The 136,726-nt window shown below is 34.9% G+C and overlaps 7 protein-coding genes across 11 annotated transcripts; 2 read left to right on the top strand and 5 right to left on the bottom strand.

The window, feature by feature from the left end:
• The first annotated feature begins 17,015 nt into the window (after positions 1-17,015).
• Positions 17,016-96,422, top strand: LOC128987870 (neurofibromin). Of its 5 annotated transcripts, XM_054408937.1 has the most exons (54): positions 17,016-17,143; positions 19,440-19,583; positions 19,880-20,063; positions 20,582-20,693; positions 22,399-22,505; positions 23,289-23,407; positions 24,301-24,432; positions 28,334-28,576; positions 29,470-29,660; positions 30,882-31,029; positions 31,159-31,287; positions 32,115-32,308; positions 32,654-32,837; positions 33,553-33,739; positions 35,323-35,367; positions 36,496-36,569; positions 37,200-37,352; positions 42,036-42,199; positions 43,429-43,600; positions 43,834-43,973; positions 44,405-44,620; positions 45,275-45,391; positions 45,537-45,721; positions 46,444-46,655; positions 47,098-47,354; positions 48,604-48,696; positions 48,951-49,084; positions 54,841-55,015; positions 56,816-57,055; positions 58,284-58,487; positions 59,416-59,538; positions 61,437-61,457; positions 65,174-65,312; positions 65,852-66,016; positions 66,734-66,973; positions 67,548-67,728; positions 68,119-68,302; positions 68,665-68,800; positions 68,960-69,121; positions 70,542-70,800; positions 72,696-72,834; positions 73,478-73,580; positions 73,697-73,820; positions 74,481-74,614; positions 75,394-75,534; positions 76,018-76,105; positions 76,836-77,006; positions 79,681-79,766; positions 82,756-82,878; positions 85,023-85,151; positions 86,767-86,969; positions 89,756-89,942; positions 90,215-90,401; positions 91,066-96,422. In XM_054408937.1, the coding sequence occupies exons 1-54, from the start codon at positions 17,084-17,086 to the stop codon at positions 91,146-91,148; spliced, it is 8,223 nt and encodes a 2,740-aa protein (XP_054264912.1). In that variant the 5' UTR covers positions 17,016-17,083; the 3' UTR covers positions 91,149-96,422. The 5 variants fall into 5 exon arrangements, with proteins under 5 accessions (XP_054264912.1, XP_054264930.1, XP_054264921.1 ...); XM_054408955.1 differs by lacking the exon at positions 35,323-35,367; XM_054408946.1 differs by lacking the exon at positions 61,437-61,457.
• A 3,967-nt stretch (positions 96,423-100,389) lies between these two features.
• LOC128983033 (cystathionine beta-synthase) lies at positions 100,390-116,367 on the top strand. The gene is made up of 8 exons (XM_054402159.1): positions 100,390-100,719; positions 111,099-111,230; positions 111,651-111,757; positions 111,880-112,094; positions 112,769-112,903; positions 113,141-113,420; positions 114,964-115,056; positions 116,159-116,367. The coding sequence occupies exons 2-8, from the start codon at positions 111,100-111,102 to the stop codon at positions 116,314-116,316; spliced, it is 1,119 nt and encodes a 372-aa protein (XP_054258134.1). The 5' UTR covers positions 100,390-100,719; position 111,099; the 3' UTR covers positions 116,317-116,367.
• A 424-nt stretch (positions 116,368-116,791) lies between these two features.
• LOC128987862 (protein FMC1 homolog) lies at positions 116,792-118,103 on the bottom strand. Its single transcript, XM_054408925.1, has one exon. The coding sequence runs from the start codon at positions 118,101-118,103 to the stop codon at positions 117,792-117,794; it is 312 nt and encodes a 103-aa protein (XP_054264900.1). The 3' UTR covers positions 116,792-117,791.
• LOC129001803 (protein O-mannose kinase-like) lies at positions 116,839-117,657 on the bottom strand. Its single transcript, XM_054429253.1, has one exon. The coding sequence runs from the start codon at positions 117,655-117,657 to the stop codon at positions 116,839-116,841; it is 819 nt and encodes a 272-aa protein (XP_054285228.1).
• Positions 118,104-118,113: 10 nt separating the features above from the next.
• On the bottom strand, positions 118,114-121,178 carry LOC128987855 (SRR1-like protein). Its single transcript, XM_054408913.1, has 2 exons — positions 120,996-121,178; positions 118,114-118,798 (listed from the first exon to the last, which is right to left on the bottom strand). The coding sequence occupies exons 1-2, from the start codon at positions 121,133-121,135 to the stop codon at positions 118,114-118,116; spliced, it is 825 nt and encodes a 274-aa protein (XP_054264888.1). The 5' UTR covers positions 121,136-121,178.
• Positions 121,179-126,100: 4,922 nt separating this feature from the next.
• Positions 126,101-130,044, bottom strand: LOC129001795 (uncharacterized). The gene is made up of 3 exons (XM_054429241.1): positions 127,287-130,044; positions 126,527-126,569; positions 126,101-126,244 (listed from the first exon to the last, which is right to left on the bottom strand). The coding sequence occupies exons 1-3, from the start codon at positions 130,042-130,044 to the stop codon at positions 126,118-126,120; spliced, it is 2,928 nt and encodes a 975-aa protein (XP_054285216.1). The 3' UTR covers positions 126,101-126,117.
• An 806-nt stretch (positions 130,045-130,850) lies between these two features.
• On the bottom strand, positions 130,851-132,063 carry LOC129001786 (uncharacterized). The gene is made up of 3 exons (XM_054429231.1): positions 131,908-132,063; positions 131,013-131,508; positions 130,851-130,921 (listed from the first exon to the last, which is right to left on the bottom strand). The coding sequence occupies exons 1-3, from the start codon at positions 132,061-132,063 to the stop codon at positions 130,851-130,853; spliced, it is 723 nt and encodes a 240-aa protein (XP_054285206.1).
• Between the last annotated feature and the right edge of the window lie 4,663 nt (positions 132,064-136,726).

The raw sequence follows: 136,726 nt of genomic DNA, 5'->3' as shown, positions 1-136,726 counted from the left end.
TTTTGTTTTTTTTGTTCACTAGCTATGATAGAAGGTATTGTGTCCCTAATATCATTTACAATTCTTAAGTTTTCTAGCAGATCTTTTTCTACATTTGGATTTACAAACAAAGTATCACTTGGAAAGCTTGGCTCAAAGCCTAAAAATAAGTACGAAGGTTTGTACTTGGTTGTCTGGTGTTTACTGTTATTGTAAGCAAAAAGTACATAGTCAATGTATTGTGACCATGCGTTTAGTTTTTCAGCTACATAATGAGAAATCATATTTATCAACGTGTTATTAAAGTTTTCTACTTGTCCATTTACTTGTGGTGTGAAAGCACTACTTAGAATTTGGCATGTACCTATTGCTGAGGTTAAGTCACGAATCAAATTGTTGTTAAATTCAGTACCTCTATCTGATTGTATAATAGAAGGTGTTCCATAAGTACAAATTAGTTTTAAGAGACATTTTACGATTGATTTACCATCTGCAACTACAAGTGGGAAAGCAAATGCAAATCGACTACAGGCATCAGTTACTGTTAAAATGTATTTATATCTATTGCTAGGATTTAATGGACCAATTATGTCAAGTTGGATTCGTTCAAATATTTTGTTAGTGGGAGGGATAGGATTAAGGAAGCCATACTTCTTCTTCGGAGAGTTCTTTCTTTTCTGACAACTTTCGCAGGTTTTCACGTAGTTTTCGACATCTGTTGACATACCAATCCAATGATATCTTTCTTTGATTTTTCCGAGAGTCTTGAATGTACTTAGATGTCCTCCTGATAACGGTGAATTGTGGTACTCCTGAAGGATGTTGTTGACGAGTTTTCGTGGTATTGCTATAACATGTCTGTGAGGATCAGAATCGTTGTACATTCGGTAGAGTACACCATTCTCCGTCTTGTAATACGTGGCCATTTTCCTGTACTTTTGTTCCACAAGATCAGGATTTTCCAAAGCAAGTAAGATGCATTTTAGGTCATCGTCCTGAGCTTGCAATTTCTTCAAGTCCACGAGATGAAGGGCATTTACTGAAGTAAGGTTGAAAGTGAAATCCTCTTCTATAGTCTTGTCAACCGGATTTCTGCTTAAGAAGTCAGGCAAGACTAAGGATTTACCTGCCTTGTGAGTAATTTCCAGGTCGTAGTCACATATTAAATTCGAGAGTCTGGTGAGTCTAGATGAAGCTCCTTTAAATGATTTATAATATTGCAATGCAGAATGATCAGTGAAAACCTTTACTTTTCTTCCAAATAAAAATTCTCTCCATTTTACCAATGCATAGACTAAGGATAAGAATTCTTTTTCTGAAACGCTGTAGTTAACTTCATTTGGTTTTAGTTTTCTACTTAAATACTGAATAGGATGTTCTGTAGATGTTTCTGGATCATACTGGGTCATTACTGCTCCTATAGCATAATTTGATGCGTCTGTGTACACTCTGGTCTCTCTGTGTTCTACGAAGTGGCTGAGAAGTGGCGGTGAGGTGATAATCGTCTTGAGTTCCTGGAATGAAGTCTCACAGTCGTTTGTCCATTGAAACTTCTTCGTTGCGTTGAATTCCTTTATGAGTGTTGTTAAGGGCATGGATATTTTTGCAAAGTTTTTAACAAATCTACGGAAGTAATTTGCAGCTCCAAGAAACGATCTTACTTGTTTAATGGTAGTTGGGGTTTTAAATTTAATTATGGATTCTATATTTGTTTTTAATGGCAAACAGCCTTTAGAACTTACTTCATGTCCAAGTATGTTTATTTTATCGTACATGAATTGACACTTTTTTGAGTTTAGCTTTAGGTTAACATTGTTTAGCTCTTGTAAAATAATTTCTATGTTTTCCAACTGTTCGTCAAATGTTTTTCCTAACACGGTGATGTCATCAATGAATGGTATGCATCTGCTATACAAATGTTTTGATAAAATTCTAGTTATGGCTCTTTGGAAAGCTACTGTAGCAATGGATAATCCTTGTGGCATTCTTCTAAACTGATACTTTCCCGTTTGTGTGATAACTGTTAAATATTTTCTGTCTTCTGGGGCTATCTCTAACTGAAAGAAAGCGTTTTTCAAATCTAAGTGGGTAAAATAAGTCATTTCAGATAAACAAGACAAGACCAAATCTACTGAGACTATGGGGAAATTTTGTTGTTCTAAACATTTGTTAACTGATCTCAAATCAGATATTACACGCGATGAGCTGTCAGAGTTGGTTATTACGAACATTGGGCTGGCGAACTCTGTGTATTCGGGCGATTCTTCGAGTATACCTGCCTTTGTTAGTTTTTCGATTTCTTCTTGAAGGATTTTGCGTTCTTTTAGGCTTTGCCTATAAGGAGGATGATATACTGGTTTAGCATCTGATTTTAGGTTAAGTTTAACTGGTGGTAGTTTAGCTGGACCTAAATCTTCTGTCTTGTTAGTAAACATGTGGCTAAATTTAAATAATATTGCTGCTAACTTGTTATGCTGATTGACTGTCAATTTTGGATTTATGTCAAGTGGGTTGCCATTTCTGTCAAGTGCAATTGTTTTAGAAGGATGAAGTGGTTTTATTTTAGGTGGATGTGTGCATGTTCTTGTTTTTACTCCGGCATTTGGTTTTAAATAACCTAATATTACGTTTTGTTTTAACCATTTTGGAGATTTACTTGCATTGTAAGCGTAAATAAACTTTTGTGAATTTTCGTTTTCTGATGAGATATAAAAGTGGAGGTTCTTTTTGTCTCGGTAATTTAAATCTATATCAAGTTCATATTGATGATGTTCTGGCAAGATTTCCATTAATTTGTAGTGTTGTTGGGGAGCAATAACTGTGTCTGTAGAAACTTTAATTTCAATCATGTCATTACTAGACTCCGCTATAGTTGTTAGAACAAACGGTTTTAAATTAAGTAACCAAGATTTGTCCATTGTGATGCAATGAACTGTATCTTTATTCGTTAGTCTGATTTCCTGTTTCTTAAAATCCAATTCCATGCAGTTTTGGAATAAAAACCAATTTCCCAAGATTACGTCAGTTGCCAAATCTTCAATTACGTAAAAGTCGGTTGGATAAACACAGCCATTAATTGTTATTGGTAGTAAAAGTTTTCCTAATACTTTGACTGGTTGGTCGTTAGCAGCTACAATTAAGGGTAAGTTATCTGTTTGAAAGGATAGGTTATTTACAATTGATGATTTTATCAGGCAATAGTTGCAACCAGTATCTAAGGTAGCTGAATAAGTCTGTCCATTTTCTGGTATATCAATATTTAGTGTCAATGTAGGGAATGTTTTTGTTTGCTTAACATTAAAAATTAAGTCATAAATATCCGATAGTGTGCATTTAGATTGTCTTTTATCACATTTAATTAGGGTTCTCAAATTTAGGTGTTTAGAACTTTGTTGGAAAACTTCTTTGTCGATTTGATTCTGGAGGGTTGTTGCTTCACTAGCTGTTAAACAAACTCCTGCAGTTGATGAATCCACGTGTCTATCCGTAGAGGTTCCTGGAAGTGATGTACTCGTACTGAAGCTGTTGTTGTCATCCGATGTTGAAGGTCGTGAAGAGTTAACAGATGTACGTGCCACATCTTGAGTCTTGGGCTGATCAGCTGTGCGGTGCTGTGACGTCAGTTGCTGAGTCGGTGTTCCTAGGCAGCAGTGGGTCGACGCTTGTGACGTAGGCGTTTGTTGTGGTGCGTTATCTTCTCCATCAGCTGGCTGCAAGGTCGTCTTAGGTTCAGCCGTAGCTGTAGGAATGGGTCTGGTTCTCGAGTTGTGTGTGTTGAATATTTCTTGATGTTATTGTGGTTCTTGGAGGAAGTGATTTAGTTATTGGGGTTACTTTAACTTTATGTTTTACACGAAACGAATCCTCAATTGTTGGAAAGTTGTATTGGTATTGAGAGCTTAATGGTGAAAATATATTACATTTTGAATTATTGGATGCTTCTAAGATTGATGATTTGTTGAAATGTGGTAAACGTTTAGTTGTGTTCCAGAAATATCTCGTTTGTATTTGTTTATCTTGGGAAGCCAAATATCTATTTTGTGGTAGTTGACTTCCCTGCTTTAGAAGTTTTTTGGAAACTGTTCCCTTTTAGCAGGACGCCTAAAGCATTGGTCAATGGTGTGGTTATTTCTTTTGCAATATGCACAAAATTTGGAAGGTGTATTTGAGTATTTTGGATTCCTACGGTTAGCTCTAGCATTGTACCAACAATTTTCTGTGGCGTGATTGTTTTTGTTACATATGTGACAAAAGAGTGGAGTGTCTTGTGATCGGTGTGGTGATCTATAATTTAATCTGGTTCTTGGGATAGGTTGTCTGTTGGAGTGATGTGAATTGTGAGGTGAAGAGCTTCTCGATAAATTTTGTGAGTTTCGAGAAGTGCTTCTGGGCCTATATTTTTCAGCTGACCTGTCATATCTGGGATGAGGAGAAATGTCTCTTCTTTGTGTGGATCTTGAACGATGATAAGTTTCTTTGTGTGGGTTGTCCCTAGGGTAGTTTGTTTCATCAGGTTTGACCTTGAGGCTTAATAATGTATCTTTTATGTCCCTAAGTTCTAATTTTAAGTTGTCTAATTCGTCATTTTCATATGTTACCGACTTTGTTTGAGGTTTTATTAGGGTAACGCGTTCAGCTGAGGTTTGGTATTTTCTCTGATTTTTATTCCTAATAGCTCTTTGAGATTCAATTTTTAGCAGATTATCGTTTAGCTGTTTAAGTGAGTTGTTTTCCATTCTCACTAGGTCATTACAAATCTCAGGTTTTATTCCCTGAATTACGAATTTTATTATTTTTGCATCATTCATATTGGGATCTATTCTGTGGGAAAGGTGAATGATTTCGTATAGGAATTGCATTGGAGATTCATTTTCTCCTTGTGTTCGATTTTCAAGGACCGTCTGTAAGTCATCAATTAATGCAACTGGGCTGAATGCTTTAATAAATTCAGACTCTAGGTTTGCCCAACTAGTTTCATTGTTTTCATGTTTGTAGAGTGCAAACCATTTATACGGGGTAGACGTTAAGTGTGTGGGGAAAAGTTCAATTTTAGTTTTTTCGGACCAATGGTTGCACCTTGATGCAATATTGAATTTTTGAATAAATTCATGTACATCTTCTGAAGGAAGACCTGAGTATGTGCCTGCTTTTATTAGGGGAAGTTTCTCTTTTGACTCATCAGCCATGTTTTTGTTGGTTATATATGATTTAGGGTGAGATGCTATTTGTGTTGATGTGTTAGGGGTTTCTGGTTGGTTGTGATTTTGATGGGTTTCTTGATTTAAGTTTAACGAATTAAAGCTATGTAACAATTGTTCGTGTTCTATTATTGACCTGTTTTCATAAAGGTTTTGTGAATGTTCAGGTTTAGGTTGTGTTAGGTCGTCAGAAGTGTTTATAGTATCATATGTTGGTTCTTGAAGGATTTTCTTGAATTTTAGCAAATCTCTAAACTGTTCTTTTGTTTTGTCTTCTAGTTTGTTGTTAAAGAACAAGTCTGTTAATGCCTCAGCAAAACTTGGATGTCTAAATGCAGTCTTGAAAACATCTTTGGTGAAAGCTAATTTTGTTCTTAGGTTGGCTAGGGTTTCGGTTTCAGGGATGGGTGGGAGTTGTATTTTATATTGACAAGCTAGTTGTAAAGCCTCAGTTTTGTTTAAGCTATATATGTCAATGTTAACAATTTCAAAATGTAAATCCATAAATTATATTTTAAGTTTTAGTAATGTGACAAACCTACATAAGCTACATTTGGTGGTTTTATTAAGGTTATGGGCCTAGCTAAGATACGTGTTTTTATTTGAGTTAGTGGCCTATATTGTTTTGTTCATAATCTTTAAGTTTTATCTTAAACTAACACCCTATACATTTTACGATTCGTGAGTCTGATATTAACTTAAGTGACTATAATTGACTATAAATAAACTAAAATAATTCACAAGTCATATAATTTGTTTCAAGATAATTTATTAAAATAAATGTAGGATCGTTATTGTTTAGTCCAAAATGAAAAGACAGCCTTCGCCGTGCGGCTGCCTCCACCATGCGAGTCCCATGCCTCACTTTAAGTTTAAGTTTCCTAAATGTTACACTCGCTTAGCTTAGTGAAGAGGTGTTAGGTTAATGAGACATAAGACTGCTTAAGGGTGTTACTCAACGTGTAATGAACAAAAATTTAAATTTAGAAAAACAACAAAAGTAACAAAAAGTTACAACAGAAAAAGAAAACTAAGTAAAGGCAAAAATCAACAATAATAAGATAAATTAATTTACAACGTTAAATTTACAAGAAAAGAAAATCAATTGAAAATATAAAAGAATTAGTTACTGACAAATTATATGACTTTTATGTTTGACAAAGTGTTAGTTAGATATTTTATTCTTTCTACATACTGTCTATTGTCCCAGAAGCACACACACCGATACACGCACTCCCAAACTCCCGATCTTCTTTCTCCGGTGGCCCGTGGTGATCTCCTCGATGTTTTCCTTCAGATCCTCCAGCTCCAAGAGTCTTGACCCCTCCATCTTCATCATTAGCCCTTCTCATTGGCTGATTACCGATAGGGTGTGTGGCTTATAGGTTAACGGTGTTTCTTGGAAGTCAGCCCTACCGGTCATCGCCTAGCTCACATCAGCTGGGAAAGGAATTTGTAAATCGATGCTCATGCTACTGTTCAACTCTGTTCACACCAACTGGTCGACTAAGTGTAATGTGAACAGAGTGTCTGCATAGATGAGCACCGTGGGTACGGGGTTAATCCCCTTTCTTACAATATATAGGTATATATATAGATTTATATATATATATATGTGTGTCCGTGAACACGATAACTTGAGTAATTTTTATCCGATTTTGATGGAATTTGGTTTGAAGGTGTAAGGCGGGATAAACTTGAATGAGTTCGCGATCCAGCATGATCGGACCATGGGAACAGGGTTTTATAGGGGGTTTTATGGGGTAAAAATGGGTTTTTCTCACTTTTTACCCTCAAAACACAAAATTTCCCAATTTTTCTCTAAACCTTCTTAAAGAGCTTAAAAAAACAAACAATTCAGTATATCAAAGTGTTTTTGTACGGTTATTGATTACGGAGAAAACTAAAAAAAATGGTAAATTTAAAATTCTCATGTTATTCTTATGGAGAATATTGTAAAATGTTGAAGTTTGCTTGTTTATGAATATATTTTGATCAAAGTTGGCAAATTTATTTATTTTATAGTAAGCTATCAATATTTTACTAAAAACACACTACTTTATTAGTTTCCTTGTAGCAGCAAACCTAGGTACTCGTTAAACCTAATAATGTTATTTAAATAGATCAATTGAAAATCAATTTGGACAAATGGAAATTCGCTTAGACGGCAGGTTTGCTGCGGCGGGGGTATTTCGTTTTAAATCTTACATGTATTTATACTCTCCACATATTTAACAATTATTTTCTACTCTTTAGTGCGTTTAAAACCGTTTTGTTTTAAAAAAGTGTTTTATTTATAAATTATTTAAAACACTAAATTACGTTTTATGCTTCGCAAAATGCTTTATACAGAAATTGGAAAATATGTCCTCAAGATCAAAAATGGGGAACAAATATTTTCCACATAACATCATGGATAAAACATCCGATAACACCCCGTTTTAAGAAAACACTGGTCGCATTGTCACTGGCTCACGAACTTTGTTCAAATTTAATGTATTTTCCTTCCACCATGGGTTTTAATGTTTTTACCAAATTTAATCAATGATCATGATTTTTATTTGATGAATGATCATGTTATCATGCTAACGTGGACACATAATAAATATATATGAATCTGTACGGAGGAACATCGTGTCGGGCTTAAGATCAACGGTAATAGCATTTCCTATACGAGAAATTCAACAGAAACAAGACATTATTACCTAAGTTTAGTATTACAAAGGTGAACGTTTATCGAATAAAAAAGTTGCCCTAACTCCAGGGCACGCCTAAAGCTGGACCGCAGCTAGGCGGGTGGGGATGGGCGACAAATTTGGGGGGTGGGCAAATTTAGGGGGTTGGCCAAATCTAGAATGCTATATAATTTTTTTAGAAAAATATTTTTTTTAACAGCAATTGTTTAAAAAAAAAAATGATTCGTCACGCTCGTGAGTAACGATAGTGATATCTCCGTGATACCGTGAAAAGTTAAAGATTTTTCTGCGTTCGCAGCTCACGATAACAATGTTCTCATGATGGCGGGAGATGTTCACGATCGTAGGGGACGATAACGATGTTGTAATTGAATCGGCAACCTTTTGATTGTTATATTATCAACTGTATCATTACACAACGGCAACACTTTATCATTATTTTATCATTACTTTATCATTACTCTACATGAGTGAATTTTATTAGGCCTACTATCATTGATTACCGATGACTATTTTTGGCTGCATTCATAGCCACCAAGCACGGCCGCCTTTAACTCCAGCCGCGGCCTTCGAAGTGACAACGTCACAAGTGGTGTTGTAAACAGCTGTTTTGTTTGTAAGCAGCTAATGGTACTTGTGTATTCACGAAAGATTGGCTACTGGACTATGACTCCGCTTAAGAATATACAGATATAGATTTTTAATTCATATTGTTTCGGTTTCTAATTCTGTATGTTTTATTTTCATTATTTTTATAAATTTATGTTTATAAATTTAAATTTAAATCGATAAAGTGCTAACTAATGATCTGATGTCCTGTCTGCCATGTTATCTCATGGGGCGTCTATCACTAAACAACACCACTTGCGACGTTGCCAATTCTACCAGGCCGCGGCCTGTAGTTAAAGGTGGCCGTGCACCAAGCCACCTCTAGAGAAGGCTATGCTGCATCGGGATGAGAATTCAGACGTCTTTGCTCCTACAGATTCATAGTCTAACCACGGCCACCTTTAACTACAGGCCGCGGCCTGATAGAATTGGCAACGTCGCAAGTAGTGTTGTTTAGTGGCAGACGTCCCATAAGGTAACATGGCAGGTGACATCAGCTCATTAATTCGCACTTTATTGATTTAAATTTAAATTTACGAACATAAATTTATAAAAATATTATTGCTTTACAAGGTTGGCCTCAAACCAATTTGGACGTATGGCATTTCTTTGTGGGGAACAGCTTCAAAATCAAACTTGGATATATTACAAAGATTTCAGTCAAAATTACTAAGAACCATCCTGAAATCCCCTTGGTATGTATCCAACGTCACCATTCACAATTTATTTATTTATTTACGGTTACACCATTTTTCAGAGTTGACATGCTGATATTAATACAAATACAATTTTGAAAAATTGAAAGTTAATTAACAAAAAGTAATAACGAATGCAAGTGAAATGTTGAATGATATGAAAGGAGCATAACTACTTGCCTAATTAAATTTGCATTTGTTCTCTCTTTTCTCATGCTCTTTTACTTTTTTTTGTTATTTTGCAGGATTTATTGAAAGGCAGATAGGGACTAACATCACATGCTAATGAAAGAAAAAAAACTAGTTGCAAAAAACAATGATTGCAAAATTCCATTTGTTACTGAAGATGTTACGAGCTGCAGTAAAAAATACATCTCCAAGCTTGAGTATCATCCGAACCATTTGGCCCTCAACCTCCTAGACAACAGTCAACATGCCTACAGATTAAAAAGAGAAAATGTTTAGACCTTCCGACTCGTTTTGTGCAGCAGCTCTGAAATTTCTTTTTTTTTTGCTTTTTTTGTTAGTGCTAAAGCTAAAAAAAAATATCTGTACATTTAAGCGGATTCAATATTGTCATAGTCCAGTAACCAATCTTTCGTAAATACACAATTAATACCATTAGCTTCTTCCAAACAAAACAGTTGTTACAACACCACTTGCGACGTTGCCACTTCGAAGGCTGCTGCCGAGTTAAAGGCGGCCGTGGTCTTTCAACCAGGGGCCCATTTCATAATAAACTACAAGTTACAAGTTACAACTTGTAACTTGTAATTTCCATTAGATTTGCATTGGGCGATCAGCTGATTTAGTAATGATATTAGTTTGTACTTTATTATGAAATGGGCCCCAGGACGTGATTGAGCCAATGAGCCATGCGAACGAGCTCACTTATGAAGTTAAACGGGGCGGGGGCAAAGCCCGCGCGGGTACAGCTAGTATTTTACAAAATTCATTTCTGATAAAATCAATCAAAAATCGTATTCCGTGGCAACGCTCCTCTGACGAAGAAGGGTGCGCATTTTGTTATCCTATGTTATTTAAGATCTAGTTGGCCGTGCAGCAGACGATCTAATGATCTGCCAGCAGCTCAGCTCGCGAGCGTTTCAGGGCAGGAATTGGACTAGCCTACTGCGCATGCGCAAACCGTAAAATTGAGCTGACCTCAAATGAACGACTCTCACACAATTGAAGCAAAAGAGTTGTTTACTGTTCTGTCGTTCTGTCATCTGCATCTGTCGATCTGTCTGCCCCTGCCGTGCCCCAACGATTGTATTTTTCAAAGTCTCAAGTGTTTAAGCTGTGTGTGTTTTTTTTTTAATTAATTGGAGGTTTTATCGAAGTATCGTATGTTTTGAAGTCAGATTTAAGTAAGTGTATAAAAGAGTGTTTATTGTTATGCGTTCTACCGTGCACCCTTGTAAGTTAGTTTTTATACTGTAAGTTAGTCTTTAAAAGTGTTTGTTGTGTTTTGTTCCAAGTGTTGTCCAAATCAAACAAGGGGTACAGTTTCTTAACTGGGCTACACTAATATCGATTGAAACTATCGATTCGATTAGTAAACTGCGATTTGTTCACCATCAACAAGTTTGGTTGGTTAGGTTAGGTTATGATAGATTAATTTTATAATAGATACCTATTATATATTAAAATATCGATTATTAATCAATATTTCAATTCGATAGTTCCAATAGATATTTAGCGTACCCCAGTTAAGAAACTGTACCCCTGTAGGGTTACACAGTTAGGACATGGTTAGGACTACCGACAACGAAAGCTTATCAATGTTTTACTTCACAATCCATAACTTATTCCTTCTGTTATCTTCAAACGCATTTATCTACTAAGAAGTAGGCCGAACCTTGTTTAGGCAAACATTCAATAGCCTATTGTATTGGATTATAAAATCAAACTAAGCTAAACTAACCTATAACATAACTAACCAAAATTTGCTGTATAGGCTATGTTACCGTTTCAAAATTCCGTTTAATAACAGGAAAGAATGGCTGTTCAACGGACAGAAAAATAAAATTTCGATATTTGAAATTAAATTATCTATACCTAATAATGAATGTTCCCTTTAACAGGAAAGTACCCATTCTTTAACTTACATTATACTTAACCTTTATAAAGGCTACTCATACACACATATAGGCTCTAACCTAATAACTTAGAATGCTGTATAACCTTTTGAAAGAGGCATTTTCTCGTGCTGTTGTAATAGTCAGAATATATTAAAACATCGTTTGTTTAATTTAAATGGCGGTTTGTTTGAAATTATTTAGGGTAACATGGCCATGAGAAACATGCTATTTGAAACTCCAACGACAGAAAAATAAACGTTAAGTTTAAAAACGATTAAATTGTAGGCTAGTTATTTGTAGCGCCCAAAAACTGTTGTGCCGTTACCTAATTTTAGGAAAAAACAATCTGCCCTCTACTTAGTGATGTAAAAATCATTATAGGCCTACAGGTTGTTATGGTCATATTAAGTATTATAAAGATCAAAATAACTAGGCCTACAATTTTTTCTTTAGTTGGGGTAATTTTGATGAAACAATACATTTACAGTCTTCATTTTATGCTAGAATGTTCTACCTACTATATACAATGTAGGCTATTAAGAACTGCAGTAAAGTCCTTTAGAGAACCTGCAATATCAGTACCTTCAATATATATTGGGTGAAATATCAGTTCGTTATACAAATTGTACTTTATATTATTCCCTGCGATATAAATTCCGATTTTTGTTTTGAGTATTAAAGGTATCGTGATATGAATAGTTAAAGCCATAGAGTCTTTTCAAATAGACTTTCACACTGTGCTGTGGTGGTTAAACAAGGTTAGTTCAGTTTGGTTTAGTTTATGTTAATAATACCCCCGTCGCAGCAAACCTGCATACTAAGCGAATTTCCATTTATCCGGCTTGATATCTACTAAAATATTCCCTATAAATTTTCAGATTTATTTCCTATTTAAATAACATTAATTTTAGTGAGTACTGATTAACTTAGTTAGGTTTGCTGCTACGGGGAAGATGTTGAGATGTGTTTTTTCAATTGAAATATTGATAGCTTAGTATGAAATAAACCAAATTGCCAAATTTGATTAAAATATATCTATAAACAAGCAAACTAGAACAGTTTATTTATTCTCCATAAGAATAACATGGGAATTTTAAATTAAAATTTTTTTTTATTTTCTCCGTAGTCAATGAACATTCAAAAACATTTCAATGTAGTAAATTATTTGTTTTTTAAGCTCTTTCAAAATGGTCTAGAGAGAAATTTAGAAATTTTAAGTTTTTAGGGTCAACAATGAGAATACCCCATTTTTACCCCATAAAACCCCCCATAGACCCCTGATCCCATGGTCCGATTATGCTGGTTCGCAATCTCGTTTGAATAAATGTATGTTTACACGTTTGTACCAAATTTAATCAAAATCGGATCAATTTTGCTCGAGTTATCGCGCTAACGGACACATATATAAATATATATATGAGTTTGATCGGATGGTGTTTTTGGCCTCTGGGGACCTCAAAACGAAAAAGTAAATCGGTCCCGGGTCTAGGTCTTACCATGAGACCTACGGTAATAGCTCATTCCCTATATGGGAAATTCGCTAAAAACCAGGTAACACCTAGATAAATACAAATTGTTCCAATAGCATCATCATTGGGTTGGGTTAGTGTTGTACAGTTTTCTATCAAAACTGATTGTCAAAAGCGCCAAATTATACATAGTCGTGTCTTTTCATGAGTAACTTAGCTTATAGAAAAAAGCTAAAAATTTTGTTAATGGTGCCTTGTTTGTTTATAAACAATAGGCCTGCCACTTTCAAAAGAACCTGCGCAGAACCATGGCTGTCTCGCGCACGTAGAGGTGAAGGGTGACGGTTGGGAAGGGCCTGGAGCAGTGGTGGGGATAAGTCGTTGGGGCGAGGTGTCTTTCCCCCCACTCTGACTCTCCTGCTGTCCTGCATGCACGACTCAAACAGGTGCGTGGTTTTTTTCTATGTGGTAGGCCTATAAGCTAACATAACCTAAACGCCACAATGGTCTGTAAAAGATTGGCGGGTGGCACTCTTTTTAAAAAGGCCCATAGGCTAACAGATTAATAAGCAGGCCTATTTCTTAATCAATATATTTTATATAAATTTGAAGCTATTGTCAGTAGGCCTATTAATTTATAGAAATTGAAAATTTGATAGGATAGGTAGTATAATACATTAAAGTTTCTCTGCAGAACTTTACCCCATAACATTGCTGTTGCAGTGCAATGTAATTTTCAGAATCAGTCTTCTTCGCTTTGCATTTAGGCTAAGTAAAATTGATTTTCCTTGCTGCATATTAGGGAACATTATTACCCAGGGACATATTTCCGAATAGGCGGACTAGGCGCCCGCCTAGGGCGGCAAATTTTAGGGGCGGCAAAATTTGGAGGGTAAAAAAATAAAAAAACTAAGTTTTAATCTAAAAAAATGAGAAATAATTTTGGGAACGGCAAAATAGCCATTTCAAATATTTTGATGAAGTATACAACTATTTCAGAACGCATCCAAGTCAAACAAACGTCAATAGTTTATCACACAGCTGTGTAGAGTTGTCCGTGCTGCCCTATTGGTCTGGCGGACACGCTCGCCGCGGGAGCGAGTCGCCGTGCCGGGTGCCGGCCGCTATGTAGTGACAAACGTTGAAAACACTCCCTTCTGTTTACTTCATACACCACTACGCAGCGGCAGCTCTATAGCTGAAAGATCCTTTTGATAGGTTAAAACCAAGAAGGAAAGTGTGAACTAAATACTTACCACTGTACCAAACTTAACTAATTAAAAATTGTATATTATTCTTTCAGTATACGTAATTTTTCTTTGCGATTCATGTGCTTTTGGAAGAAATAAAAAGTATAAGAAAACATATTTCTTTCATTTCAAATCAAAGCCAATAGCACGTCTCTCAAGTGGATCTGACTAATAGTGTTCAATGAAAAGCGTTATAAGAACCATTGTATACAGACGATTTTGTGTGCCGTTTCAAGCCGCAAAATGGGATTGTAAAAATACTGATTAGATAAAAAAAGTTGCATTCCGTGTAGGCCTATCCAAGTCAGAGTGTTTTGCAAAAAAACGGCACAAAAAAGTCCGTTAAAAGGGGTCGAAATACTATATTTCGTACCTAGGGCCGAAAATGAGGTTTCGCCGGCTCGAGATAGTTTTTAGGTTCGAGACGAAGTCAACTTAAAACGATCGAGAGCTGCAAAACCATTTCGGTCCGTGGTACGAACGCTATTTCCCACCACACTATACCTAAATAGCACCTTAATTCACCACAATAATGATGCACACTGATAGTCAACACAACTAGAACTTTAAGGTTATGTGAAAAAAATAATTTGAGGAATCAGCAAAAGTTAAAATAAATAGTTACTAGGCAGCGGTGACAATAAAACAATTCTATTGCAATGCTATGGATACTGATTGTGTATTTAATATGCATTCATGTTTTAAAAAGTAAGCGATCAGCTGATTTTGCGGCCCTAGGGATCTAAGAACCTGCTCGGTCCCCAGATGACGATGACTTTAAATCGTCATTTGGGCTTTAAATCGTAACTTTCAGCCACCAATTAACGCATGCAAAACAGCTAAAAACATCATAGTGTGGTGAAAAGTTATTAAATTTGTTGATGCAGCATGCAATATTACCAATTATTTTTCCACAAAACCAGCTGACAGGGCATGTATTGGCCATTGGGGTGATATTAGTGAGGTCGGGGAGTGCGTTGAAAAGTGGGAGCGGGAGGGGCGGCGGCAAATTTTGTTGCCTAGAGGCGGCAGATACTTAAATACGTCCCTGTTATTACCATGTTTAATAGCCATGATAAGGTACAGTAGACTCCCTCTTATTCGGACACCTTTTAACCTGACATCGGTTAAACCAGACAACACTCGGTGGAAATTACATCTCTTTAACCGGGCAATTTTTATCAGCACGTCGGTTTAACCGGACTAGGTCGGCAGGAAGTGGGAGGTAAGCATTACTGAAACGACTGTTCTTGTGTTAAGGATATGAGAACAGTGATTACTTGTCTAAATAAAATGCTCTACTACATTTTAGTCAAATACTGTATATACAGTATGCATTTAAACGGTCAGTTTTAATGAGTTTGTGGGACGTCAGTTTAACCAGAAAACCCATTATCCGGACTGACCTCGGTCCCGAGAGTCTGGATAAGAGGGAGTCTATTGTACTGTATATTTTACTATGTTATAGTTACACGAATAAAAAAATAACAGCCAAAAATTCATGCAATAACCCCATAGTACCACATACAATATGTTTACTGGTGTGAACTACGCTGTAGGCTTCGCATTGAATGTGTTGCCCAAGTTTATTAAATTAAACCTAAAACACAGTTTTTTTGTTACAGAGTCATTGATTGAGGTGCTGGTGAACTGATTGAAGACTTAAAACTGTTTTGTTATCAGTGTGAGGTGTGATAGTACGGACTGTTGTGATAAATTACCACTGTTTATGATATACTTTATATGTTTTAAAATAAATGTTCTACATAAACTATTAAAATTGAATGATCATTTACAATGCCACTATTTCCAGCTGTAATAATTTTTTATACTTCTTTTATTTTTTACTTTGTTTCTAAACATAAGTTCTGATGTAGTCAATATTTGCATAATATAATATGCACTTTAAAAATATAAAATAGTAAACATAACAGCTTTTTATATACCATTGTTATCATTTATTGGTGTTTTTGTATTGCAATCGTTAAGTTGCATGCATAGTTGCAGATGCATTGGTCTGTTTAAATGTATAAAGGAACTAAAATAAAATCTGAAAATTCCAGACTAACATAAAGATTATTCAAACAAAGGAGGTTGAAGTATGTAAAAAATTCCTAAAACTCTTTTTTTTAAATTTGGTAAGTTTAATTTGATACCAAACCAAGTGTTGACCTTATTTCCTATATTTTCTCTGGATGGTATTTCAATTTATTATATAATTGCAATGATTCTGCTCTACTCAAATTCCAGGGCATGGACTGCAATCAATATCTGCCAACATCAAATTCGAGAAAATCTAAAAATTTGTATATAAAAAACTTACTTGTATATACCGTATAACATTTAAATACAACATGAAAAATAATATAGGATTTCCTGGAATTTTCCAAAATGTTTGAGATCATTCTCAACATCCCTTCCTTGAATATACTCAGATCACTCAACAAAAATATTCTAAGAAAATTTTTATATAGCCTAGAGATCTGGAGAACATTCTGAGAATATTCTAGTAAAGTGCTCTGGAATATTAATGGTATATTCTGAACATATAAGTTTGAATTATTAATTTTGCCAAGTACCACAAAATAACTTGAAAAATACAAAAAAAATAATTTTAGGGTAAAAAATAGGAAAACTCAATTTTTAGTCCATTCCCATAGTCAGTATTAAAGTACTGAATAGGTACCGGTACTTAAAATGCAAGGGATGATGGGGTGACAGAGATGACTGACTCAAGTCGTAAATCAACCGTCATTCTTCACGGAGGTAGCTAACAGCAGAACGCAGAACCAACGATATAAACAACTCGATGTAGTTTTTGTTTTTACATCGTTGCGCAGAACTGAAACTGAACTGAACTAGTAAGTTATGACTCATGAGTCGACTCGCTGAAGACCAAATACAACTGAGCTGGTTCTTTCTGGCGCATGCGCAGTAGGCTAGTCCAATTCCTGCCCTGAAACGCTCGCCTCAGCTCAGCCTTCCGAATGGGAATTAAAAACCCAGCAGCCGAGCAGCCAGCGCAATAACATGGTGTCATGGTGGTAGTTTAGTGACACCTTGTCGTCAATTTTGACAGATATAAAAGAATTCCTGTTGTGAAATGGCCACTCAAAAGCCTGTTGAGTGGGTTACGTCCCTAATTACTCGTTTTGAGGAACAAGTAAGTGATTATGTCTTAATTTAAAGCAAAGTCACTAGTAATGTATAGGGCCTGTCATAATCAATACACTACCGGTTATGAATGGAACGAAAGATGAATGAAACTATCAGGGCTAGACAGTAGTTATATCAATAGGATCAACAAACAAACAATTGACTATCTCATATCACTCTTATTACAGTACAACTATTATGATTGTAGTAGTCAATAATCTAGAACAGATTATTTCATCCAAGGCCTACCTAATTCAAAATTATTATGCTTTAGAGCTTAGCTTATTGTTTACTCATTATTATGTGGGCAAGCTCAATTTAAATCAATGGACAATTACCGCTTACAAATATATGGCTCAGATATTTTCAGTGTAAATATCAGTTAACTTATATTTCAGATTTAAATAATAGGCCTAGGCCTAAAATATAATTTTATAGCATTATTTATGGCAACTTAGCACCATAAATCTCTTGATCTTTTGCATATTCTGGTGTAATACCTGCTAGGCCCTACTCTTGTTGCACTGTACTCACTAGGATAATCAATCAATTATCAATTATTTAAGATGGGATAGCAACACACTGATATTTGTTATGTTATATTCCTGAGCTAAGTATTTATAAATAGGCTAGGTTTAATTATATTATTTAAAATGTTATTAACCGAGTATTTTCTTGCGATCTTGTGCAACCCACAGTCTAGTGTGAGCAAGATGTCCAGACCTCAGTCAATATTTAGGCCTATCTGTGCAATATCAGATTCTATTTCATTATTATTATTGTGCCAAAATCCTATAAGCTGTATTAAGGGATTTGGTAATTTGTTATAAAAAAATCCCTGTTATGATGGATATAACAGATGTCATAGACTATCATGTCACCTTCACTGTACTCCATTGCAGTGGAAAATTGTAAATCCACTACCTACGCACAATCACAAAACAATATATCTAATATATAAAATTCTCGTGTCACAGTGTTTGTCTGCAAACTCCTCCGGAACGACTTCACCGATCGCTATGAAATTTGGTGTGTAAATTCTGTAGGTATGCGAATCGGACGTAAACTATTTCCCGTTTCGAAATTCTTAAAAGGGCTCCACCCCAGTGGCTCTGGAGTTTCCCATGTTAACCTTATGAGAAATGGAATTAATGAATCTTAACAGCTGTTTCAATTAAACAAGTTGGTTCTGTTCTATGATGTTCAATAGCATTAAAGTTACAAGGATTACCAACAGGGTGCAGCACTATTATTTCTTTTACATTTATGACAACAGCTAATTTGCAACCAAAAGGTGAGTGAGCGTAGCGAACGAACTTCAACCTGCGTTCAGGCCTGCATGGAACCTGCATGGAGGTGAGTGAGCGTAGCGAACAAGCTCCAACCTAAAGGTGAGTGAGCGTAGCGAACGAACTTCAACCAGGACGTGATTGAGCGATGCGAACGAGATCATCTTGAAAATTAAACGTAACGGTACTTTCTTTCCATCGGTCTGTCTTAGGGGAAACCTATAACTTAGGCGATACGAAGTTCGCCGGGTCAGCTAGTATATATATATATATATATATTTTATATATATATATATATATATTTTTTTTTAATATACAGTAGACTCCCTCTTTTATCTGGACACCTTTTAACCGGACATCGGTTCAACCGGACTACACTTGGCGGAAATGACGTCCCTTTACCCGGACAATTTTATCAGCACATCGGTTTAACCGGACTGGATCAGCAGGAAATGGGTGGCACTGAAACAACAGTTCTCGTAGGAAAGATTAGAGACCAGTGATCACAGGTCTAAATATGTAATAATCATTATCGGCTTATACAGTATGCATTTAAATGGTCCGTTTTACTAAGTTTTGGGGGACCTCGGGTTAACCGGAAAAACCGTTATCCGGACTGGCCTCGGTCACGAGGAGTCCGGATAAGAGGGAGTCAACTGTAGGTTGGTGGTCTCTTTTACCTGGCATTTGCCCCATCCACATGGGCCACAGAGACCTGTGGATGATCGTATCCCGTTAAAAAAGGGCTGAGCTGATACAGTGCAAGGGTGAACTGTAGGCCTACTGATATAAAGTAGGGGCAGGTACCAGGATCCGAACCTACAACATCGCTGCCTTGGACTGCATCATCTATAACTTAGATGTATATATATCCGTTTAAATCCCATGAGTGAACCCATGAGCGGATTTAGAAATTGCATTTTTTGTCTAATATCTTATAGCCTAATAAAGAAGCCTTTGCCTATAGGCTTATTGTTATTTTCAACCACTTTAAAACACAATTCATCCTTACAGCTTCCTTGTCGGACGGGACCTCAGACAACTCACTCCAGAGTCAATGAAGAGCAAATCAAATCATGCCTCATACAAATTAGCCGTTATCGGTTTTCTCTAGTAATCTCTGGACTTACAAAAATTCTACAGAGAGTGAATGAAATGGTAAGTTGGCTCCTGAATATTGCTGCACATATTTAAATTGTTCTTTTATTTGTTAGTAATTTATAGACATTAGTCATTAACAAAAGTTAAATGTTTTTATGGATTTCTAGAATGAATTTTTCCTACAAATTAAAAAGTAAAAGATGTAACAATGTAAGCACTACATAATGTCCACTATATTGCATGTTGTTAAATTTTAAAATATAAATAAAAGTGTTTACAGTTATAAAAATGTAATTGAAAAGGTATTTAATGTTAAATTGTGAAGTTTTGGTTAACTGAGCATTGTTGTTCAGTTTCTTGCACTGACCAATGGCCCGAGGACCCACAGTCAGGACTTTGAGCGTGGCTGTTACGAGTCCTTGCTGATAGTCCTGGACACCCTGGAGAGTTGCTTGTCAAACCAGCCCAAGGACAACACTCGCTTTGATGAGACCATGAATGTCAAGCTGCTTCTGCGAGAAATATGCCAATTTTTAGGTGAGTCTTATTACTGAAATTACCAGCAAAATATTGGTAAATTAATCCTTGGGGAAAGTAGCTGTAGTAGCATCTCTAATATAGCACTTTTGGCTCTATCGGTTGGATTAAAACACCAAAAGGGTAGAATTGTGGATGGTTGTAAACCATATTGAAACTGGTCATCTACCAGTACTTCAAACAGATTTTTGACATTATACATTCAAATAAAATAAGAAATTTGCAGCATTCCAAACAAAACTTCTCGGGTTTATTGTGGGCTGTTTGAGTATTGACTATATACCGAATGTAACCATCCTACACAAACATATTTAAACAAGTTTAATTATTTTATTGCAAAATACTTTTTTGTAAATTCTATGGTGAGGGCCCATTTACCCCGTCAAGTAATCAAAGTTTATGGAGATCATTTGATTGACCCTGATCTTATCAAATTTTGATTACTTGACGAGGTAAACTATACCATCATATTTTCACTATTTTGTAACTTGTAACATTGTTTGAATGTATTCTATCAGATGTGCCCCATGACAATCCAAATGTTCTGCAGTTGAAGAATTTGGCTTCAAAAGTTTTGTTTGCTCTGAGTCTCAACTTCTTCATTGCTGTGTTCAACCGCATCTCTGCAAGGTAGGCCTATATTTAATGTCCGGTAGAGTAAGATAGAAGGGTGTGGGCAACAAGGAAAAGTGAAAGTTAAATTGTTTCTATTACTCTCCAAAATGGTCTTAGGATTGTTATTCTTTAAGGGAGGGACTGAAAAAAATGTTTTACACACACATAACTACTCTAATCAAATCAAATAATTTATTGCAATAAAAAAACCTACAAGACATACATATGGCATCGTCATATTTTCTCTAAAAACACCCCCTCTACTCTGTTGACCCAGAATCGTTCGTCACAGTATTCCAGATCGGGACCATCAATACAACCCTCAGGGTTCGCACCTTACCTGGCGTTATTTTGTGTTAGACCTAAGTCGCAACCAGGTCCATATTTAATCCTTTTCGTTTGGAGAATAGTGTGAGTGTATAATAGTTTAAGGTAGTATTCTTATAAGTTAAATCTACATTTATTGTTATAAAATATTATTAGTAAAGGTCTTTAGCTAAGTGTCAACTACAAAGACCATGCAATTGTTTTAATTGTGTAAAGGCTTGTGTGATCACCTACATACGGCTCATTCTAAGGATATCTTTCTTCAAACTTCAAAACACAAATCTATAATAGCCTACCACACATTATTTTAACAAAATAATATTATAAGCAATCAATGACAAACATATTTAAATCCCACCAGCTAAAAATTACATTTTTAATTGAATTTGAAATAAATTTCTCTCATTGTATCATGCCAAAAGAAGGTTCCATGCCCTGTGAATCCCAAACCTTTATGCTAAGACTAGTAATTATAAACAATTTCTGACTGATTTAGAAATAGCTTATGATGTTGATTTATCAATAGATGTTTCAATAGATCGAAAACATGACAAGCACTTGAAAAAAATGCTAGTAGGAATGGAGGGAGAGGTTTAGGGAACTATGAAAGTCATGTTATACATTATTTTAAACTAATTGTCAACATCCCAGGAACATATTTTATTTTAAGTAAAATTATAACTTAACTACCAGATTTTTAGACAGCTCTTCTGATTAAACTCATTGAAAGTGTTAGCATGTAAAAAATGTGCATAAGTGACTTTGGGAGTTCACAAAAGGACATACAAATTTGTACAATGAGACCGGCAGTGTGTGATTATCTGTTCCAGACAAAGATTAAAGTTGAGGAAACTCATGCTTGTTGTTCAGTGTGCATTAGATTATCACTGTTTCCTGTTGCCCTTGATGGTCTTTTAGAGATGTCCCCTATCATCAGTCTCTTGTTCAGTCATTTCATCTAAATGAAAATTTCCCCTCAAGCAATACTGACGGATGACTGCATTTTGGCCTACATAATGAAAAATTTGTAAACATTGTACAAATGTTTACGACCTCCTCTGAACTTCCTCCAATTCTTATGCAAATTTTCTTCTTCCAAACCCTTTACTTTATGTCCTTTAACTGAGAATATACTTCACTAGCACTTGACGTCTTAGACCTTAAAAATCTAATCGCAGAACAAAATTTGAACAGGATTGGTGTATTGATTTTCCTTCACATTCTTTTTGGCTGTTATGATAAGACCAATCCCATGAGAGGAGTGGGAACTACCTAGAATAGTAGCGAAGGAAGTAAAGAACACAAAGCTTGTCTCAGATTTAAACTAGCTTGCTTAGCCATGACCGGAGCTCATTGTAGACCTTAATTTACAAGATTTTATTTGATCTTTCAGGCTTCAAGCCCTCAGTAATTGCAATGAAGAGAACCCTGACTATAGTGACATTGAGCTTATTCAACACATCAATGTGGATGTTGTGCGACTTATTCGTCTCCTTAATGGTGAGGCTGGTTAAATATAATCATCAGCTATTATTGTAAGATCAATGAAAGGGAAAGCCATTCAAACTGCTAGATTGATGTTCATATTACTTTATAATATTGTGGTATTTTAAACCACGAGGTCTCAAAGCCTAATTTATAATTATTTGCTGAGATTTTATACTATGAAACCTTACCAAATGGAGAAGACGTCATGTGCTAATTAGAAAACTCAACTAACTGTTGATGTTGATAGTGTTTCTTAGTAATGCAAATTAATCAACAAATTTGAAATTCCAAATTTTAATTACTAAAATCTATTTTGGATAAAAAATAGACAGGGTGTTAATGAATTGTAGGATTAGTTCTACCAATGTCAAATAACATTGAGATGTATTTGCAGATACACAGTGATAAGGAATATTATGAAAAAAATTTGTAAGATATTTAGGATGGTACTGATGCAATATTAATGTGACTGTATCAATGTTAATGAGCACAGTAGATATTGACTAAAAAAAACTACAGATGTATATATTTCTTGTTACTTTCAGTGTAGTTACTTTGTAGGCTAAGTATTTAAGCACCGGTAATTTTTTACTAAGAATTATTTTACTGCTTAGTGATACTTTAAAATAATACATGTTTTAAAAGGTTTATAAAAAAAAGTAGTAAATATTTGCTAGTGCTATACAATATTAATGAAACTCGTTGTAATAGTTTGTACATGGCCTGTGTCTTTTTCTCATCCACATGAAGGATTCATGTGTGCTAACAAATAACATACGTTTATTTTGATTTCAGAGGCAATCAAAAAATTATTGTTATTAAAAAAATCAGCACATGTTGTCTTGATGGCTTCCCTGGAAAAGGCCATTTGGAACTGGATGGACACATATCCTCATGAGTTTGCAGATGTTCAGGTAAATTTATTATTTTTACGTTTGTATGAAAGTATGGTTACAAACTGATGTATTGTTCATATTCCAATTTATTCAAAATGATAGACCAATATTCGTCTCTTAACTGAAAAGTTATTTTGATCTTAAGAATTTGTTAAATGTCTTGTTTTTTGTAACTTTGTGTCTTTGGATTCAATATAATCTTTTGTCATCTCGGCAAAATCCCGATCACTTTTTGCATTTGCAGTAATATGATGATAATGCCAAGTGCAACATAAGATCATCAGGCGCTTTGCAGTCATAATAACATATTCATTTTCGATCACTCAAAATTTTCAGATGGCAAATAAACGCTAACATCAATTAATGGAAGTAGTTGACCTGTGATAATATGTGTCCACATATTAAGTCAATGCCCTTCTAAACTAAGAGAAGACATGATAAATTATAAAATTACTGTATACATAATATTCATTCTGATATCAAATCAAATCAAATCAAAATATCTTTTATTTCGCAAAAAACAGACAACAGACAAACAGTTTTGATAGCTCCTGGGCTTCGTATACGACATTTAAGGCTTAGCTCAATTATTTAAAGGTTACATATTTTGTTGCAATCCAACTTCTTCAGAACTTGCAACACATAAAAAACTTGAAAATTTATACAGCAAAACAGTATGTATGCACAAAACAACTTGATAGCACTATCATGACAAGGCTTGCATTTCTACAACATGATAGCGCTGATGTGTTGTTTTTTGTATAAATGTGTTGTGTGTATGTACTGTTTCATATATTAATTTTGATCAATCATTTTTGAGGTATGCCCAAAATGTACATTTAGAAGTTATAAAAAAAACCAAGCAGAATGTCTTATAATAATAATATGAGCATGTTTTGGGTTTGTTTTAGAAAAATCCAAATGAAGAATTGGCCAAGTGCTGCGACAGTTTGTTTGACATATTAGACACATTTGCAGAGTCAAACAAGAAAGGCAGGCAGACTGTGTGGCCATTGCAAATAATGCTTCTCATTCTATCCCCAGTAAGTTAAATCAATTATCTACTAACTTGTAATACTTTTCATCATATTGCTTACCTACTCTTAATGGTGAGTCGGTGGCTCAGATGGTAGCGTCACTGACTTCGGGCCCAAGACAGCAATGTTGTGGGTTCGGATCCTGGACGCAAACATTTTATCAGTACAGTTCACCTTCTTACTGTACCGGCTCACTCCTTGCTTTATATTTTCTTTATTTTACAAACGGGACAAAACCTTTGAAGGTTAGTCAATGATCCATAAAAGTAGGAACTGTGATTTCTTCATTGTTTAAATAAAACCTCAAACAGCTGGTAATATCATGTTATCTATTAAAATGTACAATTTTGATCAACATCAGATTATACACAGATCTCCTAAAGAACTGCAACATAAAGCTGTACTGGTATTATGGTTATTAGGAAATTGAATGAAATGGAAATATTTTTTTAGGATATCCCCTTTATAAACTGGAAAATCTTTCCAAGTGTAAAAGTGTGCAGCTTCAGCCATTATTATATATATTTGTTTTTCATAGCTGTAATGTAGTTTAATTTTGTAATTGTATTTCTTTTTTTAATTTATCACTACAAGAGTTTGGATTTTTACTATTGAAATATTTTGAAATTTAGAATTTAAATGGTGATTTCGGCATACAAATCTATAAAATAACAGAAACACCTAATATTCCCAAAAGTGGCTTGAACGTTGTTTACAATTTAGTCTTCTGAACAAAATGGAACAACCTGTAATGCTGTAAAAATTAAAATATTTAAGTTTTTCAGATTTTCACCATATAAACTTAAAACTACCCCATTGCTTAACCTTACAATTGTTCAATTTTAATTTCAGGCTAATGTGAGAAAGTATATAAGTTCGCTGATAGTACTGTTCAAATTCAAATTCAAATTCAAATAGTTTATTGCCATTAAGTATACATGTCATACAATAGGCCAGGTCAATGGAGATAATATACAATTCAAAGTACAATGTACAGAGTCAAGTGTAAATAGATGAACATGCTATACTTAATAAACTAATAATACTGAGTTTTTGTACAAAAGTATTTGAGATGTATTGATAATGATGATAATAATACTGTTTATAGTTAAGCAAACAAGTTGGGTAAGTACATAAAACAAAATAATTAAGGCTAAAATTGGCAGTGAGATACAGCTTAAAACTAAATAACAATAAATTTTTAAATAAAGTTGACAGAAATTCATTATTATGAAAGACTATTATATCACAGTTCATGAAACCATTATTACATACTTTAGAAACAATACCCTACTTAACAATTAGAATTTTACAGAAAATCATCATGTTTGAAAGATAAAAATTCCTCGATAGAGTAGATAACCTTTCTGTTCAAAAAATCGGTCAATACATTTTTCAGTGACTTAATAGGCAAGTTGCGTACATTTTCAGGGAGGGCATTGAAAAGTTTAAGTTGTAAATATTTATAGCTGCGCTGTGTTGAGGCCAGTCTTAATGATGGTAACTCTAAATTATTCCTTAGTCTGGTGTAATGATTGTGAGTTAATGAGCGAGATGAGAATTGTTCAATATTTGTTTTTACAAAAATGATATTCTGCAAAATGTACACACTTGGTAAAGTGAGAATTTTGTATTCAGGAAAAAAGGTCTTACAACTAACTCTACTTTTTATGCCAGCTAGGATACGGATTGCTTTTTTCTGTTTTTTAAAAACGTTAACTGCCCCGCTACTACTGCCCCACAAAATTACCCCATAAACTAAGTGACAATGAAAGAATGCATAATAAACATTAATTAACATACTTAAACTAACATGATTTTTCAACCTTCTGAGCAGAAACAAAGAGTTACTTAACCTTGCAACAACCATTTCAGTATGACTACGCCAAGATAACTTACAGTCTAATATGATTCCTAGCAGTTTAGCATTTGATACTTCAGATACAAGATTTGTCTGTGAAAAAATAATTGAAACAGTTTTGTCATTGTTAACTGAAAATTTATTTGCCTTAAACCAACTATCGGCTGCTATTTTCATCTCCTCAGTTTTAATTTTTACCTCTTGCAAAGATTTGCTTGAGACTATTAAGGAGGTGTCATCTGCATACAGTACTGATTTTGAAGGGAGATTAGATGGAAGATCATTTATTGCAATTAAAAACAAAAAAGGGCCAAGTACAGAACCCTGGGGTACTCCTGCTGTGACTTCTTTCCACTGAGAGGTTTTATTGTTGGCTGATACCATCTGATATCTATTTCCTAAATATGATTTAAATAGATCTAAAGTTTTATCTTTTACACCATAGTAACTTAACTTATCAATCAACAGGCTATGAGAAACACAATCAAATGCTTTACTTAAATCTACTAAAGTTAACTCTAAAAAGGCGTGTGATTCGAAAGCATTCAGAATGTCATCAACAACTGACTTACAAGCATCGATAGTTGATAAACCGGCTCTGAAGCCAAACTGGGAGTTGCTTAGAAAATTATGATTACTAAAAAAGGCACTTATTTGGTTATAAATACAACACTCAATAACCTTAGCAAATACCGGGACAAGCACAATCGGTCTGTAATTTGATGGACATGAAGTGTCGCCTTTCTTGTGAATAGGCACAACTTTTGTAAGCTTAAGATTATTTGGAAAAACACCATTTTGTAAAACTAAATTGATAATGAATGTCAGAGGAGGAACAAGAGCATACTTGAGTTTTTTTACAATGTTTGTTGTTAAACCATAACAATCCTTGCTGGTGGAGTTTTTCAGATTATTGATTATTAAGTCTATATCTTGTGGAAATACATGCTCCCACATGAAGTTAAGATTTTCAGTATAACATTGCTTTGGATGATTATTAAGTAAATCAAAAGAACTAGGCCTATTTCAGTTGCAGAGTGCATTGTTGTTTGAACCATCAAAATTTGCTACATTGACAAAAAAGTCATTGAAGTTGTCAACATCTATAATAGGGTTGGATTTATTTTTATTAAAACTACCAGATTCAGACTTTATAATATTCCAGGCCTCCTTACTTTTGTTATCACAAGTATTGAGTTTATGGTCATTAAACTTCAGCTTTGCCTCTTTGATTTTGCTTTTGTACATTTTTTTGCACCTAACATAAAACTCTCTATTTCTATTTATATCACCTTCTACCATTAATCTGTTGTGAAAAATTGTCAAAAACTCCCTTATCTTTGCAAGTTCAGGTGTAAACCATTTATTTTTATTTTTCTTAGGTCTAGAGTGGATTTTACTGGATTTAATTTTTTTTACAGGACAAAACTCATTGAATTGACAAAGAACTACATTTAAAAAATAATCAAAGGCCTCGTTAACATCATTAATACAAAACAAGTCACTCCAGTCAGTGTTCAATAAACATATATTTAACCTACATAAACTATCATTAGTTACTTTACGAATTTCTATGAGATCATTATTTTGACTAGGCCTAGATCTAGCATTAACAAAGCCATCTAAAATATTCATATTAAGTGAAAAGTGGTCAGAAATTTTATAAGGAACCAAGTCTTGAACAAATTTGGTGAAATCTATATTTGTTATAAAGTTGTCCAGGCAGGCCTTATTATGAGTGGGCTTAAAATTTGTCAATCTTAAATTAAAAGAATTTAATAAATTAGAGAATTCTCTGGATTGAGGACTATCAACGAGTATGTCTATATTAAAGTCCCCACCAATAACAAGGAATTTATTTTTAAACCTGGAGTCAACCCAAACTTTAAAGTATATGTTGATGGTTCTTAAAATAACTTATATGGCGTGGCAGTTGTATTACATCTAAGGTAATGACAGTGTCAATGCATTATTGCAATAAATAAATATTCATTATGATTATTCTCCGATAGGAATTTTGACAACTAATTCTAATTTCACTTGCAGAAAGTATTAGAAGAGATAGTGAATGCAGACTCTGGTGCACCTTGCTCGCCGCGGCACTCAAAGAAGAAGCAGTTCATTGACAGTGTAAAGCGAGCAGTCGGGCCGCACAGCACCAGCAAACAACAGACTGAAGCTGCGGCTGTGACTTGTGTCAAATTGTGTAAAGCTTCCACCTACATCAACATCCAGGACTCCAGCAACGTGGCGTTTGTGCTGGTCCAGAATGTTATTAATGATCTCAAGGTAAACACTTTGCTTGATGAAGTTTGTCTCAATTTTTTGTCATTACCACTCAAGAAAACACAGTGCAAAGTAACCACAAATGCCAATGGTCCTCCCGCTGTGAAGAATGTCACTTAGTGCATACATTAGTACAGTTTCAATCATGATTGGTTGATTTTATACTTCAAAATTTACGCTCTATGAGTAGGCCTATTCATGCATTATAGTATTTACAGTACACATTCCGAATGGTTCTGGTTTTGATAGGCAGTTTTTGTCACCACCACACACAATGCTGACATTACCTGTTTCATTGTCTGTCGTTTAAATTGACTAATGTACTAGGTGTTGCAGCATCGGTCATCACTAGTATTACCTCAAGTATGTATTACTTGAAACTTACTTGTAACTTGTACTTGTAATAATTTGTACTTGTGTTTGTGTTGTTGTGTTTGTTGTTTTTTTGTAGGTACTTGTATTACTTGTTCTTTAATTTACAAACAAAACTTTACAGGGGGTTTTCAATTTCACCCACAGTTTTTTGCAAGAGCTAATAACGCTATTTTTCTCATGAGGTTTTTAAGGTTATAAGATTGAAGCTAAGAATAAGTAAGAAGGAAGTCGAAGAACAATGCTGTAGAATAGACGTCATTATGTTAACAAGATAGTAACTTTTATTGATCCTAGATACACATACTTTAGGGCAATGAGTATGGTAGATTTAACACTTTTAATAAAGCCACATCACACCCTTAGTACAACAATATTGCCTATGTTTGTTCCTTTGGTAAAGTTGAATTAACGCTTAAAGTAAACATTGTGATAACAAGCTCTTGCTATTCGTTGAAAGAGTCAATGAATTGATTCTGACAAATCCTAACAACTCAAAACTAATATCAACACTTTGTTTACAGGCCTTGCTGTTCAACCCAAGTAAGCCTTTCTCTCGAGGTCAGAACTATATTTTCCATGACATGGATCTGATGATAGATTGCTTTGTGTCATGTTTCCGGATAAAACCTCATAACAATGAAGTTATAAAAATTTGTTTGAATGCTACCAACCCATCGACCTTTCACTACGTTCTAGTCAGTTCATTATACAAGTAAGTATCGTTAGTAAATGGACATCCAACATCTCAAAACAATTTTATAATTTATATACATCTAAAAAAATATATGTAAAAATAAATTAATTATAATTTCATTTTTGTGTATTCTAGAAACACCTTTAACTTATAAATAAGTAGTTATTTTGTCTTGTGATTCCTGTACCTCTTTTAATGGTGGATGACAATCTTTTCGGCAACTATGTCAATTCTTCACAAGGATCCAAAGAAGGCAACATTGTCACCGATTAGTTTGGTTTTGGTCCAGATTAAAAGAAAAAACCTTTCTTTCTTTTTAAAATAAAATATACCCTACTGAGTACTGTTTTCTGTGTTAGAGAGCTAAAAGAAAAAATCTTGATAAACAACAAGTAAATGCAATTTATTGAAAATTTCTAAAAAAAGATCCACGCCTTTAAGAATTTTTTTTTTAAAGTTATTTACTTAAGAGCTCTTCAATTAAAAACCAGGCCTAATTGTAAAAATTGTGTTTGAATTTCCTGAGACTATATTTCTAACTGGTAAACTTTAAAAATTTTGAAGGATACGCTTGCAAAAAAAATAAAATAAAATTGTAACTTTTAATGAAGATTGGAGTAAAACTATTATAAAAACTAAGAACTTTATAATTATATTGATGTCTAAGTGGAAAATAGAGATATTTCTGGTTCTGAGACAGTTAGTAGAGTCTCCACAGGTAAACATGTTTAGGCTATGGATCAGGTTTTTACAAACAAAGAGGTTATATAGGCTACCTGTTGTACTGTCAATGATCCGTTTTTTCGACCAATGTTTCAAACCTAATGGTTGGTTTTCATGGATTATGACCCATCTTCCGCCGGCCACATGTCTGCATTTCAGGACAGTGTTACATTTTGGCCAAATTTTTATTGAATGTATAATGACAGCTCTCCACAACTCCAGGATGAAGAGGATTTTTTCAAGTACTTGGACTTCAGCTGCAAAATGAACCATTAGGTTCCGAAACCTTGGTCGCTAGACAAAAATGAATCATTTACAGTACAACAATTATTCAACCTTTTAATTTACTTCCACAGTTAATATGTTTGGAATATGTTAAAAGGACAAAATACTCTTAAATTTAGTTAACCAAAACTAGATATAAGTAGTGCACTTACCATAGTCATAAGTGGTCTTTTTACATCTAATTTAGGCCTACTAGTTTACTTAGAACTAACTGTGACATTTGCTTGATAGGATTATAACGCAGCCTCGATTGCAATGGTGGCCTCAGATAGACCTTGTGTACAGCAAGTCCTCAGAACTACGGGCCATGTTTAGTGACATTCACAACAAAGTCACTCAGGGCTACATCATAACCAACACTCCTCAAAGAATAATACAGGTAAGCCTACGTATTGTGGCTTATGGACTCTATCCTATAGATCATTAATGTTTACATGTTGTTTCAGTTGAGTTATTTCAATTTTAATTGAAAGGATTTACATGTTCACCTTAATATTTTTGTTTTCAGTCGTTGACTCTCAAGAGTAAAGACTCCAAGTCCAGGTTCCAGGACCGTGGGGAAGAGACGCCTGGTTACAAGACTCTGTTGTTGTGGATGGTGCGGCTCATACATGCTGATCCTATGCTGATGCTCAATGTGAGTTGGTTTAGTTTAGCGTGTTCTGTTTGTAAACAAAATCAGATATTACCTTCTATTACCGTAGTGCAAAAACAAAAAATGTATACTACAATATCCCTGTAGATTACAATATGTATTGTTTGCAAGTTAACCATCTGACTTTATTCCGGTTAAATTAGGTTTATATTTTGTTGGTTCAAGTGATAAATGTCTTACTCATGGTTCGTGGTAGATATTGGTTTTGTTGAATACTCATAAATCATTTTGAACGGAATCATTCTTATAATAGGCCTACTGTTTCAAAATGTTACAGCATCCCTTTGCATTGGATCCAAGTGTTGCATAAAACATGAGAAAAACACTTTGTAATTAGCTTAGGGTATTGAAGCCACTTTGAGCCAAATTTCAGTATATTACTGTAAATATAATTTTTTGTTGGTATCTTAGATTATACACTCCCTAATACATTTAATCCTTATGGATCAGTTGCAAGCAAAGCTTATCTGTCTGATTTTTATAGAAAACATTTTGTTGTTTAGCCTGCAGTTTGTTTCTTGTTTTTAACCAATTTAAATATTATTTCAACAGAATATAACCATCTCTACTATCTTGTATACTATTGCTTGTCCTCAGATAATATAACAACCAAAGAGTGAAGGACAAATTGTAAAATATACCTTAAAATAAGAGACAATCCTTTAGTTGACTACAGCACATTCAAACTCACATAAAAATTAAACTCTCATCAAAACCGGATTCAAATTTGCCTCTACGATTAGAATTCTACCTGACTCATAGTTATGTTAGTAATGTGTATACATACTGAATGTGTTGGCGGTGAACAGAACCAAGGCAAGGCCGGACACGAGATCCAGAGCTCGACCTTGGAGCTGATCAATGGCCTAGTGAGCCTGGTACATCAGCCTACCATGCCTGACGTGGCTCAGGAGGCTATGGAGGCTCTGCTGGTCCTGCATCAGCCTGAGAAGATAGAGGTGTGGAACCCTGAGGCTCCCATCAACACCTTCTGGGACGTCAGGTAACAATATAGGGTCAAATGAGACCAACTAGCGTTAAAAAGATGGTGAACTGTGTCAGTGAGTTGGCATTGATAGCACTGCAGTCGCTTCCTTCAGGCTCTACTTTAGTGGGCATGGTTTTCCCCTATTTTCTTCTTTCTGTATGTCGTAGCTTGTGATATCATAACAAAGTAATAAGGAAGGATCATACTTGCCCAAGTTTAACCAACTAGTTCAATCATCTGTTTCCTACTTTAGTATTAGTTTTTTGATTAATATAATATGTATTTTATGTAATTGTATAGGAATATTAAAATCTTTCATCTACAAAATTGCTTATATACGTATGTTTTTATCTTTTCCAGTTCTCAAGTTTTATTCTCAATATCTCAAAAGTTGATTCAACACCAGATTGTGAACTACACTGATATCCTAAAATGGTTGAGAGAAATTTTGATTTGTCGCAACGAGTTCTTGTCGAGACACAAAGAGTATGCTAATGTAGGAAGTCACATTCCTATCTGCAAACAGGCCAACATTAAATTGGAGGTAAGAAATTCAGTATAAAAAGTCGATAATATTTGAAATCCCAAATGTTGTTAGGTCCAATGTTGCCCTGTTGAAATTACAAGATTACAATCAACGTACTGTACTAGTTTTTTAAAAGGGTTTGTACCTTTGATATGTAAATTTACTACTTAACAACACTAATTTAAAAAAACCTTTTTAAAAGTAGTTACAACATTTACTTAGGTTGCTAGTTTGATTCCAAGCAATATCGATTCTGGACCCATATGCTGTTCGTCATTGGGATATATCAATTAACGATGCTAACTAACAAAAGGTCAATGTTAGATAGTAACAAAACCAGTATTTGGATTGATCCTTTACAAAAACTTAAAAATACCAATGGTGTAGTTGAACAGAAAATCACCTAAGTTCTTTCTAAAGTCATCAATATCAATATTAATAATTGTAGGTGCAACTAACTAACAAATGGTCAATGTTAGATAACTTAGTAACAAAACCTGGATTTCGATTGGTCCTTTACAAAAACCTAAAAATAAAAATACCAATGGTGTAGGTGAACAGAAAATCACCTAAGTTCTTTCTAAAGTCATCAATATCAATATTAATTTTAGGTGCATATGGTCCCCTTTTTGAAGGTGGTATTCAGTATGGAGCGTACTGGTCTTTCAACTTCAACCTTGGTTGTTGTTGTCAGTTACATAATGTTTCACTTTTGTTGGTTGTTGTTGAACAGGTGGTGTTCTTCATGTACTTGTGGAGTATTGACATAGAGGCTGTGCTGGTGGCCATGTCCTGCTTCAGTCTACTGTGTGAGGAGTCTGATATCAGGTGTGGTCCAGAGGAGCTGTCTGTCACCCATCTACTGCCCAACTATCACCTCTTCCAGGAGTTGGCCCAGGCCTCCACTGTCTTAACTACAGGTGAACCATACATCGCTGATTACTGCATACCGTATGTTAGCTTAGACTTTGAATAGAACAAGACATCCCATTCCCATGTGGAAATTTGTAGCTAGTTTTAGAATAGAAATGAACCTAGTTTAATTGAGCCACCGACAGACTGTGCTGGTGTGATTTACTGAAATTTTTGGAATCAGCCTGCTCCTTAACACGTTCAATGCGGATGCACGATGGCTGGCTACGGCCGGTGGCGTGAACATCTAATGCGTTGTGTGGATGAGTGCACAAAAACGTTTAAATTTAGTTTCATCCAAATGAGAGGCATATACTGCGTCCCATTCGTTGTGGACGTAGTTTTACAAGAACCAAACAGATAGCAGCACTAAACATACTGCTAGCCGGCCCTCAGTATTTCCAAATGGGGAAAAAAGCAGGGGTGAAGTACTCGGATACAACATAAAAAATACCACAAAAAAGCGGTCAAGCACAATTTGGTTTTTCTCATTTTTTACCCTAAAAACATAAAATTTAGCAATTTCCTTCCAAACCACTTTGTAGAGCTTAAAAAAAGCAAATAATTTATAATTTAGTATAGTAAAGCGTTATTGTGCGTCTAATGGCTACGGAGAAAATAAAAAAAAATGTAAATACAAAATTACCATGTTATTCTTATACCATATACAGAGTAAGTAAACTGTTGTTGTTTGCTTGTTTATGAATATACTTTGATCACATTTGGAAAATGCATTTATTTCATACTAAACTATTACAATAAAAAAAAACTTTTCTACTCTCCCTGTTGCAGCAAACCTAGAGTACTCGTTAAATTAATGCTATTTAAATAGGGAATAAATGTAATATTTTTAAGGAGGCATTTTAGTGTAAATTCAATTAGGCAAATGGAAATTCCCTTAGTCTGCAGGTTTGCTGCGGCGGGGGTATTAATAAGTATTTGGCTACAGTTGGAGCTGGTACATGTAGATGGATTGTCTACTTCAATAAACAAAAGTCAATGATATAAAAAAAAAAATAATAAAAAAATAAAATAAAAAGTAAGTGGCTTAAAGAAGGGGGGCAAGTGGTTTTAGGATGTGTGGTTTTGTGGCAGTACACTGTCCTCTGCACTGATTTCTAGGAAGTTTTAGGTTATTTAATAAAAAAGTACCTTTAGTGGCTTTAAAAGTACATGCCAGCTAGTAGATATGGTGTTTACTGTCAGCTATTCTGCGGTTTCTATAATCCCTTTCTCCTGCCACATTTAGGCTGTAGTCAAGATTTGGTTTGGGGGGGGGGGGGGATAAGTTGATGGGGGGATCAGGTCTGTCCCATAGGTAAACCTAAATACTTTAGGATTTTTTTATTGGATTTTTTACTTTAGGAATACATGTAATTTGAAACATATATACAAACAACTTTTAGAGGGGCTGTAGCCCCTCAAGCCTTCTTCCCTGGCCACATGCCAATTTCAGTATTGGTAGCAATTCTTAAAATTTAGTTAAAGACTTAATCTCTCAAGTCTCTAGATACATTATTGTATGCCGATATATCTTTCTTTTACTAAGAACAAACTGTAACAATACTATAATCTCTGTTATACTTAACAGCCAGCGGGGATTCAAGAGTTTATTATCGAGATCATACTATCGATGGTAAGAAAGAGTTACCAATATTTTATTGTTGTTATGTATTTTTTTTTGTATTTTTTTGTTGATGTTGCAGTCATGTCTTGAAGTTTTATTTTATTAGCTTTTGAATTTACAAATCAGTGAAATAACAATATGAATGTAACTTTAAATAATAATACCATGTTAAGAAATGTGTGACTTATGTCTGTATTCTCATTAAATAAGCTACATGTGAATAATATGCATAGTACAGTATACTAGAGGTCTGTGGGACTCCTGAAAGCTCGGGAAGAAGAGAAAAGTTTTCGGAACCTATGTTTTCAGAAAGTTTATGTTAGTAAATTACAAAAAGTTATAGACGTTGTGATTGATAAGCCAATTTAAAAGAGAAAACTGGTTTAAAAGATAAGAAAGATTTCAAACTTTCAATAAGTACACATTTTAATTAGGCATTGTTTATTTGATCTAATAAATTATTTAATAGTAGTAATCATCTTAAAAGTAACTATCAAATTTAACTGAGATGAAATACAATTCAAGTAAATGTAATTACAGCTTGTTTTAGTTGAAAATCATTATTCAAAATCAAAATGTAATGAATCCCATTACAAATGTATAAAGACTTATTCAAAATAGATAACTCACAATAGGTATTTGTTGTATAGATGTGACGAGAATAAATTGTCAATAAAATTGTTTAAATATTTTTAGATTTTACTATGATCCCTGGTAAATCATTGAAGACCAAACATTATCTTTTTATCTTATTGTATAATGTTTTTTGTCTAATCCTAATGTTTACATAAAAATAACCAATTAAAATCATTTCATTATAAATCGTTACTATTTAACTTAGCTACCACCTACATTGGCCTACATAAAATTATACAAACTGCCTTTTCCTAAAAACAGTGTTACAAGTTCATATCTTTATGTGTTAAAAATAAATAAATTATAAATAGGATTTTTAAACATTGTGACAAGTTTTGTAGTTATGAAATTTTCAACTACCGTTGGCAAAAATTATTTAGGCTACTAAAAGTATTATTTAAATGTTTTATTGAGTTTTAAAAACACTAAAAGTGTAGTGAGATTAATAGTGTTATTATAAAGTTCCATTCAAATTCCTTCTTATGATTTGAATTATTTCAGGAAGGGCAGCCCTACAAAAACGCATTATGGCTCTTCTTAGAAAAATTGATCATTCTGGCAATGGAGTACAACCAGTAAGTTTTAAACTTAATATCAAGTCAACTTAAGTAATTTAAACTTAATATTAAATGTTTACCATGTTTGTGTGAATGAAACATGGTAAAATAAAATATTATGACCACAAAGTGACTCTTTTCGAATCAAGCTCAAGTTTCACGACCAAGGCCAAGCCTTCTGCAAGGGTTGAAAAGACACTTTTTGCCTGTGAGGTGAACTATATTTTTTTCATATTGCACCATTATTTAAACAATAAGTTACTACAAAACAAAATTTTCTTTTATGTGATGATGAAGTCCTTTTCTAACCCCTAAAAAGGACTGCTGACTTGTTTTCAATTTCGCTAATGCAAACAGTCAGCTGTTTAATAATTGATTCAATCATTTTGTCTGTTACAATTATTGTGTTAGACACACTGTTGCAATGTCAAACTATAACTACAAGATTGCAAAAATCTAAAACCAACAATTAAAACAATCAATACATAATTTTGATAAATGCAATAGCTTACAAAATTGAAATTTACAACAGAGTTTCCAGCTGCTGATTTGTACTCCCTATAGAGTAAAAGAGCTAATTTAGACCTGCAATGAATGTATTAAAAATAGCTGTTTTGACAAAATGGCATTTGTTTATTTTTCAAATAGGCTTGGGAAGAAACATTTCGCAACTGGGAAAGTTCTACCAAACTGCTGACCTCATATCCTAAAGCCAAGCTTGAAGATGGTCAGGTAGAACCATTTCACCGTTCTGTGGGAAAACGTAGAGCATCACACCAGAATTCTGAACATGAATTGGAGGTAAAGAAACTCATTTGTAGCTGTAATAATTTGATTTATTGTTATTTTCGATAAGTCAACATACTAAGTTTGATACTAAGTTTGAACATTAAATTAATCATGATGAACAGAACATTAAACAGATGGATTCAAATCAAATCAAATCAATCAATCTTTATTCCGAGACAACAATGTACAAAAATCATACAATGCTGTATAGGCTGCGTCAAAATGTAAATTAATAAAACATTTCAATGGTCAAAACAATTGTCAAAATATTCATCTAAGTCATAAAAACAGTATTTCAATAACAAATTCTTAACAGCTATTTTAAATTTATCTAATGGTAACTCTTGAATATAATATGGTAGATGATTGAATAACTTAATCGAGGAATATTTAAAGCTTTTTTGAGTAATACTATAAGTACAGTAATAATTTCTTAGTTTAGCACAGTTTCTGGTCTTATAACTATGGACATCACAGTGGGAAGACAAAGTGTTTAAGTTCTTTTTACAATACATAAGACAGTGAAAAATATATATACAATTAAGAGGCATGACAGATAAACAACTAAAAATGGGCTTACAATGAGTTTTCGGTGGAACACCAGCAATTAATCTAATAGCTCTCTTCTGCAACACAAATAAAGATTTTACATAACCACAATTAGCCCAAAGAATGGTACCATAGGTAAGATGACAGTGTATGTAGCTATAGTAAACAGTAAGCAGAACTTCCATTGAAACAACATTTTTTAATTTTCTTAATATAAACATACCTTTGGATATTTTAACAGCTACAAATTCTATATGTGATTCCCACTTCAAGTTGCTCTGAATTAAGATACCTAAAAATTTAACAGGTTGTTGATGAGAATCTGTGTTAGCATAAGAAATTTTCAGGTCTTGTGTTTTATTTAAATTTAAAGACAGTTTGTTAGCATTACACCAGTCTACCATTGTATTAACAGAGCCAACGGTGATTCCATTCTGCAAGTCCTTATGAGTTTTAAAATTTAGACACACATCATCAGCATACATATAACAAGAAACACAATCATTCTGTAAATTATAAGGCATATCATTGACATAAATAATAAATAACAAAGGTCCTAAGATCGACCCTTGCGGAACGCCATGATGAGTCTCCACCAAATCCGACAGAACACCGTCAAAGAACACTGCCTGACTTCTACCACATAGATATGATTCCATCAATGCAACTGCGCTATCACTAAAACCTAAAAATCTTAGTTTTCTAAACAACAATTGATGTGACACAGTGTCAAAAGCCCTTGAGAGATCAAAGAACTTGGAGCAAACACCCTTTTTCAACTCCATCGCATCCAAAGTATCTTGAATATACATTAACACTGCATCTGTGGTTGACCGGCCTTTTCGAAAGCCAAACTGAACACCAGACAAAAGACTGTTAGATTCTAAAAAATGGATGATTTGCCATGAAAGTAATCTCTCAAGGACCTTTGACACTGTGGGAACCAATGCTACTGGTCTGTAATTCCCAGGAATGCTTCTGTTCCCCTTCTTAAAGATTGGAACAACCTTTGACACTTTAAACTTATCTGGAAAAGTATTACTGGAAATGCATGAATTAAAGATATGAGCCAAAACTTCACAGATATAAGCACTACTTATTTTAAGCATCTGAGAAGAAACACCAAATATGTCTAGGCTGGTACTGTTACTTAAATTATTAATAGCATCAAACACTTTTTCAACTGACACCTCAGAGAAATCAAATCTAACATCAACAACAGGAACATTTTCTAAAAATACATCAATACTATTTACATTATTAGGAATATTATCAACTAAGTTACTAATGCTATCAACAAAGAAGGAACTAAAGGCTTCTGCGTCAAGATTGTTGTTGTTAGCCTTCATAACTGGTAACTCGTTAATAGATAAACTATTTTTTATAATTTTCCACATCTCTTTGGGTTTATTACAGGCTCTTAGAATGCGATTGTTATTATAAACTAACTTTGCTTCTTTTACTTTATTGTTGTACACACTCATGTGGCTTCTGTAATGATTTTTATGAACCTCCAAACCAGTTGTTTTGCTTAGATGAAATAGATCTAGACATTTTTCTTTCAATAGCCTAAGCTCGTGAGTGTACCAATGACCAGCAGAACTATTAGTATGTAGTGAACTTTTAACCATTTTAAATGGAAAACAGCAATTTATATACATTAAAAATACATTAATAAAAAGACAAATTTTAACATTAACATCAGATACAGAGTAAATATCGAACCAGTCAGAGGTCCTAATGTAGCTATTAAATAAACTTGAATTGTTGCTATTTACATGTCTCCGGTAAAGTCTCCTAGTAGGCCCCTTATGACGCTGATTAGATGCTGCAGCAACAGCCAAGTCCAGCGAAGAAGACACCATGTAGTGATCCGACGCAGTAGTTGGTATAACCGCAGCAGACCAGCGAGAAGGATGCAGATTTGTCAAGTAGTTGTCAATGCAGGAGCCCTCTAGTAGGTTGACAGAGCTAGGCCGAGTAATTTCTCCAGTTAACATGAGGTTGAGTCCAAAACTGGTAATCAAATTGCTGAAGTCCGTTTTAAATGGGCAGTAACTGTCTCTCAAATCGATGTTATAGTCACCGGCAATTAGGATATCACAATTCATTGAGCTAACAATTTGTAACATTTCACTCAATTTATGTAAAAACGTTTTAAAGTTTGTTTTATCAGGAATACGGTAAATGCAAACTAGTAAGATGTTAGGATTGTCCAGCAAACAAGCACTAACTTCAAAAACATTCATAATGGCCAAATTAGTTAAACGAGGCACAGCCTTCCAGGTTAAGTCTAGATTAGGCTTACTTCTGATAAATATAGCCGATCCACCTCTGTGCATTCCAGGCCTGCTGTAACAAGAGCCCAAAACAAAGTTTTCTATTTTAAAAACAGTAATTTCAGACTCAAGGAGCCAGTGTTCTGTAATAAATATAACATCGCTCCTCAAGTCATCAGCGGACAGTTCAACAAAATTAACCTTATCACAAAGGCTACGACTATTCCATAACAGAGTTTTCAGAGAGTGGCTGGTCCTAGGCCTACACCCTGACACCTCATTCTTACTTACGAGGGTTGGAGGGTATGGTTGTCCTGTGAGTTTAAAGAACCTTTGTTTTTTATCACAAATCTATTTACAAAAACGCCTTTTGGCCAAAAATCAGGCTTAAAGATTACCTTTTCGACCCGAGATGGAAGGACAACTTTGAAGGAAGAATACTCATCTGGATACTTTGCTGACAGCTTTTCAACCTTAAATACTTCATCGCTCACTTTAGACTTTAAAAAAACATCGAGGTCCTCTGGCTTGGTGTCTGGTCCCAGTCTTGACACAAATAAGAACGATTTCCTCTCTGCAGTTTTTAGGTTATCACCGTAGTTTGACAAGGATCCGGTTATAAACATCGGTTTATTTGGTTTTTGCTGATTCTGCTTAATCTTGATGTCAGCCTTGCTACCAGAACCAGAGCCAACTTGATCAGATGCAGTCCATCTTCGACGACGCTGTTTTTCCCGTTTAGAAGTTACGGTTTGAAATGAGTCCGAATCGGAGTCAGAAACTGGAACGGATTGTTCCCGAAAACAGTTTTCAGGGTTCACAGCTCGAGTAACAGTAACCTCTGTGGAGTTGCTGGACTGTTGCTTACTCTTTGCCGGGTGAATTCGAGAAGTTGGGTTTAGATGATATGAGCCACCTTTCTCTGTTTGCCTATGCACAGCTTCACTGAACTGCAAAACCGAACATGACTTTATCCTGTTGCGGGCACTAGCAGACGAAACATTTTGTTTACTAGTATGATCAAAACCATGTTCAGTCATCGCTGATGATTGAGAAAAATTACTATCAGCACTTTTGTATGAAAAATCAGTTGTTAATGGGCCTAATAAATGTCCTTTTAATTTACTAGCATATGAGTCTTTGTCAGATCTATTTAAAACAATGTCACCAATTACTTCAGCTTGGTTCGTCAATGCTTCCCTTAACTTTATGTTTTCTTCCAATAAGAATTTGATTTTCTCACTTAGGTCAGTATGATTAGTAATTAAATTAGAAACCTGATCAGAAAGTGATTTTGCTGTCGTATCGTCCAGAGTTGAGTTCTTACAAACATCGTCACTTTTAAGATCAATCTTACCCGTTGCCTGTTGAGACGTAACAGAAGTCAGCAACCGACAGCTTTCACACATGAAATGAGCTTTATCACCAAGTTCCTTGAATAAATTAAATTCCTCATTTGATACACTGGCACAATTAATGTGAAACCACATCATACAATTTCCAAAGCACTTAATCTTTTTACTGTTTGGCGAAATATTTCGCACACATTCTTGCAGACCACATTTGTTTGGCGCCATCTTGGAGCAAAATTAAGATTGTGAGAAGTGCTTGAGTCAACTTTCCATTGTGAGAGCCATCAGATATAATTTAACTTATACAGATATAATTCAATTTTTTTTTTATTTTGAGAAGTAGACAAATGAACGAGGATATGAAATACTGATTTGAGGGAATGTATATGTAACATAATGTATGTAATGCTATGTATGTACCCGAGGTTGTGACTTGAGCGTCTGACAGAAAATGCTATGTATTATCTAATTCCTCACAAGATATTATTAAGTAACTCAGTAATGTACATGTATAGGACCAGATCAATGAGTGGGCCAACATGACAGGGTTTCTGTGTGCGCTGGGTGGAGTTTGTCTACAACGTAGGTCGCCCTGCAGACCTGTGAGTTGTGCGTCAGACAGAAAGTGCAATGTACTACCCAACGCCGCACAAGAAGTCCAGTATTGTCCAGTTACTCAGTAAGTCTACACTAACAAGCCAAGTCCTCCTGTAAAATAAACCTACAATTTGTTTGGGATATAACAACAGACACCGACATTTAAGTTTCAAGAATTGATTCGATTTTTGGAAACTTGTTTGTAAATTTTCCTTAATGTGTACCTACTAGGACATAGTTTATACCAGATTTCTACTTACAACTATGCAGGAATTCACTCTTTTTCTTGAGACGAGGCTGCAAAAGAGGGCAGTGTCTACATCCAGTGTCTTTTACTAATGAACAGTTTTGCAGTGATAGGGAAGGAGTTGAGTTGCATTTTGCATTGTAATGACAGATTGAATAAATTTTGCTAGTGTAGAATAATACAGTGCGAACTTGATATCTCGATACTGAAAGGGGAAGGGTAAGAATTCCAGTTTTTGAAGTTTTTGAGTAAGTGAGGTTCGAGTCATCAAGTTGTTGCACCAAAAACTCAACACATAAGAATTCTGACAATCTTGTTACTTCATGTCTTTCATAACTCTTTTACATCCTGAAGCTTGAGCTCAAACTATTTCTACTTACTGAAGAGTAGCTGCAGAAGTAATATAAAACCAATTATTGTGCATACACAATCCACAGCACAGTATTTTTATGGCAACGGTATAATTAATTTCAATGTAAGTCTTAATTGTTTGACTTTTGTTTTAAACGGCACAAGTGTAAAATACATCTTCAGCCTCACACTTTTCACGGTTTTTAAAATCATTGAAAAGTTGTTTGGCAGAACTCCACGTTCCCTAGGGATATCAACGTTTTATTTAACCGGTCATTTAACCTTAAAAACTTGTTTGTCTGCCAATCTTTTACATTTATGCGAAGCTGACAATATGATGTCCGTTGAACAAAATAATTTCTATAAATGAAACTGACAGGCTAACAATACCAGCCAAACAAACAAGATAGATTTTAATGTCTCATCAAGAATTAAAACTCAGCCAACTGGCAAAGTACGGCATATAGTATTGAGTAGGCCTAATAGAGGTTTAGTACTGTATTATTGATCACAAAATGGTACAACTTATTAAGGTTAAATATTTAAAAAATTTTACTTATAAGGGTACTTTTAGCATTGTCAGTTTGCTCTGGGATTTCACCGGGATTATGAAAAATTTTAGATACCAAGGTTCAAGTTAATGAAGCCATCCTTTTTACCTTTAAGTCTATATATATTATATTTCAATAACCTTCTGTTGCATTTTGACACAGATTTGTTGGACAGTTGCTTCGATTGTTGGTGTGCTGCAATGAGAAACTCGGAGCTCAGATCCAGAAACATGTCAAAGAGTTGGTTGGTCATGAGATGTCACCAGCTTTATACCCAATACTATTTGATCAAATCAAAACTATTGTTGAAAAGTTCTTTGACCAACAGGGACAGGTAATTGTTTTACTAGTTACTATTTCTTAAATATTAGTTTAGTTTTACATTAAGTTATTATAAAATGTCTGGTAACAACCTTTACCTACCTGTAGTACCGATGCCACCAGAAGCCCCAGAGTGTGCCTCCTCCAAGCAACTCTCCATCTGTAACAGAACTTGTTGCCTCAAGCTAATGTTTTGAAGAAAGAGTTAAAAATACCATTTAAACTTAAAAGCTGTTACCGTTGCAGGTGATTGTGTCAGACTTTAACACACAGTTTATTGAGCATATCATCTTCATAATGAAAAACGTACTGGACAGTAAGACTGAGCAACCATCAGAACACCTAGGGGCTACAAGCATTGAGGGAATGATGCTGGCCATAGTGAGGTACTGTGAGACAGATTAAAGTTACCCCTTTGAAGTCGAATTTATTTTTCATTTTTCGGTGAGTATAGGTCGCCATTCGAGCCGTTGAGAAAATGGCACCCGGTGACCTATACTCGCAATTCAACTGCAAAGATAAACTTTTTTGATTTTTGATTTTTTTTTTGTGAGTAGGTTGCTATTTTTGATCAGTAGGGAAAATGGCGGGCGGCAACCTATACTCGCCATTCTAATACAAAGGGTTAAAGTTTTATAAATTTATGTTGAAGAGTTTTTTCTCACAAACTTACAATGTGGTTACATTTTGGGATATAAAAATAAGTAGGTCTAAGAAGATTTGAGTGCAAAAAAAATGTTTAACTTTTTTTAACAACCTGATTAAAGCTCTAACAATAGATGGTCTATTAGAATGAATGCCTGTTATGTTGGGTTAGGTATGTGAGACACCTAGACATGACAGTTCATGCCATCCACATCAAGACCAAACTGTGCCAGTTGGTGGAGGCTATGATGATGAGGAGAGATGACCTAGCGTTCCGTCAGGAGATGAAGTTCCGCAACAAGCTGGTCGAGTACCTGACTGACTGGGTGATGGGCACCTCACATCAGATTGCTCCTCCCAGCTCTGGAGATGTCAGCTCCATTACCAGGTCTAACATCACAATCACACATAAAATAAGGACTAATAATACACACTGTTTTCCAATATTTCAACAACACCTTTTTGTACGTTAGTTACTGTGAAATTTATTTCTATTTGTATTTTATCTCAGAATAGGTTGTTTCTTCTATGTTAGTACTTTGAGTTATTGATGTAAGGAGATAAAATACTATTTCTGTCACTAATGGAATAGGATAATTTTTGACTGCAAATACTTGTTTAACTGTTATAGACATACATAATTTGTGGGTTTGTGTTGGTTAAATCAATTACCACAGTATTATGCTGTTCTTTAAGGACAAACCTGACTCATTTAAATATTACTGATTGCAATTTATACATGTTGGTTTATTAGTTGAGATTTTGGCCATAGCAAGCTCACAACACCTAGAACCATCGGTCCACCCAATTGTAATGTTTATTTTTAGTAGCCTACACCTCACCTTCTCATACACTGTGTCAATCACATGGACAGTTTCAATCTGATTTTAGCAAAATGTGCATTTTTGGCTACTGTCCTTGATTATTAAGTCTACAATCAAAATTATTATTTAACGCTCTTTGTATACACAGTTCATTTCAATTGAGTTGTAATGAGCTGTTGAAACGAATTGTATGTTGATGTATGTGTGGGATGTTTCAGAGACTTGGACCAAGCCTGTATGGAAGCTGTGGCAGCTCTACTGAGAGGGCTGCCTCTTCAACCAGAGGAATCTGATAGAGGAGACCTCATGGAGGCCAAGAGTCAACTGTTTTTAAAGTAAGTCTACTAGATATTATTTGTTTGCTTAAATATCTTTGCTCTGTCAAATTTATCATCATCTCATTGAATCACAGAACTCTTGACCGTTTTTATTATAGTCAGTTATCTTGTTGAGATTTTTTAAATCTGCTGTTTTATACAGGTATTTCACATTGTTCATGAACCTGCTGAATGACTGTACGGATGTAACGTCTGAGATAGAAGGCAAAGACACGGGACGACAGCGTGTCAACGCTAGCAAGCTCAACACTTTGAGAAACGCTACTATACAGGCAATGTCCAACCTGCTCTCTGCCAACATTGACAGTGGTCTCATGCACTCTATTGGTCAGTGTCTACTTTCAAGTACAATAATAATTAATGTTTGAAAAAAGTAATATTCTACATATTATACTATGTTCTGATCAGTAGTGTACATTTTTTGACGTCAATCGAGCATTACAAAAGAAGATTCAATTAAATTCAATTTATTCATCACAAAATTCACAATACAGAAGCTGAAGATCAGCAATGAATATGTGACATTTCAGTACAAATCATGCATTATAAATAATTTACAAATAATTTTATATTACTTTGATTCAAATTATTATCCTTACTGTGTGTGCATGTGCAAGTCCTGTGGAAAATTATTTAAAACTTGTGAGTTTTGTGATTGGAACATGTGAAAATTCTAACAAAATGTGGAATGATTAAAAATGATTTACTAAAAACGTGGTTAGTAGCCTATGTAGGTAACGTTCTCATTGGATTCATAGTAGTAGCCTTGTATTCCTTTATCCTCCGTTTATTCTTATCATAGTAGCCAACTACGATGAAAAGGAAAAACATTTCTCTCATCAAGTTTGAATTAGGTGATTAGATTTCTGTAGGCTAAGAGGTCAAACCTTATTTTAGTCCATTGTCAGTTGACTTGTGTAAAGAGAAAAGTGTTTGGACATATCTCTTTACACCTCCTTGTAGTGTATACAGCAAACTACTGCTTTATTCTATCTTGTATGGTGTTATACGATGGCACTCCTGTTCACAATGCTACTGTTGCGTTGCAGACCTGGGCTACAACCCTGATCTACAGACCAGAGCTGCATTCATGGAGGTGTTGACCAAGATCCTGCAGCAAGGCACGGAGTTTGACACCTTAGCAGAGACTGTTCTGGCCGACAGGTTTGAACAGCTTGTGCAACTTGTGACTATGATCAGTGACAAGGGAGAACTGCCCATAGCCATGGCTCTGGCCAATGTAGTCACTACGTCTCAGATGGTGAGTGTTTTACTATGTACAAGTTGTGTGTGTATATTTCCCTTTCATTCCTGTTGAAAATTGTCCATAGTTTGTCTTAGAACAAAATCAGCATGTTTTGATATTATTTAAATTCAAATTTGTAAGTTACATATTTTTTACATTAGAGCTGATACTAAAGTACCGTTTTAACTTTGAGAAATTATTAGAAATTAACTTGATAGCAATATAACTGCTATTCTTTTAAAAATTGTTGTTGAAAATTAATATTTAAAAACATGTAGTTACGATTGTTTTAATTTTGAATCTTCTGTAGTCTTAGATTAACAATTTAGAATTTAGTTTTATCTTTTCTATAAGAATTCATTAGTCTGTTAAATACACTTGGTTCAGTTAGTTGTAGGCTCCAAGTTCCCTTTGTATACCTAATATTTTACAAGATATCTTATCTGCCATTTTGCAGGATGAACTGGCCCGAGTGTTTGTTACACTGTTTGATGCCAAGCACTTGCTGTCTCCTCTACTGTGGAACATGTTCTACCGAGAGGTGGAGGTCTCAGATTGCATGCAGACTCTGTTCAGAGGCAACTCCCTCGGGTCCAAGATCATGGCCTTCTGCTTCAAGATCTACGGCGCCTGCTACTTGCAGAGTCTGTTGGAACCTCTCGTGCGGCCTCTCATAGAAGACCAAGCTCCCAGTTTAGAGGTTGATCCGGCAAGGTAAAATAGGCCTGTCAAATTAAAGACAACTTTTGAATCCAAACTATTTGTTACCTAAATTTTCTCAAAGGGTTGCATTCATATTGATAATTTGCTTGGAAGAAGAAACTTCATTGTTACTCTACAACAATTAACTTAATGTTTACAGCGTTTTGACGAGACCCGCTTGTCATAATGCAACCCAGTAGCTGGGATCTGACAAAAAATATTTTAAACTAGGACTGCCAAACCTCCTAGGCACATCGTTAGGGCTGACATTTTCCTAGATTTCCCCGGAGATTACCGGATTTTGACGTTCAAAATTTAGCTCCGGGGAATTCTGAAAAACATGAAAAATCTCTTCTTTTTTACTCTCTATTAAAATACATTATATAACGGCACTTTTGGAATAAAATAAATGTTTGTGTTTGCAAATATTGTTATGCAATAACTGAAAAATGCAACTCTTGTTCTCTCTACTAACGTTTTTTTAATCCTTGGTTTCACTTTGGCCAGCAACGTCCTTTATCGTCTGTTTTTATTGCTCCCAGTCCTTCAATTTGCGTCTGCCGGCCAGTCTGAAAGTATTAAGTATTTGTGTTCACTACCAAAGCCTAGCAGAAGAGAGCGTTTTGTTGTGACAAGCAATGCAACATTTTATGTTTTCATGTGCCTTTGACAATGAAGCACGAATATTGAACAGAAACGGTATAGACTAATAAATATAAACAAATTACGTTACTGGCCCGAATGTATATAGGCTAATAGCGGTAACAACTGGTTTGGTCGTTTTTGACAGTTCCATTTAAATAATAAGAAAAACTTGTTTACTTTCGAGCCACTGATATCATTTTTATTATAAGTTTATGACCCTTAAAGTTTCTGTTAAAGTATTTTTGCTATGTACCAGGTTTACAATTTTGCTAGCCCGATAATTTTTATCCACTATTATAGTGGGGGTTACCAGCTAAAATCTCCTCTTTTTTACACATTACCATATGGCAACCATACACATCGTCCTAGGATCTCACATTGCTGCTTAATCTTTTAAAGTTGTTCACAATCGCAGTGTGTGTGTTAGAGAGAGATGAATTATTTTTAGTAGTGATGTGCCAATTCTTGATGTCACCAATTCTTGGACATTGGTAGATCGTTATTGTAAATTTGTTGTCAAAAGTTTATGCTGATACCATTACCTTAAAATAAAAAAATATTAATTACACTGTTGTTTCATAACAGAATTAACGTTAAAATTAATTCTGTCATATAGGTTGGGACAAGGAGAAGATATTGAACAAAATAGAAGAAACCTTATTGCTCTGACTCAAAAAGTCTTTGATGCGATAGTATCTTCTGCTGACAAGTAAGTAAACCATCTCATCAATCTATTTTATTAATTTTTTACATTTGTTTCATAACACATAATCCATTTTTGCCTACTGTTTAAATAGTTAAGTACTATCAAATCTCAAGTTTAAATGTGGATAAATATCCCCAATTAATTTCTATAAGTGTTTTTTATCAAAATGGTTTAAAGCAATAAACAGTTTTTTACCCGACATCATGTTAGGTTTGTTTATAAAGTTGAAAAAGCTATTAATAATAAATTGTGGCCAGATTCCCCCCGCAACTGAGAAGCATGTGCCACTGTTTGTATCAAGTCCTCAGCAAGAGGTTCCCTCAAGCTCCTCAGAACAACATCGGAGCAGTCGGGACAGTCATCTTCTTGCGGTTCATCAATCCTGCTATAGGTAATGTAATATAACATTATCAAAATTGAATTGGTCGTACAAGTTTTGTTCGGCCTTGATTGAATTCTTTGTGTGTGTTGAAAGCCTAGGGGTTAGTGGCTCAGACTTCTTTGCGGGAGGAATGGGTTTGAATCCTGCTATATCCACAAAACATTTAAATAGGTGGGACCTCTTTCAAATTGATTTAATATATTTCTATTATATTATACTAATATGTGTGTCTGTGTACACAGTATGTATTTGAAAAATAACCCAAAATTTCAAGGTAGGCTTGTATTTTTTAACTTTGTATGTACACTTAAATACCCCCGCCGCAGCAAACCTGCAGACTAAGCGAATTTTCATTTGCCTGATTGGATTTACACTAAAATGCCTCCTGAAAAATATCACATTTATTCCCTATTTAAATAGAGTTAGTTTAACGAGTACTTAGGTTTGCTGCAACAGGGAGGGTAAAAAGGTGTTTTTTGTTGTAAAATGTTAATAGTTTAGTAAGAAATGAATGTATTTTACATATTCTATCAAAATGTGTTCATAAACAAGCAAACTACAACAGTTGACTTATTCTCCATAAGAATAACATGGGAATTTTAAATTTACAATTTTTTGGAATTTTCTCTGTAACCATTAGGCGTACAATAACGCTTCAATATACTAAATTATTTGTTTTTTTAAGCTCTACAAAATGGTTTGGAAAGAAATTGTGAAAATTTGTGTTTTTAGGGTCAAAAATGGGAAAACCCAATTTTTACCCCATAAAACCCCTCATAAACCCCCGTTCCCATAGTCGGATCATGCTGGTTCGCGAACTCGTTCAAATAAATGTAGGTTTACACGTTTATACCAAATTTCATCAAAATCGGATCATTTTTGCTTGAGTTATCGTGCTAACACATATATATATATATATATATGAATTTGAACGGATAGTGTTTTTGGCCTCTAGGGACCTCAAAACGAAAAGTAAATTTGTCCCGGGTCCAGGTCTCACCGTGAGTACTACGGTAATAGCTTATTCCCTATATGGGAAATTCGCTAAAACAATTGTCAACACGTTTTTCTAACACCCACTGGTTACCAGGTTGATACTGCCTCCATCATAAAGGCCTATTGTGACTTCATTTGCAAAATTAGATGTTCATACTAGGGCAGCCATTCTTGATTTTGTTGTACTAAGTCTGTTCTTTTTATCATATGATTTATTTGTGTTTAAATACGTTTTGTTGTCAGATGATTTTTGTAAACATGTTTTTGTAAACATTGGTTTAGTTTGGAAATAGAGTTTGTTGAAGCAAGATGTGTGAATAATATTCTTGTATAAGAAATAGAACATGGTGGCAGCTTAGTGGATTTTTTTTATCGAACAAAGTCTAAAACCACGCATAATGTCAATTAAGGGCAGAAAAAAACGAAATACTCGTAGGCAAAGGTATGAGGACATTGAGGAGAACGATGCCCAAAGTGAATTCAACTACATGTCAGAAAGGGATTCTAGAAAGATTGAAGGTGAGTCACTAGGTTTTGCATTGGGACAAACAAACCGAGAAAATAATGCAGTAATGTGTCCTACTCCGATGATAAATCTGACGTTACCAACTCCAGAAACCTTCTCTTTTACTCCGAATGAGTGGCATTCCTGGAGGAATCGCTTTCAAAGGTACAGACGGGGGTGCGGTCTGGATATCACTTCCGACGCTCGGCAAATCGATGTACTTTTGTTTACAATGGGTAGTAGGAGTGAAGATATTTTCGATTTGTTTTCACCAAAACCGAATACTTATGACGAGGCTCTTCGGGCCTTCGATGAATACTTTGTGCCAAGACGAAATATAATTTATGAGAGAACAAAATTTCTGAGACACAAGCAAGGGAGTGATCCATCTGAAAAATTCATAACAGATTTGCATTGTCTTGCAAAAACGTGTGCATGGGGTGAACTGAACGATGAGATGGTGCTTCTGGTCCTCATCATTGGTATGAAAGATGAGGCTCTAAGTGATAGACTCCAGCTGGACTCTCAATTGACTCTGGAGAAAGCAATTAATACCTTGCGCCAACACGAGAAGCTAGAACGCCAAAAACGTGAACTCGCCAATACTAATGTTTTTATGGTGAATAAAACGTCAGTACAAGTCGGTAAAACAAATCTGTCTGAAAGAGCTGGTGAACAGAAATTCACTGAGGATGCTATGAGGAAAAAGTGCAGGAAGTGTGGTTATAACTGGCACGGATCACTGGCCGAATGCCCTGCTAGGAAAGCCAAATGTGACAAATGTTCTGAGATTGGACATTTTTTTCGATGCTGTCCCTCCCGCGAAAAGTGGATGAGAAAAAACAAAAACGTTGTTAAGGAAATCGAACAGCAAGATTCAGACAGTGGTTATCAACAGGTCCCTGAGATTTTCATAGGGAATATAGACAACAGTGACAAAGCCTGGGTCCAGGAGGTAAAAGCAAGCTTTGGAAACCAAGATTTAGGTCTTATAAAATTTAAACTTGACACAGCAGCTGATGTAACCATGATTCCAGTAGGAGTTGTCGGTGATTTTATTAAGACTCTGCCTCTAGGAAAGTGCAAATCCCCTGTGTTTAGCGCAAAGAAGAAAGAACGAATCAATATTTTGGGAACTTTAAGGCTAAAGCTTGAACATAAGGGTGTATCAGTTTATGATCTTGCGTATATTTCTGAGGAGATCACTGTTCCACTTCTTAGCAGACGTTCCTGTGAAGAACTGAACCTGGTGAGGAGAATTTTTTCTGTAGATTCACCTGATATTGACTGGGCTACTAAGTATCCTAATTTATTTCAAGGGTTGGGAAATATGAAAGGAGAGTACAAGATTGAAATGAAGGAGAATGCAGTTCCTTACGCTATATCCACCCCCAGGGTTGTACCAATACCTTTAAAAACCAAGGTGAAAGAACAGTTAGACGATATGCTTGAGAAAGGAGTGATTGTTCCAGTTGAACACGCGACTGATTGGTGCGCACCAATGGTAGTTTGCGCAAAAAAGGGAGGTGGGGTTAGGATCTGCGTAGACCTATCCAAACTCAACAACAGTGTGAAACGTCGGTTTTATCCTATTCCAAAGATTGAACTTTCATTGGCCGAGATTGCGGGAGCCAAGTACTTCAGCAAGATCGATGCGAATTCCGGGTTCTGGCAACTGAACCTTGCAGAGGAGTCACAAGATTACACGACATTTATCACCCCTTTCGGGAGGTATAAATTCCGTAAGTTACCTTTTGGAATTACGTCCGCTCCTGAAGAGTTTCAGCGCCGCATGTCAAAAGCTTTAGAAGGGGCAAAAAACTGTTTAGTGCACATTGACGACTGTCTGATATGGGGAAGAACGAAAGAAGAACACGACGAGTGTCTTAGGGCTGTTCTAGAGAGAGTGCAAGATAATGGAATCACCTTGAATAAGCAGAAGTCGGAGTTCTGCAAGAAGACTGTGACATTTTTGGGGTTTGTGCTGTCTAAGGACGGAATCAAGCCTGATCCAAGCAAGGTTTAAGCGATTGTGGACTTACCAGCTCCAAGAAACGCTAATGAAGTACAAAGATTCATGGGCATGATCACTTTTCTGGCAAAATTTATTCCGAACCGCAGTGAGATTTTGGAGCCAATTACGAGCTTGCTAAAGACTAAAAACGATTTCTTTTGGGGACCAGCTCAAGAAAAAGCTTTTGTCACAGTAAAACAGATTTTATCATCAGAGCCATGTTTGACTGTTTACGATCCGCAAAAACCATCGATTCTTTCTTGTGATGCTTCAAAAAAAGGTCTTGGAGCGGTTTTACTTCAAGTTGAAGGAGAAAACAAGAAACCTGTGGCATATGTATCTCGGACTCTAACGACTGCTGAAGAAAACTACAGTAACATTGAGAGAGAAGCGCTTGCGTGCACATGGGCAAGTGACCGTTTGAAATGTTTCCTAATGGGTAAAATGTATACAATTGAGACCGACCACAAACCGCTTGTCTCAATTTTCAAAACACAAAATTTGGACGAGCTCTCACCGAGGCTACAGCGATTCCGAATGCGTATGATGAGATACGATTATCGCATGACCTGGACCCCAGGGAAAGACCTTGCCATAGCAGATCTACTATCAAGAAGTCCTATTCCGGCTAATGAAGATGGCGAATTGACCGAAGAAGTGGAAGCCTTCGTCCACGAAATCAGTCTGATTAGTATAAACACTACAGATGAAAATGTGACAAAGGTACTTCACTCACAAATGAGAGATCCAATCTGTGCACAACTTAAGTTACAAATTCTAGACGAATGGCCAGTAAAATCAAGTTTACCTAATGAGATTCAAGAGTACTTTAACGTGAAAGACGAGTTAAGTTGTATTGATGGGTTATTGCTTTGAGGAACTCGGATGATAATACCTCAGGAACTACGAGCGGAAATGCTCGAGAGGCTTCACAGTGGACACTTGGGAATCACAAAAACAAGGAAACGTGCTTTGGGAACCATGTGGTGGCCTGGAATTTCTCAAGAAATAGAAAGGAAAATCAAATCGTGTCCAGTGTGTATTCAGAACTCAACTAATCACAGTGAACCGTTGATTCCGAGAACTGTTCCGGATTACCCGTGGCAAAATGTGTCTGTTGACTTGTTCAAACACGAAGACAAGTGGTATATGGTTATCGTGGATCACTACTCAAGATACTTTGAAGTCGAGGAAATGCATCGAATGAGGGCTTCAGATGTGATTCGGGTTTGCAAAACCACATTTTCACGTTTTGGAATTCCTCAACGTGTTTATTCAGATAGTGGGACACAATTTCACCATATTGACTCAAGTGAATTTAAATTGTTTGCAAAGGAGTGGGGGTTCTCCACATTCAGAAGTAGTCCCCACCACCATCAGGGAAATGGGGCAGCTGAAGCAGCTGTGAAAGTAGCAAAAGGGCTAATGAAGAAAAACAAGGATAAATTTGAACTTGCCCTACTTTCTTACCGGACCTCACCTCTTGAAACCGGCTTTTCCCCATCTGAACTTATGTTTGGAAGGAAATTAAGAGACAATCTTCCATCTACTTTGGTTGGAAATCCTGTGGAAAACAAGAATTTTTTTGAGAGGGAGAATAAGTACCAGAATAAGTACAAGATACAATTTGATAAACGACATGGAGCGAGTGGTTTAAGTGAATTAGAAGTTGGAAGCATGGTATGGATAACAGATCTACGTCGACACGGTAAGGTAGTCAGGAAATTGAACGAACCACGTTCCTACCTTGTGGAAACTGACAAGAGAACCATTCGCCGAAACAGGAAGTTCTTAGTTCCTGCACCGTACTACGGAGGAGATGGTATTCTTTCAAACTGTTCATCCATGGTCCTTAATCGTCCATGCAACTCACGTGATCGTCCAGGAGCTGTCACAGTAACCCGTTACGGAAGGTCCATTAAGAAACCGAGGCGGTACTCAGGTTCATAAAGATGTGGACATCTTGAGGCGGGATGTTGTATTAAGTCTGTTCTTTTTATCATATGATTTATTTGTGTTTAAATATGTTTTGTTGTCAGATGATTTTTGTAAACATGTTTTTGTAAACATTGGTTTAGTTTGGAAATAGAGTTTGTTGAAGCAAGATGTGTGAATAATATTCTTGTATAAGAAATAGAACAGATTTATATAGAGGTCAATGTTAAATTAAGACTTGAAAAAAACAAACAGGTAAATCAGTATACTTTTCAAAGTATTGTGATAAACAAAGCGTGCCTTTCTTTGATACAGTTTCACCACAAGAAATGGGGATTGTTGGCAAGACTGTTCCTCAGCCAGTGAAAAGAGGACTTATGTTGATGTCAAAGATCCTGCAAAACATTGCCAACCATGTTGAGTTCAGCAAGGAGCAACATATGATTCCATTCAATGATTTTCTCAGGGCACACTTTGAAGTAGGACGAAGGTAAATACCATACTATCTAACGATCCAAAGGTGTTCAGTTTCCCAGCTTTAAAATTTAGGCTAAAAAAATTGCTTATAATTCTAAATAATTTTGTAATTTTTAATTGTTAATTGTGAATAATTAAGAAGTGTTATCCATTTAGTAAGCTTTAAGTTAGCATTAGATATCTGACCAAAGTTATCTTACAAACTAGTCTGTACCATAGGCGGATCTAGGCCTCAAAATGTGGGGGGGCTAAGCCGGGCTGCCGGGGGGGGGGGGGCCGGGGGTCCTCCCCCGAAAATGTGTGAAAAAATATAAGCTCCAAAGACGTATAGCTACGTAGCTATTTGGAAATCAACATAAAAGGAATTACGGATTCAGTGAACATACTTGATGGACCTTGTAATCGGCTAATTTACGAATTCCATGTAAGAATTTCACCCTTACACATTATGGAAAATACCTGACATAAGATAAAATAAAGGAACAGACCGATCCAAACCCTAAAGGTGTGTATACTGTGTACCTAGGATCCTAAATTAATTGCTGGTTTGTAGCATATAACTCAGGCCTTCTCACAGAGGAAGTCAAGAACTTGATTTTGTCTATTGAGAGCTCCAACACCTTTTTGGCAACGGTAAGACGTTATTTTGCACCACATAAAAAGTTAAAACTTATGGTTTCTAGTTTATTTCCATTTAAAAAATTGAGACTAATTCCAGACTTTTTCAGACTAATGCCAAATTTTTCAAGACTGGTTTTTTCAACAATTAGTGATGCGTTGATACCAAAATGTAGCAATTCTCAATTCTTGATACTAATGCCAATTTTTATAATTTAGCCAAATTTTTTAATTGTACACCAAACCCTGTCTTTATGTCATAAAGTAATAATATGTAATGGGGTGATTCAAGTAAAGAAAAAATGCAGCAATAAAAATTCAAACTAGCCAATTTGGATTTTTCTGATGATGAAAATCTTCCACGACCAAGTAGACATCATCATTAACTGCCTCGGATGTCATCATCACAGATCGCGATCGCGGCAAAATTATGATCATTTCCTGCGGCCGTGTGGACATCATCATTGACTCCCGCGGCCACGGAAACGTCATCGGCGTTGGCTGCGATGACCGCGGCAAAAATATGATCATTTTCTGCGGCCGTGTAGACATCATCATTGACTCCCGCGGCCACGGAAACATCATCGGCGTCGGCTGCGATGACCACGGCAAAATTATGATCATTTCCTATTTCCTGCGGCCGTGTAGACATCATCATTGACTCCCGCGGCCACGGAAACGTAATCGGCGTCGTCTGCAATGATCACGGCAAAATTATCATCATTTCCCGCGGCCGTGTAGACATCATCATTGACTCCCGCGGCCATGGAAACGTCATCCGCGTCGTCTGCGATGATAGTGGCAAAATCATGAAAATTCCCGACTTTCTTATCAAAATAAAGACTAAATCCATACTTTTCAAGACAGATTTGAAAATCAATACTAATTCCCGACTTTCCCGTTTTTTCCGACTACTAGACACCATATAAAAAATAATACATTTTGTTTACAAATATCATACTTTGAGGTTCCTATTAATTTTTTTTTAGTTAATTTTTCTAACCTAACCAATAAAAATGTGAATCCTGATTTCTGGGGGGGCTGAGCCCCCCCCCCCTTTAGCCGCCACTGGTCTGTACTAAGAAATACTCTAGAATTAAATTTACTTTTATTAATAAAAAAAATATATAATAGAATGTACGACTTGTTTGTTGTTAATTTCTCAAATTCCTAATTATTTGTTGTTGTTTATAAGGTTCTTCATCCAGATAGCGTCTGACTGTGAGACTGAGGACCAAGGTTCTCACTCCATGTCCTTCATCAGTGATGCCAACGTGCTGGCTCTGCACCGACTGTTGTGGAACCATCAGGAGCGCATTGGCGACTACCTCAGCAGCTCTCGCGACCACAAGGCCGTAGGTCGACGACCCTTTGACAAGATGGCCACTCTGCTGGCTTACCTCGGCCCCCCAGAGCACAAGCCTGTGGACTCCCAGTGGGTATCCCATCTCTGGGTAAAACCTTTGCCCGTGTTAAATTTTAGTTTTAGAATAAGAATAGTTTAATTGATCCACCAACAGTGTGGTACACAGATTTTTTACGAAGCCAAACTGAAATTAGTTACTGTCATAACTTTTAAGCCTTTAGAGTAGTAATTGAAAAAAATTTTTACAGATGTAATTTTTTATGTTTTATGTATTATATTTCAAGTTTCACAAATTTCCAAAAGATAGCTCTGGGAATTACCCTATGTGAGGGCCTCAATAAACTATGTTCTCTTGGAGTAAAAATCTGGCAACAGAGAGTCCCATGGATGGGATGTCTATGGGGAAGCACTTTGACATTGCAGGGTGTGTAGCCGACCTAGAAACTGAGAAACTGGGAATTGTACGTGCGGGAAAAAATATGTAAATTCAAATTGTACGCAAATTAGGTAAAGAACCAGGAACTTAAAATATTTGAATGTTAAATGTTGTTGAGGTAATCACTGGAGATGATTGCCGATGTTGTCACGATTGCAAGAAATCATCATGTCGGTTACCATGGTTACAAGAAACTTTCATGGATTTTGCTGCAATCGTGTAAGACGCTACTGTAGTTCTTGCATTTTAGCGATCACAAGCGATGATAACGGCTGTTACCACAATCACGACAAATAATCATAAATTTTGCCATGATTGCAAGATCATCTCAGATGTGGCGGCAATCGCAAAAGATAGTCACACGAGCTGAAATAATCTTTAGAGACGATCGGAGATTACGAGATGATTTGAGACGATGTTGCCATGATTGCGTAACATCACAGGTATTGTCACGATCGCGTTATTAAAAGATATTATCACCTGTGTCGCCGTGATTGTGAGAAATCGTCACTAATTTTGCCGCTATCGAAAGATCTAAACACCGATGTGGCTGCAATAGCAAGAAATTATGACGGAATTTGCTGATGGTGTTTTAATTTACTATCAGGTATACTTAAGTAATTTATTATTGTTTTGAGTATTGAGTTTAGTCTTGACCTGGAAATTGTCCTTGAATTTAATTTTGATGGGACGCTGGACACCCAGCTTTGACTCTATGTAGGGTCTTTATTATCTGATTAGACGAGGAAATACAACAGTAACAAATTTGCTTGCTCCTTTTTTGTTGTTTTAGTTTATTGTTTTCATATTCAACTAGTAAATTAAATTAGTTAATGGAATGTTCTTCTGTATATGTTACAGGTCTGTTGACAGCCTGTTGTTCTCATCGTATGCTCGGTGGAGCTCTATTGACATGTCCAGCACTAATTTTGAGGAAATAATGGTGAAACACAACATGCATGAAAAAGAAGAATTCAAAAGCATCAAGTCCCTCAACATCTTCTATCAGGCAGGCACTTCCAAAGCAGGCCACCCAGTCTTCTACTACATTGCAAGGCGATACAAGTTAGTAGTTAACTAAATCAAGACAATAGTGTTCAATATTAAATATACATTGGATATTGTTAGAGTATTTGGTTTTATTCTAACTTCGGGTATGAATCCCATTATTATTTTGATGATGTTGAAGACAGTTTGTGAATAAAATAAATGTACAGTATTTAAATTGGACCACTGAAAGCTGATTTAAATTACTGATTTTTTTGATGTCACATAAATGATCAAAGTATCAAATGATCAAAATGTTAATGGTCCTACCTACCTGTGTTTATGAGTTCTTTATATCTCTACTTATACCAACATATATTTATTCCTCAGTATAATCACACTGTCATTGTTAATAGTATTTTTAACTCTAATTCAACTTTAAGTTGTAGGCTTAGAATAAAATCCACCTATGGCTTTAAATTGGCGTTCTTTAATAAAACAACAATTTTTATTATATTTTAGTGTATTGCATAGTAAACAGAAATGAATTGATGTGCTGCTTGATGGGAATATATTTTAAATGTTTAGTAATTTGTACTATTTTTTTTAATATAGGCTATTGTTGCCTAAAATTTGTGATTTGCACTCATTATTTATATTTATCTATACACCAGCAAGCTTGGTGGATATTCCTGTAGACCAGTCAACCCTGTGGTGATGAGAAGCTAAAATGAAACAGTGAATCAGTGTCAACTAATGATTTCGATCCCTTAATGTGGACTACGGCTAAAAATGGTCTGTGGTGAAGTTTTTCTTTACCTGTAGATTGTGAACACTTTAAGTTTAATAATGTTTTTTAAACAGTTTAAAGCATATAGGGTTTATCCAATGATAGTGTTAATTCCTGCAAGAGTAAAACCAATTAATGGACCAGGTAGATTTGCAATAGAGTTAATATTCACAAGTTGAACTAAGCATTACGATGTATTTATTTGTTTGGTTTCAGGATTGGAGAGACTAACGGAGATCTACTAATCTACCATGTTATTCTGACGTTGAAGCCATTCTGCCACTCTCCGTTTGAATTGGTAGTTGATTTCACACATGCCTGCTCAGACAATCGATTTAGGTAATTATTATATTACAGGCTAACATTATAATCTTATGGTTATCCAAAAGGAAATTAATGAGGAGGTTTAATAGGGTTGATAAATGCTCTCCTCTGAATGTAACTAGTAACTACATTATAAACTAAACACAAATAAATGTTCTAGTTTACAAAAATCAACAAAATATTTTTGTTCATACAGTTAACCATCTAAAAATGTGTTAAGAATTTTACCACACATTCCTATCAGACACATTCTAACACCTCAAATAATGGTGGTAATTTTATAATAACCTTTTAGGATTAATAAACATTTGGCTTTTTTAGGATTACTGAAATTTGGCTCTACATTTTCTAAGTTCACCAATCCTTTTGAAACAATTTTTGTAAATAAATATAATTATTACTTATTATAAGGGTTAGGTCGGTTTGATTTTAAGTCAGTTGTTGGTTTTGCTAGTTTCGAGAAAAAAAAACCAAAACTAAGAAAATTAAAGGAAAATGTCGGTTTTGGTTAATTATTTAATACTTTCGACACGATTACAACATCTTTGCGATTGTAGGGAATGGAGTATTTTTCGGCAATTGTGGACGACTATGATGATGTCTTTGCAAAAAATGCATGCTTTCCCTATGATTGCGGGGGGGGGGGGGATTACATTTTCATAATCGCAAAAGACGATGTTAATGTAAACAAGATAGTGGGGGATATTGACGATTTACCATACACGTAAGACAATGAGGATATCCATATGACCGTGGTAGATATTCAGCATTTTCCCATGGCTGCAGAAAACAATGATAATGTTCACTTTACCATGGTAGGTATTCAGGATTATGCCGAGACTACAGAAGACATTGATTTCTACATGACCGTAGGGAATTTCAGAATTTTTATGCCATCGCGAAATGATGATATTTATAAAACCACAGTAGATATTCCAAATTGTTCTTAGATCGGGAGTGATGATGATAATGAGTTAATGATCCGTGGAGATGCCATTAATTTTTACACTATCGAGGGATATGATGAGGGTGTCTCCACCAGATGAGTTATTTGTTATGATGTCATAGGAGAAGTTAGAGATTTCCCAGTGATCGCGGGCGACAATGAGGACATCTTCGCAATCGTGGTGACCTTCAAGATTTTTCCGTGATCGTGGGAGACAATCATGATGTCTACGCCAGTGTTTCCGAACCTGTGGTACGCAGAGGCGGTACATGATGACGTTCTAAGCACCAGAATTTTATGTTACAATTGTTCGTGCTATTGCGGCAGCATTTTATCACTGTCCATCGGCAACTGTGTATAGTAAACACAACATTAAAACGAGGATGAAATTATTTTTATTGTTTATTGTGATCAAAGTTAAAAATTCATGAAAAATAGCTAAAATAAGCAAAATAATTATTTATTATTTGTCAATTGCAAACGTATATAATCTTTTCTAGAAATTAATTGGGAAATCTCGGCCTGATTTGAAATTAATTGGGACCTCTCTGAATTATGATAAATGTACATTACACCAATATTTAAGGATACCAAATCCCAACTACTGTTTTTCAATTGGTGTTCATGCATGCGTTAAAACAAACATGATGAGTGTTCAGGAATTAATGTAACAACCTTTTTGTTAATTTGAGGATTATTGCAGACATTTCAAATAAGTTATAAGTAAAACAACCAAAATAACAACTGAAACACAACAATTGATAAGACAAAAACCGAACCAATAAAAAGGCGTATGTAACAGGTATTTTTCCCCCATCAAATTATTAAGTGTTAGTTCGCTTTGCATTACAATTTTCAATGTTTTACCAAACTAACTGAGCAAAAAGCAACTGTCAAATTGCACCAAAATTATAAAACCCCCTCTTTTATTTACCCTCAACTTTTAGTTCTTTGGTGCATTTTTCAGCTTGCTTAGGTCACAAAACAGGTAAGATTCCATCAGTGTTCCTGGGTGTGATCATGCCTATTTTACTGCAATGGACTCTTTACTCCTCTGATTAGAATAATTTTGTATATGGGTTTTATGCAGTTGTTCAAATACTGAAAACTGCAGTTTTTATGTTTTTGGCTTAGTTAGTAGCATTTCCAAATTTAGTATGTCCCATCAACATTATTTAGGACCATTCCCTCTTAATAGTGTTTAACCTAGCTTTAATTAAAAATGGTGGTACTGTACTATAAAAACTGTTTGAAAAAAATAAGAGTCATATTTAATGTAGATAAAATATAGGACAAGATTATCCTTTTTTATCTTCAAATATTAGGATCCTATCTGTCAATTGGTAACACAAACCAGCCCTACAGCTGTTGACATATAAGCTGGCACTTAGGCCTAGCGTGGGCAGTGTAGGATTATTGGGAGGGTGGAGGTAAGGAAAAGATTGGACTGCAAATATTTCCGCCGATAAATAAATGTTTGACTCTGTATACATAAATATTACATAGTTGTAAGTAATACAGTATTTATTACAAATTCCCGACCCTTCTCTAAACTGTTTCTGTTAAAGGTTGATGTTAATGTTGCCAAGATTATAAACATCGGTCAAATGATACTTGGTAAAAGAAGAGTTTATTTTGACTCAAATTCTAATCTATTTGGCTATTTGGTTGTTGAGCTCGAGAACAATTAATTTAGTATACATTGGCTGTTCAGCAGAGGCAAAGGTAAGACTTCCCTTAGAGGTTATAACAACAAGTATTTAATGACATACTTTCTTCTATGATGAAGAAAGGTGAAATTCAAAAGTATTTAATTATGTGTTGACAATTAAATTGTACTAAAGTCGGATGTAGTATTCTCTATACTATATCCATCTAGCTCTTTTGACGACTGGTTTATGAAAGCAAATGAGTCAATGAAAGCAATAAAACACCCTTCTTCACAGCTAAATGGTGGAAAGCTAGATTTCTCCCTAATTCTACAAGTAGGCTAGTGAAGTTCTTGAAAAATATACTATTGTTTGAACCATATTTGCGTATTACTTCTATTGTTGTAGGAAAACTAATCAGAAATAAAATAAAACAAATTTCAACACGATAGTATACATAGTATGCGACTGACGATCAGTTAAGTGAAACACTACATTTTCTAGGTTTGGAGGGGGGTGGGGGGAAAGCTCAACCGGTAGAAGTGGGGACAAATCCAGCATTCCATCATTTGGTTACGATAAAAATATTTATTTACTGGGCTATAAGGGTTAACATTATAATAACACTAGAGGTCGTCCAGTGGTCGAAACTCGACCAAAAATATTTAATGTACAGACTTCTTTATTTTCATTCCACACTTTGAATAGAACATGTGATTGGAGTTTCTTCCATTTGTTTTGATTTTCTGTTTATATTTCGTTGTTATTTCGTCGCCAGCATGGCAACTCATAATATCCATGTTAAATTTTTCAAAATTTTAAATTCATTTTTTGTGCTTATTTTTGAGCCTATTTTAATTTATAAAGGGATTCTGCACACCTAAAGGAAAATAGCTTTCTAACAGTATGCGTAGATTTTCCCTACGATGCACACGAGCTGAGAAAAAAGGTTTTAAAGAAACATGCTTGCCTATTAATATATAGATAGATATTTGCTTATTTTAAAATGTATTTTTGGAACTGGGCATGGTAAAACGAAAGAAAAAAGTAGGCCTATTGTATTAACGTCAAACATCTACGGTAAAAACTGGACAATTAATTGTAGTCGGGATTTAAAGAGTTTAATTGCGTTATTTTCTGCAAGAAAAGAAACAGAAATAAAGTTTAGAATAGTAAAAAGAGTCTAAAAGCATGCATTAGCAATATTTTATATCTATATATTTCAACAGCAACATCAATTGCTATGCTTGTGTTTTTGAAATGTATAATTCTGAACTAATAAGTTAACAATTGAAATATAATTCAAATGTTTGAACACTATCCCACATTATAATGAGTTAACTCCTCCTGTATGAGTGCTAATATCCATGCCTATCTCAACACTAAACTTTGATAATCTAGAAAGTAAAAAGATTTCACTATGGAGAGCAATAGACATTCCATTCCCTAGTTGTAGCCAGATTTTGAATGAAAATGAATGTAGTTAAACTGAGTCGTGCAGATAGATTTACTGCTGTCAATAGTGACAATTAATGTTACTTTGTATATACAGGTTAAACTAAAAGGACAACTCAATGTCATTTATAACATAATTTATGACAAAAAAGTTATCAAAGTATCAAAAACAAAGAGAGAAGATATTATTTTAACAGTAGCACATCCCTGGAACCACAGAAAACATACTACTATAACCCAGAATGCCAACCGCATGGTAAAAAGCATTAAGTAATTTGAGAGAGCTTTGCCTGTCATACCACCACTATTTACCACAAGGTGGTCATCCCTTATTGAACAAGACCAAGACCCATTAGTTACATAATTACCTTTTAATAATGCATTTAAAAAAAATACAATAGCATAACTAATTACAGTTTAGCCTTAAACAAAACTCGGTGCATTTATACTACTCTATACACCTTTTTCAGTCTGTATTTTGTTGGTTTTGTTTTAAGAAAGTAAATAATAATGGACATGTATTTTTTAAGGTTAGGAGAAGAGTATGGACTATCGTTTCATGATAAATATCTTGTAAACTAAAATATATTCTTATAACACCGATTGGTTGAAACTTTCCTTCCAAGTCAAAAATTGTTCTAAAATTAAAGCCTTAATGCATGTTTTAAGATGAAGAGAAATATGACTGGCTACTTGATCCAGTAGTGTAACCAGTATGAAACTAACTTATCAGCTAAAATGACGTTGTAATTTACATAGCATAATGTCTCCCTTTATATTACCTAATAATAAGGATCTCTCTGATGCATGTTGGTGTAGTGTCTTAACCTTTTAGTAATATTTGAATTTTTCAGAGATAAATTTGTGGGTGTATTTCCTTTAACCCCAATTTCGGGTGGCAGATAATTCACATAACACCTCTTAAATAACGCATAACATAGCATATGTTGGAATCTTTTTAACACTTCCCCATTTTTACAAATTTATCTGGTTATACTTAGGCTGTATTTATTGCAAGAGAATATTTGTGTACATACATGAGTTGTGAAATTTAAAGTGTATTACCAAGTGCATGTATCTAAATTGTTGTAACAATTCCTCCACTACCATTTGCCTCTGCTGCTTAACCTCTTTCGAGCTTCTTTTCTAACATTGTCAATAATTTACTAGGTAATAAAATAAAAAAATAATATTATTTGTAAAAATTGGACAAGATTAAAATAACAACACTAAGAATATCCAATTCAAGTTAGTTTGATGAATTGCCTATTTTTTAAATTTACAGATCTGTTAACACCGCGACATAATCACCAATCGATTTGATCCAAATTATAATGCCGCAACCCACCGGTCTAGCCTGAAGTAATGTGAAAAACAATCCCGGGCTCATGCCTAGCGTCCTAGGAAAAAAAAAACATCCTGACAGGATGATTTTTAAATCTTGTTTACATGTCTAAAATGTATTTCTCATTTATTTAACTGTATATTCAACCCATATATTTTTTCGACATTCTAAACTAAAAAAAGAAAATAATTCCTCCAAATATTGTTGTGACAATGTTTATTGGATTAAGTAAAAATAAATTATGTTTTTCTACAGGACTGAGTTTCTTCAAAAGTGGTTTTACGTACTACCAGAGGTGGCGTACGAGAACATCCATGCTGCGTATGTATACAACTGCAACTCTTGGGTTCGAGAGTACACCAAGTTCCACGACAGAATGCTTGCTCCTCTTAAGGTACCATTGAACATCCACGATCTGATATCATCTGTGTTAATTGCCGGTTGTGCTCAAAATTCAAGTTTATTTTTGTATTCTGAATTCTTTACTTAATCTGTACTTAATCTGATTAACCAAGAATCTGCTATTTAAAGTCAGTAAGATATTTAACCTCACATTAAGTAGAGCAAGTAGGGCACAAACCAGTGCTTAGAATGTTTCAAGCAAACTGATTTAACTACCATTTGCAATTTTAATAGCTATATATTATTTTATGGCACTTATGATATTAAGGTACTTTTATTATTATCACCTAAATCTATGTACTGTATTACAAGTTTTCAAAATTTGTCCTTTTTAACTATTCTTAACCTTTGGTTTTTATTTGCAATTCCTAGAGATGAATATTATTTATAGCTTTGTTATGTCACATTCACAGGAGGGTACCTGCTACTGGGCATGTTGCTCTTTTTATTGATTCAAATTTTTATCCTAGAATCAGACTAGAATTATTGTTTTATTGGGCTCCTCTTTTCAATGTATTTTTCTTTTTAAAGGGAAATCGCACGTTGATATTCATTGATGCTCCGGCTCGTCTGAATGACTTCATTGAACCAGACCAACAAAAACTGCCCGGAGCAACTTTATCACTGGACGAGGATTTGAAAGTGTTCAACAATGCTCTGAAACTGTCTCACAAGGATACAAAAGTGGCGATCAAGGTAAATAAAACTACAATATTTAGCTTACTTGTATGGTTAGGTTATACTAATAGTTGAAACATTTGTATCATACAGGGTGGGGAAATGTGCCGAGGCAGTTAAATATAAAATAAATATATATAAAGATAGAGCCTCAAAACTTGGTACACAGTTACTGGGCAATAACATCCATTTAGCACACTATTCAATGATACGCTACCTCCTCAGGGGGACGACCCGCTAGGAGTCAGAAGAAAATCTTAATTGTAAGCATACGTTGTTATGCACATCACATTAAAGGTCTCTGTTAGTAAAATACTATGCCGCAACCCAAACTCAAACAGACAGCCGAAGCTAAAATTACAGATGTTCAAAGATTTATTGAATTTGCAATGCTTCGGTTTTGACCTTTGCAGTGTTCGGTTAAGACACATCACTAATGTAGATATCAACCTATGCTTACCTTTATTATTTTTGTCTGACTCCTAGCAAGCCATCCCTCTGAGGGAGTAACGTATCATTGAATAATGTAATAAAATTATTTGCCCAGTAACTTTGTTCCAAATTTTGTGGCTCTATTTTGATTATTTTTTGAAATACTTAACTGTCCCGGGATTTTTTTCAACCCTGTATACAATTATAAATTATTTGTGGTTAAGGACTTAACTTGTAGCAAATATCGCCATGAATTTACAGCTGATAGTTGAAGTAATATTGACATGTATTGTTTTATCACAGGTGGGCCCCACGGCCATACAGATCACATCTTCAGAGAAGACCAAGGTGTTGTCACACTCTGTACTGCTGAACGACGTCTACTATGCATCAGAGATTGAGGAGGTGTGTCTCGTGGACGACAACCAGTTCACACTCACCATCGCAAACGAGGCGGGGCCGCTGTCCTTCATACACAATGACTGCGACACCATCGTACAGGCTATCATACACATCCGTAACCGCTGGGAACTCTCGCAGCCGGTTAGTAAATATTGTCAAACCTGTTATATCTTGTGTGGCTAGAATTGATAATTTCATTATACATAAAACAAATCAAGAATATGCATTAAATAGTTGTAATCTAGAAAAGTAGCTGGATAAAATATTAACAAATAGAGGTTTTTTTTTTTTTTAAAAGAGGTTGGCGGCCTCTTTTAACCTTGCATTTGCCCGTCCACATAGACTACAGATCTGTGTGTGGAACGTATCCAGCAAAGCAAGGGGTGAGCCGGTACAGTACAAAGGTGAACTGTACTGATAAAAGTTAGTGGCAGTGACCTGGATCCGAACCCACGACACTACTGCCTTGGGCCCGAAGTCCGCGACGCTACCGACTGACCAACTTGGTTTAAGTTTCCTGTTGTTTGTTTAAACAAACTGTTGTAGTATAATTAACTACAGCTATTTTGTGCTGTCAGAAACGGAGCACATACATGAGGTGAGAATTATGCTAGGCAAACATAGTGTACATATCACATTTTACCAAGTGGTTGTTTATATTTTTAAGTATATTATTATATAATCCTTATATTAATTTATGGCTTTGTATTTTTAGGATTCAGTTACAGTCCACCAAAAGATAAGACCGAAAGATGTACCAGGAACTCTGCTCAACATGGCACTGTTAAATCTTGGATCTTCAGATCCCAACTTGAGGACAGCAGCTTACAACCAGCTTTGTGCTTTGACAGCCACCTTTGACCTCAAAATTGAAGGACAACTTTTAGAAACGTCTGGTGAGTATTTATGTTAGATTAGTAAAACATATAAACAGGATTTATCAATTGAATGAACAAAATGAATCCTGATTCTGGTACACAGTGCATTTTCATGTTCTAACAATAACTCGAAAATGACAAAATATATCAACTAGAAACTTTGCATAAAGATTCTTTACCATAAAATCTCGGCTAAATGCGTTGTTGGAGAATGTTTATTTCTTGATAATTATAACATAATAAATCTTGGCTCATAAGGAAGCTATCTTACCACTTTTTGTGAAACAGTTGTGAGGGTGTCATTTAACATATTGCTTTAAATGAAATTTCAACCCTACAAGTTTGACATGAGCTATGAGGTCATTATTAAGTAGGATATTTTATCATGCTTATATTTGTTTCTTGCAGGGTTATGCATTCCTTCCAACAACACAATATTCATCAAATCTGTGAGTGAGAAGCTGGCCACAAATGAACCTCACCTCACACTTGAGTTTCTTGAGGAATGCATTCAAGGTTTCCGAGTGTCAACGATTGAACTAAAACATTTATGTCTAGAATATATGACTCCGTGGTTGGCAAATCTAGTCAGGTATGAACAGGGTTCCTCCTACTTACTGTATTTTAAAATATTTAATAAGAAATCAAGCAAAGTTTACTATACAATCAGCTATGTTCTTCCAGAAGACCTGATATTTTTTGGGGTTATAAATGTAACCTGGTAGTTTTCTAGAACTAACAAACTAGTCATATGTATAGGCCTACTGCTGATAAACAAACATTGAACTACATCATCATTGTTGTTAAACTCATTCAAGTAATAGATTATAGTTGAATTTTTATACCGTAATCTGTTTATTGACTTGTAGTTTACATTTTGTTAGTTTTGGAAATGTGGTGATAGCAAAAACAAAATGGTCAATCGACTCTACGAACTATGAAATATTTTTTCAGGTTCTGTAAGCCATCAGATGAAAGTAAACGACAGCAAAAAGTTGCACAGATTTTAGAAAAACTCATTTTACTAACCATTCAAGAGGAACAAATGTATCCCTCAATCCAGGCAAAGATTTGGGGATCCCTCGGACAGGTAATGCAACTTATTCGTTTTAATCTTCTGTAACAACAAATCTTTTCATTTGTTGACTTTTCAAAAATTTGTAAAATAGATTGGACAACTCTTAAGTGATTAACAAGGTAATTGAATGAATTGATTAGTGCTAAGAACTATAGTAGTTGTGTGATGTAGGTTCCAGAACTGATAGACATGGTGCTGGACAGCTTTATCAAGAGGTCGGGAGAAGCAGGAGTGGGCAGTAATGTGGTAGAGATACTGGCCGATACTGCAGTGGCTCTGGCCTCAGCCAACGTCCAACTGGTGGCCAAGAAAATTATTGGCCGACTATGCAGGGTATGTCTTATATTACTTGATGGGTATTCTGATAAAAATATCGAAATAAATAAAATAAACACAGTAGCCTAATATATTACTCTTTCTGTTATATTATTAAGATGTTATTCTTTTTAAATGTACATAAGGCATAGAAATCAGAAATTTCTATTGATGATTGATCATAATTATCAATTATCAATTATTTAAGATGGGGACGCCAATATGTACGTATTTTAACCCAAATATGAGTGAAGGATGAGTGTAGGATGAGTGGCGCGATCTTGTAGTCTTGTTAGTGACTAAGGCCGACATGTTCCTTAGACACAGCTGTTAATTAATAGCCCATACAGCTAATGGCAACTAAGGGACCTACAGTTTATTGTGGAATCCGAACCACATTTTTTCCTCGTAATTAACGAATTGGTCTAATTATTACGATAGTACTGCGGATAGTCGTAGTACTCACTAGTGCGGACGTTAATCCACACCAGGTAGCATCGCATCCACAGTGCATCCCTATAATTATCCACAATTCGTGACCTCCTAGTAGCTGGATTACAGGACGACGCCACCCGTAATAATAGGCCTACAACGAGATAGGCTTTGTCATATAACCAGAAACCAGAAAACTCTAGTAAGATAACAATCATTAATCCTAACAATATTAACAATAGAATAGGTCTTGGCCGATTCTAACTTCAAATCTAATATCACAAGGAAATCTGAAAACTCATTCAATAAAATGGATATTTAACGAGTTAATTAGGGATTTTCTATTTTAAACATTAACATGTGTAGTTTTAGCATTCATATTTATTTTATTAGTTGATTTAGTTTTGGCTAATCTGTGCATTGGGATATCAAGTCTCATGTTCCCTTTGGTGTTCTGGTAATATATTTTTGTTCTTATATGTTCATTTCAATATGTATTACTAACATGGTGTATAAATTAACAACATTGATTATTTTAATTTTTACAAACAATGCTCTCAAGGGGTTTTTCCATCCCCTTGAGTTATTTGCCATGGACTAATTGGAAAATATTGCGTAAATTGTTGAACTCTAGGCTTAAGAATCTATGGGAGTTAGTGGTTATTGTTGAACTAAGACTCACAGTGGATTTGTCATTGTGCCACAGACCGTGAATTCTGGGAAACCTAGGAATTTTCTAATTTCATAGTGAAAACCTGATTTTAATCTGAGGTCACTGTCAAATCGTTACTGTCCACTAAATTGAGACTGTCTTCTGTGTACACGGTGAAATCAAACATCTTCCGAGGTCACAGCAAAATCAAGAAAATCTTCTGTGGTCACGACAAAATCGTGAACATTGACTGCGTAGTTCTAATAACATTCCCCCAGTAATTCTGTGGCCCCCTGATAAGTGAAAATGTGTAAACAAAATTGTATATTGTTGTATGAATGTTTGTGTGACTAGGTTCTGGACAAGACGTGTACCTCGCCCACTCCCTCTCTAGAGCAGCACATGTTGTGGGACGACATCGCCATCCTGGCTCGCTACCTGCTCATGTTGTCCTTCAACAACTGTCTAGACGTGGCCCGTCATCTGCCGTACTTGTTCCACGCAGTCACACTGCTGGTGTGCTCTGGGTCTCTCAGCATGCGTGCCAGCACACACGGACTGGTCATCAACATCATACACTCCCTCTGCACCTGTACCATGCCTCAGTTCTCAGGTACAATATCTAAGAAGAGATTTGAAATAGACTTGTGCTATGAAACAATCTATTAATCATTTAGACCTTAACACGTTCGCTGCGGGCCACTCACCGGTGAGTGCTCTAGTTCCTTTCTGCCAATGCCGAACGCTCACCGGTGAGTGCCGGCATCGCCTACTTTCCATTCAATTTCTGCGCAGCGGCATACCGGCAAGAGCAGGAATTTTTATGTCTATGATTAGCTAGGAATGGGTGCTTTATTTAGTGTAGGTTGGTAGTAAATTTCCCCGTAAAATCCCCTTCTGGCAAACTTAGAAATCAACTTGTTGACCCGTCTTTCTCGAATTGGCAATACGATGGGACCGGCTAGTTCCAGGCAGTGCTGCTATCTATGAGTGTTTTAGCAAACTACGTTAACTCTTGTCGTAACACTTGCACATCACCGCACGCCATTTACTATTCGACAGACCAAAATATTTGAAAGCAGAATGGATTCGCTCGACGCTGTGCGGCACCGGGGCTATGTTTGTCGTTTGGTGGGCCGCAGCGAACGTGTTAAACATTTACCTTTTGTGTGTAATTATAAGTTATTTAATCAATAAGTTAAGGTTTGATAATTTTATTTTGAATGCATAAAGTAAGATTTATTTATTTTACTCTCCAATAAGGATTTGATGGAAATGATGATAGCCCCTGTAGTAAAGCTCTAACTCAGTAATTCCAAAATTTTTCAAAGTGATAGGCATCTTTGATCATTGAATCTGTGTTGCAAATTTTCACAATCCATTTAATAGTAGAGTATCAGATAAATTTGTCGACAAAAGACCCTTTGGATTTTAGATAATAGTATTGAAATACCAGATAAGTTAATGTTTAGTTTACACATTTAAAACATGATAAAATAAAAGGATTAACTTATCCAACAACTGTGGTTAGTATATTCCAACCGAGGGTCACAATGAATAATACATTTAAACTATTTGAAAAATATTAAAATTAAGTGTGTCAATATCAATGCAAAAAACTATCGATTCTCGATTCTGACACCAATACCTGAAATATTGATTCTCGTTACCAATACCATTGGTGGCATGATATAACTGACAACCCATTGACTGTTGGATTAAAGGTTTAAACTGTTTCTATGTTCACAAACAATACCATCATGCCGTTTTATACTTGTAAACCGTTTAATCGTGAACATCTTCCAAGAACACAAGAGAGTAAAAAAATCGTTTGCGGTCTCGGGGAAAGCGTAAAAATTTGTCACGGTCATGTCATAATCGTGAACGTCTTCCTTGTTCGCGTCAAAATTGCAAATTTCTGCGGTCACGGTGCATTTATGAACATCATCTGCAATAATGGCATCATAATCATGATCATCTTCCACAGTTACGATTAAATCTTGAACGCCTTCGGCGGTAACAGTGCAATCATGAATATCTTCCAAGGTCACAGTGAAATCTTGAACATCTTCTGCAGTCATGTGGAAATCAAGAATGCCTTCCAGTCTTCTGGATTCTTGCAAAGTCGTCACTTTCTTTGATCACGCCTTCTTGGCTCGACCCAACCCAAGTATTAGGTTGCTGTATCGCTATGTTGGGTTTTGGGATCAGCATCCTTTTGACGATCAATTAAGATACCAATACCAATGTCCAAAATCGGTGTTATTGAGAATCGACACATCCCTAATTTTAAAATAAACCGTTTTTAAGTGGAAGGACTAGTCAAGTTTTATCATTTTTACATTTATGCAGGTAAACATTATAAATAAGGTTATTCTACACTAATCTAAACAGAAAGTGTACAAAGTGCCAAAAACCACTAGCAGAACAGTTTTCTTTATTTCATGAAAAATGTAATATGGCTACAATTCAAAACTTAAGTTACTTAGTCTGCAAATCCTGTTTCAGAGGAGGCACAGAGAGTTCTCCGACTCAGCTTGGACGAGTTTTCTCTGCCCAAGTTCTACTTACTGTTTGGTATCAGCAAAGTCAAATCTGCTGCAGTCACGGCTTTTCGCTCTAGCTATCGTAATCCTAATGATTCAAGGTTAGTTTTTTTTTTTTTTTTTTGTAACTGAAGATTATGTTTAAGTATTCATAAAATAGTTCATTGATGGCATACTTATAAAATAGCTTTCTTTGATGTTTAAACTCAAATATTTATAGTATAATAGCTTCCTGTTATACCTTCACAAATGTTAGAAACTTGACAAATTCATTGTCATCCTTTTTTGAGGGCCAAAGTGTTAGAGTAACAAGATAATTAAGTGAAATCTCTAGATTGCATAGTTATATCTGAGCAATAATAAATAATCAGCATAGGAAATCTTAATCTTAAGCCTGAACTCAAGTCGATACTCGAAAGTATTTAGCTCTGATATGACCAAGATAAATACTCTAATTATGAGAGTTTAGATTATAAAATTTTATTTTGTTACTTATTGCTTATTTGTGTTGTTAGAAACGTACATTACCTATTTAAGACAGTGCTTAGAACTCAAATCACACACCATATCCAGTAAACGGTTACATGAAACCCTGTACGATGTAGAGTCTAGTTTATTTGTGTTAGTCTTATTTTTTATGATAATTTGTCGTAGTAAAATTATATGTACAGCACCAAAATTTCTCAAAGGATGTAAAAGAATAGTATTTTGTGTATTAATTTGTGTAATTTGTTTTATTTTCAGACTTGGCACTGAGAGGTATTTAACTGGAACATCTTCAGACAGAGAGAGGTTGTCCCTAACATCCCTTGAAGTAATTACAGATGCACTTCTAGAAATAATGGAGGTTTGTTCTGTACCTTATTTATTCTAAATAGTTTATATTAGCAATTTCAGTCTGTTCTTAGTATGGTATTAGTTTTTTCTGTTTCGGTGTCACACATTTATGTTAAATGTTAACAGGCCTGTATGCGTGACATCAATGATTGTGACTGGCTCCAAACCTGGACCTCGCTATCCAAGTGCATAGCTTTCTGCTTCAATCCAGCTCTTCAGCCAAGGGCGCTCATTGTCTTTGGTTGCATCTGTAAGTTATGTCACTGAAATTATTTAAAAGTTATGTAGGCCTAATAAAACTTAAGTACTTAAGTACAACATAACAGTAGACTCCCTCTTATCCGGACACCTTTTAACCGGACATCGGTTTAACCGGACTAGATCGGCAGGAAGTGGGCGGTACTGAAACGACTGTTCTCGTGGGAAAGATTTGAGACCAGTGATCACGTGTCTAAATACAATGCTCTCCTAAATTTAAGTCAACTACTGTATACAGTATGCATTTCAACGGTCCATTTTAATGAGTCTTTGGGGACGTCTGTTTAACTGGAAAACCGTGTTAAACTCCTCGGGACCGAGGCCAGTCCGGATAGGAGGAAGTCTACTGTAAACGGAAAAATGTGCACTGATGATGAATCTCAAAGTGACATATTAGCTACTGTTTACTGAACACAGTTAACACAATTGACCGATTAGTGTTCGCTGTCTCTATCTGAAACAAATCCATACACACAGAGAGACACATTCCAGAAACCTCTATTTGGACCCTTCTTCATGGAACGAAACAAAATTTCCACCACAACTGTCATCCTGAAATTTTTGACAATAATTGTTTTCTCTATACGTTGGGAGAGAGTAAAAAGCGAATCACAGTAAGCTACTATTTGATAATACAGATTGTTTTCATTAGCAAAAACAATCACGGACCAAGACATAAAGCAGCTGCTGCGTATCCTGGTGAAGGCACTGGAGAGCTTCAATGACATGATGCAGCTAGAGGCCATTATCATGTGTCTGACTCGTCTCCAACCTCTGCTGCGGCCGGTGAGTTACAGCAGTATAACTATCATAGCATTCATAAGTGTTATCGCTATTATATACAAGAAATATCCAGAAAATAACAGAAGCTAGGTGGGTGCAAAAAGTCTGATGTAAACCTCAAATGGCAAAGACTAAGAATGATATCACATGATTTCCCCCAAGAAAACCATGTGGAATAAATGCCGGTCCACAGGTAACAAACAAACCCAGGAGGTCTTGGATTGTTGTGGGTGGCAACTTTCCAATCATTCACCGAACATCCTGGATTTAAAGTTAACCATAATCTGATCAATTAATGAAGACATTGCTTGCTACGCAACACCTTGACACTGATGTTGAACGCCATGTCAGTGTAAACCAATGCTTGAAATCTAATATCACAGATTTTTCAAATAGCTAATTGAAAAATTAAAACTTTGATCAAATCATTAATTCCCTAATTTAAATTTTGATCGTGAAAAATTTTCAGAATTGCGTACCTATGATATTTATATTGTAAAAAGTTTATCTTTTTATCCTTTTGTTTGTTTTGTTTATTTTTTACTTCAAAACATTCTGAGAAAACATTTGTTACATTCTGGATAGCCCTTAGGTAATATGGAAAATGTTAAAATAATGAAGGGGTTTTGCCCATCTAGTTTTAGTGTCAAGTGCTTTTTGATAGCAAATGTCGAAATGTCTACTCAAACCGAAATGTTTTATACATAAGCGATTTGATTTGCTAGCAATTTTCTATTGTTTGTGTGCACCGATGGTTCACTGTTGACTGGTGGTGGTTGCAGGAGTCACCCATACACAAGGCATTGTTCTGGGTTGCCATCTCTGTGCTGCAGCTGGACCAGCTTGACCTGTACAGAGCTGGGCTTGCTCTGCTGGAACAGAATCTCCACACACTAGACTCTCAGGGCCTGTTTGAGGACAAGGTATGTAGCTGCTCTGGGTAATATTGCTCTCAAAGTGTCAAACACCTTTGTTAGACTATTGGAATTATCTTAAGCCCTAAGGTTTCTTGCTATTCCAATGCGTAATAATTTTTGTACTTAAATATATTTAACTCTACATCATAACAAGAACATCAAATAGCATTCATCAGATTTCAGTTTTTTACCAAAGGCTCAGCTTCATTAAAAATCTCATCCTCGCACACCTTTACTGATAATCTATCACACAGGGCTTTCCTTTCTTCTACTCTACTGTTTAGAGAGTTTGTGCCTGTGATTAAATTGTTACTGTAAAATGAAACTGGTAAATATTTATTTGTGATTTTTTTGTTTAGTTCAAGATAAATAATATTTAAAAACATAAAATCAATTTCAAGTGTAAATAATTGCTATGGTTAATTGACAATCACCTACCCTCAATAATAGGATTAACAATTTGTTAGTTAACTGTTGATTTGTTCATAGCCTCTAGCCCAAGTGATGATGTCCACACGAGAACCTCTTGAGTGGCATTTCAAACAGCTGGATCACGCTGTGGGGCTCAGTTTTAAAGGTACACTATTTAACCATAGTCTTGTGTCTAGTATTTCTTTTGATGTCTAAAGAAATGCAAAATATCTCCAGCATAGCTTACTTCTGTAGGATTACATTCCATAGTTTGTTACATAAAAAATGTGCCTTTGAAGTTAATATTAATATAAATAACATATAGTTGTAAATTATTTTGATATACTAAAGTCTCAAAACATACCATGCATTATATTGTTGATTAGAAATAAGTAACAATCCAAGAGATTGTTAATAGCACAATTATCATACTATGAATGATAAACCTTGCTCATTGTTGGGGCTTTCCCCTGAACATGTAAGACAAATATATTCGTCCCTGTCCAAATCTAGTTGTTTGTAATTGTAAATAATCAAGGTTTCGACGCTGGTTGCGGTCATGATCACAGAGAGGGCTTTTTCAAGAACATCAAATTTCAACAGAAGTCAGTTGTTTGGATGTCGTCAAGGGGGTTCTGTTAAGACACACACAGAAAAGCATATTGTATACATAAATTGTGTTGTAAAGTTCTGGTGGAGATAAACAGGACTGTATTGTTTAATTTTTTACTGTCGCGGGAGTCAGCTGGAGAGCATTCAGTATTCATGACAGCTAACTAGATTTGGACTGGGACAACAGTTAAGGTAAATAAATCATAATATACACTTTGATTAGCTGACTTTTGTCCTCAACCTAATGATGATTTTAAGTTGCAATATGTTATGTTATGTTACAGCCAACTTCCACTTTGCCCTGGTTGGTCATCTGTTGAAGGGGTTCCGTCACCCCACCCCCACCACTGTGTCTCGCACATCTCGTATACTAACTTCTCTCCTGGCTATTGTGGCTAGGCCTCACAAGAGGGACAAGTTTGAGGTGACACCGGAGAGTGTGGCATACCTCGCCGGTAAGTCACTAATATTGCTACAGCAGACTTTTATATTCTGATTCATAATATACAATGAGGGAGGATTAATTGGTCTCTTCAGAATTCAAGACAAGATCAAGACACTTGATGAAGTTTCGGCTTTGTTGCTTTCATATGGTTAGTCAGAGCAGTATAGAAGCAATGCTACCGGCAATGGCCACAATAGTACAGAGCATGGATTAAGTTCGGAAGATTATATAATTGTAGTGGACTGCGGTAGTGGTGCTTCAATATTGCTTTGAAACGTCAGCACGCCAAAGTAATGTGACACGGTTCTACTTCAAAGACCACTATAATGGTTAATGAGCGCCTTATAGCAACAGCACCTTCTGTTCAAATATTCCGGTTAAATATTTCTTGCTATGAGTGTTAAGACGCCTAGTTTCATAACTCAGTGAGGTTGGATTACATTAAATCAAACTAGCAAATCCGTCGTGGCTTCGCTCACGAAAATTTCAATTAAAAAAATAAAGATCTGATAGGCCAACAAGATAATTATAGTAATTAAGTGATAGGAGAAGGCAGGTTCCACCCCTTCAAATAAAAGGTTAAACTCGTTAACCAATAATTGCTCCTTTGAAATTGACATTCCAAACACGTTAAATAATATACTGTTATTAAATTATCAATAACACAAAGATCTTAAAATCTCCAACAAAATAGAGTAGAGACAAAAACACACCTTGATTATTTCGTTCATTTAACTATTAAAAATGTGTTATGCAGTGAACACGTTTTCCAACAGTCACGTGACAAAGTAGGCTTCCTTGCACAGATTATAGTACAGAAAGCCTTCCGTGTCCGCTTGAAAATAAGTTGACAACACTTAAAGATATTACGAATACGATCAGCTGGTGCAGTGATTCCCATTTTGTTCAATGTTTGGATTTAACCTAACCTAAAAACATGTACAGTGTTTGAAAGACTAATTATTTATATGATTTATAGTAACTGTAGGAAAAATACAATGTGTAACACAAGTGCAAACTGCCTTTGCTCGAGAAAATGTCCACACTCGCCTACGGCTCATACGTAAACATTTCTCTCATGTGCAGCAAAGTGCCACTTCGCCCACTAGTTACACAAATAACTATTTCAAGCCACAAAAATAATGTAAATATTATAATTTCACCCAATAAAATATAATCAGCTGTTCCCATACCATACTGAAGTGTAGACTGTTTGAAGCCATTGAGCTATCTATCTATCTATATATTAATAGGCAAGCATGTTTCTTTAAAACCTTTTTTCTCAGCTCGTGTGCATCGTAGGGAAAATCTACGCATACCGTTGGAAAGCTATTTTCCTGTAGGTGTGCAGAATCCCTTTATAAATTTAAATAGGCTCAAAGATAAGCACAAAAAATGAGTTTAAAAATTTGAAAAAATTAACATGGATCTTATGCGTTGCTATGCTGGTTACGAAATAACAACGAAATATAAACAGAAAATCAAAACAAATGGAAGAAACTCCAATCACATGTTTTATTTACAGTGTGGGGTGAAAATAGATAAGTGAGTACATTACATATTTTTGGTCGAGTTTCGACCACTGGACGACCTCTCGTCTATATATTAATAGGCAAGCATGTTTCTTTAAAACCTTTTTTCTCAGCTCGTGTGCATCGTGGGGTAAATCTACGCATACCGTTAGAAAGCTATTTTCCTGTAGGTGTGCAGAATCCCTTTATAAATTTAAATAGGCTCAAAGATAAGCACAAAAAATTAGTTTAAAAATTGGAAAAAATTAACATGGATCTTATGCGTTGCCATGCTGGTGACGAAATAACAACGAAATATAAACAGAAAATCAAAACAAATGGAAGAAACTCCAATCACATGTTTTATTTACAGTGTGGGGTGAAAATAGAGAAGTGAGTAAGTTTACATTACATATTTTTGGTTGAGTTTCGACCACTGGACGACCTCTCGTTATAATAAAGAAGGGAAATGTGAAGGGGACCTCACTACACGTATGCGAGGCTCCACTTGATTCTGAAAACAATACAAACATTATTAAATCATTTGATATTATCATGGTCTAATACAAGGTCGTGGGGGAAATGTGGCAACGCCGCAAATCCGGCTAACCGAGACAGCTGTTGCATTTCATAATGGAGTGTCTGTGCTATGTTTATGTTTGCACGTGTATTGCTGTTATTATCATTGCAATAGACCAATAAATATTTAGACATTCCTAGTATTTGATCATTTGGCTCTGAAATGAAGACAGTTTTGGCCCTCTTTCCTTTGCAGGGGATGGGAAATAAAAGTAGTTGAAACAAGTTATGACACTATTTGCTGGTTAAAATAATAATTTTAATAGTGCAGATTCAAAGTAAGTTATTCATGTGTTCAAATGTAAAAAAAATCTTTTCTCCATAAGAACTTTCTCATATGGGAACTTTAAAAGCCACTGGGGCAGAACCCTGATGGAATTTCATGAAAAACGCTTCTTATTGCACACCTAGAGATTGATTAGAACCTCCATGCCAATTACTGAGTTTTTATGGTTTGTAGTTTTTTAGATCTAGTGAGTGAGAGGTATTTGACTTTTATAAGTACGGAGATAGATTTTAACTAACCTTATTTTGATTCATTAAAGGCAAAGTACAAGAGTTTACAACTGTAATATAAAAAATACAAATTTACAGCCTTGGTGCCCGTGTCTGAGGAAGTGAGGAACAGGTGTCATGTGAAGCATACAATGTCTCGTCTAGATGTTCACCTCAATCCTCAGGTATGACAAATAGCAATAGGATTTGTTAAAAAAAAACTTCTTATAATTGTAAGACGCATCCTAGTTTTAGCGAATTTCCCTATAGGAAAGTAGCTATTACCTATTACCATAGGTGGTACAGTAAAAGCTATGCCTGTGATCGACTTACTTTTTCATTTTCATGTCCCAGAGGCTAAAAACACTATTTGTTCTAATTAGGATTATTATGTACAAGGATAGGGATCAGCTAGCTTACCTGGTAGATAGAGTCCAGATTAGCCTTGATTAAACATAAAATACCCCCGCCGCAGCAAACCTGCCGACTAAGCGAATTTCCTTGTCTGAATTGATTTTCAGTTAAATATATTTTAATAACATTAGGTTTAACGAGTACCTAGGTTTGCTGCTACAAGGAAACTAATAAAGTGTGTTTTTGAGTAAAATATTGATAGCTGAGTACAAAATAAATAAATTTGCCAAGTTTGATCAAAATATATCCATAAACAAGCAAACTACAACATTTGACAATATTCTCCATAAGAATAACATGGGAATTTTAAATTTACAATTTTTTTAATTTTCTCCGTTACTAATAATCGAAGACAAATACTTTTATATACTAAATTATTTGTTTTTTTAAGCTCTTTAAAAAGGTCTAAAGAGAAATCGGGAAATTTTGTGTTTTGAGGGTCAAAAGTGAGAAAAACCAATTTTTACCCCATAAAACCCCCCGTAAAGCCCCGTTCCCATGGTCCGATCGTGCTGGTTCGCGAACTCATTCAAGTTTATCCCGCTTTACACCTTTAAACCAAATTTCATCAAAATCGGACAAAAATTACTCAAGTTATCGCGTTCACGGACGTATATATATATATATATATATCTATGTCTATATATATATATATACATATATAAAAATTTGAACTAATGGTGTTTTTGGCCTCTGGGGACATCAAAATGAAAAAGTAAATCGGTCCCGGGTCTAGGTCTTACCGTGCCACCTACGGTAATAGCTACTTCCCTATAGGGAAATTCGCTAAAACATGACACAACACAGAAAAACAAGTTTTTCAAGGTTGAAGGCAGGATAAATTTGAATGAGTTTGCGAACCAGCATGATGGGACCTTGGGAATAGGGTTTTATGGGGTAAAAATTGGTTTTCCCATTTTTTACCCTCAAAGCATTACAATTTTCCAACTTCTCTCCAAACCATTTTCAAGAGATTAACCCTTCCCGGACCGGCGAAATCGTGACATAGGATGGGAAAAATTAGAGGAAAAAATAAAAATTAATTTTACTTATTTGTGTTTTTGTATACAAGTATACATAAAATAAGGGTCTGACTTAGGGGAGGTACAATTGAGGCATTAGTTCAAAATTCCTCCGCGAACAGCGCTCTAGTAGAGAATATTTTGGCAATGAAGGTTTACTTTTGTTCATAAAATAAAATTATAAAATAAATGCCTCAAATTCAATTTTATAATTTTTTTATTATAAAATCACTATCATAACCTAACTGAACTAACCAAACTTGCTGATAATGAAATAATATAAAAAAAGTTTATTAATAGAAAAAAAATTCTGTTTATTAAATAAAACTAGAAATTGCTCGATTAAAGTTTTATAATGGCTTAATAATAAAATTAAACTGTCATAACCGAACCAAACCAACCAAACTTGCTAATAATGAAAAAATCTTAGTCAAAAAGTTAATGCCACCAGCGGGACTCGAACACGGGTCTCTCAGCATATCAGCCCGGCACTCTAACCACTAGACCACCGAGGCCGATGGTTACAATTCGTATTGTTACGGTAATGGTGTTCCCTCTGCTAATGAGAAGCCCACAGCTGTCATCGTAACCTCATCTATACCTCCACTGAGTAAATACCATAAAATAAACACAATGGAACACTTCATATTGTCAAAATAATTTTTTACTCGTTTTTAACTATGCGGATATATCCGCTACTCGTCCGCGGATGAGTAGAAATGCAGCGGATATATCCGCCACCCGTCTTTAAAGATATGACCATGACAACGTTAGGCAATAAATAAAGAACAATATGTAAACAATAAATAAAGACAACGTAATGTTGAGCGTGAAACGTCGAGAGAGTAGCGTAGGAGTGGTGGTAGGTTCGCAGGAGGGGGTGTGGCTCAGAAGAGGGGTTGGCGTGTGAGAGAGGGGGGAGTGAGGGGGATAGCGCAGCCATGGAGAGAGCAGGAAAGCATGGCCTTGGTACCGTGAAACATCTGGTTACTGCTCAAGCACCTTCCAGTCTGTCTGAAGATAAGGCGGATATAACCGCTTCCTGTCTGGAACATCAATAACCATAAGCGGATATATCCATCATCCGTCCTTTATCACCAAAGACTTAGGCGGATATGTCCATCACCCGTTTGCGAAGGGTAAGGGGAATAATAGCAATGCAAATTAAATTAATCTTTGAACAACTGTCATTATTGGCTCGGTTGTCCGTTTGAGTTCAAATTTGCGGCATTATATTCTGCTAGTAAAGACCTTTAATTTGATGTACATGCCAACCTATGCTTCTATTTAATATTTCCTTCTGACTCCTTTGCGGGACATCCCCATGATATGACAGAAAATTGATAGTTCCTTGAAAAAGTAGATTTTTAGGTGTGGTGTTGATGTACCAAATCTTATTGATTTATCTGTTGTCGTTTGGAAAATATTAAGCCCGTGCGGGACTTTATATACACCCTGTATGATTAATAGTAACTGTAGTAAAAATATAATGTGTAACCCCGAGTGCAAACTGTCTTTGCTGTACTCGAGAATCTTTCCATCGTGTGAAGTGCCACTTTGCCCACTAGTTACACAAATAACTATTGTATAAATCCAATTATTTAGACAAATTGAAATTCGCTAAGTCTGCATGTTTGCTGCAGCGGGAGTATTTTATAATAAATCCATTCACATTTAAAACAAGTTGTTGTGTTACTAAAAATGTGAAACAGTTGTCAAAGCAATATTACCTGTACAGGTAGTGGTTGCTATGGCTGGCAGCAAATGTGAGGCAATGTCCACAGGACGACGCCAGAAGTCATGGGACCTCCTAGACCAGTCGGCTATTGCTCAGGCGCGCCAACACAAACAACAGGCTCAGGTAATAGAAAATATGTCATAAGCTACTATGCTATGTTGCTGTCAATACTTTCATTAACCTTCCATCGGGCGCATCACGGAAGTTACCTCCGGGTCACTACTTTTTTCGTTATAAAAACTATGTGTTCGGCAGGGCTGTGGCCTGATTTACCTCACGAACATCTCTTGCGGGATCGGTTTTGTATACTCTTACCCTTTTCCCAGTTGTCAGTTGACTTTGGGGAGTGGTTCGCGTCACTACTGGAAGTAGCTTCCGTGAGCGCCCTGTGATGTAACGGGTTTCCCGGAGCCTAGTTCCGTGTGCGCCCTTGTGTTTGACCTTATTTAGCGATATTATAAAATGGATGAAGAAGAACTAATTGCGAGATTGTTGGCTAGTGTTGAAAGGGGGGACAAGGAACAACATTTAGTAGAAAGAACTAATGGTGCGTGAGTTCGGAAACCTTTTTTTCCAAGAAAAAGAGCTTTGCCAAAATGTATAGTCAAAATGTATGTATTAGACAATAGGTGTTTCATTTCAAACACCATTGCAACTTTTTCTAAAGAGCTTGGACAAAGTAAGTTGTCCTTATGAAATAATTATCTTTTTCATAATACAATAGGTGTTTTTATGTCATACACTGATGCAATTTTTGTCTAAGAGCTTTGATTGAATGAGTTGTCCTTATACAAAATGATTATTTTCATTAGACCATGTACGTGTTTATATGTCATACAATATTAAAATTTGTTTTCTAATATACGACAGTACTGTAGAAGTACAAAAAGTAAGTCTTTTTATCCACAACACTTATGTGTTTTTATTTTTTATTATAACATTTTCTATTTGATATAATACTTAAGTAATAAATAATGTAATAACTCATAAAAAAATGTTTTCTAACAGTTTTATTGCTATTAAAATGTTTTTTCTGCTCATCATTGTATAGTTTTTGTACTCCCGGAGGTAACTTCCTTGAGCGCCCTTTGGTGTTTGAAAATCAATGCGCCCGACGGAAGGTTAAAGACCTATTGGTTTCAAGTGTTGAAAGACAGCTGAGATGTATTTCAACAAATAATATAAAAATAGGTATATGCAACTTATTTATTTCTAATCAAAATTCAAAAAGCATTTTAAGTTAAGTTTTTCTTTGTGTCAACAAACGGTTTAATTTGATATAAAAACATTACCATGTCAAATTAAGAAAACTAGTTTTGGTTTGTTCCGTTGGTTCTTAAAACACACTATTAATATGGTAATCACCTATAGACTTTAATAATTGTCCTGAAATTACTGAATTTGATTGCATCTTGTCCAAGGAATAGTTGAAAAACTCCTAAAGGTAAAGGTATTGTTAAAAAAATCTTTGTTGTTAAATTAACGTCATCAGATTTTAAATTTCTGTACATTTTAGTTGGTAATGGTGAATTTATACACGGATACATTTCCTATTCAAAAGTTAGCCCTGCTGTGTAGTCAGCATGATAAGAAATTTGTTGTTCAAACATGTTTGATATTTAAAAACTAATAGCTCCAGCTATGTAGCTTGAGTTATAGTGTTTGCTCGTCTAGTAATCAAAACGTTGCCGGTTAGATCCTGAGAATAGTCAGTAGCTTTTTGATGATTGGAAACTAGACTCGGCTGTCCTTGATCATTGGGCTCGGGGATGAAGACAGCTTTGGCCCTCTTCCCTCTGCCGGGGAGGGGAAATAAAAGTAGTTTTCAAATAAAAGCTGCTGAAACAAGTTATGACACTATTCGGTGGTTAAAATAATAAATTTAAATTTGTTTATATTTTTTTACAGACTAATAAAAACAAATTTTGTAAAACAATTTTTGGAAATTTTACACTCCTATAAATTCAGCATTGTGTTGTGGGCTACAGGCCAGGCAGCCAATATAGTAAGTGGGATCTGCATATGTTGTGAAGGGTCTTCTTGTGTTTTATATTGAAGAAAACCCCAGGTGTATTATTACGGTAAACAATCATAATCAAACTGTGAACCTCCATATAGTTTATTACAAACATGTATTAGTGTACAGTTTACAGTAATTTCTTTGGTATTGAATATAATTATTAAAATCCATAAAACATAGTTATGATGAGAAGGTGTATAAAAGGCTAGTTGAGTTTAAAATGCTAGTGGTAGTTTGCGGTTACCAGGTGGGGGAGGCTAGTTGTAGTAATAAAGGGTGGCGTAGCCTGGATCTAGCCCCGCCCCCCCTCTACCGTACGCAGCGCTCGTCCTCTGTCCCCTCCGCAGACTGTCCCCCGCCAGAGTCTGGAGAGCGAGTAAGCTGCATGTGCCCCCTTTGCTTCTCCCCCCGCACCGCACCGCACTACACCACCGTCATGTGATGACTGATACTACAAGTCCTCAGCACTGTTTTAACTTCCCCGTCAACGATTGCCCTTCTGAGGCATTCATTTGAAATAATTTGGTTTAATGACTGCATGTTACTGACTTGCTGAAACGTTATGAATAGATGCTAGGTTTAAATAAAATGTGTGAGACAACACACATCTTTTTCTTTAAAATGACATTTTATTAGTTATAATTTGACTTTGTTATTATTACCTTATCTTTGAACTTCCAGCGTTATGAAATATTAATTCTATGCAAGTATTATGCATTGTTTATCGTAAGCCCTCTTTATCTGGCATTCTAAGATAGACTTAGTATTCAAATCCAAAGTCACATTATAAGTCATTATTCATACAATCTATATTTTTTCTCATTTATATTATTGTGCTCAAATATAAGTTTTATAGTTTTTATGTTAGGTTTTACTATTTGCCAAGTTATTCAACATTACTGATACAAAAAGTTATCGAGACTGCAGTAGTTTTTAAATCATTCTTCGATTTTGGAACATATTATGATACTGTAGGTTACGTACCTTTGTCCATCTTCAGTCTTAATAGTAGTCTGAGGATTACTAGTTTCAAGACATAAGACCCATTGTCAAATCCAACATCAAATTGATTGTCTATCAAATCCGACTGACTTCTGCATCAATTAAACACATCGACACGTTAATTTAGTATTTAAAATCACAAAAAAATTTTTTAATACAAGCTAGGCTAGCCAAACTAGGACAAATCAATGTATTAAGAATTCTTTCTGAGTTTTAAAATGTTAACTTTGTGATGTGTGTTCATTGATGAGGACGTCAGTTGAACTTATAGACTATGAATTTGATATTTGTTCCATTTGACAATGGGTCTTATGCCTCAAAACTAGTAATCCTCAGACTACTATTATAAGATTAAAGATACACGAAAGTGCGTAACCAATCATACACAATAGTTTTAATTGGTCTAAGAGAATTTTGATGTAAAAATTTCACTGATTGAGCTATCTTAGCATCTTTCAAGCTGATGTTTCTGAATTTTAATTCTGAATGTATATAATTCTTATGGTATAAAATTTCAATGGGTTACAATTTTAAAATGTTGTGTCTGTGATTTCTAATCAACTTCTCTAAAAGTATTACTGTTTTAATATGGGGTTATGAGGGAGAGGGGATAGAATTGCAGAGATTTGCTTGGATATCTATTACAAAATTAATTAGGAGATTTTACATTTCTGAATTTAGTGAATTTTGAACATTTCAATTAGAATTGTTATCACATTTCTCCTGCAATATTAATGGTACAATAAGTACTTAGTTTTTGACTGTGCCAAACTGTTGATAGCAATAGATCAAGGGTGTTTGAATACAAATATTCCATTTTACTTTGAAAGTATTCTATTACACTTATATACAAACTTTAAACCTTATTTAAATTTACGCAAACCTTGTTTGGTTACATATTCAACTGTTGCAATGACCAGATAATAAAGCAGTGAATGGTTGGGACAAGTTAATGCTCGTTAAATCATTTCTAAGTGATCATGTTACAGAATCGCAGTGCTCGAGTCTCAGTGTCCAATGAGAACAACGTACTGTTAGACCCAGAAGTGTTGACTGACTTCTCCACTCAAGCGCTAGTCTTGACAGTACTGGCGACACTTGTTAAATACACAAGTGATGAGAATGAGACCAGGATACTTTACCAGTACCTGGCCGAGGCTTCTATAGTCTTCCCTAGAGTCTTTCCTGTCATGTAAGTTACTGTCTTCGGTCTTGCAAGTTATTAGAGTCAAATGTTAGTGGGTGTTAGTGGGGTTGGAGTTCATAAAAAATTACATCACTTAAGCCTCAACCATGATATAAAAATGTCTTGTAAGAATATAGATTTACTGTAGAACTCCAACTTTCCGAATTGCCAATTACCATAATTAATTTGGTAACAAAAACTGTTCTAAAAACCTAAACTACATTAATAACAACTTTTTAATTAAAAGGCTTAAGCCATGACCGCGGCGAAATCCTGATGATCTCACATGTTCGAATAGACATCATCGTCTTCTGTGGTCACGGAAACATCATCGTCTTCTGTGGTCACAGCTGTATCTTGAAGATATTCCGCAGTTGTGTAAACATCATCACCGTCTCAAAAATCTTGAACCTCTCCTGTGATTGAGTAGACATTATAATAATTAGACCTCATTAATGATTGTAGCATTTTAACCGATTCGGCTTGCTTAACATTTGAGACAGCAGAATTAAGTGTTAGATCTGCATTCATTTGTAGTTTTTCAGATAAACTTTTGTCTCTAATCGCTACAACAAGTTGATCTCGTATAGCCTCATCTTTATAAGAAGCAGGAAAATCGCATCTAGAAGCCATCTCATGAAGATCATGAATCAAACTCAACACGCTCTTCCTCATGTTGAACCCTAGTATGAAACATGTACCTCTCATAGATTACATTCTTAGAAGGAGCAAAATATGTATCAAATTTTGTTAAAACAGTCTTGAAACTTTTACTTTCCTCAGATGTCAAATTAAATGATTCAAATATGCTTTCGGCCTTTTCGCCCATCATATATAGTAAGATGTTTACCTGATATGGTTCTTCTTCATTGGTGAGCCCAGATACCGCATGAAAGCGCAAGAAACGGGTTTTCCATTTAGACCAGTTTTCTCCTTTAACCCTCCCAGTGTTACTTGACGAAAATTCGGCAAGCACCACACTTTGTATAGTGTTACTTGCCGATTTTTCGACAAGCAGACATCGTTTACGGCGAAGGCTCTATAACTGACTGAATCGGATTGAACTGGATCGAGTTAGGTATCGTTCTTTCCGTAATATTCTAAGCTTTCTGCAGAGGTCTGTCTCTAAGCGCTATTCATTTTAGTTCCGAAAATATTGTAGCAGACAGCTGACGTGCGTGTATTTGTAAACAGCTAGGTTCCCCCGGACCGATGACTGATGTGTTTTATTACGTTTATCATTGTTTTAGTGTTAAAAATCAAAAGTAGTGATATACGTGGTGCATTATAAGAAGATTTAAGTGGTTTTGAAGTGCTGGTTGATGATCCTGAAGAAGTAGGTAGTGATATTGATGTAAATTATCAGCCAGATTCCTAGCTATGGTTAGGCTATGCATTCTTAGCTAAACGCTATGTACTGAAATCAGTTTTTTGCCCATAACTTATTTATTTGCAAATATACTTCCTTATATTATTATATATTTGTAATCCTCATAAAATTTAGAACAAAGTGGCTATTTTCAAATATTTATAGGCCTATAATTTATACAATTTCATTGAGCGCGAACTTATTTTTTTTTTGAAAATTTTCGAAATTATATTTTTTTTACCTAAAAATTTTTTTTTTGAAAAAATGTTCCTTATGTTTTATATATAATATTGAAGCCCATGATTTTCCAAACAAAATGGTATATAGAACATTAGAATTAACATCGTTTTAAGCTTCTCAGATCCGTTTTAATAAAACCTTGCAAATGCGCCAAAAATAGGTGGACATTAAGGCCTAAACTATGGACACTTGGAGGGTTATAATCAAAATGTTCTGGGGAAGGAACACTAAAACCATTCATCTTTATGTACTGTATTGCTAAAACAATAAAAAACCTGCTGCCACCATGTAGTGTTATCGCAAGTTAAATTAAAATATAGTTCAATAAGACAAATACTTTATTAGGTAGTTTTTACAATAAAATCAAGATCCAGAATGTTTACCAACAAAAACTAAACAAATAATATTCTAACACCATATGTTAATAAACACATATGAATAACAACACATAATCTTCTACAATTGCAGCCAAATCTTGAATATCTCCCTCGGTAGAGTAGACATCATTTTCATGTTTTAACACCTTCCATAGCTATGAAAACTATCTTAGTCCTCCACAATCATGACAAAATCATGACTGGGACAGGTGGCGTCGTCCTGTAATCCAGCTACTAGGAGGTCACAAATTGTGGATATTTATAGGCATGCACTGTGGATGTGATACTCCCTGGTGTGGATTAACGTCCGCACGAGTGAGTACTACGACTATCCGCAGTACTATCCTGATAATTAGACCAATTTGTATATACCAAGGAAAAAATGTGGTTCGGATTCCACTATAAACTGTAGGTCCCTAAGTTGCCATTAGCTGTATGGGCTATTAATTAACAGCTGTGTCTAGGGAATGTCGGCCGTAGTCACTAACAAGACTACAAGATCGCGCCACTCATCCTACACTCATCTCCATTCATACTTGGCTTAAAATACCTACTATGTATGGTCGCCATTTCATTGAACAGTATTAAGTATAAAAACGTGATTTTTCTGTCACAAGATGAGTTCCGCGATCGTGATAGTAAAAGTATAGTATAAAAAAATTAAGAGTTTTTCATTGAAATACCCTAAATCTTAGTTAAGATCCAACTATCTGAGGTTTTTGTTATTCGAATTTGTGGTATGGTCCCAATTGATTCAGATAATCAGAGTTCTATTGTGTATTAAGATTTTTCATCTGTTGTTACAGTCACAGCCTGTTGGACGCTCGCCTGACCAGTGTATTACAGATGTGTCACGATCAAAGCATCCTCAGTGCTGTCCAAAGCATCATCCAGAACATGATTGCCTGTGAGGACACTAGCCAACAGCAGCTACATTACCTTCAGTCTTGCGGCTTTGGAGGACTGTGGAGGTTTTCTGGGCCATTTGCTAAGGTAACATTATACATGTTAGTGTTTGCATTTTCACATTCTACAAAGATGATAAATTTTTAAATAAGTTAATGTTTGCTGCTAACAGTCAAGAATTACAAAACAAAGTTTTATCAGCTAAAGAATTGTGACTAAATTACACCTGCAAAATAACAAATTGGTTTTTTAACTATTATCTTGTTTCATTTATTAATAATTTACATTTTTAAAGAGTTATTGCCTTCACATCAAATTGTCATAGCGCTTGTATAGTATCTACATTTTGTGTTGTGCAGAGCAATGCCACAGCAGAGAGTGCTGAACTGTTTGTCAACTGTCTGGAGGCCATGGTGGAGACTTGTCTACCAGGAGAGGAGGGGGAGATGGAGTTGGTCCAGTATCCCTCCATGCTCTCTGTTTCATCCAACATGAACTTATCATCGTCCCTGTCAAGTTTAACTTTGGGTTCCCCGACGGATAAAGGTGTGCTCATTAGTTAAATTTAAAAATATCACTTTAATTTGGATTAATTCATTGTTCTTATTTCCTCTATGAACTAAAATGATTTTAGTTTGTCCAAATGACCGGGAATCTGGGGAATCTAACAGAATCTATTGAACTGTAGAAAATTTGTATCATTAGGGGAAGTCTTATAACTGTTCAAAGGTTTTATTATTGCACTGAAATTTTTTTGGGTAATTGTAATATTCTATGGCTGTGAACGACTACAGTCAAAACTGCTCTACTAAGGCCCATTTTTTATAATTTTCTTAAACAAATTTTATTTAAATTGACATATTTAGGATACTAGTAATGGGTAAGTGGATTTACTGCTTGTAAGTTGCTACCTTGTTTTACACTACATCCATAAACACTTGTAGTCAAAGTCATCAAAAATAAAACTCAGAGTTTGGAATACTGTTACATTTTACACCATATATTGCTGATTCATATGATAAGATACTAGACCACAATGAAATACTATGATGGGTTAAGGAAATTAATAATATTATTTTTAAATGTTTTCTTTTACTTTTAAACAGCCATAAATGTATTTTTTTCAAAATGAACAATATTTATTCCTCAAATGTAATTTAAAAACTAGCCATATGTTGAGGACATTTTAACGTTCCGATGTATGTCATAGAGCCGTTGTTGGATGTGGAAGGGACGTCGTCATTGGCTCGGTCATCGTACTCCAAGTCTCGCAAGTCTCCTGCGGTTGAATGAGACTCACTGTGTCTCCTCAGGTCTGGCTCAGACTTCAGTCTCAACTGGCTCTGAGGTCTACAGAAGGTGACACAAGCTGCAGTGTTGCCAACCGTGTTGTGCAGTGTTACCAGCCCGACCAACCAACGGGTGCTTGGCCGTCGTCACTGACCATATGTTTAGCTTATTACCTCTTATGTTACAACATTAATTTCTCTTGTCACTCAGATAAGAAATCTGAAAAGTATTACAAAAAATACTATCCTATAAAAATGTTGAACAGACCTTCCTGGATGAACGATAGCCTAGTAATGTAAAATAAACAACATTACACCGAGATCTGTTCTCCGATGGTTCCGATAGTACAGATATGGAAGCATGCCATTGCTAGCTTCATTGTTTTAGCTTGGAACTGGAGTTTTTTTACACATTAGTAGTACAGTTTCAAGTTTGTTAACCTTCTTGATTTTTTACTTCACATGTAAAGCCAAGATGCTGTCATCTTGACCATTATTTTGTTGTTGTTGTAAAAGTAGATTTATCCCTCGGTTACATGTAATTACGAACATTATAACATTATATAAATTGTTAATTTATATCTTCATCACAAGGACAATAATGAAATTTGCCAGTTGAAAATCATTAATCAAACGTTATTTGAAGCAAATAGAAGATTTCATGAAGTCCAATCAAAAGTTCCAGATTTAGTGTCTTACGGCTCTGAAGCAGAAACCGAAGCTTTATATTTACTTTTTAAGAAACTTGTTAAGTCATTTAAAACATATTCTGTAATTGAAAAAGTTAATTTATTACATTAAGGCTTGCTAAAACCAAAGGCATAACGAACATGTGCTTTGCTTGAATATAAATTTTTAACTTATGTATAATGATTGTGTTCAACAAATGAGAAACCTTGAACACTTAACACTATTTTCTGTTTCGACCCTGTAGAGTGTAGACAGTAAAAGTGCTACTGAGCTCACAGTGAACATTGTGTTTCATAAGTAAGCTTTATTGGAGAAGTTAAACAATAGGCAAAGTTGAAACAGGTGCTTATTTTGGTGTAGCAAGACTCAGTGAATACGATAAAGAGCTTAATTAAATATTTTATTTTACATATATTTAGTTTTTCAGTGTTTTAAATGGTAGGCCTAATTTAGTTTAGTTTTAGTGTTTTAGGTGATGAGTGTTACATTGTTGTACAAATGACGAGCTTATGTTTGTTTTGTGGCAAAATTTTCGCCTTTACTATTAGTTTTCGTTTCTCATAACCAAGATCTAGATTGGTTGAATATATTTTTTTATTGTTTATAACCAGCTGGTCTTGGTACTGTAATTTTTCTGAAGTCTACCAAAGAGCTTTAAAACCAAAATGCTGTTTCCTAAGTATTTTATTCTTTCTAATTTGTGTAGTAATAAGTTAAGTGTAATTTAGCATATTTGCTCGGTGAACTGTGCAAAGTTAGGACCCACTTCAATCAATAGTTTTATTTGGGTATTTTTTGTTTTGCTTATATTAAACTAACTATTTAGTTTGAGTATGGTTACCAAGTAAAGGTCTGGATATTTGACAATGAGTATAAAGTGGTGTGTTGATCAAATGGAACAACCATCCAGTGGCTAATTAGATGTCTCTGGCAGTTGTAATTGCTTAAACACAATCAGAACACTAGAACAACAGACAACCTGGTTGTTGGAGGGGAGGTCAATGACCCCAGTGTCCATACACAAACTGACAGTCCATTTTAATAGTTTTCCAACAACAAATTAAGTGGAATGTGGTTATATACCTACTTTGTTGTTACACAAAGTGATTTGCTGCTAAGTCAACTTGTTAGTTTGACACATCAAAAACTCATTACTCTTTTCCATCAATATTTGTAATTCTGTGATGGTAATATGTGTTAATCATATTCACCTGATTTTTGCGGAAAATTGCTGTGATCGCAAGCATGAAATTATTTTGCAAGTGTTAGGTGTAGTTCTGTGTTATTTACTACTATTTCAATACAACATAATTGTCACATATATAGTTGTTATTTGTCGTAAGTGTGGAATTAAAAGAAACACCTTTGTTTACTTTTATCATCAAATAGGAAGATGTAAAAATTTGAGTGTATGGAGTCGCATATTTTTTCAATAATCATGATTAAAAGAATGTTACTGTAGTTCTCATAAACTTAAAATAAGTGCAAATACTCATAGAGTATGAGAAAAATTGTGCTTAACAACTAAGGTCTTCTTATTGTATAACTAAGATATTTAATTAAATACTTAAATCAAACAGATTATTCAGAATAACCTTTTCTATGTGATCAAATTCCCATTGCCTTCTGAAGTGGCCCTAGTTTTTAACAATTATAATACTTCAAAAATTAATTATAAAGTAGTTACATTTTAATATTAAAATGTATTACTTTTATCATTATATGATAATATTAGTTTTAATGAGTTGGCTAAGTGTGATTTTATTATTTTTCAATTGTATTTATTTTGTTCAATATGTTTGAAATATTTTGAACAATTTTAATATTTATTTCTAAATGTTCACTGTTTTAATTACAAATTTTAAAAATCTCTTTAATTTTCGTTTTAGTGATGATAAGCTTTGGGTTCTGCAACTCAGTTTTTAAAATTGTACAAATTCTTTCATAAACAACATTGTGCTCCTTAGTAATTTATAAACATGCTCAAATATTCCCATCGTTCATCAAGTAGTATTTAGTTTGTCCCTTATTGTGTTCTTTTATTGTAACAGAAACAACTAGTAGAACTGTTGTGTAATATTTGCCATGTTATTTTAAGTTTTCGTTATGAGATAGAGGGTATTGTTTTATGCAATTGGAGATTATTGAATTTTTACATTGTTCACACAGTAGCTTGTTTGGTTAAAAAGACTTGTTAATATTAATATTTTATCGCCCACTGAATAAAAAAGTAACTTTAGTTTAACGACAGAGAGAGGGGGAGGGTTGAATTTAAATTAAACATTTTAATCCCTACAAGTTACAGTATTTTTCTTTGTTTAGATTAGTTGATTGATTCCAAATTATTTCAAAAAAATATTGAGCACACATATATTTGAGAATGTTATAAACCCATTGCTGTAACATGTTGCCAATAGTGTAAAAAAGAAAAAAATGTTGAGTAAGCTACATGGAAGTGAGTTAGCATTTCCAGTATCAGGACTTCAACAAACGGTCCAGATTTTTAACAATAGTGCTATCAAAGCCCACACTTATGTTAAAATGGATGGTTGCTGTACTTACACATCATTTCCCACTAAATATTTTTTTTATGTAAAATAATAGTTACCAAGTGTCAAATCAATTTAATAATTAAATTGTGGTTTGTCCAATAATCAAATTAAGAAACCCTCCTCATCTTCTAAACGGTAGTGTGGCTGTCACAACAATTCTGACTGCTGACAAGCTATCATTATAAAAAATCTGAATCGTCCAACAAGTTATTGATTGTTAAGGCCAACACACACCAAATCGTCCATCCAGTGGACGGACGATCCACACCCCAGGTTTTTACTTTTGCAGCAATGTCATGGTACAATTTTAGTCTCTTGCCCCTTAGACATGTACGTGAGCCGTCATATTAACTGTTCCATATTTAACTTATAATATAATAATATAACTTAGATTATAAACTAGCAAGCCCCAATAAAACAGTCAACACACCTACCAGTTACAAATGAGGGCCTGCATGACTGTGACTATAAGTTTTTCAACGGGCTTCGGGGGTACAGGGGTTAAAGGAGGTTCACTACCCTTAGAAGAGGGGAAACTTTCATGGCACACACGTCTGCGGTGAATCGCGGTGAGCGATTCCTGAGTGTCTGTTTTTTGGCTCATTTAATATGCAGGGAAGCGATATGTTTGTCTGTGTGCCGACGTCCGTCTGCTTACGGATGGACGATCGGTTGTGTGTTGACCTTTAACCTATAAAAACAGATGACATTTTCTGATTCAGTTGACAAATATTATTGAAAAAGTTTTTTTATGAGTTTCCAATGGTTAGACACACAGATTTAAGTTGTAAATTATTTTAAGCTTTAATATTAACTGAAAAACACTGATTATGGGTATATAACTTGACTGATGCTGTGGTATTAATAAATAAGAATAATAAAAGAAGTGTATATGTATATTTATTTTTAAAGAGAAGATTACATGAAGGGAAGGTATATATACTGTAATATAAAATGATTAGGCCTACTGATAGTTATAATATTTGCAATTATTTTTCTGTGCACAATTATTTTTAAAGTAAGGTCTAACAAATATGTATATATATATCGTTTATTATTAATATTGAATCTCTGACAAAGTTTTGATGTTAAACCTTGCATATATGTTATAGGTGTACTATAGATAATGTATGTTAGCCCATGTTTATTTGTTGTTTGGGTTGACTATGGCTTTAAATAATTTATAGTTGTTCATTGTTAGATTTGATTTGTGAGGAGCTTCAATAATATTGTAAATATTTTACCTTTGCCTTAATTAAGTTAAAAATGTAATGTATCCCAATATTGAGTAACTGAGAAACTGTGCTTAAGACAGTGTTGTTTCTATTATTGTTGTAATCACACTGCACACTGTATATTTTTCTAATAATACTTTTGTTATTGTATTTGTTGTAAGCTCAGATATTTACTCTCATAAATATTCAAAAAAATCAATGTTTATGTTAATTCAGTTTATTTTAACTTTGAGATTTGTTTGTTTGTGATTTATTTTTATTGTTTTCCCTCCTTGGAAAGAAAAACAAGATATAATCCAGATCAAGAAATAAATTGTTTCAGTGGAAGTATCTAATTTTTAATGTTTATCAAATCTATGTTGTTTTGTAATATAAGCGATTGGCCTGTTTTGATTGATTTGGTTATGATTGTAAGAGTGAGGTCAAAGTGGATATTACTTTGCACTTTAGCCTTCACACAATTTCAAGAGATAGATCTTATGATAACACAATTGTATGGGTTGAGTCGTCATTTTTACTATTCGTAGTTTCTGTCATTTTAATGTCTTACAATTTTATATATTTAAAAGCTTTACTTCAGCCAAAGTCAACTCAAGTTATTTTTTGATCTCATTCGTTTTATATACATAGTAACTTGGTGTACAAGCAACGAATTTTTTTATTCGATTTTACTCTAGTTATAGACATTTTATTATTGTTTTGTAGGGTTAGGATTCAGCCACATACCTGTATTGTTTTATGTAAACTGTAATATATGTAATTTTGTATGTTTAAATCAAATATAGATTATATTTGTCCTGAGATGCAGTATTGAATTCTCCCCTTGCTATGAGATCTCTACAATAATGTGTTTCCACATAAAGAATAAGAATCTTTATCGTCCTTTAAACATTTTACAATGTAGAATTCATAATTTTGAAAATTGCTACATAGTATTAAAATGTTATTAAATATATTAAAGAAAAAATTAAATTTAACAAGATAAAATAAGCTGGCCTAGTATAAAATCTGATAATGATAGGTACACAATTCTGTACTAAACATTGTCTAAGTCTAACCAGTGACATGAAAAGCCCACCCACCTGAATAGGAGTTTTTTTTTAAGCTGGGACCATTGTTAATTGTATGGGTAAAAACAAATTAATTGTTTTTATTGGTATTCTTTTAAAATATTACTTTTTAAGCTCTAACACACCATTTGACTTGAATTTAAGCACTTTCCCTATGTCAAAACCTCACTTTGTTTTGTTCAAGTATCTATATAAATTTCAGGTTTAATGGCTAAAAAGACTAATAACAGAAATATCAAGCCTGGTTAAAAAGTTACGATGACGGAGAGGTTGTTGTGTACCTGAGCTATTGTAGATGTTACTGCCATGTGGTGATGGGCGATACGGGTCAATATATCGATACTATCGGAACGTGGTGTATCGATACGTGTATCGATACGTGTATCGCATCGTATCCTCATGTATCGATTTTTATCTGTATCGGATAAAATATCGTATCGTATTGCTTATTTATAATTTTTTTATTTTAAATTGAAATATCTCAAATATACAAGCTGCATAGACAAATACTATGTTACTTACAAGCTTGTAAAGAGGGTTAGTGCTTGTAATTTTACCTCAGATAAGCCGTTTCCTTCCTGTGTCTTTTTATTTGTATCAAACATACATATACGTAACCTCCAAATTCCGGCAAACCCTCAAAATTGGAAAACATTGTTATTGTTTTCCTAGTTTTTACACAGGGATAATTAATTAAACCAAAAAGTACTAGTAATGACGGTAGGTATGCCACTTACACATTAAATAGTATAATATGGATAATGAGGGTCCCCACCACTCCCCACTTCCATTAATGGTGGACCTAGTTTTGAGGTTATTTGCAAAACATTACTGAAAATACATGTTTTATCAGTGTTTATGAAGATGCTAGGGTAAAATATCAAATTTCCACTACTAATTTTGAGGGTAGGAAGATGGGAAGACAAATTTCTTACCATAAAAATAAGATTTATATATTAATAAATAAACAATACGATATTCGATACGATATTGGCTATAGGTGTATCGATCGATACGGGCATATCGATACACTCCCACGTATCGATACAAAATATTGATATTTTGCGGTCCTTGTATCAATACGCACATCACTACTGCCATGTGATAAGACATCTTACTCGTTTTATGCCAATGCCATGTGATGAGACGTTACTGGACAACAATAATAATTATTGATCACTATGACTCAAGCTGTTAATGAGCCGTTTACAGGCCCTGTATTTCAAGATCAAATGAATCCCTGTTTGAAATGACTGCTAAAATTGTCCATCATTCCATAAAATTTTAAAATTTAACTTTTAAGTTATTAATTTTTTTTTTATTAACTGATTTAGCTGTAACAAACATTATGCTATTTTTCTGTAAATGTAAACTCAAACTCACAGGTACAAAACAACGGCCATTGTCAAAACAGCAATAAAATTAGGCCTACATTTTATAAGTCAAAAAAGGTCAAAGTTAGATTACAAGGCCTGGTAACCAGACAGATAAACAAAATATTTAAGTCTTATCAATATTTTATTCTATAAGAAAACCATTAGTGTGCCATTTAAATAAGCTTTGCCAAACAAAAAAAAATCAGTTTAACCAGCTTTGATGATGATTAATTGTAAAAATATTAAAGTTTGTAGGTCAAAATCCTGAGGCACTCATAATATGTCTTCTTATTTAATTTATTATCCTTTATTTATTCACATAAAGTCAAGTTCATAATTCTTTAATTAATTACTAAAAGACAAAGTCATGACAAAATGTTTGATATAAAAATATTATGTGAGGATAATGTTTGTGCCTTTTTGAAAAGAACCCTTAAATGACAGTCATGATGCTTTCTGCAATAGTTCAGATCAAGTAGGTTGTTTGGATATTTAATGCAAAAGTCCTTGTTTCGGTTATTTATTTGACTCCCAACGGTAAATTGCCAAGGCATTCAAGAAATAACAAGAAGTGACATGCAATAATTATACAATTCAACTAGCACTAGCACTAATTTTCTACAATAAAATTAGAAATACCAACAATGGTACAGCCGTATTGCAAAAATTAACAAATACCCCCGCCGCAGCAAACCTGCTGATTAAGCGAATTTCAACCTGTCTAATTACATTTTTACTAAAATATTTCCATCAATAAGATGTTTTCCCAATTTAAATAGCATTATATTTTAACAAGTGCTTAGGTTTGCTGCTACAGGGAAGGTAAAAAGTGCTTTTTTTACGTCATTCATCCCAAATGTCAATAGTATAGGATGAAATAAATAAATTTGCCAAATTTTATCAACATATATCCATAAACAAGTAAACTACAGCAGTTTACATTTTCTCCATAAGAATAACATGGGAATTTTAAATTTACACTTTTTGGGATTTTCTCCGTTACTATTAGGCATACAAAAATGCTTCAATATACTAAATTATTTCTTTTTTTAAGCACTACAAAATGGTTGGGAAAGAAATTCCAAAATCTTATGTTTTCGGGTCAAAAATAGGAAAAACCCCTTTTTATCACATAAAACCCTCCATAAACCCAAAAATTGCAAACAAATTGTACAGAAAATATTATTTGTATAATTTGCTCCTCTAGTGATACGTTTGTCTTTTTATCTGACGATAACCTATTCGCTGACCTATGGTGAATGAAGCGTAGTCACACCATGTTTATGTCCTTGCTATATGATACCGTAGTTGAATCACACGGCACAATTATTAATCACGCTATAGTAATGCAGTAAAAAATAAACGGTATCAGCAATCTGACACGTACTTTCTCCCATAAGCTTGTCAACGACCTTTGGGTAAGCGGTGGGAGTAACTATGATATTTTATAGTTAAAAATCACAAAATTTGAAATAACTTTAGAATCGTAATTGTTACAGAAATGGGGGGTTGTAATATATTTTGGTTTACCTATAAGCTCCATAAATCATTAATTTTGATCAAAACCGGCTTATTCCTAAAATCCTATTTTTTCTTAATTTTATGGTTTTTTATGGGAAAATGACATAAGTTAAAATAACTTTTGAACCGTAATTTTTACGGAAATTGGATTTGTACTATTTTGTTCAGATGTGTAAGGAATATAACATACTAAAATTTAATCAAAATCTTTCGGTCCATTTTCGAGAAAATCCGATTTTATTTTATTTTATGGGTTTTTATGGAAAAATCACCACTAAAAATTAAAAAAAAAACGCCTGGAGACCGTGGATTAGTATCCACTATCAACATAACAAATTTCTTTAAAATCGGAACATTTTTGCTCGAGTTATCGTGTTAACAGGTAGGCCTACATAGCCTATATAAATATAAATATGTACGGTAGGCTATATGAATTTGAACGGATTGTATTAATGCTTCTGGGGACCTCAAAACGAAAAAGTAAATCGGTCCCGGGTCTAGGTCTTACCATGAGGCCTACGGTAATAGCTACTTCCCTATAGGGAAATTCGCTAAAATGGTATGTAATATATTTCTTATATTATAATAGTAATGTTGAATATATGTTTCAATGTCTATATAATTTGCAAAAAATATTGAATATTTTGAATGGTTAGCTAAACATTCATAGGCGTATGCACCATGTCAGTCACTTCTCATTCTCTGTTGTTTTGTTATTGAATGAACGTGGAGGTCAGGGCTGGTTGTATGTGGAGGGGGCAAGTTCTGGCGCAGTTCAGTAGTCAGTAGGTAGTCCCATCTGATAGTGATTGTCGTGTCTGTGTTGTCAATTGTGATGCAGACGCCAGACAGGTGTGCTGTGACTCGCCGGCACTGAACTGTACTAACGTAGGTAGCGGTAGCCACCCCACTACCCTAGTTTCTTTTCTTTCTTATGAAGCACGAAACCGGTTTTATGTGCATCGGTATTCCTATTCAGTATTCACTATCAGCTGTTCCTGCCACAATACGCAGAGAGTCGTGAGTGAGCTCAGCTGCTCGGCGCTGTGAAACGTTTAGTTATCCAATCTCATTCTAATTTCTCAAGTTGAAGTTATTCAACAAGGCCTACTAAGACTCACGAGATTCGAGGTAAGAATTGATTGTGTTGTAGAACCATAGATAAAACGCAGTCATAACCTAATTACTGTATTTAAAACAGATATTACATGATACATTAAATGCATGGTTTTCCTATGGAATTGTTTTATTTTCTTGTACATAAGCTACTGGCTACTGTAGTTGTGTATCTAAAACATATGTAGCGTATTTGAAAACAAAACTAATTTTTGCGTGACGTTTATGTTTGTGTGTCATTCTTGCACAGTGCTCTCATATGAGTTGAAGTATATATTGATTTTCACTCAATCACACAGAAGTTTAAAGCCGGCCGGAAAGAAGAACAAATATTGGTTTTCTTGTCTAGTCTACACCCTACTTTTATAGGGGCAGACTCAACTGGTCCCGTAAGCCAGGTACCCTACTTCTACTGGTCCCAGTCTCAAGTAAGGTCTCTTAATCCACACTTCCACTGGTCCCGTCGGCAGCCCCTTTGTAATTTGTCTAACAGGATTACGGCTAGTGTGTGTATAGCTATCAATGCCCATTCATCAGTAGGAGGAAGCAGCCTGAGGTGTTTCGTTGTCTCTAAAAACACATGTTTGGAGAGTGTTTGATGGATTTAGATAGTGTTACCACTTACCAGTAACATTAAAAAGTACATCATTAATGTTTATATACTTTCAAGTGTTTAAAAGGTGATTCAGCGAATGAGTATCAGTAATATGGCATGTTATAGAATTCATTGGGTTTTAATTCCTAAGGATACTAATACACAGTGTTGTGAATAATTTTCGATTATTTCATGCTGAAAATATTTATTATAAAATACAAATGCGTTAATAAAAGAACTGAAAAAATATACAAAGACATGTGTTTAAAACAATCTATATAAATAAAACTAGAGTTTTGTATGTACATTGCTCAGAATCATACATTGTTAAGTTATTTTTACGTTTTATACATTAAAGAAGCCGAAACAAGTCTCATCTCAATTTCTGTCTGCCTGTCTTCCGTCTATCACGGCCCAAGAGCCATTTACGCGGCCTTCTCCTGAAAAACTAGAGTACCTATCAAGATCCGAATCATTTTAATGTATTCACTGGATTGGCGAGAGTGTCTTTAGCTATTAAAATATGGCCTCACTACTTTTTAAATAAACTTACGGACGTTTAAAAACCCAATTTTGTGCGATTTTTGTCAAGTTTTCTCCCAATTTTTATCACATAATCATCTATGAAATAGCGAACAGCTGTTCGGATCAAGATTATTTTTCTCTAGATGTCACTGATATGTTTACATTTAATGTTATTTACAAATACCGCAATCATTTCCGATCACGTTTCAAAAGCAAATCCAAACCAAGTTGGATTAAAACAGTTTTTCCTTACATAACGGATTTAATTAATCGCAAGTTAAATAATTTGTGGGGTAACCGTAAATGAAAATAGAGATTCTTTGTGTATAAAAATTTTCTTGAGTTTTGATTTTTTAGTTTTGATAACCGGGAAAAAGACCTTGAATCAGTGTTTTATATGGCTGGGAAACTTACATTTTTTACATAAGCATTACCAATAGCTTACATAAAAGGTTTAAACTCATTGATGGCACTTCAATGGTGGTTGTGTAAAGTGTAAAGTGACAACTGCAGTGGGTGATTGTAACAGAGGTTTACGGATTATGCTCAAATCGCTTTTCCAACGTGTCTTCTCAACGCTATGTGCTGCTCGATGGACCATACAGCCAATAGACCAATTGCCTATCTCTTGGGATCGTAGGACTAAACAATTATTCATAAGTTGGTAGCGCATATTATATTACTCACTGTTCCGTACGGACAGGACAAGAACACCTTTGATAGTGAAATTTCCAACCTGAATGTTTAATAGCGAGGTTGAGGTATAGTATTTTAACTAAATATCGTTTGGTTAGTTAGGTAAGGTTAACCTAACCTAACTAACCAAACGATATATCGAATTAAACAATCGAATAATCAATATTACTCATTTGGTTGTTTGTGCCAACAGATATGGAAGTGTACCCCTTATAGTTCTATTACGCATTTTTTTTTTTTTTTACTTGAAACTGTAGGATAGCCTACTGTATTTGTGTATGTATAATAGTTTGGCCAGCATATTTGAAAATATGCAAACCAACTGCTGTTCTTTATATAGGAAGGTTTCAACTGACCACTATAAGATCCCGGTGCGTAGAACGGGCACACAGCTAAAAGATGAATATTTACGATTTAATAAGAACTAAGTACATTTTAAAACATATTTCACAAAAATTGACATAAACATTGATCAAAAACCAGATCAAATACGATGATATATGAAATTAAATTGCGGAAAAGATATATTTACAATTGATAACAAAACAAAAAACTCATAAAATATACGAAAAAACGAAAAATACGACAAACTGAATGCTTACAAAGATTTTACAAACAAACTACCATATTACAAATGACTAAAAACTATATTTACAGACTCTATTTCCCTCGACTAAACCACTCTGGGTAAGGAAACGTTTGATACACATTTTTAAACACCCCGCTGCAGCAAACCTGCAGACTAAGCGATTTCCCATTCGCCTGATTGGTTTTACACTAAAATGTATCCTTAAAAATTTCACATTTATTCCCTATTTAAACAACATTAGTTTAACGAGTATGCCTACTTAGGTTTGCTGCAACAGGGAGGGTAACAATTTTTTTTTTTTGTAAAATGTTAATAGTTTAGTATGAAATTAATGCATTTTCCAAATTTGATCAAAATATGTTCATAAACAAGCAAACTACAACAGTTAACTTATTCTCTATAAGAATAACATGAGAATTTTAAAATAACAGATTTTTGGAATTTTCTCCGTAAAAATTAGGCGCATAAAAACGCTTAAATATACTAATAATTTGTGTTTAAGCTCTACAAAATGGGTTTAAAAGAAATTGCTAAATTTTAAGTTTTTAGGGTCAAAAATGGGAAAACACCATAAAACCCCCCATAAACCCCTGTTCCCATAGTCCGATCATGCTGGTTCGCGAACTCATTCGAATACACATAAGTTTACACGTTTTTACCAAATTTCATCAAAATCGGGACATTTTTGCTCGAGTTATCACGCTAACGGACGGGTGTGGTGTTATATATGAATTTGAACGGATGGTGTTTTTTGCCTCTAGGGACCTCAAAACAAAAAATAAATCGGTCCCGGGTCCAGGTCTCACCATGAGTACTACGGTAATAGCTTATTCCCTATAGGGGAAATTCGCTAAAAGTGACCAGGTCGATCTCCCCTGTTGAAAGAGATTCTATCTTTTTGTCGATGAAGTATTTCATTGCTACAGTCTTCTTTTTCCTCCACGTTCCTTCTCTCCCCTTAACATTTGATTTTGAACATAAATATCCCTACTAACTTTTCTTATTACAGTACTACCTCAATTTACTCAATTTTGTTTACTTCTCTCATAGATGTTTAAAGGTATATTTATCAACTTCCCCTTATGGTAGGTGAGTGCTACAAAACCCCAAATTCGCAACATTCTTTGATGCCGAGAGCGCTGCAAGTATTTGCTGTTGTTGACGTGTAGAGTAAAGTGGTGCATTGTTTAGAGCTTCGCGATGGGATGATGACCTGACGAGGGAATTCCCAAATTCGCCCCATTCATTGCCGAGGTCAGGACTGCAAGTATTTATTGTTTGTTTGCATCACGCTTCATGCCTCATTGCCCCACTGGATTAGCCGCCCCAAAACTACCTGGACCTCTTGGGACCAGTGGAGTCGTTTTATTGCCCCAACCTTTTTCGACCCTCGGATTACGGGACCAGCTAACCATTACCCCTTTTATACACCTTACTGTTTAATTCTGTATTCCCTGTGCACTGTTTACGCTTAGGGTCAACAACCCCAATTGTTGTTTAATTAGATCGACTTCTTCCTGACGTGTTTAAGCTATTTATAATTGTCTAATCCTGTCATAGCTTAACTAATTTCAGTACTTCGTAGCAGTCACATAAATAGTTGTTGCTCTATGTTTAACCCTTAGCAAGATAATTGCCAAATAAAATATTTTATATGCCTCTTAGGTAATATTTGGTTCTTAGATGTACATAATTTTTAGTGGTTTCGTACATTGGAGAAATATGTAATTTCCTCATATTGCCGAGATCCACAACCAAACCGGTACAATTGTGTTATATTTATAGATAAGTAGCCTATAAGGTATAAAGTACCTATATACGATATTCAAAAATATCGAACTATTAATTACCATATACTATTAAAATACCCCCGCCGCAGCAAACCTGCAGACTAAGCGAATTTCCATTTGACTGATTGGATTTACACTGAAATGTCTACTTAAAAATATAACATTTATTCTTGATTTAAATAGAATTAGTTTAACAAGTACTTAGGTTTGCTGCATGAGGGAGGGTAAAACTGTTTTTTTTTGTACAATGTGAATTGTTAGTAAGAAATAAAAACATTTTCCAAATTTGATCAAAATATGTTCACAAACAAGCAAACTACAACAATTTACTTATTCTCCATAAGAATAACATGGGAATTTTTAATTTACAATTTTTTGGAATTTTCTCCGTAACCATTAGGCGCATAATAACGCTTCAATATACTAAATTATTTGTTTTTTGAAGCTCTACAAAATGGTTTGGAAAGAAATTGCTAAATTTTATGTTTTTTAGGTCAAAAATGGGAAAACCCTATTTTTACCCCATAAAACCCCCCGTAAACCCCCGTCCACATAGTCCGATCATGCTGGATCGCAAACTCGTTCGAATAAACGTACGTTTACACGTTTGTACCAAATTTCATCAAAATCGGATCATTTTTGCTCGAGTTATCGTGCTGACGGACACACATATCTTCTAATATATAAAATTCTCGTGTCACAGTGTTTGTCTGCAAACTCCTCCGGAACGACTTCACCGATCGTTATGAAATTTGGTGTGTAAATTCTGTAGGTATGCGAATAGGAAGTAAACTATTTCCCGTTTCGAAATTCTTAAAAGGGCTCCGCCCCAGTGGCTCTGGAGTTTCCCATGTTAACCTTATGAGAAATGGAATTAATGAATCTTAACAGCTGTTTCAATTAAACAAGTTGGTTCTGTTCTATGATGTTCAATAGCATTAAAGTTACAAGGATTACCAACAGGGTGCAGCACTATTATTTCTTTTACATTTATGACAACAGCTAATTTGCAACCAAAAGGTGAGTGAGCGTAGCGAACGAACTTCAACCTGGAAGCGAGTTAGCGTAGCGAACGAGCTAACCTGAAGGCAAGTGAGCGCAGCGAACGAGCTCCAACCTAAAGGTGAGTGAGCGTAGCGAACGAGCTCCAACCCAAAGGTGAGTGAGCGTAGCGAACGAACTTCAACCAGGACGTGATTGAGCGATGCGAACATCTAACCTGAAGGCAAGTGAGCGCAGCGAACGAGCTCCAACCTAAAGGTGAGTGAGCGTAGCGAACGAGCTCCAACCCAAAGGTGAGTGAGCGTAGCGAACGAACTTCAACCAGGACGTGGTTGAGCGATGCGAACGAGATCATCTTGAAAATTAAACGTAACGGTACTTAAATTAAAAATAGTCAAAGGCAAGACAACAGACAACGTCTGCCGGGTTTTCCATCGGTCTGTCTTAGGGGAAACCTATAACTTAGGCGATACGAAGTTCGCCGGGTCAGCTAGTATATATATATATATATATATATATATATATATATTAGGGATGGACTGGTCCCGAAATTTCGGGAATTTTTCGGGAAAAAAATATTCCCGATTATCGGGACGGGATTACATTTGACTCGGGAATTTTTCGGGACGGGATTTGGTCCGATCGTCGGCGATTTTTCCGCTTCGCGAGTGCCGATAACGCCGTTATTGCGAGCGATAGGTCCGCGAACGCAGGAGACGAAGTCATACCGACGATCGCGCCGTGACCGCGGAGTCCTACCGACGATCGCGCCGTGACCGCGAGTCATACCGACGATCGCGCCGTGACCGCGAGTCATACCGACGATCGCGCCGTGATCGCGAGTCATACCGACGATCGCGCCGTGACCGCAAGTCATACCGACGATCATGCCGTGACCGCGGAGTCATGCTGACGATCGAGCCGTGATCGCGAGTCATACCGACGATCGCGCCGTGACCGCGAGTCATACCGACGATAACCCCGTGACCGCGGAGTCATACCGACGATCGCGCCGTGACCGCGAGTCATACCGACGATCGCGCTGTCACCGCGAGTCATACCGACGATAACCCCGTGACCGCGGAGTCATACCGACGATCGCGCCGTGACCGCGAGTCATACCGACGATCGCGCTGTCACCGCGAGTCATACCGACGATCGCGCTGTCACCGCGAGTCATACCGACGATCGCGCCGTGACCGCGAGTCATGACGACGATCGAACCGTGTTCGCGAGTCATACCGACGATCATGTCGTGACCGCGAGTCATCCCGACGATAACCCCGTGACCGCGAAGTCATACCGACGATCGCGCCGTGACCGCGGGGTCCTACCGACGATCGCGCCGTGACCGCGAGTCATGACGACGATCGCGTCTTGACCGCGAGTCATACCAACGATCGCGCCGTGACCGCGAGTCATACCGACGATCACGCTGTCACCGCGAGTCTTACCGACGATCGCGCCGTGACCGCGAGTCATGACGACGATCGCGCCGTGACCGCGGGTCATGCTGACGATCGAACCGTGTTCGCGAGTCATAACGACGATCATGCCGTGACCGCGAGTCATACCGACGATAACCCCGTGACCACGGAGTCATACCGACGATCGCGCCGTGACCGCGGGGTCCTACCGACGATCGCGCCGTGACCACGAGTCATGACGACGATCTCGCCGTGACCGCGAGTCATACCGACGATCGCGCCGTGATCGCGAGTCATGACGACGATCTCGCCGTGACCGTGAGTCATACAGACGATCACCCCGTGACCCGCGAGTCACAAGTTACTATGGGTACCTGTAAATTGTTACCCATTTTTTGGTTTTTATAGATCAGTGCCACAAATGGTAAAAATTGATTTCGTATGTCTTTTTTTGGTAACTGCAATACAGTACTTTCTTTTTATGCAAAGAAAAAAATCCCGTCCCGTCCCGTCCCGAACTAAAAATTCAATCCCGTCCATCCCTAATATATATATATATACTAGCTGACCCAGCGAACTTCGTATCGCCTAAGTTATAGGTTTCCCCTAAGACAGACCGATGGAAAGAAAGTACCGTTACGTTTAATTTTCAAGATGATCTCGTTCGCATCGCTCAATCACGTCCTGGTTGAAGTTCGTTCGCTACGCTCACTCACCTTTGGGTTGAAGCTCGTTCGCTACGCTCACTCACCTTTAGGTTGGAGCTCGTTCGCTGCGCTCACTTGCCTTCAGGTTAGCTCGTTCGCTACGCTCACTCGCCTCCAGGTTGAAGTTCGTTCGCTACGCTCACTCACCTTTTGGTTGCAAATTAGCTGTTGTCATAAATGTAAAAGAAATAATAGTGCTGCACCCTGTTGGTAATCCTTGTAACTTTAATGCTATTTAATTGAAACAGCTGTTAAGATTCATTAATTCCATTTCTCATAAGGTTAACATGGGAAACTCCAGAGCCACTGGGGCGGAGCCCTTTTAAGAATTTCGAAACGGGAAATAGTTTACTTCCTATTCGCATACCTACAGAATTCACACACCAAATTTCATAACGATCGGTGAAGTCGTTCCGGAGGAGTTTGCAGACAAACACTGTGACACGAGAATTTTATATATTAGATAAATATATATATATATATATGAATTTGTACGGATGGTGTTTTTGGCCTCTAGGGACCTCAAAACGAAAAAAAAAATCGGTCCCACGTCCAGGTCTTACCATGAGTACTACGGTAATAGCTTATTCCCTATATGGGAAATTCGCTAAAACTGAAATCTAAAGCTGCAAAATGTATCTAAGTAATCCCAATAGCTTTAGAATTTTTATATTAATCGAGAGAAAAAAACATTTCACTGGTACCTAACTTACTTGCATACTTTTTTGTTCTTATATATATATTTATATATATGCTTAAAATAATATTTTCATCTCATGAATGAACAAAATAGATATTTAACTTAAATTTAAATGTAGATGGTGGGCTAAAATTATTTTCGTTTAAAAATCCAATTGTTCTAATAGATTTGTTACATGTTTTTTTCTAATTCATTAATACAATAAACTTGTCGAATTTGGTCACATCTACTTTAGAGCAATTTTGATACATATGTTGTATTATACAGGGTGTTCAAAAAATGTGGGGACATAATTTACGTAGTAATTCCTTGGGTCAAAATAACGATTTTTAGTTGTAAAATGGGACAAACCTGACTACCTTTCGCCTTTTTCTCCCCCATTTTACAACTAAAAAATGTAATATCTGAGCTATTTCTAATTGATTTTCTTTTATTTAAGTTAATGTTATACAATTTTTTTTTTAAAGTTATGGTTGTTGAATGGATGTTCTTTGTTCTTTTAATTAATTAATTACTGATTAACTATTTTCAAATTTCTTTGTCAAATATTGTTTTGTATGGAATAAAAATCTGGTATTTAAAAGAATTTAGTTTTATTTTACATGGTGGTGATCAGTAGCATAGCCGTACAAACATTGAAAAAAAAATTAAGGCACCAATAAATAATAAAAATTAATACCACAAGAATGGCTTCAATTGCTGGAATAAATGTATGTATTATATATCAATTCCTAAATGGGGTCAATAGGGATGGGTTTTATGATTGTGATAGTTTTAAGGTATGTACAAAGATTTAGGATTTGATTTTTAATATAATATAATATTTGTAAAATAGCTAGAAAGAAATGTCACCCCTCTCAGTACAGCCCACCTGGTTTAAAGCCCTAGTTTTGAATTTACTTCTAAAATTATTATTACTGTGTCAGAGACTGAGTCATTACATGAGCATTTGTTGTGGACCTGGGCTCATGTACGTCATTGCACTTAACCTTTTCCTCTTAATCGTTCTATGAATGGATCTTAAGGTCAGAGTTCTGATTGTGATTTGTCAACTGAAGTGGGAAGAAACAATTTTGTTTGACACTGTTCAATGTACAATATCTTTAAATCTCGCTTTATGTAATACAGATTGTTTAAAATTTAAATTTAAATGCCTCTTTGACTTTAATAATAAAATACCCCCGCCGCAGCAAACCTGCCGGCTAAGCGAATTTACATTTGTCTGAATTGATTTCCAATTAAATCTTAAATCTATATTAATAACATAAAGGTTTTTCGTTTAACGAGTACCTATAGGTTTGCTGCTACAAGGAAACTAATAAAGTGTATTTTTTTTATATTAATAGCTTAATATAAAATAAATAAATTTACCAAGTTTGATCAAAATATATCCATAAACAAGCAAGCTACACATTTTACAATATTCTCCATAAGAATAACATGGGAATTTTAAATTTACTATTTTTTCAATTTTCTAAGTTAGGTACCAATAACCGTACAAACACACTTTGATATACTAAATTATTTGTTTTTTAAGCTCTTTAAAAAGGTCTAGAGAGAAATTGGGAAATTTTTGTTTTAGGGCCAAAAGTTAGAAAATCCATTTTTTATCCCAAAAACCCCTGTAAACCCCGTTCCCATGGTACGGTTATGCGAACTTATAGTGCCACCATAGCTCCCTATAGGGAAATTCGCTAGAATTAAATTAATTTCTTTGTTAAGAACTCTAAAGAGTTGTTGAGAAAACAAATGCATCTTTTGTGTCTGGATTTGGGGACTTGGTGGATCATAGTTAAGGTTTTTTTGTGCAACTAGATATAACTACACAGTAGTAATGTTTTGGACTTAAAGGCCTCAGAATTTATCAATACCAATGTACTGCGTAGGTCCTAATTACTATATATTTCTTGCCTTACGTATTATTTCTTGGATTTTAGCTTACTATCTCACTTAGGAATGCACTATTGGTGCTAGAAAAGAAAAATTAAACATAAACAACCCAAAACTTTGTTAATTTTAAATTAGAAGAAAAATAACTTGTTAAGGTAATCTAAATATTTTTATATCACCAATCTTTACAAGCAAATTATTCCAACCTAAACAAAAACCATTTACCAAACAAATGAATTTACATGTGTGTGCTATTGCTTGCACTCCGATTAGGTCACTTGCAACTAGACTTGTACACAAAAGTGATGTGGTACTCTACAAACTGTACAAATGTCAAATAAATTCCAAAATAAAGCCAACAAAGTTTGTAGAGAACACTTAATGAGCAGAAACGACCAGATAACTGACCAGTATATATTTACATTACTACTGTCAATGGTGTATTATTTTACCACTGCTATCCAATGTTACAGAATGGAATCTAATGAGTTACCGGTACCATCACCTAAGCTGCCTTTCGAAGGTTTCATTGACCCAGGTTTGCCCAGCAAGTGTACATGGAGGCCAGGGACAAGGGACAAAGACCCACACAATCATATAGATCAGTAAGTAACTCTCTTCATCCAACACTATTGCAGAATTCTCTCACATTTAGTACTAGCATATAGTGCTCACCCCTGAAAATCTTATGACCTTGTCCACCTAACGGATTAAAAAACTAGGACTAAAAAACTAATTCATGGCCATTCAGGGTTTTATATTGTCTACTGTAGTTGAGCGGAGGTGATTTATAAGTCTACCAGTATAGTGTGCCAAGTACAATGACACAAAACTTTGGTGAGTTTTTTCAGCTAAATATTACAATCGAGATGATGTGTAGCTTTGTTACTGAAGAAGACCGGCTGTTTGTTAGCCAAGTTTACATAGTACGTTATTATAGATGTAGATGTGAAGTTGTATAGTACCGTTATTCTTTGCTGTAAGTTCTTATATTTATAACTGTAACCTCTTGTCTAATTTTATAGGCATGACCGGTCACATATTTTGCCCAGTATTCTGCATGCCATAGGACAAACTCCCCTGGTCAGGCTCAACCGGATTCCAAAGGAAGAAGGAGTACAATGTGAAATTCGTAAGTGTTTTTGGTTATAAAGGTCTAATCAGTACCTAAATTGTATATACTGTATTTATGTATATTCATACTGCATATTTTTGACAGGTACAAGCATTTTAATTTTTTTGCCTTTTATGCAGTGGCAAAATGTGAGTTTCTGAATCCTGGGGGCAGCCTCAAGGACCGCATAGGTTTTCGGATGGTGGAGGAGGCGGAGGCTGAGGGTCGTCTCAAACCTGGTTGTACCCTGGTGGAGCCTACGTCAGGCAACACTGGGGTCGGGATCGCCATGGCTGCGGCTGTCAAGGGCTACAAGTGCATCATCGTCATGAGTCAGAAAATGTCCAACGAGAAGGTAAGTTTACTCCTTAATCTTTTCTATTGCACAACAGTGACTAAAACAGTGTTCCCCAGAGTGATTACAAACACAAGATTGCCTTTACCGTTTTCCCTAAAAGGTTGCAGCAAGCCAAAGGAATAATGATTAGTACTTAGGGCTGTCCAGAAGCGGTAGTCTATATGCATCATATCTCTCTTACTTTGTCTGCAATGATGTTGAAGTGAGCGCAGTCAGGGCAAATTAATATACAATAAACCATGAGTATAATTCATGTCCTGAACATAAACAGCCCATTAAACATTAGGCTAAATTTAATGAGCTAAAGTAAAATTTGCAGAAACAAAACCAAAATTTAAAGTAGGCCTATTTCTTTTGAATGGGTAAAAGTTTTAAAATACATAAAATATGTTCAAAAAATATACATTTAATGTATAATAAACTAAAACAACAATCATATCCAACTAACTGTTTTATATCACATTCTACAATTAAATTGGCTTCTAAAAAATAAGGAACCAGCGAAGTTGACAATTTCACCGTGATTGAGGTAGTTTATACACAATATATTATACACTTAAGCAAAATGTAGCATTACAAAAGTCATATTTTTTATAAATATTTTCTAAAGCAACCCGATTGTGATTCAAACCAAAAGTCAGTTTAGTAATGCTCAATGTTTATATGTGCAGGTGTACACTTTGCAAGCCCTGGGCGCGGAGGTGGTCCGCACTCCCATATCATCTGGCTCCTACGCACCAGACGGACTCATGGCCAAGGCGCAGTTAATAGCAAAAGACATTCCAGATGCAGTAGTACTAGATCAGGTAGATCACCAACTTTCATCACCCATCAGACACAGAGGAATGTGATTGATATACAAAAACTTCACTTCAAAAGTTATTAAAATATCATTAGAATATTTTTTTTACAGTCAGTTTAATTTGTTAAGAATGTTTATGTCAATTTGTATTTTGAAACATACTTTGCTCTTTCCCCGTCAGTAGACATTGGAAGGGAATTCGGTGCCTATTTTTTTACTGAGTTATTTGTTTGGTTTACAGTATCGCAACAAAGGAAACCCACTGGCTCACTATGATGGTACAGCTCGTGAGATCATGCGGCAATGTGAGGGCCGGTTGGATGCTGTGGTGATTGGAACAGGCACAGGTGGCACTATTGCTGGTATTGGACGCTACTTCAAAGACCACGCGCCTCATGTGCGGGTGGTCGGTGTTGACCCTTATGGCTCCATCCTGGCATTGCCTAAGGAGCTCAACAACAGCGACACTGATTACTACGATGTAGAAGGCATCGGTTACGATTTTATACCAACTGTTATAGGTAACCTATTGATAGATGTGTATTGTTGATTGGATTTATATTTTCATAACTATAAACTTCTATTGATATTCAAGTGTAACCAGGAACTATTAAGTTAGCCAGGATAAAAGAGGTTAAAAAGTCTTTATAACAGAATGTATGGATAAAATATTTAATAAAAAGGTTGACTAACCTATTACGATCATCAATGCTATACATTTTTATCAGATGACTAAAGTTTTGGGGTCTGTTATCCCATTGTCAACTCTTCTGTCTCCTTAATTTTGCTGAACACTTATCATCATCATGAATAAATTAAATTCACACACATACAAAGGCATAAAATAAAAACATTAAACAATGTTTAAAAATTTCACTAACCCTTCACAGCGGTTTGATGAGCATTCCTCATGCATAAAAAGACTACGGTTCGACGAGACCCGCTTGTCAAGAAGCAACTTGGTAGGTGGTGGCATCTAACAACAAATCAGTTAACTAGTACTATCAATTATCAATCATTAAGATGGGGACGCCACTTAGGTGCGTATTTTAACCCAAATATGAGTGAAGGATGAGTGTAGAATGGAGTGAGATGATATGTGTAGCTTTGTTACTGACTAAGATCAGCTGTTTCATTAGCCAGGATCATTTATTTAAAGCCCAATGATCAGGAACATATACACCATATCGTCCATTAGTTGCTCGATCTTTTACAGCACAATTGTAAGGAGTGGGTTTTGGTTAGGAAATTTAATTATATCGTCTATTTGTTAACAATAGGTCTGGGTTGAAGTTAAAGGTTATGAGTTCATGGTGTTCTTTGGTGTCAACCTTGTCGTCACTACTCAGCCTAGCCACTGGTGTACTACTGGTGATACTGTAGTGACGACACAGTTGACCCCGAAAAACACCATTAACTCTAATGACACCGGCCACAAAAGCCTACATAGTAAGAAGATAAAAAGGTTATGATTCTATTTTTGATGATGAAATTATGAAGACTAGGGTTTGGACCGTTACCTTACAAAAAAGGTTAAAAAATGCCGATGTGGTAAATAAACACCAGCATAGAAACACTTCTCCTGGACAGCAAAGGGCAAAACAAGGGATGATTTTTGCACAGCCAACAATCAATTAATTGATTTGTGTGTATGTAGTGATAACCTTATGTGTGTAAACTTAATTTTTTTATCTGTAGATCCAGATCAGTATATGTTACAGCATTTTATAAAATAAATACAACAAGTCCAAGCTGAGATTTAAAGGGGGATGGGGTTAAGGTCATATTATTTTCAAATTACTGAAATCCCAAATCGTTTGCTCCAATATAGAAAAGATGTAGGTTTTATTACCAAAATGCTCAGTAAATTTTATAATAATTAATTAATATTTATTTACCAAGTTTATTTTGAGTAAGTATTCTAATCACCTTTTATTGGCTAGGGATTTAAGGACACATAGAAATTGAGTTAATCAAAGGTTCCATATTAATGTATCAAAAAACTAATATGAGCTTCTGTTTAAAAATGTATAACATTGTTTGTTTTATAACATTTTTTTATAGATCGAAATGTGGTTGATGAATGGATTAAAATGGGTGACAAAGAAGCTTTCACTATGGCAAGAAGACTTATTCGAGATGAGGGTCTATTGTGTGGTAAGTAAATGAATTTATTTTTTTATTTTACCATCATTGGTTCTCCAAACAAAGTTAGTGCAAAATGTTTACACATTATCTTTGACTATTTATACAACTTCAGTATCCAGTCCAATGACATTATAGGCACACTAACAATAAATTTCCATAAAAACAAGACTTATTTGAAATTTTATTTGAACATGTATAGGTAAAAATGTTGGAGGATTAAGTTAAAATGGTAAAAGTGAAGTTGAATACCTCTGTTGTCCATAAGTAATAACTAAAATAGAAACACTTTTGGTATTGAACAAATTAATTTAAGTTGTGATTTTAAACTGATAACCCTTTTATATGAAACAAATGTAAATAATGATAAATAGAAGTGTTACATTATAAATACAAAGTATTTTCCATATCCTACAACTTCTACAACTTATTTCAAATTGATTTTACTAATTATAATTTTACTAAAAAATATAGGCTTCATAAATATTTTTTTGTTTCTCATATTGTGACAAAAACAGCTGTTTTTAATGCATGTGTTGCGGGTCAAAAGTAGCATTTTTACTCTCTTGGGAGTAAAAAGCGTTTTAGCCCCTAGGGAGTAAAAATCAGCTGTTCTCTAATCAGTTGTCAATTTTGATTGTAAACAATCGCATGAATCGAAAGTATGTTTGACTGTTTAATCGATTGTAGTTTAATGTTGCCTTATTGTAAATAGTTTGACTTATCCATATTATAATGTACACTAATACAATCGTAATAGACAAAACATTTGAACGACTTACAAAACAGCTGCTTGTTTCCATTTGCAAATTATATTGAAAATAAGTTAGAAGTAGGTAATTTTGACAGGTTACTTTAAATGAAAACTATTTTAGTTTTGTAACATAGTAATTTTTTTAAATAATGGTGCAATTTGACAAAAAATATAGTTCATGAAATGGACAAAAAGTGGTATTTCAACCCTCGCTCATTTTCTGACCTCAGCTTCACCTCGATCTTAAAACTTGAGCTTGGATCAAAAACAGTTACTTTAGCCCTAGCGATGAAAAAATATACTATTATATTGACAAGTACAAGTAAGTTACTCCAAACTACACAAGTTGATTTGTTTCAGGTGGGAGCAGTGGAACAGCAGTTTGTGGTGCCCTGAAATATGCAAAATCTTTAGATGCTTCAAAGCGTGTAGTTGTTATATTGCCAGATAATGTCCGCAACTACCTAACCAAATTTCTCTCTGACGATTGGATGAGAGAAAGGAACTTCATAGACTGAGAGTGTTAAACGTTTCCTGCAATTTGAATAAAGCATTACCTTTTATTTTAACCATCTGTATTTTGTACTACCCTTTCTGCTGTGAACGATTTGAAATATACATAGCTTTTTGAGTAAGTATTATTCATTGTGATTTGGTCACCAGAGCTGTTTGATAATGCACATACCAACGAACCCTAGTTTTCCGTCACAGATCTAACCAGTACAAATAAAGGCTGAGACAGAACATTTGGTATGTCCATTAACCATATTAAAATTGAAAAATTTTACTAATTGGCGATGGTACATTCATACATTCTACTTACAACTACAAAACTGATATTAGTCAGCAAGTTTGATCTCATTATTTTACACTGTCAACATAAGAAAAAGCATACTTGCAGATTTGATTTGGCTAGTCATTTACCAGTTTATTAACCATATATTGTACATATAAAAACTATTTTTTAGAAGAGGATTTAAATTATTCAGAAACTTAGATACAATTATTTTATTTACATTTCATAGCACATTATGCAAAAATCAAAGTTCAGAATGGCTGTTGTACTCATTTATAACTGAAATATATTCATTTCTCAATTCATTGGCTGATGGTCTTAATTTGGGATCATGACGTTTACATCGGGAATGCAAATCAAAAAGCCTGTATCGAACACTCTCTCCATCATCTGACTGTCTTAGAAAATAATCACATACGGATGCAGCTTTCCAGATGTCAGTTTTTTCATTGTAGCCAGGCATTAGATCATCACTGAACTCGCCTTCTATATGCCACAGTTGCTCAGGAGCAACAAACGTACCTTCCAGTTGTCTGTGGCCACATTTTATCCCTGAAGAATCCAACACCACTGGTAAGGCATCAGCGTCATTCAAGATGAGAGTTAACTGAGACGTAACCAGTAGCTGGCTCAGAAGTTTATCTAAACTGTTAGAATCACAAAATACCCTTGGTCCACTTGTATGGTTGTGTAAATATCTCAAAATTTCTGAATACTGGAGGCAGAATCCCAAGCTTTGGCCGATTGTAAGGTTTTTTAAGCCAAACTGTGTGAAGAAATCAGCAGCATTTCCGAATGGATGATATTCAGTATAAAGGGCAACTGGCTCGTCACAATACCCAATCAACTGCACGACTTGTTGGCTTGGATTTAATGACTTTAATGCCTCTATTCCATTTCTAAAATCTTCCATATATTCAGCATTGGCTGGAAGTGAAACCACAATTGGGATATCATTCCATTTCACTAAAGACACATTTTTAACAGCCCCTTTCCCTAAATGCTTGATAAATTCAACTTTATTTAACTCTTCACATCCAAGCCAAGGATGGCAACTGAGCATCCTGTCCAATGCAAAATGTTCAAACGGGCATTTTAAGTTTTGTAATTTAACCATACAACAAGATCTTTGCAATAACAAGCAACAAACTAGAAGACTAATGACAAATTTATTTTCAATCTGCATGATGCCATAAGCTACTTAGGATCATGAGGAAGTTTGAATCCAACTAAATTGGCAGTTTCTTCAGTCGTCCGCTCACCTTTCCCTTGATAACTTTTATGGAGTTCCATATACTTTCGAGAGCTTTTCATGTAACACAAGTAAGTTTCTGACATATATCTCATTTCTTCTTGAGCTTTACACAATTGCTGATCAGTTACTTTAAATTTCTTATATTGATTCAAAATGAACTCAATTGCTGGAGAATCTTTTAACTTTCCCGTTGAACTAGCCGTACGTAACTCTGATGCAAGATTCCTCAATGTACGAATATTTTGAACTGACATGTTTTATTATTTATTGCTTGATACTTAAATAGTCGTTTAAAGAATATGTTATGAACTCAATATCTTCTTCTTTGTACGAAGGCTCTAGACTTAATTCAGAAATGTTACAATTAAGTTCTGATATATTCTGCTCGGAAAACCACTGAATTGACAAATCATTAAAGATATCAGAGTATTTGAAACAGTTATTTATTGTTATTTCATTCACAAAAGAGGAAGCGTGATACACGTAGGTTAGATTTTGTTTTAAAAACCTATCTGAATGTGACTCAACGATCTTGTTAATGCTGTTGCCTACAATTATACAATGTTTTAAACTTGTGGTCCAGTTTTTCCACAGTAAATTGTTTAGTAACTGTTTTGGACAGTGGGGTAGAAAAAATAGGGTCTTTTTGTTGATCTTTCGTTTTGCCTCCTCGTTTTCTGCTATAATAAAACAGTTAAAGTTCTTGATTATTTCAATTTCTTCTGCAATAAAAACTGGATCATACAACAGTGAATCTCCTTTGCATATATCTTTAAGAGCAAGAATAAAAGCAAACTGATACCTTGAAGACACACACTGTGAAAAATTTCCAAGTCCGTATGTAATTATATCAACACTACTTAAATCTTCATTTTTCTCAAGAAGGTCCTTAGTAAACAGCCGAAAAAACTCAGAAGACTTTATCTCTTCTTTTGCAGATGTAACCCTCCTGAAAAAAATATTTATGGTTAGTTTAAAGTTGACGTAAATATGTCACCAACACGTTCAAATAAATTTTAAAGTTTTCGCTATGTCTGATTGCAGTGAGTATTGTATCTCTCTATTTCAGACAATGTCATTAGACTAGTAAGCCTCAAGAGTGACTGTACTGATACATGATATCCCCAGTGATCACTGATGAGCTTGGTCTTACGTCATTGGATCCTCCTGTATTCAGGACAAAGGCTACCTAATAGCTAAACTATCTCCCTCCAACTAACCCTAAGTATGGTCTGTCTGAGTGTGGTTAGTATATTTTTTTACAATTATGGATTTTCGAACTGTGTGTATGATAGTATATCTAGTTTATAGCGGAAATAACCGGTTATACACACATGATGATCAGGAATCTTAATACATCGTTCAGCTTGATTAAAGGAATGTGTATGCGTGTTAAAAAAATGTATCGTAACACTATTGAGTGTGAGGTGTTAACGGACTCATAGTCTGGCAAGTAAATAGGCCTACTGATTCCTAGGATCAAACTGCGGCCATTTAATTATTTCCTTCATTTTGCTCTTGGAAGGAAGAACTCAGTTCACAGTTTTGTTTGCCATCAGCCAGCGTTTTCAAAAACCACGATGAGTGTGTCATGTTACTCCAGTAAGCCCGTGGTTGATTATTGGATTATTTGTAGCCAGACTGGGGAGTTATTTTCAATTTTCAAAACTTTAAAACCCGTGGACACTCTGTACTAAGTAAACTATTTACGAACAAAACAAAGCTGTTGATATTCCCTAAGATCCTTCATGACGAAAAAGTAAACAAGCTCTGAGAAGTGTTATGATTGTTAGTCTAATTATATTTTTTTGTCCTAGGGCGCAAGGCACGAGCCCGGGGTTGTTTTCACATACTTACTTCAGGCTAGAGACCTAGGGGCTCGGGCACTATCACTTAGATAAAATCGGTACTTTTGTAAAATTATTTGTGATTTGGCAAGATTTGAACCCAGTACCTCAGGGACTGAAGTCCCGTGCTCTAACCACTAGACCAGCTCGCTCCCCATTTTTGATTAGGCCTATATTAAAACTTATTAAGTTTTACCTTAATTATTGATGTATCTGTACTTAAGTTGTAGCATAGACAAAAAGAATTAAATATAGACCGTCAGCTGTGCTGCGGTTACCATTGGTTCTGGCGCACACCGCTGGGATCGCCACGGTAGTTACAGCGTACGCGTTACGTAAACTACAGCGGTGTGCGCCGGAACTTATGGTAACCATGGTAACCGCAGCACGGCTGACAGTCTATATTTCATTCTTTTTGTCTATGGTTGTAGGCCTAATTGTACATTACTTACTCTATATACATTTTGCCAGCTTATGTGGCATCTTCAGGGGATCTTCCTTATATTATCACACTAACACAAACTATTGACAATAACTTACTTGTATTTAAGTTAACACAGGCCATTGTCACTATCGCGGTCCAGTCGATCGATTTATAATCATTGATTGATTGATTCTATAGGGGCGGACCTTGACCTGTTGCACGTCAGCCATTGATGGGCTTTTGCGCTCCCCACCTGGTACTTCAGAGTCTTTCAAACCTGAGTTGCTTAATGAACTTCAGCATCCTGTCTATGAGCTCCTCCTGAGGAACGTGTCTGCCCCTTGTCATTGCACCAAGAGTACTGTCCCTTAATTCAGAGCTGTGCAGTCGTTTACAATCATATTGGTGGGAGATCCTCCTTCCATTTTGTTTCTTTAACTGGGGGTGCTGGAATTATTGGCTGGTTGACGGTAGAAACTACGAACGGAATTCCCCAAAATGTAAAACTACCAAAATTCCAACTTCCCTAGTATGGGAGATGAAATGGAAGGACCTCCCATTAAACTGTCAACCCTTAGATTATTCTTTACGTCACACCTGTGGTCTAGTGGCTAGAACTGATAACTTAACACTCATGTGAAGTGAACTGGTATGTCTCTGGGCTGCATCAATTCTAGTCACAACCTAGTGCTAGTAGATAGATTTGTCCCATTAGGCCTTGCCTTAGAGGAGGCTTAAATTACTGTAGCCTACTCACACATTACTTATTGCTAAGTCTGGGCTTATCTGAAAAGGGCTTTGCACTGTGTTGAACATTGGGCACTGTAATATATACCAATCAACTAGGCATAGGATAAAATAAAATTTTGACTTACTCAACAACACTTTCCCGAGAGAAAACTTCAAGTCCTGTACTAGTGTAACAGCCGAAATTCTGAAGAAAAGAATTGTCTACTTTAGTATTACTACTGCGAGTTCTCCTTTTCTTAGACTTAATAACCTTAAAATCACCCATAAAAACAAAACAGAATCAGATGATAGATAAATAAATGAATGACAATGACGCAGGCGCAGGCAGGCTATGAAGTGATTGAATTAAAGTGAATGAAACGAATAGGAGAATAGGATCAGATTAGATTGGGTCTCAAAGCGGCCACTGGCACTGGGTCTAGTCATGCAGTCAACCAGCGGTATTATTATTTTTTTTAATTCTGATTTAACCATAGATTAAACCAATACACGGCGTGTCAAAGTCGATGTGCATCAAAGTAATAATTACTTGAATTAAATTTTCGGCAATACTCGTTCTGATCAATACTAACAACTGTTAATGTGGTTCAGAAATCAATAATAAATGTTGCTCTTCGGAAACCCCGTACAAAAATCCCTCAAATATCACTGTTGACGAATTTAAAGTTTTTTAGCATAACACAACTATTTATCAGAGTACTCGTTGTCTATATATAAAACAAAGTCGTGTTAGTTACACCACTTATGACTCAAGAAACGCTGGACCGATTTGAATTATTTTTGATTCGTTGTATTCGTCTTTCTTTGTCTCGATTAACATAGGCTTGTTCAGTTTTGTACTTAATATTAGGGCTATGCCCCACTGTTCTTTTAAGTTTGTATGTTAATCTTATGGAGCTATTGGAAGAATGTAAATAACAAATATATTAATTGAAGTCAGATGTAAATACTTAATTTGACAGTTCAAAGAGCAGGAGGTTAAGAGGTACAGGTTCTGCTCCCAAGATTCTTAAGTTGATTATGAGAATACTGTCACAACCCCACCACAAGTATGCATTCTCAATTTTAGATATGGAGGGTCACTATTGGCTCTGAAAGAAATATCCATTCTTAAGTTTTCGTGAAATTAACAGTTGGCCTGTTCTGACCAAACCAACTCTTGACCATGAGCAGTCCACGCTCAGCTGTTCATCACCTCCTCCCAGCTGACCAATACCGTACTCACATTTAATGTTGGTTTTTGTCGCAACTTTTATAGGTACTAAAATTATAATAAATAAAATAAAATGTTTGCATGGATACCTGTAAGTTTTTTTTATTTGTTTAGCTCTCGGTGTGGGGGAGCATAGCCCCTACCCGTGGAGCCGTTATTGCTATCTAGAGACCTTTAACTATTAATATATCTAATATTCAATGGTGATACTCAAGCCAACGTTTCACAATGTCTGTACTACTATAGGTTCACAGCCACAGGTGCAGTACGCTCACGCTGGATGTTCTCCAGATTCAGATCAGTGTTAATTGATCTTGTCGATGGCCTCCTTCACGTAACCAAGTTCACATGACAAGTACAACTGGAATTATTTCATAAAAAGTGTGTAGTACAAAGTTTTACCATCTCAGCTAGGAAAGTTAGCTGTGTAGAACTGGTAAAAAAAACAGCTACCTACCATGAAGAACGTCACATTTTTACAGGGATTCAGATGTTTTACTGCCCAATCAGGTAAGCTGCAGTAGTACGTTTTCTGTGGCTGCAGCAAGGCAAGGCCACACTAAAAAACAGGCCATGCTACAGCGTGGGCAGCGCAACACTACGTCACATTTACCATTTACCATCGATGTCTTCTCCGCCGTCCTTGTAGACAGGGGAATCGTAAATTTCTTGTAATAGTGTATGTGTGTGAGAGTGTAATTGAGCATTGCTTTCCTATTTGTTGTTTAGTTTATATTTGTGTTCGTTGATAAATTCAGTTAATTTATAATATGGTCGTTCAATTAGGTATTGTTTGAGTTGTTTTTAAAAGCTTTATTTTCACTTATTTCTTTGAGTTTTTTTGGCAAGAGATTAAACATTTTGATCCCCATGTTGTTTGGAGTTTTGCTGGTTTTGTTTAGCCTATGGTACCCTAAGTCTAGGTTTGTTTTGTTTCTGATATTGTAGTTGTGACATTGGGTTCTGAGTTGGGGAGGATTTGATTTGATTGAGGTAATAGTTTCAAAAAGGTAAAGGGAGATTACAGTTAGGATTTGGTTTTTTATAAAAAGAGGTTTGCAGTGGGCTTGTGGTTCATCTTGATCGATTTGTTCTATTATCCGAATTGCTTTCTTCTGTGAGGTTATTATTTTCTCGATGTGGATTTCATTTGCAGAGCCCCAGGCTATTATGCCATATCTGATATGTGATGAAAAAATTGCATGATAAGCAGTTATAGTGATTTCTTTGTTGGTTAGGCTTCTAATTCTAAGTGAAAACCAAAATAATATATATATTTAAAATCTATATCCGTACATCTAAAGTGAAGTCAATATATTTTCATAGTCCAGTAACCAAGCTTTCGTAAATACACAAATACCATTATTAGCTCCTAGCTGCTTCCAAACAAAACAACTGTTACAGCCTTACTTGCGACGTTGCCACTTCGAAGGCCACGGCCTGGATTGCCTGGAGTTAAAGGTGGCCGTGACACAAGCCAGTGTGCTTTTATTAAGCACGTAATCACGGCCGCCTTTAACTCCAGGCCGCGGCTTTCGAAGTGGCAACGTCGCAAGTGGTGTTGTAACAACTGTTTTGTTTGGAAGCAGCTAATGGTATTTGTGTATTTACGAAAGATCGGTTAACTGGACTATGACAATATTGAATCCGCTTAAACATGTACAGATATAGATTTTTAATTCATATTGTTTCGGTTTTCAATTCTGTATTTTATATTTTCAATATTTTAATAAATTGATGTTCATAAATTTAAATTTAAATCAATAAAATGCGAATTAATGAGCTGATATGTCACCTGTCTGCCATGTTATCTTATGGGACGTCTGTCAACTGTCACTAAACAACATCACTTTCGACGTTGGGCTAACCTAAAAACGTGTCGTAGGTGATTTGAAAAATTCTACAAACCACTAAAACTACCTCGATTTGAAATAAAATGTTTGAAAATAAAAATCTGTTATTGGAAGTGTAAATGTTTTAAATGTATTAAAATAGTAGGCTACCTACTGTTTTTTAAAGAATTAAATTAACTATTGATTTGAGATCCAAAAGTATGTTTTACAGATTTGTTAAGTTTTAAATCAAAAGGTAAAAAAATAAGCATACATTCTTATTACATTTTTTATTTAGAGTAATGCACTATAATTTCCTTGTGATAAAGAATAACAGAGAGTTGAATTTTTGTTGATGCATTCATTTATTTATTTCTGTACCTTTATTTTCAAATTACAAATGGAGACGTATCATCAAATTAGCCAGACTTGCAAAAGTATCTATGATATATATATATATTTAGACATTTACATGTAATGTTAAACAATTACAGAAAACATGAAAATCAAAATCACATCAAAACGTGTAAATACTATCATTGTCATTGCTATAGACAATTGACAATTAATCTTTATTTACACATTCATTAAGAATAGTAGTAGCGTCAACAACTTCAATATTATAGAATATATTGAAGTGCTATAGAATACAACTTCAATATTTTTATTACTCTATCTAATAAGCTGTTTTCTTATAATTTTAAAGTAAGGCAAAATCACAATTATTATATACAGAGAAAATAATAATACCGAGGACTCTGTGTAGTTATTGCAATATGCTTTTAAACAGTAGTGTGTACGGTATGTTTTAAAACAGTTTATAAAAATATAGTTGACATTTAAAACTCTTTTATGTATTATAAATTAACATTATTTTATGTCTTTGTGTCTAATATACAACTTGCAGCTTGTATCTACATATGTAAAGCAACTTAACATAAGTACTATATTACTTAACAGCACACTACTTAAATAACTTATTTTGTGTCAATATTTCATTCATGATTTAAATATAGTACTACAAAGCATTTTAATCTCTATTATTTTACCTGATATATATTAGTTACAATCATGTTTGAAATACCACTCATATCACATTTTGGACATTGATGTGAAAATATATCAGATCTCAAAGCTCAGGGCCGCCTAACGGGGTCGGTGTAGATGGAAAAATGTTCAGGATAGAGCAAAGCCTAAAGAGTTGGTGAACCTTTAAAGAATTTCTGAAAATAAAATTAGTTTTTAAGTTATTGTTTATTTATATCAAAACACCAAGTAGGGAATTGAGACTGTAATCCCAAACTATAGGCCCTACACCATTTTTATTGAATTAATTGGAAAATTCCTATGACTACTTTCATTGTTATTTGGTTGAAATGGTAATACCATAAATTAATAGTCAAAGGTAAAACCAATCAATCAGCCAATCCATAAATTAATCCTTAAGTCATCCATTTTTTGGACTGATAGAATTGCTATTCAAAATATGTACATAGGTAATACACAGTTTGGTTTCTTTTATAGAAATCACCTGTGATTTAAAGCGGGAATTTTTTTTAAGTTTATGTATTAGGTAGAAGATAGTAGATTTGCTGTAAATTGTTACATTTAATTTTCTCAATGCTAATCCACTGTTAAAAGTTACTTGTAAAAAAGGGCATACAATTTTTACGAGGATTCAAATTGTGCCACTTTATGGTCATTGCTCTTCAAGTATATATAAAATTATGTTGCTCGCGTGTGTTGTGTTGACAAGTACAAACATGCTCTGCTGCTGGTTTATACATGATGAGTTGAGTAGTAGTGTTGACAGCAAGTCATGACTCCCACTGAGGTATGGCCAGAGATAAAAATGGATAGGAGACTATAAAAATATGTATGTCATCAAGTGTTCGACAAATAAGGTCAATTGTTTGAGCCCAAGTAATAAGTGGGGTAGGTCTCACTGTGAATTGATCGATAAACTATCCAGAAATAGAAAATGTCATTAATAATTACAGTATACCATATACTAGTCAATGACTACTAACCCAGATTTTTCGATTATGTTTTTAACCAAACAAATTGATCTCAGGGCTTCTCAATCGGTTTAGTTCCACCAATACAGTAAACTATTCAATCTGATTTCATGTTATAGAAGATTTGCTTTTTGACAAATGTCTGCTAATGCATTATTTTACTCTACTCTGGCTCAGTAGTGGCTCACTTCTGGCTGTTACTAAAATCAAAGTCGCTGCTGTCTTCCTGAGTTGCAGATTTCTGAACAGCTGAAGACTCTGAATCGGACTCCAATATCTGCTTCATTGTAAGAGTAGGTTCTCTTGCCTCTCTGAAATAAATTGTTGGCTGTGAATGTAACATTTTTGGGTACATTTTATTAAAAAAATTTTTTTACTACGGTACCTTACCACTATGTTTTAAATTGTGCAGTAAAATTTTAAAAGTACTGTCACAGTTTAAAAAAAGGTTTCAACTTTGGGGTCAACAATAAATTATTGACATGGATTACACAGTTTGTTAGAACTACCGTATAATTTTATTGACTCCTCAATGTCACTTAAATTTATTATATTGTGTTGGTATAAAAAAAATAATAGAAAATATAATTTACCTGGAGCTGAGCTCTTCTTGTGTATAAGGGGTAGCTAATTCCTCTGAAACATCATTCAGTCAAGTTGTTGAAAAAATCATTATCGCCAATAATAAAAGTCATTAGGTAACATTTTTGACATTTAATTTAACCATATCAAATTATTGACAGTGTATTAAATTCATCTTGTCATTACCAAATCATGCTTACAAAAAACTATATGTCTTAAGTGATTTAGACACTTAAAGTACTACCAGTAAGTTAACAATAACATTAAACATGTTATAATACACTATTAGAGGTTCCATGATAAAAAATGCCATTTTGTTCCTTTCGTTTTATAAATAAAGTGATATCGTTTTATATCTGTAATGGCTAGAAATGATAAAGTGTCAGCATATTTAAAGCTGATAATTAACAAAGAAAATAGTAGCAGAATTTACACCTGTATATTTGTTAGGTCAGCTATGCATAAATTGCATGTAGATTAATAATTTAATTTTAAGTATATATTTTTTTTAGCTGTAGATGAGGATGGGTTTTGAAAAAACAAGAATGTGATGGTAGTTGCATTAATTAGTTGTGAGAACTCTTTTTTTATTTTAAATATTAACTATAATTTTTAAAATGAGAATAATAATTTTTAAAAGAGCTTTTTTCCTAGGTACCATGTCTATATTTTATAAGTTTAACCCAGGAGTGGTCGCATAGCTGGCATAATGACCTGGTACATTTTTGAATCTCAACCACAAAAATGAAAAAATAAAATAAGGGTACATACCTTGTTGTGTTGGATATTGACTATCATCTGGTTTAGGCACATAGTCTGGAGTACCGGTATTGTATACTTGTTCTGGATGGATTTGTTTGGTTTCTTCATATGGTAAATTTGCTCCATAAGGTTCCTGTTCATCATAAGGCTGCTGTTGAGGCTCTTTGTAATCATAAGGTTGAGTTTCTTCTACATAATTTTGGCTTTGATCTCCCGTGTAAGTCTGTTCTACTGTTGGCGTTTGATCATAGGGATAGTTATAGTTATCATACTGGTCACCAGCTCCTTGGTACTGATTGTCATATTGTTCTGCTGGTTGTTGCTCATACTGATCATAAGGAACTTCTGTTGGTTGTTGCTCATACTGATCATACGAAACTTCTGCTGGTTGTTGCTCATACTGATCATACGGAGCTTCTGATGGTTGTTGCTCATACTGATCATAGGGAACTTCTGATGGCTGTTGCTCATATTGATCATATGGAACTTCAGCTGGTTGTTGGTCGTACTGTTCATATGGAATTTGTGCCGGTCGTTTCTCATACTGATCATAGGGAACATTTGCTGGCTGTTGCTCATACTGCTCATACGGAACATCTGCTGGTGGTTGCTCATACTGATCATACGGAACTTCTGAAGGTTGTTGCTCGTATTGATCATATGGAACTTCTGATGGTTGTTGCTCGTATTGATCATAGGGAACTTCTGCTGGTTGTTGCTCGTATTGATCATATGGAACTTCTGCCGGTTGTTGCTCGTACTGATCGTATGGAGGTTCTGGTGGTTGTTGTTCATACTGATCATATGGAATTTCAGCGGGTTGTTGCTCATATTGGTCATATGGAACTTCTGCAGTTTGCTGTTCATATTGATCATATACACCTTCAGCCGTCGGTTGTTGATATTGACCATAAGGAACTTCAGCCGTTTGTTGGTCATACTGATCATATGGAAGTCCACCAGGCTCTTGTTGATACTGATCATAGGGAGGTTGCTGTTGCTGACTATACTGAGGGTCACCTTTCTCATATTGATCATCATATGTAGCATCAACTTTGTTGTAACCATACTGGGGTTCGTCTTGATATTCTGTATTATAATCTGTTTTATACTGTTCTGGTGCATTTGGAGGGACTCTTGATGAATCTTGTAATTCAGGAGCATGATGTTGTTCAGTGTACTCTGATGGATATTCACCTTCATGTTCTGCCACATAATTCTCAGATGAACCTACAGGCAGGTAATGTTCAGCGTTCTTGGCAGGATTTGTATACATTTCATCTTCATATTGCTTTTGAGAATAACTTTGAATGTCCTGTTGACTACCTCTGAAGTTTTTCTCTTCATATTCTAAAGGTTGATTTTCATTTGATGATTTCGTTGATTTTTTCTCCGATTCATACTTTTCTTTTCCATGTTCATGTTCAACGTACTCTTTATTTACGTAACCCTCTTGTTCCTTCTCATACAGATTTTCGGGTTTAGTATTTGGTTTAGTATCATAATTAGGTGGATACTCTGTCATGTCTTGATGTATGAATGTGTTTGGATCTTGAAACTGTTCAGGAGAATGAGAATCATTAGCGCTTTTTTGTTCTTGAACTTGAACTACCTGATTATCTCCATCATAACTAACATCGCTTTTAGCTTGTAACTCATCAAGTTCTTCAACCTTTCTACCTTGCATATTTACCAAACTACCATCTTTCTGCTGTTGATCTTGGCTTGACAATGATTGGATAGAGTCTTGTCCTATGTTTGTTTGTGTATTTTCCATGTCAGATTCTACGCCACCTGTATTATTAGGTGAAACATTTTTACAATGATCAAAATCTACGTCTAATGATGAGGGTTTTAAACTAGTTGTTTTAGAATGTTCATTTTCAAGCTCAGAAGAAGATTTTTTACTATCACCTAATTTTTCAATAGATGGCATCCTCTCATTTCCATCATCTCTGTGTATTTCATTTGCTATTGTAGTGTCTGGCACACTGTCATTTCTAGATACCAGGCCAAGTGGTGTATCTGTGTTGTGATTGTGCATGCTACCTTTTGTACTGGCTAAATCCTCAATCGAGGTTTTATCCAGTGCTTCAATACTATTTTCTTCTACATTTTCAAATGTGGGCTTAAGGATGTTATTCTTACTAGTTGTGGTTTTGTTTTCTAGGATGCTAATACTTTTGTCATTTTCATTTTCTTCTGAATATTTTAAATGTTCTGTGTTAGAACCAAACATTGGGTTCTTAAGAGATGCTTTCTCTTCCAAGGATGATTGTTTTTTGTTTTCACTATCTTCTGATTCCTTACCACCATTGCTTGAATGATATGGAATACTTTCTTTAAGAAAGCTTATGTCTTCATCATGACTTTGATAGCCATGCACTTTCTTAGGAAAGTGTTCACTAAGCAAACTTTCTTTTTCAGAATTTGTAAAACATTCAAAAGGAGTTGTAACTTCATCTAAGTTTGAGCTAACGTCTGTGTCCGATTTATCATTGTACAGAAACTCATTGCTAAATGATACTTTTTTTGGAGTTTGGGGAGGGTTTTTCAAGTTTTCATTAGATGCAGGGTTGTATTTTGGGGTAAATTTTCCTTCATAAGGTAAATTGTTACTATAATTACTTTTGACTCCATATGGACTGTAATCATCATAATCCTCACGGCTCCAGTTCGGAGTGTATGAGTACTCAGTTTGTGTATCAGCAGCATATCCATGTGGTGTGAATTCAGTGATTCTATTGTATGGATTACTTTCATCCATGCTTCGATTGTATGTGTCATCCGAGAACCCTGACTTTTTATGAAAGCTTTCAGATTGCAATAGAGGAGGATATTCATATCGACATCTATAATGTCTCCATTCTTTCCAGTCTTTCTTTTCATCAAAGCAAAAATTGGTTCTTTCACGGGTATTCAATTGAATATCATTACTTAAAATAGAATCCTGACTGCCATAAGTTTTATGAAGACTAGTGTTTCTCTTATCATGGGGTATTGCAATATCATCATACAAATATTGACTTACGCCACTATACTTTGACCCTAAATGGTATGAGACGTTATTTCTTCCACTGTGAATACTGTAAGAATGGCCACCACTGCTCAGGGGGTATAAATACTTACCATACTTAGATTCTGAAATCGGATCACTTAAATATGTTTTATCATAGTTTATGAGATATTTTTTGAATATATCATCAACAACTGTAAGAGGAGATTTAGATCTAACTGACGTTGGAGACACACCTCTGTGCATTATTTGATTATTAATGTTTTCTCTTTGAGGGGTTTTTGTTACTTCAATGAAAGATGGCCTTCCTCGATGTAAGGAATTTTCACTGAAAGAGGATTTTGTATTTTCATAAGGATGAAGGGTTGACAAATTACTTTTCATTGAGGTTGGAATTCTGTTTGAAGTTTTGAGAGAGGTAGCAGTTTGGTACAGTGAAGAGGGTCTTCTTAGAATTATAGGTTGTCGCTTTTCATGCAAAAAATGGCTGTATGTATTAGTCATATAACTGAAACTTTTCGATTTTGTAAGTGGTTTTGATGAGGAGAGTTTTGGTGTTATAGTTCGGGTCGAGCCAAGAACTGGGCTTGAATCTCTAGAGATGCTGTTGCTGAGAGAAGGACTGCTCCTGTGTAGAGATGTTTCACTTGCTTTGTTTAGCAATGTATTATTGCTTTCTAAACTGTTGTGTCCTGAGTAGTTACTGTATGAAGGAATACTTAAAAGAAAAGTATCAGAAGGTCCATCAAGAAGATGTTTTTGTTCCAAGTTAAACTGGTCAGTTGTTGTACTCACAGTAAATGTTGGGATACTGTTTTTAAAATGGTTTTCCTGTTCATAATTTCTCAAAGGTAGAAAACTCGTGGGTTGTGATGAAGCCCTTTCTTGAGAACTTTTAGAATCTTTTTCAATTTTCAAAGTGTCTTCAAACAGCATACGCCTTGAAAAGTGACTTTTTAATTTATCAGGGACTTTGTAGCTCAGATGATTTATTATTTCTGAGTTGGAAACAACCAAAGAATTTCTTCGAGTGATAGAAGGTGATCTTATGAAGGGTGAAGGAGATGTTGAGTATAATCTTCGAGGGGAAGAACTTAAGGACCTTTGAGATATATTTTCATTTTGGTCGCTGTTCAAACTTTCAAAACTTCGGTATCTACCATTGGCTTTTCTCAAACCTGGGTAGTGACGGTCCACAAATGATTCATAGTGTTGCTGGAACAATTGAAAAAGTTTAAATACAAATATGAAAAAATCATAATACACTTTGCATACTATGGTTGGAGCTAATAATGTTTCAATTCATGAAAACAATATCTTTAAGAAATTGGCAGCCATATTTTTTTATAAGATTTTTCTACTGGTACATATCTCGGTTTACAATATTTTATTTTGCACACAAATATTTAAAAATCATAACCAATGTTGATGGTAAACCCCTACTAACTTAAAACCAGCATTATATTACTGGAAACAAACTGTTTATATTTGTATCTATCATCTTTACTTCAGTATATTAATGCCATAGTGAAGTTCAAATCAAACCAGACCAATATAAGTTTACATTTACAAATTATTATCTTCTAAATGATGTATAGCCAAGTGAGAGTTTACCCTGAGAAGCCTCAGTCTGTCGGTTTTGGCCGTCAACATGGAGGCCCTGTTCTCCACATTGGCGAGGGATTGCAAGATCATGTCATTGCGGTCACATCGCAGCTTGTCTTGTCTCAACAGCTGACTGTAGTTGTTTCTTAACAGGTACATTTGCATTTCCTCCCTACAAAATTGATCCATTCAAAATTTGAGCAGTGGTGATATGAAAGCCAGCTATCATAATTAAAATAAGGTCCTGGTTTGACAGACGGTTCAAGCTTTTAATTTCAAAGTTCAAAGCTCAAACATTCATTGTCAGTATGAATGGTTCATTTGTGGTGGTGTCTCTGGTACGATGCTGTTTTATTTGCTGTAAAAATCTTTAAGCAACCCATATACATTTTTTGTGTTTATATGTATTATTTTTTATTTGTATCAATATTTCTTACTATTAAGAAATAGTATAGCAAAGGGACATTATTGGACATCAAGCGATGTACATATTTTACATTAGACTTCTACAGTCAAATACAAATATAAACATATGATTAAGCATTTAGATCTTAAAAATACTATAAAAATATTTGCTCACAAAAGAGAGTTATGCGTATCTAATGAAGACAGAATCACTGAAATGAGCATGATCCAATTTTATGAATAAAACTTGGACCATAAGAAAACTTGCATCAAGTAACATAATTTTATTTTCATTTGTCAGATTACTGTTCCGAAAACACCGCAACAAACAAAAAAATAAAGAAAAGGTTAGTAAATTAATATCGGCATTATGTCACAGAATAAAGAAAGAGACATTCTTTTAAATCAGGGGTTATATTTAGTATAAAATCATGCAAGAGCCTTTAGTATAACATGTCAAGAGTTTTATGAAGAAAAACTTCATTTACAGTCTATGATTGACTAATTGCAATTACTAATCTATTGGCTGAATTGACTAATCTTGATCTTAAAATACTGCCAAGTTTTGAGCACTTATGCAATATATACTTACTCTGATTTCCTGGCGTTGAGAAATTTGTTAAACTTATCCTCCAAAGCAAGGCGCTCGTCTTCACTGGAAAAATGCAAAAAATATGTTTACTCTATTATTTCATAATGTTTAAGAGTATGTAATACATGAATATCTATTCTATATACAATTCAGTTTTAAAAATCTTTGTACAACTAAATCTAGAGTTCTACTGGACCGATTATATTAACTAATGGGTCGTTGGAAAGCTTAAGTCGTGTAGATTTGCAAATAATTATGAAAGTTTGTTTTTGTTATGATTTATGGTGAAAATTTAAAAAAAAAACATGTTTTCCATAAGAAATACATTGGAAACGGTGTTTTTCACACTTTTTATTTGGGTGCGACTTTTTGCGGCCTTTTGTGAGTGTTTCCAAGAAGTGTATGGTATCAATTTGTAGGAAATTTTATTCTCTTTCAGAATATCACCTTCCACTTTAGTCGATATCCTCACCACTTAAAAGTTATTTGCAAAAAAGCTAAGCAACCTCCGAATTTATAGTAAAGAGAAAATACTGAGTTAGTTAGGGATATTTTTGTTAAACTTTGTACAACTAAATCTAGACTTCTACTGGACCTATTTTGTTAATTAATGGGTCATTGGAAAGCCGAACTCATGTAGATTTGCAAATAATTATGAAAGTGTGATTTTATTATATCTTTGTGGTAAAAAAGTAAAAATAACAAAAACACATTAAAAACTGCTTTTTAAAGTTTCTGTTTTCAAGTTTCTATTTGTAGCCAGCTTTTGGCTGCCTTTATTAAGCAGTTACAAGAAATGCATAGTAGTTGTTTGTAGTAAATCTTATTCTCTTTCAGAATATCCCATCCACGTTGGTCGATTTCCCCACCATTTAAAAGTTATTGGCAATAATCTAAGTGATCTCCAAATTTATAGTAGTGAGAAAATACTGAATTAGATATATTTTTGTTAAACTTTGTACAACTAAATCTAGACTTCTACCGGACCGATTTTGTTTTTAATGGGTCGTTGGAAAGCCTAATTTGTGTAGATTTGCAAATAATTATGAAAGTTTTATTTTATTAGATATTTGAGGTGAAAAAATAAAAATAAACAATAATATATTTTAAAACTCATTTTTTTCCAAGTTTATATTTCCAAGTTTATATTTGTAGCCAACTTTAGGCTGCCTTTATTGAGTATTTCCAAAAAACACATATTTGTAATTTGTAGGAAATTTTATTCTCCTTCAGAATATCACCTTCCACTTTGGTCGATTTCCTCACCGTTTCAAAGTTATTTGCAAAAACGTTAAGCAACCTCCCAATTTATAGTGGTGAGAAAATACTGAATTAGAGATGTTGTTGTTTAACTTTGTACAATTAAATCTAAAGTTCTACTGAACCGATTTTATTAAATAATAGGTCATTGGAAAGCCTAATTTGTGTAGATTAGCAAATAATCATAAAAGTTTGATTTTTTAAAGATTTACTAGGTTAAACCCGTCATAGTCGACAGTTACTGTAGAGGTTGCAAGCAAGATCGTTTGACTATAAATCAATGATAAATAACTACATTTTTTGAACAATTTGTGTTGTACGTCATTTAGCTGTGTGCTTTAAGTACGTTCGATTTTAATAATCTATAAATCAAATGGATGCTGGTATTTCACAGAAGGTTCTTAGGTCAAAACAAATAGAATAACGTAATTAGAATTAAGTAAATATATCTAAAACTAAATTCCATATCCAAGATATAACCAAATTTATATTTTCTGATTGAGCGATACAGTATATCTTAAACTTAACTGTTTAAAACTATCAATATCTCAAGTGAAAGCCTATGAAGTATTTTAAGACCAAGACATATTAAAATAACTTACATAAAAATAGAGTTACGTATCATTGATTGCAGATAAGTACTAAAACGATTGTAATTATTGTTGATTTGTGATTCCGCAGTGTGTTTTAGGTAGTCCGATCTTAATAATCAATAGCTCAAATGAAAGCTGGTATTTCACTAAAGGTTTTTAGACCAAAACATATAGGGGTAACATATAGAACTGCTGGAATACAACTTTAATTGAAGTGAAAAATAAAAATAATAAAATTTAAATTCTTTCAAAATATACGTCAAAATGAATGCCGATGCTTTATGGCAAATCTGTGGTACATCCATACCTTTAGTTTAAGACCAAAATTATGAAAATTGGTTGGGTAAAAGAGCTAACCCGACTCGGAAAAGAAAAACCAATAATTTTTATAGATGGCAATAATTGGTTTACCAGTATGCATAATATAATTATCTAATGTTATGTGCTTAATCTGTACCATTATTAGTGAGTAAAAGTGGTGTATGGATTTCATTACCATTATTTTACTAGAGACCGTTGTATTTAACCACAACGGGCACTGTTGCTAGTCATTTTGATAAAACAGGCAATACTGTATCTCAAAGAATAGGCCTTAAAACATTTGTGATACAGTAATTTTTATCAATATATAGAACTAACTATGTCAAAATGTTGATAGATTGTCACTTTTGATTGTCAGTTAAATTGGAATAATCATATCTTACAAAGTGTATTTAGAATCAATTCTTGTATTTACCTTCATATTATGCAAAGTCCCTCTTCTGAAATATTATGAAAAAAAAACAGTGAAACAACAATGTTTCTTTTGCTATAACTCTGATTGTAGACTTTAATAGTTTATTAGGACAAACAGTTTTGATATTTACTGTTTGAGGTGAGCTTGTTGGATAAGGAAAATATCTACATGAGATAAAATAAGATAATATTTAGAAGAATTGAAAGTTAAATGTTAACATCTTTATTTTAACACCTGTACAAATTAAAAAAAAAAAGTTGTTACACTAAATCAAAACATTGTTTCAATTTAAACGTCATTTATAATTTTATAATAAACTCCTGTCTGTATTATAAATGAGCTTTTCTGTAAATGTTGTACTTAATACAGTAACAACTTTAAAGTGATACTCCTGCTGTAGCTTTTCCCCTTATAACTTGTTATAAATTAATTTTATTTTAAAACGCTTATTACTGTTGCATTAATTTAATTTGATTATAAATATTTAACATAGACTAGACATTCTTTGGTTTTTTGTTTTGGGCATTTTGATGTGAGAAACTTTGTATTTGTTTATTGTGTATTTGAAATACACAGTGTCTCATCAGTTCTTGTGCTTGAAATTTCCACAAGTAGGCCTATACTGTAATAGGCCTGAGTGGTTTGATGTTTATTTAGCTTGTTTATACATAACAGCTTTTGGAAGAAATGTACCAACTGTGGGGAAATTCCCGTTAAAAATCAAAATTTCAAAAAAAATGAAAAAAAAAACATTTGGACGTACCAAAATCGGACTAAAGGTGTGATATGTAGCTATGCACACATCCACACATACAGACACAAAAACACAGACACACACACAGACATCATTTCAAAACCACTTTTTTGGTCCAAGGGGATTCAAAAATATCCACTCAAACTCAAACTCGAAAATTTTTACGAAAACAATACTTTCTTTCTCCATATACTATGGTTTTTATTTACTAAACTTTTTAAACTACAGTAATTGTAGTCAGAATTTCAACTTCCCTTTAAATTGGTTACTGGGATTTTTTAAACTGAAAAAAATTCTTCTTTTTGTTTGCTTACGAAATAATTATGTATTTGTTTTCAATTATATGGTTGTTTAACTATACACACACATATTAATATCATTTGAAAAAAATATCCCCTTTCTTTGTATGGTAATGGAATTACTAAACTAATATTAAACCATATTATAAATTAACAAGTCATAGTTTCATACACAAAATAAACCCAGCT

This window comes from Macrosteles quadrilineatus, unplaced genomic scaffold (genome assembly GCF_028750875.1).
Source record: "Macrosteles quadrilineatus isolate MER2022 unplaced genomic scaffold, UCM_ALF_1.0 Scaffold_1__1_contigs__length_201487025, whole genome shotgun sequence".
In the NCBI taxonomy this organism is placed as follows: domain Eukaryota; kingdom Metazoa; phylum Arthropoda; class Insecta; order Hemiptera; family Cicadellidae; genus Macrosteles; species Macrosteles quadrilineatus.
Note: the sequence above shows the minus strand (reverse complement) of the source record. Positions and strands in the feature narration are given on the sequence as shown.

Coding starts and splice junctions, on each gene's coding strand:
- LOC128987870 (XM_054408937.1), top strand. CDS start 17,084: ATGGCCACTCAAAAGCCTGTTGAGTGGGTTACGTCCCTAATTACTCGT. Junction 32,309..32,653: donor AACACCTTCTGGGACGTCAG/GTAACAATATAG, acceptor TATCTTTTCCAG/TTCTCAAGTTTTATTCTCAA. Junction 82,879..85,022: donor AACACAAACAACAGGCTCAG/GTAATAGAAAAT, acceptor TGCGGTTACCAG/GTGGGGGAGGCTAGTTGTAG.
- LOC129001786 (XM_054429231.1), bottom strand. CDS start 132,063: ATGCAAATGTACCTGTTAAGAAACAACTACAGTCAGCTGTTGAGACAA. Junction 131,509..131,907: donor ACAGACTGAGGCTTCTCAGG/GTAAACTCTCAC, acceptor CAATTGTTCCAG/CAACACTATGAATCATTTGT. Junction 130,922..131,012: donor TTCTGATACTTTTCTTTTAA/GTATTCCTTCAT, acceptor ATCTCTACACAG/GAGCAGTCCTTCTCTCAGCA.
- LOC129001803 (XM_054429253.1), bottom strand. CDS start 117,657: ATGCTCAGTTGCCATCCTTGGCTTGGATGTGAAGAGTTAAATAAAGTT.
- LOC128987862 (XM_054408925.1), bottom strand. CDS start 118,103: ATGTCAGTTCAAAATATTCGTACATTGAGGAATCTTGCATCAGAGTTA.
- LOC128983033 (XM_054402159.1), top strand. CDS start 111,100: ATGGAATCTAATGAGTTACCGGTACCATCACCTAAGCTGCCTTTCGAA. Junction 111,231..111,650: donor CCACACAATCATATAGATCA/GTAAGTAACTCT, acceptor CTAATTTTATAG/GCATGACCGGTCACATATTT. Junction 112,095..112,768: donor AGAAAATGTCCAACGAGAAG/GTAAGTTTACTC, acceptor TTATATGTGCAG/GTGTACACTTTGCAAGCCCT.
- LOC129001795 (XM_054429241.1), bottom strand. CDS start 130,044: ATGGATGAAAGTAATCCATACAATAGAATCACTGAATTCACACCACAT. Junction 126,570..127,286: donor TCAATATCCAACACAACAAG/GTATGTACCCTT, acceptor ATGATGTTTCAG/AGGAATTAGCTACCCCTTAT. Junction 126,245..126,526: donor CAAGAAGAGCTCAGCTCCAG/GTAAATTATATT, acceptor AATTTATTTCAG/AGAGGCAAGAGAACCTACTC.
- LOC128987855 (XM_054408913.1), bottom strand. CDS start 121,135: ATGGGTGATTTTAAGGTTATTAAGTCTAAGAAAAGGAGAACTCGCAGT. Junction 118,799..120,995: donor TCTCGGGAAAGTGTTGTTGA/GTAAGTCAAAAT, acceptor TATTTTTTTCAG/GAGGGTTACATCTGCAAAAG.